Source organism: Mytilus californianus, unplaced genomic scaffold (genome assembly GCF_021869535.1).
Source record: "Mytilus californianus isolate M0D057914Y unplaced genomic scaffold, xbMytCali1.0.p SCAF_8, whole genome shotgun sequence".
NCBI classification, from domain to species: Eukaryota; Metazoa; Mollusca; class Bivalvia; order Mytilida; family Mytilidae; genus Mytilus; species Mytilus californianus.
In genome coordinates, this window is record NW_026262734.1 from 76989825 (window position 1) to 77131918 (window position 142094).

Genomic DNA, 142094 nt, shown 5'->3' on the forward strand with positions numbered 1-142094 from the left:
TACCAAGATAAGGTGATATATGAAACAGCCTGTTCTTGCTTTATTTATAATAAGAAATAAAACTTTACAATTTAGGTATTAGATGGATTTAAAAAAACTTAAAATAAATATACAATGAAATAAACGTTATGGGAGGATTGGGTGCCCGCAAACATGTTTAATCCCGCCACATTCTATATGTTCATGTCCCAAGCCGATGAGCTGTACTAATGACAAATACACCGGCAGAGAAAAGAAAGTCTCAATATATAGAAAATTTGTGAAAAATACCATTTCTCTCGTCCAATCAAAATACAGCATTATTACATAAGGTGGAATTATAAAGTAAATGTAAGATATCTGTTACAGTAGTTGAATTCACGGTCATTTTATTCCAAAATATGATATGATAAAGCATCTCACATTCTAGTGTTTACACACGTGCCAGTCACAGTAAAAATTTAAAGAGAACATTTATTACCAAACACTTATCAGAAATCATATTACATTTATAATAAGAAGTTATACGGGTGTAACTGTAAATTCAGAAATTATTACGAGGTTTTTATCAATGCGAATAATGCGTTTGGGTGAGCATCGCAATACTAAGAACTCTCATTCAAATATCTGATACATATATCTATATGCAACTTTTCTTGATAATCACAATAATTCATCTCGCATTTTTGTCCATTCTCAAAAAAAAGTTGCAATAATAAATACACGCAATAATTTCTAAACTTACAGTATATTTAAGTTTTGTCTTTGGCAATAGTAGAATTATAAATTGCAAAAAAATACTATTTTAATGTAACACATGTATTGAAACATCGTAAAATAATTTAGTATTATTTCCTCAATCTGGTTTTACCTGCCTTTGACCGAAAATTTAAACTGGGCTATAAATATAACTGGAAACAAAAATCCTTTTGATATATTGACTGATAAAATGGTCATGTATATAATTGAACAGTAATATTTTCTTGGCCATGGATAAAATTGTATCTTTTTTTAAATTTTCAACTGATCAAAAATACTTTCATTTTTTATAATTTTTTACATGCGGAAATACAAGTGAATATGACGCATATTCGTACACCAAAGGCTATTAAACATTTGCGGAAATCATACACTAACGATTAGTTTCAGGTAGCCTGCAATTCTCGGGTCGTCTCAAAGCTTAAATATAAACCGTCGTCTTCAAATAGTCACTATAGAACCATTGTTGTTTGTCAAATGATTTAAAAGCGATAATTGGAAGTGGCAATATTTGTAGTAATGTGTTTACATAAACTATTTGAGGAGGATTTTTTCTAACGGAAAATTAATTTTCACCTTTCTCGAATATTGCTCACATTTTCACTTTTGTGTACAAATTTTCCGGCAAAATATTCATTTCCATTCTGTTTTCGCAAGGTTTATTTTTGTCAGGTCTCTTTGAATATCAAATGCGGTCTTCCCCCTTATAAAGCACATGTGACATGCAGATCAGCTTACGCTTGTTGAGGATAATAATAAATCTTTAAAATTCATGATTTGAATTCCGATAGACTTGTCCGAAAACATACCAATAATATAAATAGTGTTTGAAAGGAAAGCTACCAAAAAGCACGTGTTAAATGTAACAGAAAACCTGCAAGTTCGAACAGAATGAGAAGAATTATAACTGCACAACAAAATTAATGCTGAACTGATAAAGAGCTTGGGGAGATTTCACCTGAAATTATTTCACACGAGGGCCATGTCTTAAAAGTTAAATCTTTACCGGGATAATCCGCCATGGTTATCCAGCTTCATATGTGTACTTTGAGCTTTTAACATCAATCCGACACTAATGACCCCCCATCCCCCCCTAAGAGTTCGTAAAGAAATATGGTCATCCCTGGACTTCTCCTGTTCCGACAGTAAATCCTTTAAACTGACTGTGCGGGATGTTTGAATTTGCAGCCAAATTGCGTTGGATGAGGACTTCAATTCTGATGCTTCGTGTAGTAAGATTTTTTTATAATATGTGGTTAGCACGCATGTATGCATTTATTACAAAATTAAAACAAAAAACAAAAACAAAAAGCAAAAAAATTCTAAAAATTTCATTATTAACTGCATGAAAATCATATTTACGCAAATTTTTATACTTTCATAACCTGATTGGCTACACTGCAATCTCGCGTTATTCCTTAATCAACTTCATTACACAATAAAATTTATCATTCATGATGACACGAGGTCCCACAATAAAGTGCACAGGTAAATTAAATAAAATCTTGATAAAAATCGTGTTTTCATGATCCTAGCTAAAAAATGTAATTATAAGTATTGAATGCTTCTTTTTGTAACTGCATAGGGTTGTAAAAGCGTTGACCGTGCGCACATTTTTAGAATGAAAATACAAAATTGTACTTCGGTCAATTCTTTAACACCCCAATGAAGTTACAAAAAGAAGCATTCAATTCTTAAATACTATCCATCAAACAACCGAACGCGGATGTAAATACCCACGTTTTACCGGAAAATTAAATTGACATTATTTGATGCAGTTATGTCCGTAAATTGTTAGCACGCATGTGAATACTGTTTATTTGGACAAAACAATAATATATAAAATTTATAATGAAATTTTGAGAATTTTGTTTTGTTTTTTGTTTTTGTTTTTTGTTTTAATTTTGTAAAATAACTGGATACGTGCGTGCTTATAATCGTTTTATTCCTCGACATTTACCATGTTTACACGAAGGTAAGTAAATCAAGGATTTTAAAATTACTTCCCGTACACTTATTGTTTTGCTCAGTTCTTATTATTATTGACAAAATTTAATATTTTCTATTTTTAACCCTTCTAGCTGTTAACTTGTTCGACCGATTTCTTTGAAGCAGCACCAGTAAAGACAATTCGGTTTATATACGATGGTGCGTTGTAGTTAAACGACCGATCACAAATTCTTTGTATACTTTGAGGGGTTCAATGAGGGTTGGGGATTTTTTTTATACATATTTATTAGAAATCTTCATTATCTAGGAAAATGTAAAATAGTCTTTTATTTTATTATATACGATATATGCTTCACCAGTTCTTTTGAACTCCCTTTCAAAAGAATACAGAGGGTACTCAAATTGTAATCAATTTAAGTCCATGATCTCGTGCAGGAGTGGTAAAACAGGTTTCCGTATCGCCTGCAGATATTGCCCACACATTCAACTGTACATAAGTCTAGGTTAGTCTATTGAAAGGTATATACTATGAAATTTAGAGCGAGGGGCTTGCCCCAAGCTCTTAATTTCATAGTATATACCTTTCCATAGACTATCCAATTTAGCACATATTTACAACTCGAGTAATCTTTTAATTGGTCTATTGATAGTTTATTTTGGCTGACTACTTGTATCACAGGTGTTTGTAAAACGGAGCTCATTAACGAATTTTGTAAATCTACTCACCAGTATCATTGTAAAATATGTGATTTCAAAAGGCCCTTCACTCCAGAATGAAAAGATGGTAGCTGCTGGTGTAAGTATGTATACTGATATAAAGCGGTGTTTTACTATACATGTTCTTCTTAGGTAAGATGACAAAATGAATTGACCAAAAGCAGGTAATAATGAAATTGCAGTGGAAGCTTTACATGTTTTGAAATCATTTTTTAATTTCACAGTAAAACTAAAGCTATAATAAATTTGAAACATATAGATAGTTTGTCCCCAAAGATATAGTCTAGCAGATAGGCATTAAAAAGTAACGTCAAATAGATCAGAGATTATAGGTTTTGTGTGTTTTTTTTTATTAGTTCAAAGTAAAAACTAAAAGATTTATCAGAATATGTTTATATATATATATATATATATAGGTGGCACATTATCTTCAGACATAATCACAGTTTTTCAATTCATGACATCGTCCTGAACATGCAGGAAATATTTGCCACTGGACATTAAGCAACCAATAATCAATAAATCAATCAATTCATGACGAAATAGATCACTTTCCTTAAGAAAGTTTAAAAAATTATTACCAAGTTGCTTTAATTTTCCTTCACAAGTTTTCATAGTACACACTTTTCTGTGTACAAAGTAATTGCATGGATGATACATTATCATAATTTTAAGATATCGTTGTACTCTAATCAAGGTATAAAGAACCATATGTATTACCCTTTATTTTAATGATAAAATTTGCAATTGTCAAAAACATTTTTTAGATCCAAAGATTTTAATAACAGGATATTTAAAAATCAATGTGAAAACTAATTACAAACTATTTAATTTAATGTCTTTAATTTGGAACACAGCATTTTATTTCAAAATAGCCAGTGGCAATTTTTGTTTTAAATATCTTGATTACGATACAATGAAATCTTACCCTTGTGATCATTCATGCGTAGTTACTTAGTACACAGGAAAAGTATGTACTATGAAAATTAGAAGGCAAATATAAGCAATTTGATTGGACGAGAAGTTGTAAGTATGTGCTAATCCCTTACTAAGAACATGATTTACATTCATTCTTCACAATTAAGAGGCATCAAATCCCACAATTTCATTGGTCGAGAGCACTTTGCTATATTAAACCTTTTTATAGACTATCCAATTTAGCACATATTTACAAATCGAGTAATCTTTTAATTGGTCTATTGATAGTTTATTTTGGCTGACTACTTGTATCACAGGTGTTTGTAAACCGGAGCTCACTAACGAAGTTTTATGTTTTGTAAATCTACTAACTAGTATCATAATTATAATCATTGTAAAATATGTGATTTCAAAAGGCCCTTGACTCCAGAATGAAAAGATGGTAGCTACTGGTGTAAGTATGTATATTGATATAAACCGGCGTTTTACTATACATGTACTTCTTTACATAGTTAGATGATAAAATAAATTGACCAAAGATGATAAAATAAATTGACCAAAAGCAGGCAATAATTAAATTGCAGTGGAAGCTTTGCATGTTTTAAAAACATTTTTTTCAATTTCACAGTAAAACTAAAGCTATAAAAAATCTGAATCATATAGATAGTTTGTCCCCATAGATAGTCTAGCGGATAGGCATCAAAAAGCAATTTCCAACTAAGTTAAAAGATTATGGGTTTCGTGTTTTTTGGGTTTTTTTTCAAAGTAAAACATAAAAGATTTATCAGAATATGTATATATATATAGGTGGCACATTCTATTCAGACATGGTTTTTATATGGCAAAATGTTTGCCACTGGACATTAAGCAACCAATAATCAATCTGACGAAATAGATCAACTTCCTTAAGAAAGTTTAAAAAATCATCACCAAGTTGCCTTAATTTCCCTTCACTAGGTTTCCTAGTACACACTTTTTTGTGTACAAAGTAATTGCATGGATGATAAATTATCACAATTTTAAGATAGCGTTGTACTTTAATCAAGGTATAAAGAACCATATGTGTTACTCTTTATTTAAAAGAAAGAAACTTGCAATTGTCAAAAATATTTTAAGATCCAAAGATTTTAATAGCAGGATATTTACAAATCAATGTGGAAACTAATAACAAACTATTTAATTTAATTTGGAACACAGCAATTTATTTCAAAATAGCTAGTGGCAATTTTTGTTTTAAATATCTTGATTAGGATACAATGAAATCTTACCCTTGTGGTCATTCATGCGTAGTTACTTAGTACACGGAAAAAGTATGTACTATGAAAATTAGAAGGCAAATTCAAGAAATTTGATTGGACGAGAAGTTGTAAGTATGTGCTAAGTACATAACATGTATGTTTCTTTAGAATCCGTATTTTTGATTGGCTGACATCAATTGTCAGGCACACCAATACCATATTTTATTTCCGTATAAAATACAACAGCAATGACTGCACGAACTATCCGTGACAATGTTAAAATATTCCATTGAAAGCAAACGAACAGCTTGATATAACTCTTAATTTCATGGTTGTAGCATCAAAACTTGATTATAAGAATTGAATGCTTCTTTTTATAATTCTATATGGTTGTAAAAGCGTTGATCGTGCGCACATTTTAATATGAAAGCGGAATAAAAAAAAGTGCTTCGGTCAACGCTTTTACAACCCAAAAAATTATAAAAAGAAGCATTCAATTCTTACATTATGCTGCAGCAGCGTATACAAGAAAACTTTATTTTCTTTGTTTGTTATTTTGTAGTGTTATTGTTTGAACTATTATGTGCTTGCTTAACTTAATAATATATGCTTTATTTATGCTTGACTAGTCCTCTTTATGTGATAACTGTGTATATGTACACTATTGTACACTGTCTTGTGTTGTCTTTTTGTGTTTGCACGCACTGTCTATAATTTATTCATGTATGTCAGTTCAAAAGCTCACTATAGGCTTATGTTGCATTGTTATTTTACTTGTCGACTTAAAATAAATTAAACGGATTTGATTTGATTAAAGTCATGTTTTGTATGATAAAAGAGATCAACGCGCGCCTAGTTGTGCATGTAATTTTTATTTATTTTATTAAGAGACCCACCTTAATGGCAAGAAATTGCTAACATAGGTAAACGTTTCCTCCTATACATCTGGAACCATCAGTTACATAAACTTGATTTTGTTCGTGCGACATTAGACCATAACTTGTTTTGTCCAAATAAACATAAGCCCACTTTCACATTTTAAGAGCCACTAAGTGATATATGTTTCTTTTAGTTTATAGAATAAAACTTAATGGTTGACATGATACATTAGCTGTTTTGTTCTGTAACTTTCGTTTTGTCCAAAGCCCAGGTTAGCACTATGTGTGCGCAGTAAGGAGTGATAGCTTTATGGATATAGGCTGCATGTTTGATCAACAGCCTAACTATTTTTAGGTGCTTGTGAACTAAATTGAACAACATTATTTAACTATCGGTGCTTTAATTTTTCGGATAGGTTTTGTTGGACTTTTGTTTTCTTCTAGTTCGTCAAGATCTTGATTTTAGTCTTCTTTGTTTTGTCCGTGCGATTTCTTTGAAAATACAAATAAGACGTACTTAAGCTTTTGCAATATACAATGCTTGCCTGTCTTAGCGTGGAAGAAACCTGTTTGTGTATGGGGTTTATCAACTATTGCTTTTTTGTGTTTTTTCGAAGAAATATGGAGTCAACTACGAAATGAATGCATGGTTTGTACATGTAGCATTTATGGACAAATTAATGTTTGATCAATCAACAGTCTTTTATTTGAGGTTTATGTTAGCCTAATTGCTCAAAATGTTTTGTGAACATTGTATCTATTAAAGAATGCATCGTGTATCTCGGAGATTAATGATTTGACTACGGGTAAATTTTTTGTTATATTTGAATGCTAACACCAGTATGAATAAATGAATCGAACTATAAAAAAGAAGAAAAAACATAAAAAAACATTAGCTTCCTTAAAAAGCTTGTCATGTATATACTACAATTTTCTTTGGCATACAAAACAAAAAAAGTAATCCAATTGTTTTGGCTAAATATTTCTCTTTTTGGGTACATGTATTATAGAAACATTATAAAAACAGGTTATTTCTAAAAAAAAATCTAAATGCTTGAAACCGGTTTCTATTTTTTGCAAATCATTTTGTTTCTTTTCAAACTCCCATGGTTTAGAATAGGGTAATAGACTGATAGAAACAAATACTTGAAACAACTTTCCTGTAATACAAAAAAAAAAAAACCCAAAAAACTGTAATACATGTAACGTACATGTTTACTTCACACAAACTTCGGAATAATCTTCTGCAATTAAGAGTTAATTACTTTACTATAATGCTACTAGTTGAGTTAGGCCCTGTATAATGTTTTTTCTTCAAATGTACTTTTAATTTCTTTACTTTTTTTAAAGGAGGGCAATAATTGCAAAAGATAATAATTTATACTTCTTGCCAAGTTAAACTGAATGTTCCTATCAGTTCAGGACGGATGATAATATCTTAAGTCAAGGTACTGATTATTATGATTTCCTTGCAATCAGGTGTGTAATTTATATTTCATATCATAAAAAAAGTATAAAAAGAATGTTCATTCATCTCCATTATAAATATTAATGAATTATTAAAGATATTAGATATGAACAAAAACTATCTTGGCTTGATTTAGTTTTGGTCTAACAAAAAGAACAATCTTCAAGGTACATTCTGTGCATGATATTGATATATTGGCCAAGTAAATCCTTTCTATTCATTTGACTTCGATTTGAGATAGTGAAACAGGAATTTGATTAGAGAAGATAAGAATTGACCTCCGATTTTGAGTATTACTTAATTATGACGTCGGACCTGACCTAAATTTTAGAAACAGACGTCAATTTGAGACCAGGCGATAGTCTTAATCCTACCGATAGGGTAAAGTGGAATGACCTTAAAATGTTGTGATACTAGTATTTTAATTATGTATAAAACCTTACTAACTACCTATCCATCCACTCATCTAAAACATGTGAAAGTCATATTTGTGCATAATTAGGAAAAGATACTATGTTGATCTCCATAAATCTGTTTATTTGTTTCTCAATGTTTTAGACCACTACATCTTCTCTTATTCCAAACACCTATAGTATGCATAGAGTATTTGCAACTAGGAAACGTCAAATAAATTAAATTTAAGGCTTGCATGAATTATTTCTTAAATAACCACTAGAAAAAATGTGTCCAATCCTTATGATTCTTAACTCAAACAATTTTTTGTTTGTTGGCTACTATTTACTGTGTCAAATCCACAGTTGGCATGTCGTAGCTAAGGAGTGAGCCGCAAAGTTGACTTGCTGAAATCCATGAATGTGTGAATGATGCAATAGAATAGAAAATAAAACAATACCTACCTCAAAATTCCATTTTAATGCGATATTATCCGAATTTTATACAATAGAAAAACAAAGGATATGGGTTATCCATCCATGACACAAAATCAATACATGCACAGCAAAACAACACACAAAAAGCAAAGGAATTGTTGCGCTTTTATTGCTGTTCTTCATCTCAAAGACACAGTGAGGCCTTCAACATGTAGCAAAAAAATGTCTCACCTCACTGCAAGTTTAAGACGGCCCCTAGCACCGGCTTGAGCGGAATTCTTTGCAAAAGTAATTTAGATAGACTTTGTAAGATGCAACACCACCTAATCGAGCCCGTTAAAAAAAGAACATACTGGAAATACTGGAAAGGAGTACATATTTAAAACAAAATAGTTCCTACGCATAGGTGTAAATCTAAAACTATGTAGCATATATTTTAGTAATTAAGGTATTAGATGAAAGGTGAAGGACTGGTGATCCTTGTAGAACACATGATTTACTGATAATTTTGAACAATACAAAAATGTATGAATGAATTCTAAAATTGAGGTCATATATTGCTTGTTTTTCAGATATGAAGTGCCTGGTTTGGTGTATCCAAAATTTCGGTAACCAGTGCAGTACGGTCTGATGTATAAATACAAGTTTATTGATCCCACTTCCATAAACTGTTTTGAAGTGAATAATTTAACGTGGATAGGAATGAGGACCAAGAATAGGTGGTGTGCGTCTTATTAACATTTTAGTATACAAACTGGCCTAAAATTGAGAGAATGATGTGGCACACACAGGAGAAGTTATCTCAAGAATTTATACTCACAGATTATTTTTTAACACTTAAGAAATAATTGAAAATTTATTTTCATTTCATTAGTTTCTTATAAAGATGGCTTCGCGGATCAGCGAAGAAGAATCAAACTACCTGAAAGTAGTTGTCATACTCCTGCGAATCGCAACACCTTTAGTAAGAATTCAATTTGATAAAGAGTTTCATCCTATTCAGTTAAAGAAAGAACTACAAAAAGCTCGACCTAAACTTCACCGTTTATTAAGCCTAGAACAGATGGATTTGTTGTATCCTAAGACAGGTTTGTCACGAGTGTTTTGTTTATTTAGAGAAATAGTTTCCCCACATACCTTGAGCCTAATTCCAAAAATTAGAAACGAAATAAAACATTTAAAAAAATCTTATGGATCCTGTGGCGAATTATGTCGTACAAAACCTAAACAAAAAGATGTTCATGCTCTTCCGAAAAAGGTTAAACATGTTATAGCTCAACGGCACTTTCATCACTCATACTACATCTATATCTGTTCAAAACTTCAAATATTGTTAGAACTCTGATACGGAAATCAAATGCTGCTCCTTCGTTATGTTTTTGGTTAGATCCCGAGAGGAACGATAACGGAAAGGATTTCTGCGCAAATGCGGAAGTCTGAAAACTTAACGATTTTAGATTCATTTCGTATATTGATTATTATATTGATTTTTGCTTTTTCTACTGTTATTGAGCACTAAGTCTTTGTCTTTATCATACGAGGCAAGAGTTACTTGTAATAGAATATGAAGTCAGTCTCGATAATTATTGAATACTAATTTTTGCAAATTTAAAACAACAGTTTAGTACTAATAAAAATAAAATTGAGAATGGAAATGGGGAATGTGTCAAAGAGACAACAACCCGACCATAGAACAGACAACAGCAGACTATCAAATATCTTTGGGTTTTACAGATTATGACATATTAATATTTAAACGCAATCTATTTGAAAAAGAGAATTTCTATTTTATTCTCTTTTTTCAATGTTTTCTATTTGTGTGAACAAAATATTCCAACAAACATTTAACTGGCATGATTGTAACAAATATATTTGATGATGGTATCCAATAACACTACACAACAAAACTTGGAGAACAATCTCAAGAAATAAACACGTATTACTTTACATATACAAGAAACGCAGAAATTATTTGTTAACAAGTATTGGGGAAATTTCCCCATAAAGTTGATAACCAATCAGATATCAATAATTTGGGAAATTTCCCCAAAAAGATGATGACCAACAACAAATCAATAGAATGGGGAAGTTTCCCTAAAACGATGTTTACGAAAAAGAAATCAATAGAATGATAAAATCTCCCCAAAATGATGAAAACTAAAAAGAAATCAATAGAATGGTAAAATTTCCCCAAAAAAGACGATAACCAACAAGAAGTCAATAGAATGGGGAAATCTCCCCAAAAAGATGATAACCAACAAGAAATCAATAGAATGGGGAAATTTCCCCAAAAAGACGATAACCAACAAGAAGTCAATAGAATGGGGAAATCTCCCCAAAAAGATGATAACCAACAAGAAATCAATAGAATGGGGAAATTTCCCTAAAAAGATGATAACGAAAACGAAATCACTAAAATGGGGAAATTTCCCTACAAAGTTGATAACCAAAAAGAAATCAAAAGTTTGGGGAAATTTCCCAAAAAAGATGATAACGAAAACGAAATCACTAAAATTTCATAATCAAAAATAAATCAATAGACTGGGGAAATTTCCCAAAAAAGATGGGAACGATACCGAAATCAATAGAATGGGGAAATTTCCTTACACAGTTGATAACCAAAAAAAAAATTTAGACTGGGGAAATTTCTTCACAAAGATTTTAACCAAATAGTTTTCTATAGACTGGGGAATTATTCCCACAGAGATGATAACCAAAATAAGTTCACAGGCTTGAAGAAAATACTCATGCATTGCACAATGATTGCACATTCTGTTGTATACAACAGCGAGAAATATGTCGTCTAACAGATACTGTAAGAATAGAAAAGAGTCACTGTTGTGAATGTGAAACATTTTCAGCAGCAGATAACACAATTGAAAGAAATCATTGGCTGGGGAAACATTCACACTGATAAATTAAACAACAAACATCAGAGATAGAGATGATACAGTATAGGAAATGGGCTAATTTCCTCACAAACTCTTGTGTAACTGTAATCATGTATATCGGGGCCTTTAATAGGCGACTAAACAGTATGGTTTTTCTCATGTTGAAGGCCGTAAGGTTGCCATTAATTGTTAATAAAATGCTCCGCAGGGCGCAGCTTGATACGACCGCAGAGGTTGAACCCTGAACAGTTGGGGCAAGTATGGACACAACATTCAAGCTTGATACAGCTTTGCATTTGGATTGTGATTAAATATTTGACACAGCATAGGTTTCTGACACAGAATGAATGTGGTCTAAGAACTTAAAAATTTTAAATTGGACATTCACCTATAGCTATTATGGTCCAATATCCAAAATCTAAATACATGGTTAGATTCAGCATATCAAAGAACCCCAAGAATTCAATTTTTGATGAAATCAAACAAAGTTTAATTTTGGACCCTTTTGACCTCAATGTGGACAAAGTTGATAACGGGGCCCAAAAGTCAAAAATCTAAATACATGGTTAGATTCAGCATATCAAAGAACCCCATATATTCAATTTTTGTTGAAATCAAACAAAGTTTAATTTTGGACCCCGATTTGGACCAACTTGAAAATTGGGCCCATAATCAAAAATCTAAATACATGGTTAGATGGTCCAAGGACACAGTTATCGTAACGAATATAGTCCCTAGTGTGAACAGTGTATAACTTGCATTTTTTTTTGATACACTTTCCCAATTTATTTCTTGATATTTTATGCATGAAATATTAAGTAAGGGGATGAAATTACATGTTGAAAAAATTTGGGTGCTGAATCTTTATGTTAAGTAGTGATTTGGTCCAGTTAAAAAAGGTCAAAAATTAGAATGTCGGAAGCTGTCAAACTGAATTTTAGCCCCCCTTAACACAGAATTGTCAATATTTTGAGTTAGAGCTGGTAGAAGTTTCTATAATTTTGATATTATTTGTATCAATAGTAGTACACTACACTGTAATAATCTTTTTGAGATAGAGCAGGTGCGATTTTTTTAATTTGAATTTATTGTCTAAAAGAAATGCACTACGAAATAACTGTGTTCTCGGGCCTAAGAGATGAATTCCGTAAATGTAGATTCTGTACTTTGGCAACTTTCCTGAATGGTTTTCTGGTTTCAATTTGTCAAACTCAATAAAAGTAAAGGATTTACATCTTTGTTTGACAGAAATTCTGTTAAAATGTCCCATTTTGGCATTATACGGCTAAAATAAGCATTTTAAAGCAGTTTCCATTTTATGCCTACATGTAAGAGCCATGCTGACTTTCTATCTGACAGCTTTTTATGTTCCTGATATTTGTGTTTCTATGCTTAAATCAAATTTAATTAACCATTTGTGAACTCGGAATCTAGAGAAAAGTAGATTATCACAGAAAAAATGTGCAGAATATTTGTATTTATGTCCCTGGTTAAACGGCCTGTTTGATGTATGTGAAATGTGAAGAGCTTTGTACATAAAATCTGTAGTCCGTCACAAATATTTCACTAAATCTGTAAAAAAAAACATTTTACAATGATCAGTACACCCTATTCATTTCATATGCTACCATAATTTTCTTCTTTAGGATAGTAAGTGGTTCAAATATATGCCAAATGAGACTAAAACTGCATGCAAGTTTTCCATTGAAAAGTGAAAAACTGGTCATCAGACCATACTGTCTGCAAAAAAAAGTTGAATTCAAGAGTCCTTTTGCAATTAGACTTCTTGTATCATGACATCTTAGCATAGAAATGAGCAAAAAGTAACAAATTTCACTTCCTTATAGCCTCTGTGTGCATTTTTATATGTAAATATGGGCTACGGCCTAAATCGACTCTAAATAATTCTCAGTCTTACATGGCCTAAGACCATTTTATACTCATGTGGTATGCTTTTTGTAACTTTTCTTTACATTTAAAGTACATTTAATATATATGGAAGAATAATGTATGGTTAAAAACCTTCAAAAACTTCAAATTGGTTGAAAAAAATGCATGTTTATGTAAGGCTTCCCTTAATTCGAAAATCTCTATTTTCAGGCACAGGCTCATATAAATTTGACTTTTGAATAACTGTAATAAATCTGATAAATCAAATGAGTGTTCCGTTGCTTTTAATACTTATTATATTAAATTCAAGAGTATTTAAAAAGCAAATTTTTGCAATATTTAAATTTTTTAGGCCAAAATCTTGACAGTTGAAAATATTTGATTTAAACGTCAAAAATAAACATCCAAATTTCAATATTAAAATGGCCCTAGTTTCTATAATATATATCCTATGGCCATTAAACTTGGCCAACTATCTTAAAATTGCCTAAGCTTAGGTCATGCAAAGTTTTATTAAAATTGGTCAAGTCTTTCTATCCTATTAGGTCCAAGGACACAGTTATCGTCCTTTGGTTTACGAATATAGTCCCTAGTGTGAACAGTGTATAACTTGCATTTTTTTTTGATACACTTTCCCAATTTATTTCTTGATATTTTATGCATGAAATATTAAGTAAGGGGATGAAATTACATGTTGAAAAAATTTGGGTGCTGAATCTTTATGTTAAGTAGTGATTTGGTCCAGTTAAAAAAGGTCAAAAATTAGAATGTCGGAAGCTGTCAAACTGAATTTTAGCCCCCCTTAACACAGAATTGTCAATATTTTGAGTTAGAGCTGGTAGAAGTTTCTATAATTTTGATATTATTTGTATCAATAGTAGTACACTACACTGTAATAATCTTTTTGAGATAGAGCAGGTGCGATTTTTTTAATTTGAATTTATTGTCTAAAAGAAATGCACTACGAAATAACTGTGTTCTCGGGCCAGATTCAGCATATCAAAGAACCCTAAGAATTCAATTTTTGTTAAAATCAAACTAAGTTTAATTTTGGACCCTTTGGACCTTAATGTAGACCAATTTGAAAACGGAACCAAAAATTAAGAATCTAAATACACGGTTAGATTCGGCATATCAAAGAATCCCAATAATTCAATTCTTGATGAAATCAAACAAAGTTTAATTTTGGACCCTTTGGACCTCAATGTGGACCAATTTAAAAACGGGGCCCAAAATCCAAAAACTAAATACAATGTTAGATTCAGCATATTAAAGAACCCCAAGAACTCAAGAATAAAACCCCACTGAAATTGGTCAAGAAATAAGCAATTTATATGAAGTATCTTCTTTTGCACAATACTGTGCAATTAAATATTTCTTGCTATTGCGCAATACTGTACAATTGACAATATCTTGCTATTGCGCAATATTGTGCTATTGGACATTCCTTGCTATTGCGCAATACTGTGCAATTGAAGATTTCTTGCTATTGCGCAATACTGTGCAATTGAAGATTTCTTGCTATTGTGCAATACTGTGCAATTGAAAATTTCTTGCTATTGCACAATACTTATAATATAATAATTTACACATCCTGTTTGGTGTGTATCTCCTACCATATCATTATTATTTGCTTTTAAATATAAATCAGAAATACCCAACTTAAAATGAAAAATTCTAAAAGAAAAAAAAAAGGAAAAAAAAAAAAAATCCCCCCCCCCCCAAAGTTTTTGAACCCTCTTATGATTCATCACCCCCAAACTCAATCCCAGCCTTCCCTTTGTGGTATGGTACCTTGCAGTACAATTTCAGAGAGATCCATACACTTGAACACAAGTTATTGTCTGGAAACTAGAAAAATGTGTTTTTTGGCCCCTTTTTGGCCCCAAATTCCTAAACATTTAGGGCAATTACCCCAAAACTCAAACCTATCTTTCCCTTTGTGATATGGAACCTTGTAGTACAATTTCAGAAAGATCCATACACTTACACACAAGTTATTGTCTTGAAACTAGAAAAATGCTTGTTTTTTGCCCCTTTTTGGCCCCTAATTCCTAAAATATTGAGGCAATTACCCCCATCATCAATCCCAGCCTTCCCTTTGTGGTATGGAACCTAGCAGTACAATTTCAGAGAGATCCATACACTTGAACATAAGTTATTGTCTGGAAACTAAAAAAATGCTTATTTTTGGCCCCTTTTTGGCCCCCAATTCCTAAACGTTTCGGCAATTACCCCCAAACTCAATTCCAGCTTTCCTTTTGTGATATGGAACCTTGTAGTACAATTTCAGAAAGATCCATACACTTACACACAAGTTATTGTCATGAAACTAGAAAAATGCTTGTTTTTTGCCCCTTTTTTGGCCCCTAATTCCTAAAATTTTGAGGCAATTACCTCCAAAGTCAATCCCAGCATTCCTTTTGTGATATGGAACCTTGTGGTACAATGTCAGAGAGATCCATACACTAACACACAAGTTATGTCTGGAGGTTACAAAAATGCTTATTTTTTGCCCCTTTTTGGCCCCTAATTCCTTTACTGTTGGTACCATAACCCCCAAAATCAATCCCAACCTTCCTTTTGTGGTATTGAACCTTGTGGTAAAATTTCATAGAGATCCATTCACTTAAACTAAAGTTAGAGTGCGAAAACCAATGTGTCTTCGGACGACGCAGGACGACGCCGGACGACGACGACAACGACAACGACGACGACGACGCCAACGTCATACCAATATACGACCACAAAAATTTTTTTGCGGTCGTATAAAAACCACTTAAAATGATCTTTGATGAATAGATGTCTCATTGACAATCATACCCGATCCCCTTATTTATGAATAGCTATAAATTAACTCGTATGTTTTAATCTGTCGGGGCCTCGATGGCCAAGTGCTACAAGTAGTCCAACTACTGTATCACTAGCCAGTCAACGCTGAGATTATGAATTCGAATTCCGCTCGTGCAAGGTGCGCTCGACTCCAATCTTAATTGACTAGGCCCATGATTGTCAGTTTTCCTATCGAAGGTTCGTGGTTTTCTTCGGGCAATCCGGCTTCCCCCATCAATAAAAAATGACCGCAACGAAATAGCACAATAAATAGTGTTGAAAGTGGCGTTAAACACCAACAAATCAATCAATCAATCAATATAATCTGGTCAATTTCCCAGCCTGTTTGGAAAAAATTACACCCTATGGGAGACCATGAAAAAAATTTACACATTTGAAGTGAGTTTATAATCTTGCAGAATGTGGTTTTAATTTCAACTGTTTAACATTTACAGCAAATATTATAATTCAAACCATACAGATTAAATAGAAAATAAGCTCTGTCCTTTATTTGGTGTCTTTATACAGCAGTAATATATCATGCCTTGAGTAGAAGTCTTCTTTTCCTTTCCTGTAAATATATCATGCCTTGAGTAGAAGTCTTCTTTTCCTTTCCTGTAAATGTATCATGTCTTGGGTAGAAGTTCTTTTCCTTTCCTGTAAATAGATAAATCGTTGATACATATAGATTCTACCACTGCATCGAGTGTGATACAATATTTATCCACTCGAGACAGTTAAATTTTCAAATTTAAAACGCGAGGCTCGCCGAGCGTTTTAGATATTTAAAATTTAACTGTCGAGAGTGGATAAATATCGTATTACACGAGATTTGGTGGTGGAATCTGTTTCTCTAATGATTTTCAAACAAATACGCAGGCAAATTTATTCCTTCTTTTCGAATGATCTGCAAAAAGATGTGTTCTTTCTATGTGACGTCATCAGGCATGGTCGCCTTTTTTCATGCCGTCACAATAGGAAATTCAGAGGAAAGCAAGAAAACTCGACGTCATAATCGGATTTTAACCAATGAAGAACTGAGATCAAACGAACCACACGTTGATTAATTTTTTTTTTATACAATGGGTACAGAAAGGGATAAATTGACGAAGAATTAGAGAAAAAAGATTGCTACATGTACCAGACAGTGTGACGTTACGTTAATATTATAAGGAAGCTTCCATTTCATTTTTAGGGGAGGGGGGAGGCGGCTGGGATGAAATTTGAAGAAAAAAAACGTCAGGACCGAATACAGGGGAAAACAAAAAGAAAAAGGCAGGACAGAGATTACAATAAAAAAAAAAAAAATGCAGGACAACATTTTTCATCCTCCCCCCTTTTTCCCCCAATTAAAGTCAAATGGTAGCTCTCTTACGTATAAATAAGCCTGCTATATGTATATCGTTACAGGGTTAACTGCATTGAATGTCTCAATACTTTCTGTTATCGTCATTCTGACGTTGATATCTATAAAATGAGAAGATTGTACCTGCATAGGGCAATTTTGATATCATTTAGAAAGAGTACGAGCACCTTTACAGACATTCTGATATCTGAGTATACAACAAATTTTGAGGAGGTTTGCGCGAACTATAAGTTCAGTTTTAGAATATGTATCATGAGAAACATTCTGTCAACACTGTGTTAATCGGGACAATTTCAAACTCGATATTTGATTCATAATATTAGGACAATACAAACATTTAAAAATAGATGTGAAACCCTGTTTAATTTAGAAAAGATGGAGTTACTGTCTATACAGTAACTTTCTTTCACTTGCAGTATATTTACATATTTGCCAATGTGCGTGTTTGTATTGGCAGCAGAAATGTCCTTAAAAACTAGTAAGTCTATTTCCTCATCAATTGACTACGCTTGAGAATTGGCAATAGTTAGGAATAGTTCACGCTCACGATTTTTTTTACGACACTGTATGGTATAATAGCGTTATAGAGTGTAGAAGTTGTGGTGACGTTACAGTAGAAATTAAATAAGGTCACCGAATTTGTTTTTTTTCCGCTAAAAATCAAACCTTAAAGAAATGCATTCTAAAATAATAAACTAAATAAATGGGAATGGACACAGATGCTGCCCCCGTTTGCATATAATGTTATAAAGGGACACAACTCAAGAACTGTAAAAGTGACGCTACCCAAATTTGTACTTGCTCTAAGTTTTGTGGTAATAAACATTGTGTATACGTTTCATAACATTTAGTTGAGGCAAACTTAAGTTAGACAACCGAAACAAAAAATCCAGCAATTTTTCCATTTGTAAAGGGCATAACTCTAGAACGGTAAAAAATGACGCCACCAAAGTTCAAACTTGATCTGTGTTTTGTAGTAATAAGCATTGTGTATAAGTTTCATAACATTTGGTTGAGGAAAACTAAAGTCAGAGAACGGAAACAAAAAAATAAACATTTTTTCCATTTGAAAGGGGCATTACTCTAGAACGGCAAAAGTGACGCCACCAATATTCAAACTTGGTCTGTGTTTTGTGGTAATAAACATTGTTTATAAGTTCCATAAAGTTTGGTTGAGGCAAACTAAAGTTAGAGAACGGAAACAAAACAATTAGCAATTTTTCCATTTGTAAAGAGGCATAACTCTAGAACGGTTAAAATGACGCCACCAAAATTCAACCTTGGTCTATGTTTTGCGGTAATAAGCATTGTGTATAAGTTTCATAACATTTAAGTGAGGCATTCTTAAGTTAGAGAACGGAAACAAAAAATTCAGCAATTTTTCCATTTGTAAAGGGGAATAACTCAAGAATGGCAAAAGTGACGCCACCAAAATTCAAACTTGATCTGTGTTTTGTGGTAATAAGCATTGTGTATAAGTTTCATAACATTTGGTTGAGGGAAACTAATGTTAGAGAACGGAAACCAATTTTGGGACGTTCTTAAGGAAGTACAGACAGACAAGGATAAAAAAACTTATTGCCCCTATTATATAGTAATACCGACCGACCAAGATCGTTCAAATTCGAATTAAATGTACGTATGAACGACCAGCCACTCCGCTAGCAGCCATTTTTCAGATATGTCTATAAACCAAAAAAAATTGCATAAGATTCATTCTAACTTAATTTGTTTTTATTAATATACTAGTAACCCCTAAATCGTGTGTTTTATATATATAATGAAGCAGTCAAAGACACTATTAAATGAATTGTCGTTAAATTAATGAACACGAACTGAAATTTTGAAATTCATTTAATCAGAGTGTCTTTGACTGCTTAATTGTATCCTTAAAACAGATAATTTAGTAGTCATAAATTAATAAAAACGGTTTCAAGTTAACTAAGTTTGAATCTGATGCAACTTTTTGTTTTAAGCCATATCTGAAAACTGGCTGCAAGCGTAGTGGCTGCTAGCTTGATCCTGGTCTGCGAGGCATTAATACCTTAAAAATGATATTACTAGCTTGTGTATATTGAAATTGATCTTATTTTGTCATGTTTTCTAAAATCCTACCCATAAAATTCCACCCTATTCATGTTATACTTTTTTCATAATATTTATAGCATGCAAAATCAGATATAATATAAAGTAATGTCTACTAAATCTGCTTATAAACCATTCGTGCAACAGTTACTTGAAAGCATAATCGAGTACACACACTATCGTTTGCTATAAATACGTATTATATCCAAGTGAAAATAATGCCATGATGCAGCTAAAAATACTTCCAATACTGTTGATTATGATTCATAAAACGTACGTTGATATTAAGCGTATATATCAATTATTTTCGTTCAATCTCGGCTCCCATGTCGTGCTACGGTTGGTACGGCATCAAATCGGGTATCTGCTATTAAAATTTCTCTTGTGCAAATGTAGAAGAAGAGATGAAGGAGTCTGCAGCTGTGAATTTTTGTGTTCAAGATAATTTCAGAATTGATGGTTGTTTGTTATTTCATTTTCACTAAGCGTTGGTCATTTGACTTTCCCACAAGTATTGATTACAGCACGGTGTTGTCTGTTCACTTTTAATTGTATGCATCATAAATATCTAGCAAATAACACATCTTGTTGTGATTAACAAAAGATATCAATTAAAAAGATTGTCTGAATTATTCGGGTTATTTATATATATTGTGCATAAAACAGTGAAAAATAGTAATTACATGCTTTATTTAAAAATTGACACACTTGCATTTTCACTGATCCATGAAATGAGCTCGAGGTCAATTGAAAACTGTCAGACGGGCATAAGGACCTTGCAAGGTACGCACTTATACCAATTAACTAGCTATTTGTTAGCGAAAAATACGTCATAATTGTGTCATTTGGACAGAGGATTCGTTCTGCATATGTCTGAAATATTTGTCACTGGAAGTTAAACAAGCATGCAGTTTTATATTTGTATGATAATATAAATTTTAATTTCTGGTAAATGATGCAATCAAACTATTTTTTCAAACTGATATGCTACAATTAAAATAATAGTAAATATTTGATATTTTTCTGATCAAAACCCTTTAACCTCCCCCGGCTCCCGCCGCTACTGGAATAAACTTTTGAATTTTTTTTTGGGGGGGGGGGGGGGGGGAAATTATTTCAATAAACACTTAAATTAAAAAAAACATTGTCAAAGCGCGATGATAATTACTGATTAATACTTTTTATAAGAATTTTATGATTTTCAAGCCTGTATATATAACCGTTATGCGTGTTAAGCCAACGGCCCTTTCATGAATAAAACAAAACTTTTAAACTGATTGTAACTTAAACTGAAATGTTTATGGCTTGTGGGTAATTTTTTTTTTTTTTTTTTTTTTTTTATGAAAATAGTTGCGGGGATTTCTTTTCTTCCTTTTTATTTATTTTAAGGCAAACATTGCGTAAAAACTGACATATATGTCATTAATGACATGGTCGGTAAATGTCATTTCCTTGACAATGAAGTACACATCCGGTTATTTCGGTATGTTCCGTTATTACAATGTCACGAGGTTCCAAAAAATCGATCGAAACCAATGCATCCATATGACATGTCGAGTTAATTAACAGATAGTTAATGCGGCATCGCACTATAAACGATTGAAGTCCACTTGTTGGAGTTCCTGTCAATATAAATGATAATACTTCCATGAGGATACTAATATTGGGTGCATGCCCCCAGACCTGGTGGGTAATTAGCCGGGGTTTAGGAAACCGCTTTTACATTTTATTGAAGGGTGTTCCAATAAACACTAAAACAACTGGCATATATAATTTCTTTCCTGAAAGAAGATTTCACCTGTTAAATGATCTTAATGAGGAATTCTTGTCAAATGTTCTGACTCCTTCGTTTTTTTTTATACGATACAGGGTAAAATATTTTGCCCCATAACACCCATTTTTCTTTTCATTTAAGACTTCAATAGCTCATAAAACCGTGCGTCATTAAACAAACATTAAGCAGACTCCAGATTTCTTTTCTTTCGATTTGAGACCCAAATGATGCCAATACTAAATATAAGGTAAGAGTCAGCCTTTTCCCGCCATTTTTTAAAGATTAGATATCTCGAAAAGGAGCTCTCTAACCTATCAATATTTTTAGCTTATTTTGTTCCTTTACTAATTCCTTTCTGACTAATAGTATCAACTTTTTAAACTCTAGATTTTTTCAATTTCACCCAAGTACATCCTTTATCTGTAATATTGTTTTAAAAACCAATAGAAATATTCGTGCTGTTCAAATTACATGTACATGTAGTTTACATAAAAGCTTTTGCAAGGAGACATTTCAGACAGGTGTCAATATTTACACACCCAACGATAAGCTGTCATAAATAACGCATGTTGAAGCTGCCATAGGCGGATCCACGGGGCTCTGGGTGGTCCGGCCCCCTCTTTCATGGGAAAAATTTGGTTGATTATATAGGGATTCAATGAAGGTCAGTCAGCGCTCCCCCCCCCCCCCCTTTTCCCCTTTAGAAAAAGTTCTGGATCCGCGACTGGAGCCTGGGTTTGATTAACGACAAGTGTATAAGTCAAATCAAGCTGTAAATAATATCTTAGATGTGGATAAGTAGATTCAATAGCAATACAAAGTTTGCTGGTGACCTTGACCTTGCGATGGGGAGGGGCACGTGGCCCCCTCTGACTCCAAGTAAATCCGGCACTGCAGTGATCAGTACGTAAACAAGAATATTTCACCCCCTTTCCTCGGAGAAAATATGCATTAAAATTGATTCTTACTGAATGCCTGATTACTAGCATGACTAGTATCATAAAAAGAAGAATAATGGTGTATTATTAGGTTGCTGTTACAGTATATTAACACTATTATATGTATAAGCTTTGTTAAAATTGAGGGTGGGAATGGGGAATGTATCAACAACAACCCGACCCTTAGACCCGACCAAAGAGCAGTGAAAATAGATCACGTGTTCACTTAAAAACATGTATTTAGTACACTTAACCCATTATCATGATTATTGACTATACATTTTAACTTGTTCTAAATCACAAAAGATAAAATTTCATGTCTTATACTCGTACAGCGTTTAAGGATTTGAATTTTTCTAATTTTTCGATGTCTTTTACGATCGATGCATGTTTGAACACGATTAAAGATCATTGAATTAATTCTTAGGTTTTTCATCGTTTATTTCAACAAGCGTAAATTCATTGTACAGCCACAGTTATAAATATTTGTTAATCATGTATAAAACATACCTGTCGCCAATTTTGTTCTTTTTTTCACTTTCACTTCTTTTGTCGTAGATGGCATCAACATTCATTAAAATACACAACAACATATGGCAGCATTGTAAATGTGAAATTTTACGCGTACATTAAGTTAGATGTGCAGACGAGATGATGACGACTATTTCCGAGATCTGTAGTAAAATCATGCTGTGATTGACAAGCATTTAGTGTTGTGGGGAATTATCAAGATTATACAGGCACACAGTAAACCGTACTGTTGTTCGTTATGAATAATTTAGACACTTAATTTTACATTTGTGAACGATAATCATAAATTGTGTTTGAATATTGTGTAGTAAACTCAAGTAGTGAGAAAAGTAAAGACAACAAACCTACCAGGAGCATAAGGAGTGATACGTTCAGGTACATATATAAGATTTAAAATATTTCTTTAACTTAAACTTTTGTAATTTATGTATCATCAGAATACGTATGTTTGTTTCGGTTTTTGTTTTATTTTCAGAGAGATTTGTAGGACTTTATGGTTTTCTTTGTTATACGAATAAAATTGGTATTCTCGCATTTTCTATTATTATGATTATACCGGTTTTTTTGGAACTATATAAATATAAGTAGATGTACGTGGTATGATTGCCAATGAGACAACAATCGACCAAAGCTTAAATGAAGAGGATGTAAACAATTGTGACGGGATTGCTTCCCTTCATTAGTAGATGCTTAGTCAGCCGTAAGCGGTTGATCTAGGGAAGTACTTCTTTAGCTCAGTCGGTATACGCGCTGCCTTGTAACACAGAGGTCCCGGGTTCGAGTCCCGTTGGAGACATAGTCGGCAATATAAAATGTTCCGACCTCAAAATCATGTAACAATTCAATTAGAAAACAAACGACCTACTTCATAACAAAATAGTCGACAAAAAACAAAGACATGTGTCTATATATCATGCACTGGTATACAGGCCATGCAGAGTCTAGACGCATTGCATAAATCTAATACAACCTTTCCAAGATCTGACATCAAGACCTACATGTACACTCTCCAATGACAAAATAGTATTACAGGCAAGATATATCAAAATATAAAGAAATGTTTTGCACAGAACATCATTTCAAATCCTACTTTATATCAATTAGAACGAAGAAGAGGCATTCGTTTTTTTTCCTAGTTTGTGTAGTCTTCGAGAAATAAAATACGAAACATCGCTGGTACCATTCGGAATATGCATTACGAATAATTGCGCTATTGTAACCTTCAAACTAGTGTAACCCCGCCACATTCTGTCTTTGCCTGTCCCAAGACAGGAGCCTGTAATTCAGGGGCTGGCATTTCATGCTGTGTATCATATTAGTTGTTGGTTCATTTTTTAGTTCATAATTTAGTTTTCTCGTTTGATTTGATTTACATTTGTAATTTCGGGGCCTTTTATAGATGACTATAAGGTATGGGTTTTACTTATTATTGAAGGCTGTATGGTGACCTGTAGTTGTTAGTTTCTGTTCCATTTGGTCTCTTGTGGAGAGTTTTCTCAGTGACAATAATACCATATATCTTCTTATTTATATAATTATCAACTAGAGTAATGATGCTTATCATGCATCAAAATATATCGGCAATTTATTAGTTATGAATCTATTAGCAGTAGCACTTATTATCGCCTCCTTTGGTTTCCTTTTTGATGCCATCAGCTAAGAGGAGACGATTTGTAGATTTGTAGACTTGTAGATTAACAAAAACATAGGCAATATATGTTAGACTCAGATCGACGTCCAGCCTCTAATCGACGTCCGTTCCTCAAATCGACGTCAAAATCTAACGTCATAATCTCAAATCGACGTCCAATATTTTTATCCTCAAATCGACGTCCAAATCTGATGTCACATTCTCAAATCGACGTCCAATTCTGACGTCATATTCTCAAATCGACGTCAAATATTTTGATCCTTTAGTCGACGTCCAGGCATTACCAAAACAACGACCTATTTATTGTGGTCTTCTGTAATCAATGTCCAATATCAATAAATAATAAATTACTGCACTAACACTAAATAAGGCCTTTACTTTTCTAGTTCAAATATTTTTACATTTTTCATATGGCTTTTAATCATGTAGCGGCTTTGAATCATTAACATTACCGTATGTTTTTTTTTTTTATCATTGTTGAAGGCCGTACGGTTGCCTTTTGTTTCAACTCTGGTGGATATTTGTCTAATTGAAAATCATACCACATCATCTTATTTTTTTATATAATTTCTTAAATTCCGAAATTAGTATCACAATCTAATTACATAGTTGGTCATTAATTTTAAAAAACATATTTTTTAAATATATTTTATTTGTCACAGAGAATATGTTTTAAAAAATTGTAAGGTCTGAGCTGATATCTGTTGAGTTCAAATTTGTATTTTGTGTTGTCATCTTCTATTACAAATAAATTCCCTCTTGACATAGTATTGATAATATTTATGCATCTTCCTCTTCTCCAGTATCCACTAACAAATACAGCTGTTCCCTTGTTCATGGCGGGGTTTGTCCTAAATTGTAACACTTCCCCCACCGTAGGTGTGAATACGTTTTCACAGTCTCCCCCAAATAACTCCAAGGGATATAATTCTAACTGCTTTGCCTTAAAGTATTCCATAAGTCCCTCGTTGACTAGTTGATTTTGTGACGTACACGGGGTAAATATGGTATATGTAACCATCCGGTTATCAGGTTTATCAAAACATTTGTACATAATTCCGGTCAAACTTATATCACGATGAATTACTCAATATGTGGAGTCGTGTGTAATGCTGATTCAAATTATTATGTCTATAAATCTTACATTACTTTGATTTACTTGAAAATTAATTGAAGTTGTATGACTTGAAATTAATAATTAAATGGCTTTGAATTGTGCATCTATAGTGTTTATTAGAGAATAGAAATATCTTGGTCACCTAGACTTCTACAAGCCGAAAATAAAATCCTTACTGACGTATAGAGTGCATGCATGCGGGATTTATAATTAAGCAACCACTAAATTTTTAAATGTAGGCCTTTCATCCAGATCGACCCCCGGCTGAACCAAAGTACAAAAATACACGACAAAAGGGACGATTTTTCGTTCCTTATTGTTTATTTTCCTTTTATTTTTTTGGACGGTGGTGTTCCTTCTGCCCCATCTTACGGTATTTTTGCATCACAACTCGTTCGCTATGCACGTGTCTGTTGTGACGTTTCGGATTTAAATGAACGTAATCTATTTATAACTGGTAAATTATTAAGTCAGGGATTTCGTTACCAAATTATTTAAAACCTTTACTAAACTCTTCCATAGATATTTAGATTTGGTTTGGAAGTTTGGTTGTATTTTAATCGGAAAGCACACCCTAGTTTTTACGGAGATGTACATGTAGTTTGCCGAGCCTGGAAATTAAGATACATGTACGTCCCGGGTAAACTTATCGTTCCTTTTATTAAACTTATTCTAAAAAGGTTACCAATTCAACGCTATAATTAGATCTTTTTGTACTGTTTTCATTGGTATAGTGGTTATCAGTAAATTAAAATCAAACTAAATATTAATTTAAATAGGCACATTCATTTATTATAAATCTTTACACTAAATCCATTATATAGATGTTGGATGTGAACTTATTTGATATTATAGTCTTAGATGCATGATTTTATTAGTTATTATTGGCTTTGTCAATAACTGCGAGTACACTCAGATCTGTACTTAGTGTCTTTTTGTAGTGGGGATGTATAGGTACCCTGCCACGACAACTCTGCGTTTTTGTAAGATGTATTTTTGCTTTGTATCGATCTATCGAGTTTAGCCATTTTCAACTGATTTTTATAGTTCGTTCTTATGTTGTACTGTTACACCACTATCCCAGGTTAGGGGAGGGTTGGCGCGCCTTCAAACTTGTTTAACCCTGCCACATTCTGTATGTACTTGTTCAGGAGCCCGTAATTCAGTGGTTGTCGTTTATTGCTGTATATCATATTTGTTTTTCGTTCATTATTTTGCACATACATCAGGCTGTCAGTTTTCTTTTTTGAATTGTTTTACATTTGTACATGTCATTTCAGTGATTTTAACAGCTAACTATGCGGTATGGGTTTTACTCATTGTCGAAGGCCGTACGATGACCTATAGTTGTGTTATTTTGTGTCTTTAGAAGATTTGTCTAATTAGCAATCGTACCACATCTTCTTATTTTTATAATGACATATATAGATTAGACCGTTAGTTTTCCTGTTTGAATGGTTTAACACTAGTCATTTTTGGGGCCCTTTATAGCTTGCTGTTCGGTGTGAACCAAGGCTCCGTGTTGAAGGCCGTACTTTGACCTATAATAGTTTACTTTTACAAATGGTGACTTGGATGGAGAGTTGTCTCATAGGCACTCATACCACATCTTCTTATATCTAATATTATGATGATATGGACAAACGAATAAACTATTTAATAACAAAGCCTCGTCTCAATTTTTATGATATTCTATGAAAATTCTATTTTGATCTCCTTACATACCATGCATACGTAGACGTACAGTGTGCCACCGATTGGTTCCAAATTATAAATTATGTTTATGCTTTGAGTATACAATTCCTTGGCGTTACATAGTATCTACAATCCATAGTTCACAGCTGGTCATAATCATCTATAATATTCTGGTCATCAGATAAGTTCATGCTGTGAAGACAAATACACAAACGTTTGACTAAATTATTTACTGATTAACTGTATGTGCTGGCTACGTAGGGTTGAAAGGAGTGTCGATATGGGGATAAAAATATATAATCTTATTTTCCAACTACGTCACGTTAATGTTTAAAAGCAACGCAATTCAGTGGCGGATCCTGGAGGGGGGGGGGGGGGGTCCTTGAGTTGGAACTCCCCGCCCCTTTTATCCTGGGTTGGGAACCCCTCCCCCTTTTTGAAGTCGCCCCTAAAATCGTCATAATCACACCTTGCTTTTCTGATAAATTCGTCACATCTTTTATACTTTCCACTATTTGCCCTTTCATATCTTTCAGTATGACGAAATTTCACTTTCAAAATACAATAAACAAGTTTGGTCAGATAAATGTAGTGACACCCCATGGCCAGAGATAGATTTATATTATTGAAAAACTGATAAAAAGTTACATTGCCGTTCCCTCTTAAAAGACGCTGACACTGTGGAATTTCTTTAAATAATTGTTATCATGTTTCATGTATACAAACCGTTGAATGTTAATTAGGTGCAAATGTCAAAATGGTCGGATTTAACTGCATCAAAAATAGATACTGACACCTGATTCAGATACTTACAGTGACTTATGATATAATCAAGCAAGTGATAAATTCAACCTATTGATATATGTTATCTGAATTTCTCATATGGAGCATGAAATAGTGAACTATTTCAGTGGCCCATCCTTACCACTCATTACATTATTACATTAAGTGCCATCCCCCCCCTTTTCCGGGCAAAGGATATATATATATATATTCGTTTGCATAATGGTTAGGAAGGTCATTTCATACGAAAACAATATTTGTTTTTATTGAATTTTGCGCTAAATCGGTAAGTTAAAAAACTTACGAAGCCGTGTTACAAAGTAGGTATGCATATTTACATTACGGCATTTATCAGATTATCAATTATCGAAGATTAATATCATTTGTATATATATTTAAAAATGTTGCTTAAATGAACCTAATTATATAAATAAAGGCTAGACCTTTAATTGGGATAAAAAAGCAAATACAAAATTATTTGTCAAAGTTTCAGTTTCACAAATAAAATCATAACTATTGTATAATGAGAACTGGATTGCGATTGGCATGAACAAATATCTGCATATTTGTTTGAATTGTTTTACATTTGTCATTTTATAGCTGACTATGTGGTATGGGTTTTGCTCAATGTTGAAGGCCGTACGGTGACCTATACTTGCTAGCTTCTACGTCATTAAGTCTCTTGTGGAGAGTTGTCTCGTTGGCAATCATATATGTACCACATCTTCTTATTTTTATATTTATCAAATATTTGGAAAAAAAGAGAGAAAAAAAAAAGAAACTTTTATACAAATTTTCTAAACATAAATCTTACAAGCGGTGATCAAAGACATCATTTGTTGAAGTAGAAAAAGGAGAAATAAAATAATTGTATTCAAAATTTTAGAATAAGGTATAAAAATGAGAGAGTTTTTTCATAGATACATATTTCAAAGTCGTGTTATCAGACAGCCCAACGCCACAAATAACCAAAAGACAGTTGGACAGACAGACGTCCATATTTAACATTCTGATTTCGTGATGAAAGAAAATTTATAAATCATTTGTTTTTGTCCAGAATAAAACTTGATAAAGCAAAGTATAATATATTGTCATTTCTGAAATACGGATTATAAAAATAAAGCATAGCACCATATCGATCCATTTTGCGTCTTGTGAAACATCTTCATAGCAATTATCATTCGTAATGTTAGAAAATTTTGGATAGATAATGTGTTTTTGTTCAGAGTAATTTTTGATAAAACAAAGTGTATATTGACATATATTCATAGCTTTCGTCAATATAATGATATATATTCAAAGACGAGGAATTACTGCCATGCCGATTCTTTTTTCCTCTTATGAAACAATGTTGTCATTTTTGAAATATGGATCATCAAAATTCCTATTTCTAGCATGAATACCACTACATGTTCTCAAAAAAGCATACCGGTAGTTACTGCGAGAATACCTTACTGCGATACCAGTTCCTTTTTGCGTCTAGTGAAACATTTTAATTGTAGCATATCAATTTGAAAAAAATAGTTTGATTGTATCATTTACCAGAAATTAAAATTTATATTATCATACAAATATAAAACTGCTTGTTTAACTTCCAGTGACAAATATTTCAGACATATGCAGAACGAATCCTCTGTCCAAATGACACAATTATGACGTATTTTTCGCTAACAAATAGCTAGTTAATTGGTATAGGTGCGTACCTTGCAAGGTCCTTATGCCCATCTGACAGTTTTCAATTGGCCTCGAGCTCATTTCATCGATCAGTGAAAATGCAAGTGTGTCAATTTTTAAATAAAGCATATAATTACTATTTTTCACTGTTTTATGCACAATATATATAAATAACCCGAATAATTCAGACCATCTTTTTAATCGATATCTTTTGTTAATCACAACAAGATGTGTTATTTGCTAGATATTTATGATGCATACAATTTAAAGTGAACAGACAACACCGTGCTGTAATCAATACTTGTGGGAAAGTCAAATGACCAACGCTTAGTGAAAATGAAATAACAAACAACCATCAATTCTGAAATTATCTTAAACACAAAAAATCACAGCTGCAGACTCCTTCATCTCTTCTTCTACATTTGCACAAGAGAAATTTTAATAGCAGATACCCGATTTGATGCCGTACCAACCGTAGCACGACATGGAAGCCGAGATTGAACGAAAATAATTGATATATACGCTTAATATCAACGTACGTTTTATGAATCATAATCAACAGTATTGGAAGTATTTTTAGCTGCATCATGGCATTATTTTCACTTGGATATAATACGTATTTATAGCAAACGATAGTGTGTGTACTCGATTATGCTTTCAAGTAACTGTTGCACGAATGGTTTATAAGCAGATTTAGTAGACATTACTTTATATTATATCTGATTTTGCATGCTATAAATATTATGAAAAAAGTATAACATGAATAGGTTGGAATTGTATGGGTAGGATTTTAGAAAACATGACAAAATAAGATCAATTTCAACATACACAAGCTAGTAATCTCATTTTTAAGGTATTAATGCCTCGCACACCAGGATCAAGCTAGCAGCCACTACGCTTGCAGCCAGTTTTCAGATATGACTATAAACCCAAAAGTTGCATCAGATTCAAACTTAGTTAACTTGAAACCGTTTTTATTAATATATAGGGACTCTGCAGGATTTTTTGACGCAATTGCATCATACTTAAACTATACATCATTTTAGAAGATTAATTGAGGCAAAACGGAAAAAAAATATTTTGGCGGGAAGAAATGTTATTTGAATGGTTAAGGATGAGTTATCGCCTTGTTGGAATACAATGTTTATCTGCAATTGTTTGAACATGACTTACTTGCAGCATTGTCATGAAAACAAGTAGATTTAACATGGCAAATATCCTTTAAACACTGATTTTAAGTCTTATAAGTCTCTAACAAACAAAAAAGTTTACTACATTGTACATCTGTTAGAAATGGAAAATCATGTCCTCTGATAATTACTAACAGCTTTAATAAGATGGAAGATGTTTGGCGAAAAATTCCTAATTCGACTTGCTTGTTTAAAAAGATAAAAGTTGGGTCCAATTTGTTTTTACATTGAACAAGCTCTAGTTAAGCAATGTCAGTCAAAATATTCTGTATATTATTCCTTTACGGACATTTCAAGATTGCATAACTTTTTTTAGGTCCAGAATTGAATTTTTATACGTATACAACTTACGTGCAAGAAATTTATCCATATTGTAGTAATAATATGAACAGCGTGTAATTCAGGAGGACCGACTGAGAACAAATTTTTACTTTTCATGCTATTATAAAGAAAATGATTAATGAGGGTATAAAAACAACTGTGAGGTCTAAAGCTCCAGATTCTGTAATACAGAAATGATAGCACCGTTAAAGAACTACATTCTACTGACATTGCTATCAAATCACTGTATTGCAATCTATGAAATCAACAAAGCTACTCCTAGTGAGGCTACTTGGTTTTAACTATGACATGATATTATACTCTATGTGGATGTTTTCTTAAATGAAAACTATGAAAGTGTTTTATTTATTTTTTATATTTTTATATGAATAAAAGAAGAATAGTGGTATGCGTAAATGAGACATCAGTCCAACGACACAAAAGACATTCAGAGTTCGACAAAATGTCTTCAACAGTAGACAGAATTCTATCCAATATGTGAAATTCTAAATCGACCAGATTCTTAAAAAAAGTGGTTACTAACTACATGGAATTTCAAAAAAGTCAAAAAATGAAAACTAAAAAAAGATTATCTTAATGTTTATATTGTATGAAGAAAACACGTGCACTTTGAATTGTTTTTTTTTCTTTTTTTTTCATGAATTAAGCAATATCTTTCTTTTTTACATTACTATATGTTTATCTTTGTCGTTTACAATTATCATCGTTTGATATACTTCAAGAAATTGACGAAACAAAACGTGGACCTAGTATATCGATAGTTTTCTTTATAAAAACCCAGAATCCATGTATAGGAACCATAAAGATAACTTTCATGGCTTGTATTCGCCAACAGTCAATTCAGAATTAAAGATTGTTATTTTCTGCGAGAATAGAGAGGGGTAGTGAGTTCGAACCCCGGCCCGATGGAAACCGAAAAACTTTACAATTATTCCATTTGGACCCGCTTCATTTAGTTTGATATTTATATGTCACGGTAGTCTTTTGTATCGTATTATATGAATATTTTTATGTGTATATTATACTAATTTATGTATGCATGTATGTTAACTCAAGCTGCCAAAATTAAATTATTACTGGTTTATATTTCCTTTATTTGAAAGCCCCGCAATTTGTAAACCGTGTAATCGTTGTCAAAACCGTAATCTGCTATATAATATGAAAAGTTCACATTATAACGAACAATTGTCCTTAATATAATTTAATGTTGATGAGACCAGCCCTTCATGATAAACTATCTAAACCAAAACCTTAACCAAATATGGGACGGTCTAACAGAACAGAAAATATAAGCCCCCTACCCTGTTCTATCGTAGGTGGGCATACAAAAGAATGTTACAACCATAATACGCTCTTCATTATTTCAGATAGGAAATTAAAGCTTCAGTTTCTTTATTGTTAAAAGTTTAAGTTAATACATCTGTACTCAATACTTGACCTTTATGTATTATTATTGGTATCTATTTTTGTCATGCATTTAATATTTCCGTCTATAGGTACTATATCGTGATTTCTATTGTTTTTCTGTCATGTGGTTTTCTTTGTTTGAATCAAACAAACGTCAAAGTTCAAGTATTTCCTGCAATTGTTGTAAAATTGTATGAAAAAAAGTGTAAACAATTATTTCCGCATTAGTTGAAAATTCCTGTTATTGGTTTCACGTTGTTTGATTCGGTGTGATGTAGAGCTTCATATATTGCAATGTTGCACTCTAGATGTCTTCTAGTTATTTGTGTCGTTTGGTTGCCGTCTCGTCGGTATATCGTTTAAACGTACTCATTTGTTCTAGTTTATCATTCAAGTAATCAATCTCAGACTAACAAGTCTGTTACATGTATATTGTATAGAGCTCCCTTTTGACTATCGTGTGTCGCTCGGTACATTTAAGGCAATTCTAAGATATATGAGCTTGTCAAAAAATTAAACGATCTTCATAATAAAGAAATATATTTTAAATCTGTACAAGATTATGCCCCACGTTAAGAATTTTTGTCCGTTTTCTACATCTTACATAAAAACGAGATTAAGTCATGCATCTTTATTTATTAATTCTCTGATCTTTCAAAGCAAACAGTTTATTATTTACTGTCATAATCCCCATAATCAGTCATAAAGTGTTTACTATACTGAAAAACAGAATTTTCAAAGAAATCTAAATTCCCCGGCCTCGAGCAATAGTTGATATCTCAGGGACAACAAACTTGCTATTGCCCTCATAACCAGTCAATACATGTATAATATTACACCATAACCAGTCAATACGTGTATACTATTACACCGTTTTATTTGTCTTATAGTTTTTATAGTGTCTTGCTTTTAAATGAAAGTTTATGAGAAGTAAATGTCAATATAACTATTTCTCAAACATTTTTTATTCACTTCATAGTGGGGTGATCACAAACGTATGTATATGAGTAACATGTTTTGGTAAAAAAAAGACTAAATACAAATGCATTCAAAGCATGTTAATACATTAAGCCAAGGCTGGTCATTTCACATCAAATAGTACTTATTATCCATGTTAGCACCATGCTTTCCAGAAATGCTCGAAATTGACATGATTAATTCTAGATTCTTTTTTGTTTTTTAAAGGTAAAAATAGATGACGTAATCGTGATAAAAATAGACGTAAAATACTACTTGAATTTTTAGTGATACCAATCTCAAATGGAACGCGCTTTTTGTATAAGAATAATCTCTGTACACGACAGTCCGAACTTTAATTATTTTTATCTGTAGAATTGAATGGGACTGGTATAAACTGCGAAATGTTCCACAAAACCCTAGATTTTTCAATAAATCTGAAATGAATGCATTTGTTTGCTGCTTAGCACCATTATTTTGATTTTATACCTATCTTAAACGAATTAGGGTATACAATACTTAATATCTTATGTTTTCTCATATTTGGATTTCTGCATAGAAAAAAGCGAAATGGTCTTAAGTGCAATGTGCTTGTTAGAATACGACCGCAAATTCAGAACGTTAACAATGCACACGTAACAATGGATCATCAAAATCGGACTTTGTGTGCTCTTTTATCGTAAAAACTATAGTAGAAGAGTACTCTGTGGAATATTGGTTTTCGCTATATATAATTTTTAATGTGTTGGTTTGGAGGAAAAGTTATTTGTTTTTAATATCAGGAAAAAAGGGTTTGCCAAAATTGCACTGTGGCAGATATAACGTCGGTAACGTCAGAATCCCTCAGAGTCCCTATAATATATGACTACTAAATTATCTGTTTTAAGGATACAATTAAGCAGTCAAAGACACTCTGATTAAATGAATTTCAAAATATCAGTTCGTGTTCATTAATTTAACGACAATTCATTTAATAGTGTCTTTGACTGCTTCATTTTATATATAAAACACACGATTTAGGGGTTACTAGTATATTAATAAAAAAAATTAAGTTAGAATGAAACTTATGCAATTTTTTTTTGGTTTATAGACATATCTGAAAAATGGCTGCTAGCGGAGTGGCTGGTCGTTCATACATACATTTAATTCGAATTTGAACGATCTTGGTCGAGCGGGTATTACTATATAAATAACACATAGCTGAGAGGGTGATAGAGCAGATTGTTACCCCGAGAAAACATTGTCAACTGAGGCGAAGCCAAGGTTGACAATGTCTTTTCCCGGGGTAACAATCTGCTCTATCACCCTCTCAGATATGTGTTATTTAATTTATTATACTGAATGTTCTGTTATTACTGTCGATTAAATTTCAAATTCAAAGTAATAAACTATGACGTCTTGTATATAACAACCATCCGTATTTAATAAAGCGCACACTTGATCAAGCGTCTCCGTGAAGGGTAATAGAGTATTTGCCATAGGATAGAGTCATATTTAATAAAGCGGACACTTGATCAAGCGTCTCCGTGAAGGGTAATAGAGTATTTACCATAGAATAGAGTAAATTGTCTCCCTCGTACCAGTCTTTTCTCTTACTCCTTAATGCTGCGTGCTCAGCGTAGTCGCAGCAAATGTCACTTTTAAAGTTTTTGTTTTTACCAAGCCGGGTTTCGATCCCATGACCTCCTGCACTCGATGCAAACATGCTACCACGACACCACTGAAAGTTGTTCTTGTTATTGTTATGCCCCAACTACGATAGTAGAGGGACATTATGTTTCCTGGTCTGTTCGTCCGTTCGTTCGTCCGTTCGTCCGTCCCGCTTCAGGTTAAAGTTGTTGGTCAAGGTAGTTTTTGATGAAGTTGAAGTCCAATCAACTTGAAACTTCGTACACATGTTTCCTATGATTTGATCTTTTTAATTTAAATGCCAAATTAGATTTTTGACCACAATTTCACGGTCCACTGTATATAGAAAATGATAGTGCAATGGGGCATCCGTGTACTATGGATACATTCTTGTTAAATATAATTCATTGCTTCTAGATATTGCTTTTTTCATCGGCAACCGACTTCTAAAGATTTATTTTTAAATTGTATGCCCCCGCCGTAGCGGAGGGGACAATAAGTTTTTTTTATCCTTGTCTGTCTGTACTTCCTTAAGAACGTCCCAAAATTGGTTTCCGTTCTCTAACATTAGTTTCCCTCAACCAAATGTTATGAAACTTATACACAATGCTTATTACTACAAAACACAGATCAATTTTGAATTTTGGTGGCGTCACTTTTGCCATTCTTGAGTTATGGCCCTTTACAAATGGAAAAATTGCTGATTTTTTTGTTTCCGTTCTCTAACTTTAGTTTTCCTCAACCAAATGTTATGAAATTATACACAATGCTTATTACTACAAAACACAGATCAAGTTTTAAATTTGGTGGCGTCATTTTTTACCGTTCTAGAGTTATGCCCCTTTACAAATTACCACAAAACTTAGAGCAAGTACAAATTTGGGTAGCGTCACTTTTACAGTTCTTGAGTTGTGTCCCTTTATAACATTATATGCAAGCGAGGTCAGCATTTGTGTCCATTCCCATTTATTTAGTTTATGTTTTTTAGAATGCATTTCTTTAAGGTTTGATTTTTAGCGGAAAAAAACAAATTCGGTGACCTTATTTAATTTCTACTGTAACGTCACCACAACTTCTATACTCTATAACGCTATCATACGATACAGTGTCGTAAAAAAATCGTGAGCGTGAACTATTCCTAACTATTGCCAATTCTCAAGCGTAGTCAATTGATGAGGAAATAGACTTACTAGTTTTTAAGGACATTTCTGCTGACAATACAAAAACGCACATTGGCAAATATGTAAATATACTGCAAGTGAAAGAAAGTTACTGTATAGACTGTAACTCCATCTTTTCTAAATTAAACAGGGTTTCACATCTATTTTTAAATATTTGTATTGTCCTAATTTTTATGAATCAAATATCGAGTTTGAAATTGTCCCGATTAGCACAGTGTTGACAGAATGATTCTCATGATACATATTCTAAAACTGAACTTATAGTTCGCGAAAACCTCCTCAAAATTTGTTGTATACTCAGATATCAGAATGTCTGTAAAGGTGCTCGTACTCTTTCTAAATGATATCAAAATTGCCCTATGCAGGTACAATCTTCTCATTTTATAGATATCAACGTCAGAATGACGATAACAGAAAGTATTGAGACATTCAATGCAGTTAACCCTGTAACGATATACATATAGCAGGCTTATTTATACGTAAGGGAGCTACCGTTTGACTTTGATTGGGGGAAAAAGGGGGGAGGATGAAAAATGTTGTCCTGCATTTTTTTTTAATTGTAATCTCTGTCCTGCCTTTTTCTTTTTGTTTTTCCCTCTATTCGGTCCTGACGTTTTTTTTTTCAAATTTCATCCCAGCCCCCTCCCCTAAAAATAAAATGGAACCTTCCTTATAATATTAACGTAACGTCACACTGTCTGGTACATGTAGCAATCTTTTGTATCAACGATTTATCTATTTACAGGAAAGGAAAAGAACTTCTACCCAAGGCATAATATATTTACAGGAAAGAAAAAGATGACTTCTACTCAAGGCATGATGCATTTACAGGAAAGGAAAAGAAGACTTCTACTCAAGGCATGATATATTTACAGGAAAGGAAAAGAAGACTTCTACTTAAGGCATGATATATTTACAGGAAAGGAAAAGAAGACTTCAACTTAAGGCATGATCTATTACTGCTGTATAAAGACATCAAATAAAGGACAGAGCTTATTTTCTATTTAATCTGTATTGTTTGAATTATAATATTTGCTGTAAATGTTGAACAGTTGAAATTAAAACCACATTCTGCAAGATTATAAACTCACTTCAAATGTGTCAATTTTTTTCATGGTCTCCCATAGGGTGTAATTTTTTCAAACGGGCTGGCAAATTCACAAGATTAAATTGATTGATTGATTGATTTGTTGGTGTTTAACGCCACTTTCAACACCATTGTGCTATTTCGTGGCGGTCATTTTTTATTGATGGGGGAAGCCGGATTGCCCGAAGAAAAGCACGAACCTTCGATAGGAAAACTGACAATCATGGGCCTAGTCAATTAAGATTGGAGTCGAGCGCACCTTGCACGAGCGGAATTCGAATTCATAATCTCAGCGTTGACTGGCTAGTGATACAGTAGTTGGACTACTTGTAGCACTTGGCCACCGAGGCCCCGACAGAATAAAACATACGAGTTAATGTATAGATATTCATAGATAAGGGGATAGGGTATGATTGTCAATGAGACAACTATTCCTCAAAGATCATTTTAAGTGGTTTTTAACAATTAATGGCAACCTTACGGCCTTCAACATGAGAAAAAACATACTGTATAGTCGCCTATTAAAGGCCCCGATATACATGATTACAGTTAAACAAGATTTTGTGAGGAAATTAGCCCATTTCCTATACTGTATCTTCTCTATCTCTGATGTTTGTTGTTTAATTTATCAGTGTGAATGTTTCCCCAGCCAATGATTCCTTTCAATTGTGTTATCTGCTGCTGAAAATGTTTCACCGCAGTGACTCTTTTCTATTCTTACAGTATCTGTTAGACGACACACTTCTCGCTGTTGTATACAACGGAATGTGCAATCATTGTGCAATGCATGAGTATTTTTCTTCAAGCCTGTGAACTTATTTTGGTTATCATCTCTGTGGGAATAATTCCCCAGTCTATAGATAACTATTTGGTTAAAATCTTTGTGAAGAAATTTCCCCAGTCTAAATATTTTTTTTGGTTATCAACTGTGTAAGGAAATTTCCCCATTCTATTGATTTCGGTATCGTTCCCATCTTTTTTGGGAAATTTCCCCAGTCTATTGATTTATTTTTGGTTATGAAATTTTAGTGATTTCGTTTTCGTTATCATCTTTTTTGGGAAATTTCCCTAGACTTTTGATTTTTTTTGGTTATCAACTTTGTAGGGAAATTTCCCCATTTTAGTGATTTCGTTTTCGTTATCATCTTTTTGGGGAAATTTCCCCATTCTATTGACTTCTTGTTGGTTTTCATCTTTTTGGGGAGATTTCCCCATTCTATTGACTTCTTGTTGGTTATCATCTTTTTTGGGAAATTTCCCCATTCTATTGATTTCTTGTTGGTTATCATCTTTTTGGGGAGATTTCCCCATTCTATTGACTTCTTGTTGGTTATCGTCTTTTTGGGGAAATTTCCCCATTCTATTGATTTCTTGTTGGTTATCATCTTTTTGGGGAGATTTCCCCATTCTATTGACTTCTTGTTGGTTATCGTCTTTTTTGGGGAAATTTTATCATTCTATTGATTTGTTTTTAGTTTCATCATTTTTGGGGAGATTTTGTCATTCTATTGATTTCTTTTTCGTTAACATCATTTCAGGGAAATTTCCCCATTCTATTGTTTTGTTGTTGGTCATCATCTTTTTGAGGAAATTTCCCAAATTATTGATATCTGATTGGTTATCAACTTTATTGGGAAATTTCCCCAATACTTGTTAACAAATAATTTCTACGTTTCTTGTATATGTAAAGTAAAACGTGTTTATTTCTTGAGATTGTTCTCCTAGTTTTGTTGTGTAGTGTTATTTGTTACCATTATCAAATATATGTGTTACAATCATGCCAGTTAAATGTTTGTTGGAATATTTTGTTCACACAAATAGAAAACATTGAAAAAAGAGAATAAAATAGAAATTCTCTTTTTCAAATAGATTGCGAGATGGAGAAATTCAAACTGTGCCAATATCTAGACCATCAAAACCATCAGTTATTCTTATGGGCACCTCAAATACTGAAAGCATAGACCCTAGAATCTCACCAGATTATAATGTGCACAAAGTTACAGCATATAACCTTGACGAAACCGAAAAAGAACTCCAAAAGCTGGAGAGTGAACCAAACGTTATTGTACTACACTCCTTAACAAACGAGCTAACGAACACAACTCCAAATGACTGTGTTGACAGAATGACTAGGATATGCAATGATATACGTACACAATTCCATAATATCAAGATCGTGATCTCCCTGCCAACACCGCGATGCGATTTTGAAAACCACAACTCAAATGGACAACTCATAACAATTCTAATGAAAACCAAGTTCAGGGGAGATGACTTTGCGACAATAGAAACTTGGCTTACAAAGGACAAGTGATGAGTAGATATTTAGCTCACGACCGATTTCATCTTACTCCTGATGGAACTGCTGTACTAACTTCAAATATTCATGACTGTATCGATAAAGCCCTTAATTTGCCTCCACGCAGTACACAGGGTAGAACTGGATATGGAAGAGGGCGACCCTACAGAGGTAGAGGAGGCAGAGGCGGCAGACGTGGCTATGGACGTGGACCTAGAAATTAGACTGTACACTACAACATTACCTATAATACAAACCTCATTAATATCTTCTTTTTAAACAAAGTGTACTGAGCTGTGTTGTTATTTTGAATATTATATCAGGTTAATAATCCTCAGGTAGAGAGATTATTTCAATAAACACTTTTTTTATTATTATTATTTTTTTATATAACATATCGAGTGAAATATTCAAATTTATTGTACGACTAAATATAGATATATCAGATATTCAAAGATATTGTACAACCAAATATAGATATAAGAGATTTACAAAAAGGCTAGTGTGTACAAATAAATATACAAATACATATATACATTTTTATATGATACAATATGAAAACTAGCCTAAATATATGCAGGTGGAATGTTGGGGGTTTGCTGTCAGAACATTATGATAAGTCAAATGATAAGAATTTTTTATCAGAATTAACAGAAAATGATCTAGTACTATTAACTGAGACCCATGTTGGATATGAACATCACTTGAAATTTGATAACTATTTGTACTACCCATTCTGCAGACCAAAATCTAAAAATAACAGATATTTTGGTGGTCTAGGTATTCTCATACGCAAAGAAATTCGTAATGGTGTGACTTTTTTGAATGATGGGACCTCAGAATACCAATGGCTAAAATTGAAGAGAGAATTTTTCAATTTAAACAAAGATATATATCTGTGCTTGATATACTATCCCCCCAAAATCCAAACAGACCTATTTGAGATTATAGAAAAGGATATAACTGATAGTTTTGGATCTATGGGGGAAATCCTGCTGGAAGGGGATCTTAATGCCAGAACTGGCTCAGAAAAAGACTATATTGATGGTGACAGCACCTCCCATGTTCCTATATTTGATGAAAATTATGATATAGACTGTTTTACAGAGGAAAGGGTCAGTAAAGATTTAATAACAGATTCCAGAGGGAAAAACTTGCTAGAATTTTGTATAGGTAATCAATTACGTATCTTGAATGGGCGTATGTGTGGTGATAGCAACGGTAAATTTACATGTTTCAAACCTAACGGATGCAGTGTTGTTGATTATGCTATAGGTTCTCAAAGCCTACTCCAGCAAATTTTATATTTTAATGTATCAGATTTTAAGGCAAATTTTTCAAATTGCCACTGCAAAATAACTTTTAAGATCTTAGCATCTTTCCATTTGGAGAAAAATAAAAGTCATATGAAAGTCTTCCCTTTAAGATATAAATGGGACACAGAAAGTATTCAGAATTTCCAGGAATCATTTACACACCCTGTCATTCAAAATGAGCTGAATTTTTTTTTTAATAACGAGATTGTCTTAGACAAAAAGAATGTAAACGATGCCACATATAGTATTCATTCAATTTATGAGAAAGTATGCAAGGTATCACTGAAAAAGGGTAAAAACATGTAATCATAAAAAATGGTTCGACTAAGATTTAAAACTTATGAAAAAACATGTTAATGATAAAGCTGTATTAATGTCAAAATTTCCGAAAGATCCGATATTGCGTGGCTCTTTTTTTTTAACTAAATAAACAATTTGCCAAATTGAGGAGAAAAAAAAGAGAATTTAGAGAAAATATTTTGGACCGTTTAAGCAATCTAGAATCAGAAAATCCAAAAGATTATTGGAACCTTGTTAATGAACTCCGTCATGAAAGTAATCAAGAAACTAAAAACAACATAGATGGTGACATCTGGTACAAATATTTCTCTGAGTTGTCATCAATTCCTGAAAATGAACATATAAAGTCAAAGATAAAAGAGACAAAGAGTAAACTTGAACTATTAGAAAGTAAAAACTTTGGATTCAGTGAGATTGACTTTAAAATTACCACTGGTGAACTCCAAAAAGCCCTGAGGCAATTAAAATCTGGGAAAAGTCCAGGTCTAGACACTATTACAAATGAAATGTTAAACGTTTCACAGAGCTATATGCAAGATTGCTTACTAAAACTTTTTAATGCCATACTTCTATCTGGCATTTATCCCAGTAAATGGTCTGAGAGTTACATTACTCCTATATTCAAATCTGATAACCCACAGAACCCTGAAAATTACAGAGGTATTGCCATCAATAATAGTCTTGGCAAACTTTTCAATACCATTCTGTATTACAGACTTGATAAATTTCTATCTGATAATAATATCATAAATAAAACTCAAATTGGTTTTTCTAAGAAAGCTCACACTTTGGATCACATTTTTGTACTAAAATGTCTCATAGAAAAATATGTTAAAAGAGGCAAAGGTAAATTATATATATGCTTTGTAGATTTTCGCAAGGCCTTTGATAAGGTTATTCATATTGGTATATTATACAAATTATTACAACATACAAATAATGGTATTTTTTATAACATATTGAAATCTATGTATAGTAATGACAAAGTGTGTGTCAAAGTAGAAGACAAAATAACTGATTTTTTTTTAGATATAATGTTGGTGTACGACAAGGTGACAGCTTGAGTCCCACATTGTTTAAGCTATTTATTAATGATTTGCCAGATATATTGTCAAACAATTATGATAATGTCAATTTAGATAATGAAAAGATACCATGTCTACTATACGCTGATGATCTTGTATTAATATCTGACTCAAAAGAAGGGCTTCTGAAGAGACTTGATACTTTGTGTACATTCTGCAAAGATTGGTGTATGGAAATAAATGTGAAGAAAACAAAGATTATTATATTCAATAGGAGTGGTAGACTCCTTAATGAAGATTTCAAGATAGGAAATAATTCTATCGAATGTGTTAAACAATACAAATATCTTGGCATAGTCATCCAAAATACTGGAAACTTTAATGAAGCCAGGAAACAATTATTCCAAAAAGGTCAAAAGGCCAGTTTTAAACTGTATAAAGATTTGAAATCATCAAATCCTCCTATTAAAACTCTTTTGCATTTATTTGATCATTGTATACAAATATAAATTTAAAATTTTGCAAGTATATTATTGGTGTTACAAAGATGTGCACAAACGTAGCAGTCCTGTCTGAACTGGGTAGATATCCTCTTTATATAAATTTGCTAACACATATGTTTATGTATTGGCATAGACTAGAGAATTCCCCATCTGATTTATTGAAAAGTGCTTATGCTGAGTTAAAAATGATTGAGAGTAAAGCTCAAACTTTCTCCAATAATTCATGGCTCTCTAATATCATTTTCTACAGCGAAAAATTGGGTATTGACCTAAATATATGTAAAAATGTAGGCTAAAATAAATTAAAAAATTTACTGAAAAAAACAGCTCAAATTAAATTTTCAAAATGATTGGGAGAAAATAAATTTTATTTACAGAATCAAGGCAAATTGGACACTTAGTTTTCATTCAAGAGGTCATTTGACTATGAAAATTATTTAGATTTAAAGCACCCCCAAAAACATTTGTTAACAAAATACAGAATAAGCAATCACTGTTTAAGAATAGAAACTGGCAGACATGAACGTTTTATCAATGTATATGGTAAATATGAAATATTACCTCGACATGAGAGGATATGTTTATATTGTAATTCAAATTCTATTGAAAATGAAATGCACTTTCTTCTGGAATGCCCTCTTTACAATATCCTCAGAAGAGATATGACTGATTATATAAAAAAAATACCCCAGTTTAGTTAATTTAAACAGAAATGATCTTTTTACATGGATCATGAGTAATGAAGATAGCAGTTTTTTATTTATTTTATGTGCATACCTTGATAAAGGCCTGCAACTTAGAAAATCAGAAAATTAGTTAAATACTCTTAATAGATAGCAAAATTATCTCCCCTTGACCACTGACCCTTTCCTCATGCATTTGAATTATTATTTTATGTTTCTTCAATTACTCTGTAATGTTGTTATTAATGTTATGCTCTTAATGGGCCCCTTTAATTTGGAAAAATAAAAAAAATATTGTATTGTATTGTATTGTATTTGTAGATCTTGTCTTGCTGATCATTTTTGCTATATAAAGTTTCTATCTATCTATTACAGTTTTCAAAATAATAGGCAAAAATGGGAGATATCATCAATAAAGGGCAAAAACTTCAATAAAGAGTCAACTAACAATTTCGGTCATTTTGACTTATTTGTAGATCTTGTCTTGCTGATCATTTTTCCTATTTAAAGTTTCTATTTATCTAATATAATTTTTAAGATAATAGGCAAACATTCTAAAAAATGGTAAAATGCATCATTTAAAGGCAATAACTTTTATAAAAAGTCGTCTGAAAGTTTTGATATAAATGATCAATAGGTAGAGCTCAACATTTTGAACATTTTTCCTAAATCAGATTTTCTCTAATTATAGCGGTTTTCAAAATAATAGGCCAAACTGACGACGGACGACGGACAACGGACGCCAATTGATGAGAAACGCCAACTTGGCCTTTTAGGCCAGATGATGACGGACAAGTGAGCTAAAAAAGAGATTAACAATATGTCGACAGCCGGTTAGAAAGTAATATGGATTCAAGGATCTTAGGTGAGCAATTTCTCATACCTCCATATAAAGGCAATAGCTTTTTATGACCTGATGTCATAGCTTATATCTATGAATATACATTTATTCAAATGGTGAAAAAATATGTTGTTTTCAAACAGCGATAATTTGATGGAAGCATCCAATCATATTATTTAATACATACACTTAAGTTATATAGATAGGGAGAGACAAAACACTCTACCCTGCAGCTATAGATTTAAATTTAGAGACAGTTCAAAAATAAGATGTCAAATTTTACAACTTAACTCAAGACATATCAGAAACGAAGATTTTGTGCTGATATTTCGTAAAACTTTCTAATCGAACACATAATGAAATAACCATAATTATGCTGGAAAGGTAACGGAAAACACAATTATGAAATAATTTATAGGTGTTCCAGTGTTTTTTTTCAAAAAATAATTCTAGAATTTTCTATTTTGAAAAACCAATTTTTCCTCTCTAATGATTAAAAGTACTAAATAATCCATCCGCCATACATTAAGCATTTGCATTATTATCAACTTTTGGTTTTTCAATGTTTTTCCTTAATAGTTATTTCATCATACAATGCGACAAAACAGCTTATGTCGTATGGTATTATAAAAAAAGCCCAGCTAACACACCTAACTGCGGTCAAGAACCTCTGACAAGGCAAACATCTGCCCAAATCAAAAGGCCTGATTCCATAATAATTCGCTTTATGCACTACACAGACAAACAGTACGCCATATATAAAGGTCAACATTTGGCTAGTAAAAGAATGTGCATTGTTGACGATCTACCTCAAATCATGAAAGAATAGAGACAAGGTCTAGCAAATGCTTACAAAATTAGGCAGGAGGAACATCTTCAAACAAGAATCAAAGTCATCGAGACCCGTCTTCTCTAAGAAATGCATACAAATTCAAACGATAATAGGTTTCTTAGAAAGGAGGCTCTCTGTTACTGACATGACTAAGATTTTTGCTTCCAGGCTTACACCATTAATTTAATTCTTTGAGATGTATTAATTAATAAGTATATATTTTTTTCTTTTCGCTACGTTTTTTACTTTGTAATTAAAAATATGTTGAACTGCTTTGTTTTGCTTGTTATTTGCCTTTTTGGGGTGTTTTTTGTTGCTTTTCTGTGTGTTATTTTTCGTTTGGCGATGTGCTTACTGTGGATTCATTTTTATTCGTGGGATACCAATTTTCGTACATTTCGTGGGTGGAGGTTAACCACGAATTCAAATGTTCAACGAGTACACATTTTCTAACTGGTTGTATGCAAACTTTGGCAAAACCGCGATAATTGGTATCCACGAAAATAAATAAATCCACAGTATTTTGATTTGTTTATTTCGTTCTTTAGCTTTGCTTAAATTTGACTTATTTTGATTCATTGTATGTTTGCCTTTTGTATGTTTGGTATCGTTTTGACACTCGTTTTAATTTTGACAATTGGAGAAAATTTTGATTTCATTATGTTTTCTAGGATAGGTACCATAGATAATATATTTTCTTATGTACATATGTAATGATGTACACAAACATTCGCTTTCAAACCTGACTTATTTATCCAATCTGGAGAATATCGAACAGTTCAAACTGAAAAATACATAAACATTTTCATTAATTTTTCATATCAGATGTATTATCAGCAACTATTGGTCAATATTGGCCCTCGAGCCGTTGGTTCTAGGTCTAATTTCATGACCTACGGTTAATATATAGAGCCTCGCATTTTCCCCTGTTTCTCAGTCTCATACAAATATTTCTATATTTTTTCTACACTATACTTGTATTGTTTTTATCCTGTAACTTTGTTTATTTAGGGATTTTTAAACAACTCAACTATTTTAAAATTTTTAGAAAGTTATTCCCCCAGTTGTGGCCCCTTTTGCGTAGAAATCCTTCTTTCTGATGTTTACCTGTGCTATATTGACGTTCCATGTTGCAAATACGTTTTATACAGTGGCGAAATGAATGAAATTAATGGAGAACAAGTATTTTTATTCCATATGAGTCGATAAATGTAGGGTTTAACGTAAGATAAACGTTCTTGTAACCAGGTTGACAACGGTAGCGGAGAAAGTTGACGTTGCCACGTGTCCATTAACTGTTGATGTCCTTCTAGGTAAGTTTGAATGATCAGACTGAGTGTGTGGTGTGTTAGGTACAACCACCATGTTTTCATCTGTTGCTGTATTGCTAAAGATGCTTTTCAGAAATAGTGCTTTATAATTGTTAACAGAGGCAACATTCTTGTGTCCTGAAATTTGCATGATATCTGTTCCCTGGATATTATTGTGTCTTAGATTTTGCACAAGATATTTTCTAGCAATTTATTTTTCTGTAGATCCCCCTTTCTTTCGTTGTTTTCACCATTAATCCTAGTTTTCTTTCCCTAAGCTTTTGTCTTAAAATCCAGATGGCAGGCCTATTTTCTTCCAGTGGAATGGTGCGTGTGGCCAAATAAAAGGGCGATTCTGGTGTATTAAACGCAATTGGTCTCTTTGAGGCAAACAAAGTATAGAAATTCGGTGGGTTACTGTCTCCTGCGGTTGCTAAATTTTAGGCGAAATTTCCCGTACATCTGATATATTTTCTCTAGTCCTTGTTTTTGTCTGTCTTTCATTTAACTCTAAATATTGTAAACCATCTGAAAAAAAATATAACACTGATTATATTTATTTGTTAAAATGTTTAGGGGTGGACTGTGCATCTCGGTACAACAAGATAGCCTTAATCGGATTTTGTGTGCAAAGTTGCTTTGCTTGACATTTAATCCTGCAATCAGCCGACAACTAGTTATACAACTGATGATTTTGCCTTACACGTATTTGTGCTAGTACTCAACAAAAAGCGTCAAGGTTATATTATTGCATGGTAAAATATGATATATATATATATATATATATATGTTGTTTTTTGTTGTTGAAAATATTTGATTTATGTGAAATCGCTATTAAACAGTATAAAGTATCCGCAAGTCATACATTTTTTCCTCAGTGTTTCTATGCTTACTTGCTTAATCCTGTTGTACCTTGGTGGAGCATAGGCCACTTAGTGTTTCTATAGCTCATACAAAATAAATAATATATTTTTGGACAACTTACAGTACTAATATTACATATAAGTATCTTCCGTTTTAATCAATTTTAAAGACAGTTTTATTGAAGTGTCTTTTGTTTGCTTTGTGTTACAATACGTATGGGGAATATTCAATGTATAATGTTTTTCATGCTCAAATTTATTAACAAACATTCGTTGTTTTTAGATTTGGTGTGACGATGGCAATGTAAATAATATCACTTGGATTATACATTTTATAGTGTACTAAATAAATAGGACATGTAGGAAGATAGCCGACTTATGCTCAACAAGCAGGATTAGGAATTCTAGGGTAGAAGAGAAGAATATAGGAAAATCCCTTGATTTAATGTTCCACTATTATCAATATGTGTTTGTGTGGTTTATCTATTTCCTGAAAGATTGATGGATTGTATGTTTTCATTCATATATTGCAAAGAAAGCGATTCAGAAAATGATCAATGGACAATACTGAACAAATTCATTGGGCAAATGTATATGCCTTTTGGAAGCTAACATTTATACCCATAATAAACGTGTAAATGTGAAATATAGGTAGGATAATAATGATCAGATGATTAATAGTGAAATAATACATACTAGTGTACAAGGGATTTTTAAAAGTTCGCAAATAAGTTACTGAAAAATAATCGTATGGAAGTTTTCATTGCATAGTTTTGTTGCTGCTAATACATTTTTATTTATCAAGTGTTAAATCAAATATTCAATATATTGATTGTTTCTTATGTACATTATACATTATAGAAAATAGCTAGGAAAAAATATATCACTATCCTTAGTATATATGTTCTTATACACCACGAAGTCCAAAATGGACACAGTTGTTGAGCCAGATCGTCATTAGAAGGGATTCAGGACAGCTGTCACCCCAAACATTCCTTTCATACGGGATGTGGATTTCATCGTCAGTTAATGACTGTGCTCTGTGGGGCTTGTTATCTTTGCCTTTCTGTTTAAGTACCTTCTGCTTTGCTTTTAGAGCTTCCCTGGTAAGTCTAAAAACCTCATCTTGTTGTGTAGCTAATCCAGCAATTGAATTGCCATTTTTGTGTCTTTTCAGTTTCCTGTCAATACTAGTGACTATTGATCTCAAGGAAGATGGCTCATATTCACCACCATCTTTCTTACGAACAGTCAAAAGGTAGTTGGCCAGCAAAGGGTCCAATTCAACTGGTGGAATAGTCTGTAATTCTCTGTTTTCATTTTTGACTTTCAGGAATCTCTCGTACAGTTTTTGTTAAAGTGTTTTTATTTTGTTGGCCTTCAATAAATTGTTCAATCTCATGTTCTGTCATGTCCATGTATTGGGCGTCAAAATGTGGATTAACAGATGCACTTTCTGGATTCTCAGACTGAATTTGCACCTGAACTTGATTTGCAGTGGGGTAAGGATTTTCTGTCAAATCTTTTTGATTTGGCCTATCTAACTGGATCAGGGTGTCCTGAAGGTCTGCATCCATCAGGTTATCTTCAATCAATTCAGCAAATGGTGAACAAATTAATTTAAATTGAGGCACTTCCAAAATACTTTAATCAGAATCATAGGACATGTTTGGTTTTAGTAGGCAAATATGATTGCAGACGAAATATTTTTGCTGCAAGCAATGAGACCTCCTTTTTGTTACAAACTGCATCTGTTTAACCACATTTTTTTTCTTAATGGGATAAATACAATAATTATAAAAACATGTTTGTTTTGTTTTAATATTTATTGTTTACGACATTATTAGGCTGGTTCCTGATTCTGTACGTTTTGCATTATAAAATATGTGCCGTGCCAGTCAACGATAACGGCGTTTGTTTACATAGTTGTCAAGGATCACGTAAGGTCAAGGTGGGGAAAAAAATAGTTCCTAATGTATAATTTGCATACTATACAAATAAAGCAAAAATTTATTTGTACACCTGTTATTTGTACAATGGAAGGCTAATTACATGATAAAACATCTGATATAGAAAATGGCATGTAATAATGTGATATTATACATAACAAGAAACATGTATATAGCATTATAAAAATATCATTTTATTTATTTTTATTTTACCTTTTTTCATTTAAGTGGTCCTGCAGCGCTTGTCCTTCTTTTTCGCTCTTTTGAAGAGTACTTTTCAGCCAAACGATTTTTTCAAACCATGTTTTAAATGATTTATTTATACTTACCGCTTGATTCCCCTGAGATTAGCAACAATATGTGTAGGATATTGCACTCAAATTTTCAAATAGAAGATCTAGAATGTACGAACAACCAAGTATTCCACGATTATTTAAGATATATTAGGAGTGGACGTTCCTCAACTGCCGTCCATGATTTTGTTCTTCCCCATTTGATTAGTTGGTGGACGATTTCGTGATTATGAAAGAATATTATGTCTTCTTAATTGAATAAAAGTTTAAAAAGATGAAGTAAATGCATTGGCATGTAAATGTTTTAATAAACTCATCATACATAACAGGCTTAAAATTTTGCAAATTGTTTCAAATTTGGTATACAAGATGGAATATTAGTGAGACGAATTATGTTTATCATTGTTTATAGATAAACTACCGACTTTAAATTGAAAACATAAGAAAGTAAAAAATGTCTACAAAACACATGCATATCTATTCAATCAATGAATGGTTTAGAAACAAGACTGTTTCGAACACTAATAATGTTAAATGAAATTAATTGAATATCAAAATTTCAGAAAAATTACTGCAGGAAGAATAGTCCAAGTAAACACAGCAATTCATTTAGAGCACAAAAATCATGGAGTTTCGGATGTGTTGGAAATCCATGACTGAAAAATCACTACTATACAGGGCTGAATACCCTAGAAAAGAATCAATACATTGTATTGACCGGGGTTGATTTAAATAATCAAGGAATCAAGGCTTATATTTTATTAAACCAGTCGCACATGTCGTCATCTGAAGACTTGTCAGTTGTGCTAAATCAGTTACAATGGTTAACATGTCTGAGTATCACAAGTTAACAAAAATGTGCCAATGTAGCTAAGATAATGAAAGATATTATGTTTTAGATGATTTTTATATTTAATGAACCTAAATTAACAGAACATAATATTTGTGTCAGCACTGGAATTCTGACAACTTGGCATGTTTCCTCTTTGATTAAACGTTAGACGACAACTAGAGGTTACAAAGAGCCGGTATCAGTCACATGGCAACAACTATGCTGCATTAAAATCAATAGCACAGTGGCGTCCATATTTTCCATATCTCAGATTATGACCAGGTTTGATCAAGTTTCAATCGGAGATTCGTCCTTAATATGCATGAAATAATTTCCACTGGACGTTACGTAAATACCAATCTATCGATCAATTCATTTATCAAAACCTTTTTGTATGTTGAGTTATCTAAGGACAATAACAATTAAAGAAATCGATTGACGACTTCTATCACTAACCTGTCTTTGTATATCAGATGCTGATTTCTTTTTATAAAACGTCCTTCTTTATATCATTGTTTTGGTAACAAATGCAAAATAAAAAGCTAATTGCTAAAAAAAATATCATATAGTTGCAGAACGTCCTGTAAGAAGTCGATTTACAATTTCATTTTTACCTTTTTGTTTATCTTAATTTGCTGATTAGATTTGCTTTCCACAGTTTTGCTCCATCTGTAAAAGTTTTCGAGATAATAGCCAAATGGAAAAACACGATTCCCGTAAACATAGTCAATGAGTGCAATAACTCCTTCAATCAAGTCATGTTTACTGATTTGTATATCTTGTTTTTTGTTTTAATTTGGACTGTTTACCCTTTCTCATCGTTTTGAGAAATCAAAGTGTTGCGTTTTTTGTTGTTGTTTTTTTATGTTATAAAACGAAAACGAAAAAACGACAAATGGATTCAATTTCTCTTTCAGTTCTGAGTATTTGTTATTTGAAATCAAAACCATGTTATATTTTTGTTTTGTTTCATTGTCATCGAAAAAATCAAATTGTTAATGTGCTTTGCTTTATTGATGCCAAATACAATTTTATTTTGGAAAGTTGAAGAAGACAAAAATATACCACCTGACTTATATACCAAGATAAGGTGATATATGTAACAGCCTGTTCTTGCTTTATTTATAATAAGAAATAAAACTTTACAATTTAGGTATTAGATGGATTAAAAACTTAAAATAAATATACAATGAAATGAACGTTATGGGAGGTTTGGGTGCCCGCAAACATGTTTAATCCCGCCACATTCTATATGTTCATGTCCCAAGCCGATGAGCTGTATTAATGACAAATACACCGGCAGAGAAAAGAAAGTCTCAATATATAGAAAATTTGTGAAATTACCATTTCTCTCGTCCAATCAAAATACACCATTATTACATAAGGTGGAATTATAAAGTAAATCTAAGATATCTGTAGTTGAATTCACGGTCATTTTATTCCAAAATATGATATGATAAAGCATCTCACAATCTAGTGTTTACACACGTGCCAGTCACAGTAAAAATTTAAAGAGAACATTTATTACCAAACACTTATCAGAAATCATATTACATTTATAATAAGAAGTTATACGGGTGTAACTGTAAATTCAGAAATTATTGCGAGGTTTTTATCAATGCGAATAATGCGTTTGGGTGAGCATCGCAATACTAAGAACTCGCATTCAAATATCTGATACATATATCTATATGCAACTTTTCTTGATAATCACAATAATTCATCTCGCATTTTTGTCCATTCTCAAAAAAAGTTGCAATAATAAATACACGCAATAATTTCTAAACTTACAGTATATCTAAGTTTTGTCTTTGGCAATAGTAGAATTATAAATTGCAAAAAAACACTATTTTAATGTAACACATGTATTGAAACATCGTAAAATAATTTAGTATTATTTCCTCAATCTGGTTTTACCTGCCTTTGACCGAAAATTTAAACTGGGCTATAAATATAACTGGAAACAAAAATCCTTTTGATATATTGACTGATAAAATGGTCATGTATATAATTGAACAGTAATATTTTCTTGGCCATGGATAAAATTGTATCTTTTTTTAAATTTTCAACTGATCAAAAATACTTTCATTTTTTATAATTTTTTACATGCGGAAATACAAGTGAATATGACGCATATTCGTACACCAAAGGCTATTAAACATTTGCGGAAATCATACACTAACGATTAGTTTCAGGTAGCCTGCAATTCTCGGGTCGTCTCAAAGCTTAAATATAAACCGTCGTCTTCAAATAGTCACTATAGAACCATTGTTGTTTGTCAAATAATTTAAAAGCGATAATTGGAAGTGGCAATAATTGTAGTAATGTGTTTACATAAACTATTTGAGGAGGATTTTTTCTAACGGAAAATTAATTTTCACCTTTCTCGAATATTACTCACATTTTCACTTTTGTGTACAAATTTTCCGTCAAAATATTCATTTCCATTCTGTTTTCGCAAGGTTTTTTTTTGTCAGGTCTCTTTGAATATCAAATGCGGTCTTCCCCCTTATAAAGCACATGTGACATGCAGATCAGCTTACGCTTGTTGAGGATAATAATAAATCTTTAAAATTCATGATTTAAATTCCGATAGACTTGTCCGAAAACATACCAATAATATAAATAGTGTTTGAAAGGAAAGCTACCAAAAAGCACGTGTTAAATGTAACAGAAAACCTGCAAGTTCGAACAGAATGAGAAGAATTATAACTGCACAACAAAATTAATGCTGAACTGATAAAGAGCTTAGGGAGATTTCACCTGAAATTATTTCACACGAGGGCCATGTCTTAAAAGTTAAATCTTTACCGGGATAATCCGCCATGGTTATCCAGCTTCATATGTGTACTTTGAGCTTTTAACAACAATCCGACACTAATGACCCCCCCCCCCTCCCCCCTAAGAGTTTGTAAAGAAATATGGTCATCCCTGGACTTCTCCTGTTCCGACAGTAAATCCTTTAAACTGACTGTGCGGGATGTATGAATTTGCAGCCAAATTGCGTTGGATGAGGACTTCAATTCTGATGCTTCGTGTAGTAAGATTTTTTTATAATATGTGGTTAGCACGCATGTATGCATTTATTACAAAATTAAAACAAAAAACAAAAACAAAAAGCAAAAAAATTCTAAAAATTTCATTATAAACTGCATGAAAATCATATTAACGCAAATTTTTATACTTTCATAACCTGATTGGCTACACTGCAATCTCGCATTATTCCTTAATCAACTTCATTACACAATAAAATTTATCATTCATGATGACACGAGGTCCCACAATAAAGTGCACAGGTAAATTAAATAAAATCTTGATAAAAATCGTGTTTTCATGATCCTAGCTAAAAAATGTAATTATAAGTATTGAATGCTTCTTTTTGTAACTGCATAGGGTTGTAAAAGCGTTGACCGTGCGCACATTTTTAGAATGAAAATACAAATGTACTTCGGTCAACGCTTTAACACCCCAATGAAGTTACAAAAAGAAGCATTCAATTCTTAAATACTATCCATCAAACAACCGAACGCGGATGTAATTACCCACGTTTTACCGGAAAATTAAATTGACATTATTTGATGCAGTTATGTCCGTAAATTGTTAGCACGCATGTGAATACTGTGTATTTGGACAAAACAATAATATATAAGATTTATAATGAAATTTTGAGAATTTTTTTTTGTTTTTTGTTTTTGTTTTTTGTTTTAATTTTGTAAAATAACTGGATACGTGCGTGCTTATAATCGTTTTATTCCTCGACATTTACCATGTTTACACGAAGGTAAGTAAATCAAGGATTTTAAAATTACTTCCCGTACACTTATTGTTTTGCTCAGTTATTATTATTGACAAAATTTAATATTTTCTATTTTTAACCCTTCTAGCTGTTAACTTGTTCGACCGATTTCTTTGAAGCAGCACCAGTAAAGACAATTCGGTTTATATACGATGGTGCGTTGTAGTTAAACGACCGATCACGAATTCTTTGTATACTTTGAGGGGTTCAATGAGGGTTGGGGATTTTTTTTATACATATTTATTAGAAATCTTCATTATCTAGGAAAATGTAAAATAGTCTTTTATTTTATTATATACGATATATGCTTCACCAGTTCTTTTGAACTCCCTTTCAAAAGAATACAGAGGGTACTCAAATTGTTATCAATTTAAGTCCATGATCTCGTGCAGGAGTGGTAAAACAGGTTTCCGTATCGCCTGCAGATATTGCCCACACATTCAACTGTACATAAGTACATAACATGTATGTTTCTTTAGAATCCGTATTTTTGATTGGCTGACATCAATTGTCAGACACACCAATACCATATTTTATTTCCGTATAAAATACAACAGCAATGACTGCACGAACTATCCGTGACAATGTTAAAATATTCCATTGAAAGCAAACGAACAGCTTGATATAACTCTTAATTTCATGGTTGTAGCATCAAAACTTGATTATAAGAATTGAATGCTTCTTTTTATAATTCTATATGGTTGTAAAAGCGTTGATCGTGCGCACATTTTAATATGAAAGCGGAATAAAAAAAAGTGCTTCGGTCAACGCTTTTACAACCCAAAAAATTATAAAAAGAAGCATTCAATTCTTACATTATGCTGCAGCAGCGTATACAAGAAAACTTTATTTTCTTTGTTTGTTATTTTGTAGTGTTATTGTTTGAACTATTATGTGCTTGCTTAACTTAATAATATATGCTTTATTTATGCTTGACTAGTCCTCTTTATGTGATAACTGTGTATATGTACACTATTGTACACTGTCTTGTGTTGTCTTTTTGTGTTTGCACGCACTGTCTATAATTTATTCATGTATGTCAGTTCAAAAGCTCTCTATAGGCTTATGTTGTATTGTTATTTTACTTGTCGACTTAAAATAAATTAAACGGATTTGATTTGATTAAAGTCATGTTTTGTATGATAAAAGAGATCAACGCGCGCCTAGTTGTGCATGTAATTTTTATTTATTTCATTAAGAGACCCACCTTAATTGCAAGAAATTGCTAACATAGGTAAACGTTTCCTCCTATACATCTGGAACCATCAGTTACATAAACTTGATTTTGTTCGTGCGACATTAGACCATAACTTGTTTTGTCCAAATAAACATAAGCCCACTTTCACATTTTAAGAGCCACTAAGTGATATATGTTTCTTTTAGTTTATAGAATAAAACTTAATGGTTGACATGATACATTAGCTGTTTTGTTCTGTAACTTTCGTTTTGTCCAAAGCCCAGGTTAGCACTATGTGTGCGCAGTAAGGAGTGATAGCTTTATGGATATAGGCTGCATGTTTGATCAACAGCCTAACTATTTTTAGGTGCTTGTGAACTAAATTGAACAACATTATTTAACTATCGGTGCTTTAATTTTTCGGATAGGTTTTGTTGGACTTTTGTTTTCTTCTAGTTCGTCAAGATCTTGATTTTAGTCTTCTTTGTTTTGTCCGTGCGATTTCTTTGAAAATACAAATAAGACGTACTTAAGCTTTTGCAATATACAATGCTTGCCTGTCTTAGCGTGGAAGAAACCTGTTTGTGTATGGGGTTTATCAACTATTGCTTTTTGTGTTTTTTCGAAGAAATATGGAGTCAACTACGAAATGAATGCATGGTTTGTACATGTAGCATTTATGGACAAATTAATGTTTGATCAATCAACAGTCTTTTATTTGAGGTTTATGTTAGCCTAATTGCTCAAAATGTTTTGTGAACATTGTATCTATTAAAGAATGCATCGTGTATCTCGGAGATTAATGATTTGACTACGGGTAAATTTTTTGTTATATTTGAATGCTAACACCAGTATGAATAAATGAATCGAACTATAAAAAAGAAGAAAAAACATAAAAAAACATTAGCTTCCCTAAAAAGCTTGTCATGTATATACTACAATTTTCTTTGGCATACAAAACAAAAAAAGTAATCCAATTTTTTTGGCTAAATATTTCTCTTTTTGGGTACATGTATTATAGAAACATTATAAAAACAGGTTATTTCTAAAAAAAATCTAAATGCTTGAAACCGGTTTCTATTTTTTGCAAATCATTTTGTTTCTTTTCAAACTCCCATGGTTTAGAATAGGGTAATAGACTGATAGAAACAAATACTTGAAACAACTTTCCTGTAATACAAAAAAAAACCCCAAAAAACTGTAATACATGTAACGTACATGTTTACTTCACACAAACTTCGGAATAATCTTCTGCAATTAAGAGTTAATTACTTTACTATAATGCTACTAGTTGAGTTAGGCCCTGTATAATGTTTTTTCTTCAAATGTACTTTTAATTTCTTTACTTTTTTTAAAGGAGGGCAATAATTGCAAAAGATAATATACTTCTTGCCAAGTTAAACTGAATGTTCCTATCAGTTCAGGACGGATGATAATATCTTAAGTCAAGGTACTGATTATTATGATTTCCTTGCAATCAGGTGTGTAATTTATATTTCATATCATAAAAAAAGTATAAAAAGAATGTTCATTCATCTCCATTATAAATATTAATGAATTATTAAAGATATTAGATATGAACAAAAACTATCTTGGCTTGATTTAGTTTTGGTCTAACAAAAAGAACAATCTTCAAGGTACATTCTGTGCATGATATTGATATATTGGCCAAGTAAATCCTTTCTATTCATTTGACTTCGATTTGAGATAGCGAAACAGGAATTTGATTACCAACTACCTATCCATCCATTCATCTAAAACATGTGAAAGTCATATTTGTGCATAATTAAGAAAAAAGATACTATGTTGATCTCCATAAATCTGTTTATTTGTTTCTCAATGTTTTAGACCACTACATCTTCTCTTATTCCAAACACCTACAGTATGCATAGAGTATTTGCAACTAGGAAACGTCAAATAAATTGAATTTAAGGCTTGCATGAATTATTTCTTAAATAACCACTAGAAGAAATGTGTTCAATCCTTATGATTCTTAACCCAAACAATTTTTTGTTTGTTGGCTACTATTTACTGTGTCAAATCCACAGTTGGCATGTCGTAGCTAAGGAGTGAGCCGCCATGTTGACTTGCTGAAATCCATGAATGTGTGAATGATGCAATAGAATAGAAAATAAAACAATACCTACCTCAAAATTCCATTTTAATGCGATATTATCAGAATTTTATACAATAGAAAAACAAAGGATATGGGTTATCCATCCATGACACAAAATCAATACATGCACAGCAAAACAACACACAAAAAGCAAAGGAATTGTTGCGCTTTTATTGCTGTTCTTCATCTCAAAGACACAGTGAGGCCTTCAACATGTAGCAAAAAAATGTCTCACCTCACTGCAAGTTTAAGACGGCCCCTAGCACCGGCTTGAGCGGAATTCTTTGCAAAAGTAATTTAGATAGACTTTGTAAGATGCAACACCACCTAATCGAGCCCGTTAAAAAAAGAACATACGGGAAAGTAGTACATATTTAAAACAAAATAGTTCCTACGCATAGGTGTAAATCTAAAACTATGTAGCATATATTTTAGTAATTAAGGTATTAGATGAAAGGTGAAGGACTGGTGATCCTTGTAGAACACATGATTTACTGATAATTTTGAACAATACAAAAATGTATGAATGAATTCTAAAATTGAGGTCATATATTGCTTGTTTTTCAGATATGAAGTGCCTGGTTTGGTGTATCCAAAATTTCGGTAACCAGTGCAGTACGGTCTGATGTATAAATACAAGTTTATTGATCCCACTTCCATAAACTGTTTTGAAGTGAATAATTTAACGTGGATAGGAATGAGGACCAAGAATAGGTGGTGTGCGTCTTATTAACATTTTAGTACACAAACTGGCCTAAAATTGAGAGAATGATGTGGCACACACAGGAGAAGTTATCTCAAGAATTTATACTCACAGATTATTTTTTAACACTTAAGAAATAATTGAAAATTTATTTTCATTTCATTAGTTTCTTATAAAGATGGCTTCGCGGATCAGCGAAGAAGAATCAAACTACCTGAAAGTAGTTGTCATACTCCTGCGAATCGCAACACCTTTAGTAAGAATTCAATTTGATAAAGAGTTTCATCCTATTCAGTTAAAGAAAGAACTACAAAAAGCTCGACCTAAACTTCACCGTTTATTAAGCCAAGAACAGATGGATTTGTTGTATCCTAAGACAGGTTTGTCACGAGTGTTTTGTTTATTTAGAGAAATAGTTTCCCCACATACCTTGAGCCTAATTCCAAAAATTAGAAACGAAATAAAACATTTAAAAAAATCTTATGGATCCTGTGGCGAATTATGTCGTACAAAACCTAAACAAAAAGATGTTCATGCTCTTCCGAAAAAGGTTAAACATGTTATAGCTCAACGGCACTTTCATCACTCATACTACATCTATCTCTGTTCAAAACTTCAAATATTGTTAGAACTCTGATACGGAAATCAAATGCTGCTCCTTCGTTATGTTTTTGGTTAGATCCCGAGAGGAACGATAACGGAAAGGATTTCTGCGCAAATGCGGAAGTCTGAAAACTTAACGATTTTAGATTCATTTCGTATATTGATTATTATATTGATTTTTGCTTTTTCTACTGTTATTGAGCACTAAGTCTTTGTCTTTATCATACGAGGCAAGAGTTACTTGTAATAGAATATGAAGTCAGTCTCGATAATTATTGAATACTATTTTTTGCAAATTTAAAACAACAGTTTAGTACTAATAAAAATAAAATTGAGAATGGAAATGGGGAATGTGTCAAAGAGACAACAACCCGACCATAGAACAGACAACAGCAGACTATCAAATATCTTTGGGTTTTACAGATTATGACATAAACAGATACAAAAAGAATCACGTTCATTTGAAAATAATCCGTAACTTTTGAGATATCCTACATCACAAGCTGTATTACTGTGGTCTAAACAATAAATAATTCTTAAACAGATTGCAAACAAAATATAAAAATTCCAAGCATTTACTCTGTTGAAAAAGTTACTGAAATACGGAAACGTTTTCGATGTTGGTCCTGTTTTTTAGGAATTTGATTAACGACGTAATTTTCAATGTAAACAAAGAAACGCTATCTTTACCCAACTCTTTTTTTTTTTCATTTTAGTATTATTTAATTAAAAGTGTAATCATTTGTACATTTGTACATACAACATGTTAAAATGACGAAGATATCAAGTCTACTAATTATTATTAATCTTAGTGTATACGATACTGATAGATTCATTTTGATACGGAATTTATTTTTCGTTGTTTAACTTTCAATATTCCATTTAGTTATCATATAGATAGAATATAGATTCTTTATTTCTAATAAAACCAAGTTGATGATTGAAAGAAAGATATATTTACATATAATAACATACAAATAGTTATCAGATAAAATAAATTTGCATGAACTTCCTTATGTTTTACGCAAAGTCCGGAAGAGAGAAGCGATACCGATAATTAATTCTGCACAAATGAGGAAGTATAAAAAAAAATAATAAAAAAATAACGATTTTTAATTCATCCGTATAATAATGATTTCTATATTGATTATTCTAATGGTATTACTCATATTACCTTTATACACATATATATCATCTAAAATGACAATTTGAAATTATTGAAAATGAAGATCTTGTTTTAATTTCAAAATTTTACATTCGGTCCAGTTTTAGGGTTAGAAAATTAACATGACCGATCGTTAACAAATTTGATGATGGGTTATATACGAGTCAATTATCAATCCGCTAATGCCAGATAACTCATCACTTAACATTATAACTTATCAATGTTGTTTATAGGAGTAACACGAAAGTTGTCGTAATCATCCTTTTAAGACATCTACTTTTTAGCTCACCGGGGCCCGATGGACCCCATGTGAGCTTATGCCATCACTTAGCGTCCGTCGTCGTCCGTCGTCGTCGTCTGTCGTCGTCTGTCGTCGTCGTCGTCTGTTGTCGTCTGTCGTCGTCTGTCGTCGTAAACTATTTCAAAAATCTTCTCCTCTGAAACTACTGGGCCAAATACCTTCAAACTTTAACTAAATGTTCCTTAGTGTATCTAGTTTATAAATTGTATCCGAAGTTTTGATCCATCGACAAACATGGCCGCCATGGCTAAAAATAGAACATAGTGGTCAAATGCAGTTTTTGGCTTATATCTCAAAAACTAAAGCTTTCAGAGCAAATCTGACATGGGATTAAATTGTTCAATTGGTCAAGATCTATCAGCTCTGCTATTTTCAGACTAATCGAATAACCCATTGATGGGTTGCTGCCACCGAATTGGTAGTTTTAACAAAATTTTGCAGTTTTTTGTTATTATTTTGAATATTATTATAGATATATATAAACTGTAAGCAACAATAATGTTCAGCAAAGTAAGATCTACAAAAAAGTTAAATGACCATAATTGTCAATTGACCCCTTAAGGAGTTATTGCCCTTTAAAGACAATTTTACACACTTTGTTCATCAAGTTTGCTAACATTTAAAAATCTTCTCCTCTGAAACTACTGGGCCAATTACCTTCAAACTTTAAGTAAATGTTCCTTAAGGTATCTTGTTTATAAATTGTATGCGAAGTTTGTATCCATTGACAAACATGGCCGCCATGGCTAAAAATAGAACATAAGGGTCAAATGCAGTTTTTGGCTTATATCTCAAAAACTAAATCTTTTAGAGCAAATGTGACATGGGGTAAAATTGTTTAATTCGTCAAGATCTATCGGCCCTGAAATTATCAGACGAATCGAACAACCCATTGTTGGGTTGCTGCCACCGAATTGGTAGTTTTAACAAAATTTTGCAGTTTTTTGTTATTATTTTGAATATTACTATAGATATATGTAAACTGTAAGCAGCAATAATGTTCAGCAAAGTAAGATCTACAAAAAAGTTAAATGACCAAAATTGTCAATTGACCCCTTAAGGAGTTATTGCCCTTTAAAGACAATTTTACACAATTTGTTCATCAAGTTTGCTAACATTTAAAAATCTTCTCCTCTGAAATACAGGTGAGCGATTCAGGCTCTTGAGAGCCTCTTGTTTGTGATAAATGTACTATTTCCACTGACAAATATGTCCTGAGATGCCTGAAATAACTCTTGCTTGATTAAAGAATGTTTTGTTATTACTGAAAAAGACGTCTAAAATATTGATATTTTGTTTATATCAAGAAGGTTCGATGATATTGGAAAGCTTTGACGTTACGTACGATATTGCGTCTCAATTAGTAATGTCAAAATTTGACGTTTTACGCCGATAATGGTGGATTTGTTTTTGTTGGAAAATTTTTCTGATCAATATTGATACTTCTGAATGAATATGCATGACATATTTCCCACTGGAAAATGTATTTGGGTAAGATTATATGGTTTAGAACGTAATTATATTTAATGTTTTCTCCCATTTAAATCCGAGAAAAAGGACGAAGTTCTCCATTTTGCTTTAATAAAAGAAGGTGTGTGGGGGATCACATGCAAGTTAAACGAATCATACTTAAAAAGTTTAATATAGAAAAAATATTCAGCACTTTACCATTTTCAAAGACGGAACAATTAAATTAAAAAAAGAAAACGATTGTCAGAACAAATAGGTACATGTATATTCATCCAATATGTTTACAAGCTTTGCATTACATTGAGGTGTATACGTAATTCTTCAAGCACAAACATTTTATTTTCACTTTCAATATAAAAAAGAAGATGTGGTATGATTGCCAATGAGACAACTCTTCATAAGAGATCAAATGACACAGAAATTAACAACTATAGGTCACCGTACGGCCTCCAACAATGAACAAAGCCCATACCGCATAGTCAGCTATAAAAGGCCCCGAAATGACAAATGTAAAACAATTCAAACGAGAAAACTAACGGCCTAATTTATGTACAAAAAAATGAACGAAAAACAAATATGTAACACAGCAACAAACGAAAACCACTGAATTACAGGCTCCTGACTTGGGACAGGCACATACAAACAGAATGTGGCGGGGTTAAACATGTTCAAGTTCTATACATATGAATCGTATTTCAGAGGAATAACAAATCTCAGTGTTTACGCTTCACAAGTTTGAAAATAAATGTCTGATTTTGTATCTTTTCGTAAAACATCCCTTTCACAACTTTAGAACCTCGGCTAAACGAACAATCCAATTCATCTGAATATTTCTTTTTCATAGTTTGTGGTCTTAATCTTTATCGTCTGCAAAAACCCGCAATTACCATGTTCTTTTCAACAATGTCTTCGATTATACACGTATTATCATTTGTATCGCAATAGTTATCATTAAGTTTTTGGAATTCGAATCATTTTTACCTTTTTGAAATTTGAAATAAATTGCGTTTTCACACAATCGTTTATTGTTCCATTAAACAGTTATCACAATTGTAACACGATAAGTCTCGGACAAGAAGATTGGTATCAAAATTTGAAGATAATACTTGGTGTATTTAGCGATTCTGTTCCACGGGTTTTAAGTTTATCATGATAATGCGGGGGCGTAGTGGTCTAATTGGTTCATTTAAAGTTACCACGAACCTGTCGAGTCTGATATACGCTCGTGGCGAGGTTTGTTCGACTTCGATATTAATTGACAATTATTGTTAGTTATCTTACTGAAGGTCATCGGTTCTTCGACTTCCTCCATCAATGAAAACTGTCAAATATGATACAACCAAGGTCGCTAAAAGTGACGTTACAGAGTACCAAAACAAAAAAGAAACAAATATTTCAATTTGATTTTAAAAGAATTCAATAGCTTCCCGAACCGACAACGTGCAAAACGTTAGAAAATCGCTGAGTGGACAAATTTGCAAGACATTGTATTTTTTTTAAAAAAACAAAGTCATGTTGACTACGCAAATTATCAAAAATTATGTAACTGTTTTGTAGGGTTAACGTACAATTACGGAACAGCACTATTTTGTATGCAAAAAATCGAAAGTTTTAATAAATGACGTCGCAACTGACAGTTTACTTGTAAAAAGCGACGAAATTTGACATTTGACATTCTTGCAAGACATTTGCTAGAAGCCGTTGCGTTTTTATTTCCGGTTTTGAAATGGTATATCTATTTACTTTTATGAGCATAATTTATGACAACGAAATTCATATCGTCTAATACTAAAAAAAAAACAAAAACATAAATTTTGATGCTTTACCATATTCCGAAATCTGACCATGGTGAAGACTATTTTATTTTGAAAAAAATCAGCTTTGGTCGTTGCATCAACGAAAATTCAGTAATATAGCGTTCATTTTTGGACGGTGATGTTCCTTTGGCACCATCTTACGGTGTTTATATATCACAACTCATTCGTAAATATAAATAAACATGCAGACATCTTATACGTTCAGGTATTTCACATCCAATATTTTATGGCAATATTCTTTACAAAGCACAACAATGTCGGCATTCACCTCAAAATCTAACTAAACCTTTAAACAGACTTCTTCTGAAGGGATATAGTTACGATACTGTTGTCAGGTCATTAAGGATTGCATATTTTGGTATTAATATTGATTCACTCATAGGGTCTTTGCATCGGAAATAAACATTTATTCTAAAACCAGTTGTTGGCATGATACGGGTTATGTTTTTCTCATAGATTTTATGATGGTATGATACTAAACCCCTAACGGGAGGGATTGTACCTGATTTTCATATGATGAAGACATAATCTTTCAATCAGTTTAATTGAGGTCTGGAGCTGACATGTCAGTAAATGCTAGTAGTCCTTTATTAATTTATGTATCATTGTCATTTTGCTTAGTTTCTTTTGTTACCTATTCTGACATCGGACTCGGACTTCTTTTAAACTGAGTTTTACTGTGCGTATTGCTATGTGTTTCTTTATTCGACATTGGCTAGAGTTATAGGAGGAGGGTTGAGATCTCACAAAACATATTTAACCCCGCCGCATTTTTGCGCCTGTCCCAAGTCAGGAGCCTCTGGCCTTTGTTAGTCTTGTATGTTTTTTTTAATTTCAGTTCTTTTATATGTTTTGGAGTTTAGTGTGACGTCCATTTTCACTGAACCAGTACACAATTTTATTTAGGGGCCAGCTGAAGACCACCTCAGGGTGCGGGATTTTCTCGCTGCGTTGAAGACCCATTGGTGGCCTTCGGCTGTTATCTGCTCTTTGGTCGGGTTGTTGTCTCTTTGACATATTCCCCATTTCCATTCTCAATTTTATTTACACGAGGATGTGTTCGTTAATAAGTAACTAACCGACCGTTACACACTCAAAAATAGCCATCTGACATTTATTATTATTCAGATATCATTATCTATATACCGCCTTGAAATCATATTCCGATTTACATTTGGACTTTTTAGTATTTTATTTGTATACAACGTTGATGGTGGAAAGGGGTTATTTTAGTGTACGTGTACACGTTTATCTTTTGCTGGAAATGTTGATTTTAATACAAATAACTCTCATCTACATTTTATGACTGTCTCCTCGGAGATGGTATTATAAGTTGAACGATGCACAGTTTTCGAACTGAATGCTTTCCTTCTAACTGATTGGAAGATATTACTGGCTCTCTAAAAAAGTAAAAATCCGTTGATTTGTTGGAACAATTCGAAACCTAGTAAATGTCCCTCAATAACACAAAGTGTCGGGTTTAAGCTCTTTATGTCAGTAATTAAAGTTTGCATCGTTATCAATCATGCATATCGGTACATAGGAACATATACCGCATAGTGTTGGGTTTAAGCTCTTTATTTCAGTAATTAAAGTTTGCATCGTTATCAATCATGCATATCGGTACATGGGTGAATTCTCAATTTATTTATAATTTCATTACAATATTTTAACTCTTACCATGCTGAATTGTTTTAAGAAAATTTCAAAATTTCCAAAAGCATGCAAATTATATGCAAATGAGCCATTACCGGCTGCTGATAAATATTGATTCCATCAAAGCTAAGATAGGGATCACGGGGCGGGAATGTGCCCCAAAGATGATTTTTGGGTGCAAAAAGCGTTAATTTTGACGATTTTTCGTCCTATTTCATGACCTGGAAGACCATGGGATGCTGATAGATGTATCCAACTGTAGTCTGCATGTAGCACATTAACCACACCAACGCTTAGGTCGGAGTGAAACTGATCTGGGTACAGCAGTCCGAATAAGGTCATTTGCACAAAAAAATCCAGAATTTCTCGATCTTTTCCGATTTCTGGCTTCGACTGGACCTGCAACCGGAAGTAGTCGTTCACTAAGTGAATTTAAATACTAAATGCGATGCGTAGATATATTTCCGCAGGTTTACACTATTTTTGGAAGTTGTAGGCCTCTGAACTGCGTGTGTCAGACACTGAAAGGAAGCCCACCCTCCAGAAAAACCCGTTTTATCCGACGATATAAGTAAAAACTATGAACAGAGTTAGAAACAAACTTCCTATATTTGTTTTTGAGGTTACTCAACATGTTATTCGTAAAAAGAAAAAGTAAAGAACTATTCTTATAAAAGACAAAAATACCGTTAGCATTTGAAATGAAAATCATAATCAGAACGTGGGTGTTTTCTAGAAGAATTTTCAACAAGTTTAATTAAACATACAAATTAATACTTGGATAATACATTTTTGTAAAAGGGAAAGACATCTACATGTCAATCTATAAACGGTCTCCCACAAAAGATTATAGTACATGCCTTGCTTTTTCAGGTGTTCCCGAATCACAGATGTTTGATATCACACTTATGATTTTGTTGATCAAGAACTTGACTAAAATTGAGATATCCGATGTTCTTCCCTATCAGACCCGTAACAATCTTGGGGCTCATTTATCTAGGATAAAAATTTACAGAAATATGATAGCCCATTCTAAACATGGAACAATAAGCAACACAGATTTTGCCGAATGTTGGGAAAATATAACAATTGTAAGAATAATTAGCCTTACTTAAAATTATCATTACGAAAAAAGGTTTTACAATGCGCATGTTATTTCATAATGAACGTGGGTTAATCTTCTATTCCGATGATGCTTTTCGTACTTGATTTGGCTTTTTAACATTTTTGCTTCGAGCGTCACTGATGAGTATTTTGTAGACGAAACGCGCATCTGGAATACACAGTTATAAGCCTGTTCAGTTTTTTTCCATATTTAAGTTTCCTAATTATATATTAGTATTTCTGTCAGTTCAAATATTGTTTTCTTCTCTTTGTAATCATAATTTCAATGTACAATATACATAAATGAGTATTGTATCTTGAAATTTGACACCTTATATTATTGATAATTTGTAAATTTCTACTGTAAAATTAGTCTCGTTAATAAATGAAAATTTATAAAGCAATTTTTATCGGTAATAAAACGTAATATACAAAAGATTTACGGTGCTTTGAATTTCAGGCAGTTGTTGGTCTTGGTGGCCATAAGAAAGAGTGTGAGGAATTAGAGACAAAGCTATTCAGTGCTTATGAATTAAGCTTAGTGCCAGATGAGATCAGGTTTAAAATGCTTAAAAATGAGCTAAGCGAAGTTCTTGATAAAGTTATTGGAATAGTCGAAAAGGTAACTTCGAATGAATTACAAGGTTAGTTCTAATTTTGTATATACTTTAAAATATTAAATTGATTTAAAAATAGAATATGTGGTATTATTGCTATGGAGATCAGTCCAACTGAGGTAGATGATAGCAATTACATATTAATAAACTCATCATAGATTCCAGGATTAACATTTTGTACGCCAGAAACAGTATGGTCGACAACATTGATAAAAACCAATACCGTTTTGTTAGATATATTATGTTCCAACATAACAAAATGTGAACGAGAAAAACCATCGGTACACAATGTTCTCCTCAAAATAGGTTGCATTCACATTGGAACTTAAAACCATTTCAAAATTTTGATATGGTTTAAAAGTTTGTATCTATGACTTTAGTCTGTATCTAAATCTGTCCGCAGTGAAAGAGGGTCTTCAGAAATACTAGGAAACTGTGCCACTGTTTACTCGCGTAGTGGTATTAACCATATGTAGGTTCTAAAGAACTCTAAAAGAACTTCTATATGTTTAAACCCGCCACATTCTGTATGTATGTGCATGTCCAAAGTCAGGAATCTGTAATTCAGTGGTTGTCGTTTTTTGAAGTGTTACATATTTGTTTTTTGTTCATTTTTTTGTACATAAATTAGGCCGTTTGTTTTCTCGTTTTAATTGTTTTACATTTGTCATTTCGGGGCCTTTTATAGCTGACTATGCGGTATGGGCTTTGCTCATTGTTGAAGGCCGTACGGTTACCCATAGTTGTTAATTTCTTAATTTCTGTGTCATTTGGTCTCTTGTGGAGAGTTGTCTCATTGGCAATCATACCATATATTCTTTTGTATATTCTAGATAGTTTAAAACATCGATCTCTTTCTTTAATTGATCCTATCAAAACTTTTGATTTTTGCCTCGACTGTGAGAAAAGTCGCTGTATGCGAGACATAGGTATTACTATTCGGAGGCGTCGGCGTCATAAACTTTTTGTTTAAAGCTTTATATGTCAGAAGGTAGAATACCAGGATACTTCATATCTTACATGTAGATACCTTATATTACAAAGTTTCCATCAATCACATGTCAATTGTCCCTGATCTCATTTTCATGGTTCAGCGACTGCTTGAAAAAAAATGAATTTCTCTCTTATTATGAGTAATAGGATTACTATATTGGGATATATGGGTTCCTTGCAGCGTATATATGTCAGTCAGTGATCAATATTAAAGTTACTTGATTAGGTTTGTTTCTCAAAAAGTATAAACAGTAAATCAGCTGTAGTTCCTGTATATAATGATTGTAATGGGTGCATTTATATGGAAACAAAGATGTTTGTATTAGTTCTTAATCTTACAAATGATTTGAATCAATTCACGATAAATTCAAAGTCGATAAAAGCGGTAGAAAAATCAATGAAAAGAAAAATCACTATAGGTGTCAGACCACCAATTCATAATTCCTATATATTCAATCAAATTTTTCAATTTTCACAGCTTTTCTAATGTTTTACCTTAAGTTTAATTTCATTAAAACCAGGTATATCCTGAATTGTACATGTACAAAAGAGGGGCGAAAGATACAAGAGAGACAGTCAAACTCATAGATCGAAAATAAACTGACAACGTCATGGCTAAAAATGAAAAAGACAAACAGACAAATAATAGTACACATGACACAACATATAAAACTAAAGACTAAGCAACACGAACCCCACCAAAAACTGGGGTGATCTCAGGTACTCCGGAAGGGTAAACAGATTCTGCTCCACGTGTGGCACCCGTCGTGTTTCTCATGTTATTACAAACCCGGTAAATAGTCTAATTCGCTAGGTCACATTCATGAAAAGGGAAGGGAATTGTAGCTACGACGTAAGGAACATATCCGATATCACCGGTGAAACGGTTATTCCATAACGGTCAACCAACTCGTGATGGCGTCCGTAAAATTTACGAAGGGATGAATTGATCATCTTTTAACATGCCAATTTTTAAATCCCATGTTTACAGTCTTGTACAAAGGAACTGCCTTTGGGAAGCCAAGTACTTAAAAGAACCCCAGGTTTTTTATGAAATCTTAAATAAGTTTGTGTAACTACGTTTTTTGATTCAGTTAAGTCATTCCAATTGATATTTTATAGTGTGTCTTTCTATGTTTTGATGTTATACTATTGTTTCAGAAAAAGGAGAAGGTTTGGTACCATTTAAACGTTTAATCCCGCTGCAATTGTTTGCACCTGTCCTAAGTCAGAAATCTGATGTTCAGTGGTTGTCGTCTGTTTATGTGGTTCCTAAGGGTTTCTCGTTTCTCGTTTTTTATATAGATTAGACCGTTGGTTTTCCCGTTTGAATGGTTTTACACTAGTAATTGTTGGGGCCCTTTATAGCTTGCTGTTCGGTGTGAGCCTAGGCTCCGTGTTGAAGACCGTACCTTGACCTATAATGGTTTACTTTTATAATTGTGACTTGGATGGAGAGTTGTCTCATTGGCACTCATACAACATCTTCCTATATCTATATACTATGTTGATCCTCAATTTTTATCACAATATCATAGACAAGTAAATGTTGGCTCAAAATGGTCTAACAACATTTCTCTTTCAACTACAGTTTCATTTCTGCAAATGTGTTGGTCAGTTTAAGAATACAATGACATCAAAAGCTTTATGTTGTGTCAGAGTAGGGCTACTTTTATATGCGTCCACTTTTTATTGTAACAAAAACGATTTTGTTACTATTATCATTATTATACGTTTTAGTAATAATATAAATATTCTTTTTGGTATTTTTTAGTATGAAATTTGATAAATATTTCTTTAAACCGTGAACAAGTTTTAAAGATATCATTTGAATTATCATATACTCATTGTATCTGTGTTATATAACAAAAATTATAAACCTTGGGGATTTGATTTTTTATTACATTTTTCAGACGACGACGACGATTTTGGTGCATCTGATGACCATACGAGGTTATGGACACTTTTCACTGATACCGGGAGGCAGGTTTTGTACCATTTTGTGGAACTTAGACTTCCTCCAACTCAAGATGGAACATATTCACTTCGCAAGTTTTTTGACAAACATAGAAATATCTTCCATCAACCATGTTGTCTGTGTTTACAGCAAATTTCGGAAGATGGACCATCAGGTGGAACTAAAAGGACAAATTGTTTTCCGGAATATTTTGATAAAACAAACGTTTCTGTTGAAGATTGTCCGCTTAATGATTTAATTGGCTATCTCATGAAAGCTGGGAAATGCAACGAAACAGAGAAAAATTGGTTTGAAACGATTATGCAAACCATACAAGCTCAAACTTCTTGGGATGATCTCGAAAAAATTAAATATCTTGCAGAACCTGTCAGATATAAGAACATAGTCCAATTGCAAATTAATACATTGAAAATGGTTGTTGACGAGTATAAATTACTTTATCGAAAAAAGAAAAAAGGTAAGTTACAATGTAATTGTACCAACCTAAAGTACAATCGAATGATAATAATGTTGAAGTTCATACTTATTCCATTAATTAATTGGTATAAATTCTGTCTTCCGTGTCTACCTCACTTTTTATTTTTTTCCGCAAATAATGATCTGATTTAAGGAAACTATTAAATGATAAGTGTATAATGACTAAACGAAAGCTTATGCGTTTTGTTTCGGTAGACAGACGTAAATTTCAAGAGTTATACGTGGATGTATTGTAATGCATGCAGATCTTGAGATGATCTTCTGGTACATCAGTGTATAAAAGTGACTTGCAAATCAGAATTGTGTTTTGTGTATTTTCACGACAAGCAGTAGTGATGGGAATCCGTGCCTTACGACATAAATATATATTAACATTCCATGTACATATGACGTAAGCAGGTAATTACGTTTTTTAATTTCCATTTATCGATATAACACTTGGGAGTTTAGATCTCAAAAGCCTAGTTTGAATGACCATATGTTCAGGGAGCCTGACCGAGGAACTGTGTCTTGTCATCTGTTTGAGAAAGTGGGCGACAGATACCAGAGGGACACTCAAACTAAAAGATAGAAAAAAAAACGACAACGCCATGGCTAAAAAAAGAAAACGACAAACAGACAAATAAAAGTATACAAGACAAAACATAGAAAACTAAAGACTAAGCAACACAAACCCCACCAAAAACTGGGGGTGATAAGCAGATCCTGCTCCACATGTAGCATCCGTCGTGTTGCTCATGTTAATACAAACCCGGTAAATAGTCTAATTCGGTAGGTCACATTCGTGAAAAAGGCTTACAAGGCCTTGTGAAATTTAATATTCTCTAACATTTAAAGAGAAGAATTCGAATTTGTATTTGTGAATTCTGAATTTTAAATTGTAAAACTTGAATAAATGTCTCGACTTGTAAAAATACCGTGCATAGTCCAACCTATTATTGTTTGGCTTGTTTCTTTGCCTTGGTAATTTTATTCTTGTGTTGCTGTTTTAAACGTTTTGTTTCGTGATGTTTGTTAAACCTGTGTTCAAATGACATTCGATTTTTAGAAACAAAGATGATTAGATCTACAAACAATAGATAAACAATGCAATATTTTCATATGGCAGTCAGTTGGTACTCGTAGAACATCATAAATGGCTCCTTGGAGTTGTATTGATTAAATATCTTTGATAGTCTTTATAAATTTTATACGTGTCTATTTGAAATTGTATGTCAAAAAGCAATATACAAGTATTTTTAAGTTTTAAACACTTTACTATTTGCTGTTTATGTCTTCATTTGTATAGCAGAATTATATAGGAAATCGCTTATTGTAAAACATTTTAATTAATTAATTTAAATTTGATATAAAGTTTCAATTTTTCCATTTAATAAAAAAATAGTAATAGAATGAAAACTTTCTGGACAATTATCAGTAAGTATATCAGCTCTTCTCTTAAAGTACAAAGACATTTGGTTCAAATCTACCGGCCCTTTACCTTAAAATTTCAAATGTATCATTCTTTCGTAATCTGGTTAGGGCATCGATGACATGATGTTGTAATTGCATTTATAATTGAAAGCTTCACTTTAGTTTTTTTAAATAAAAATGACGTCAGTTGCTTTTGCATTGCTTAAAACTTTCAAAATCTACATGTTATCGAACCTCTACCCAAGACAGGGTACATAGTTTTCATGTTGTATCGATATGTCTATGCTGTCATAATTAAGGAAACATTGCAATAGCACATGACCGATTGTCCATATCAGGTAACAATTTTTATCTTTCTTGGGAGAAGGAATTATCGCCCTTTAACTACGGTCTAGTGGTGAATAGCTCTGACGAAAAAAATCATAAAAAGTGTAGAGTATATGACAAGTAAGTCATTAAAACAATGTCTAACAACCAAAACATGTTACCAGAACAGCAAATGAAAGTAACAAGCAAGATTCAGATGGTACACAACCAGAAATTGACAAATCTTCGTCCGGTGGTAGTGACAATATGTTAGCGCCATCTTTCTTCAATGTTGTAAACATCATAGTGTAAATTATCAGGCCTACAGTGATCTTGAATCAAAGCTTAAAGGAGTCAAACCTATCTTCATGAAAGAATCAGACTTCCTTGGCAACAAAACTCCGCCAAAAGCACTTTGGAAAACACACGTAGAAATATACAAAGCACTTGAACATTAGATAAAACCGCAGTTTGTAAGAAGCATACAAAGAATAAAACAAATGTGGAGAATCTACCTTGACAATGAGGTAGACAGAATGCTGTTGCTAACAGAAGGCATCACATTAAGATTAAGTCGGTACCTCTGCACTCCCAAAACCCATATTACCAAAAAGATGAGTGGTTAACAACAACAGTAAGAGTTAAAAACATCCCACTATCAGCAGATGATGGTCAATTTGACAGAGAACTAAGACAAAGAAACATAGAAGTTAACACTATAAATAGAGAAAGACTTAGGGTCGATAACTTGGTTACATACTGCTGGACAGGAGACAGAGTAGTCTCATGCAATAAGTTTGACAAACAACTCCCAAGGTTTCTTACAATAGGTCAATACACAGCAAGAATATATCACTTTGGTCAATTGAAAGATACAGACATGTTCTTGTGCAACAAATTCCAACTGAAAGGACATAATATAAATAACTGTCCAAATGAATGGAAATGAAGACTATGCAATGAATATGGCCATAAGATGCTTGAATGCCCTACCTTTGTGAATACGAACATGGAAAAACATTCTGAAACAGAAGGAAAAGGGCAACAAGAAACAACAACAGCTAATGATGATGAAAATACAAAATATGAAGAAAGACAACAAACTGAAGATCTTAGAGAAAATGACAAAAAAGAGGATACTGATGAACAACCTGAATTAACAGATGGAGATGATGAGGACAATCTGACACACTCTATGTCATTAAATGAAGAAATAACATCAGGGAATACCAAAAAAGATAAAAAAAAAGAAGGCAAACAAGTCTTCAAAAAAGGAGGGAAATAAAACTTCAAGTGATTCTTCTAAACAACAGGCATCAAAACCAGCAGAAGCAAAAAGAGATTCTTCATCAGCACAATCTGACATTTCAAAATTTTTAACCCCCAAGAATAAAACAAATGCAGCCAAGGAAAGAACCCCACCTACTACCAATGAACCAGATAGGAAAAGACAATCAGTGCATCTATAAATTATAAAATTTTTATATATAACAAACAAACAAAAAACAAAAAAAAATATATATGTTTATATGTCTTGTCTTTTGTATTTATGTTTGTGTGTATTGAGTAATTATAAAAAGATAATTGAATGGAACAAAGATTCCAAAACAAATGTTACAAGAGTAAATATGAAAAAAAGAAAAGTAAAATTTTGCACATATTCATTATAACATTTATCTTCATGTTAATGTTAATATTAACAGAAGTATTTTTGATAATACCAAACACAAAAAATGACAGAGATAAAAATAATCATATTAGAAAAGCTAAACAGTCATTTTTCTATTTAAAACCTTTTAGGTTCATAACTTCTATCTATAGTAGAAGTGGTGTCATCCTGGTTTGCCCACTTTTAATTACATGCATATGTAAACATAGGGGGAATTGTTATTTTAACAATTATAGTTTATTTCTGAATTATAGTCATATTTTTACATTTTATTTTACCTGTAAAAAATCATTATATTCTGTTATCATCTCAAGGAAAATGTGCAAACATATTCTATATTTCATATATTTTTTTAGCAGGAAAATGTATTTAATTTGACAAACAGAAAAAAAAAAAAGAAATAGGAAAAAATGTGTACAAAAATGTTTATTATTTTTACAATTTTTCAACAAATAGTTTCAATTATTGGTACATTCTGAAAAAAAGTAAAAGCACAATAATGAAACTAACGATTAGAATAAATGTCATTTAAAATTTTATTTTATTTATTGAACTTATTTTTAAATTTTAATAAAGACACTGTTCTGAAATTTAATATAAAAAATATTCAATTAATTCTAACAAAAGGGATATACTGGTAAATGCAAATGTTCAGTAGCCAAGCTTTCAATATGACACAATTTGAACAGTAATCTGCATCCAAGGTAGCATTTTTCTTCTAAAAAAAAACCAACAATACACCCCACCTTGTTGAGGATGTTTGGCTAACAATTTTAGAAGACATTGGAAAGCTGACAACATTACAGTTGCAACATCATTTACAGATTACGTGACAGAGTTCTGGGTTGAAGGATTCCGCTTTCTATGGAATCACCCCTAACATCTAAGAGATCATCGAGTTACTGAAGAAGACAAAGGCACTAACAGAATGTTATATTATCCAGTATGCAGCAGGAGGAGCCCGCCCACCAAAAAGACGACGATACATAATAATAGACACATGCAGACTCCAACTACTGAAAGACAGTTACCAACAAGGACTTATCAACGTGATAGATTACTCAGACGCAGCTTCCCATCTTCCCCATTTGAACTGTACAATTAAGTGAAATATTGTAATTTGTGACTTTGTAAATATAATGTTTTGTGACTTTTGATGAAGATATAAAAGATTGTATTTCTCAACTTTTTACATATAGTGCCCCATATTACTTATTTTACCACAGTGCTTTATTTATTTCTTTATGCAATGCATTTAGTTACGAAACTTGGACGTCTTGTCAAAGACATGAAGATCAAGTCTCTAGAAGAAATTTACCTGTTTTCTTTGCCTATTAAGGTTTGTTTCTAAATATCATGTACAAAAGGGGGCTGCACTGTTTATAAAATTGATTCATATATTAAATTGAGTATGTTTGCAATAAAAGAGAACTCGTATTGGTGTATTTATATCATGAAAATCATTCAGAAAATAATTATAAAGACACTTTTATAACTGAATGTCATTGTTTTGTCATTGTACATGTATGTTAAATGAATTGATTGAATTGATATTAAATTATTGAGGAAAATGTTTGTTTTTTTAATGATTTTTCTATTCAAATGAAAATGGAATTAGAAAAAAATTACCTTAATATATAGAAAACACTAACAAACTATTATATACCTAAGTTGGAACAGACTATACAATTGTATGCTCATTAAATTTTTTTGTCTTTTTTGTTTTAATTACTAATAGATAATTGGTAGAATTAAAAGTGGGCAAACCAGGAGTAAACCGTAGAAGTACTCAAAAATATCAAATCAGAAGAAAAGATTTACCTACCTTAATATCTCTTCTTAGTACATCTTCACAGCATAAATCATATAATGCAACTGAAACTAAAGAAAAGGAAAATATTGTGCAAAAATTAAATAAACACTGTAAAATGTTATGAAAAACAAAACATAAAAACAAACAGTACTTCATCAGAGCTTCATAGATTTGAAATTATTTTCACATTACTAACTGAGAAAATTAGAGACAGTATATTATTTTATCTCTGTCAAAACCATACATTTGTTGTAGTTTGTACAAGGCAAAAAAAATGTGTCATTTTGTAATTTCTTCAATAGTTCTATGTATACGTTGTGTGATATATATTTCAAGTATGTAGTAATTGTGTATGAGTATGCATTATATGTTTCAAAATTATCATCTCAATATTGGACAAATCACAATTGTGGGACAGACTATAAAAATACTGTTACAATCCAATTACAAAAAAGAAAATTGATGAACGTAATCATTTTTACAGGTGACTCTAACGCTAAAATACTACGATTAAATGTAGGAGAAATAAAGTTTACTTTTAAAAATGCGACCCAAAGTTAAAGTACGCTCACTAATTAAACGTAATATAAAATCAAATCACTTTTAATTAAAACATGCTAAATAACCTGCATACTTGTACAGCAAATGTTAAGGGACTTCGAGATAAACAAAAGAGATTGAGATTTTTTATCAATGGATAAATAATCAGAAATGTAAAATATCTTTTATTCAAGAAACTCACTTCAATACATCCCTAGAAAACGTTTTGACTATAGAATCAGATTATTCTTGTTATTATAGCCACGGAACGACCTCCAGCAGAGGAGTAGCAATATTAATTAATAACAAACTATACTATAAATTAATAGATGAGCATAAAGATTCAGAAGGTCGAATAATCATGATAAATATCGAATTTGAAAATATAATATATTCTCTTATATATACATATAAACATATATGCCCCAAATATAGAATCTGAACGAAATAGCTTTTACAAAAAATTAAATGACTTTATAAACAAAAACGCAATAGGTACAACAATTTAAGGAGGAGATATGAACGACGCCCTTAAAAATGTAGATAAAAAAATTCAAATATTCGTAAAAAAGTAAGTAAACCAGTCAATAGTCTACAAAATTTAATAAAATCAAATGACTTAATAGATATATGGAGACAAAAGATCCAATACACATTGAGACGTAAAAATCCAGTCCAGTCTAGTCGAATTGACTTGTTCCTAGTTAAAAAAAAATTTCGTGTTAACGTAAAGTCGTGTGATATAAGCCCTATTCTTATTAAAAGTACTGACCACCAAGTAGTATCCATACAAATACAATCTGTAGCAATTGAAACAAGAGGCCCGGGATACTGGAAAATTAATAACGGTATTCTCGACGAGCAAGAATATGAATGCAATATAAATAAAATTATACAAAAACATAAGAATAAGACAGAAAAAAAAAAGAAATAGATCCAAAACTTTTGTGGGACTCCTTCAAATTGGAAATATAGGAATACAGTGCGGGAGTTTCTCGCTGCATTGAAGACCCATTGGTGGCCTTCGGCTGTTGTCTGCTCTATGGTCGGGTAGTTGTCTCTTTGACACATTCCCCATTTCCATTCTCAATTTTAGTATTAAGTATAGTAAAAGTAAAGCAAAAAATAGGAAAAATGTAACACGTTAAAAATGTAACACGTAATTTAGAAGTACAACTAAAAATATTATATGAAAAATCAAATAATGAGAAAAATGATTTTATAAAAGAAAAATTATCCACTTTAGAGAAAGAGCTAGAAAACCAATATGAATACAAAGCTAAAAAAAAAACTCCAATAAGATCAAAACAAGCGTGGGTAGAAAAAAGGAGAAAAAAATAACGCGTATTTCCTAGGCCTTGAAAAATCTAAACAAACGAAAAAGACAATACTTAAACTGAGAAACAATAATGTGGTAATAGTAACAGATCAAGATGAAATATTAAAGCTTGAGAGAGATTTTTATGCTAATTTATACGACACTAAACAAAAACCGGATACAGATGTTCAAACATACATTACTGAAGCAAAACTTAATTATAAATTGTCAGAAGAAGAAAGTAAGTCTTGTTACGAAAACGTAACGCTAGAAGAATTAACTATTGCAGTCAATAATCTAAAAATAAACAAAAGCCCAGGAATGGACGGGATAAGTCTTAACTTTTATAAAAAAATTTGGGAACTTCTTGGACCGCTACTTGTAAATGTTTTTAATTTTAGCTTTGAAAATAAACATCTGCCGTTTACGCAGAGACAAAGTTTACTGAATGTAATTTATAAGAAAAATGATCCTTTGGAACTTGCAAATTACAGACCAATATCAGTATTAAATAGTGATTACAAAATACTCTCATAAACTTTAGCTTTAAGAATAAAAGAAATCTTAAATATAATCATTAATGCTGATCAAACAGGATACATAAAGAACAGATTTATAGGTTTTAATTTACGCCAAATAAAAGATGTAATAGATTACGCAGATAATTTTAATATTGAAGGCGCACATTCATAGATTTTTCGAAAGCTTTCGACACATTAGAATGGAATTTTATGTATCATACATTAGAATATTTTGGTTTTAATAAACCCTTCATAAATTGGATAAGAACATTGTATACAAATATAAATAGTTCTATATTTAATAACGAGTGGACATCTGCCCCTTTTAGACCCCTAAGAGGTATCCGGCAGGGATGCCCGTGCTCTTCTCTACTTTTCGTTATGTCAGTCGAAATAATGGCTAACCAAATAAGGCAAAACAAAAATATTAGAGGCATAGAATAAAACATTGATAGTAAAACACATAGCTTGAAAATCACGCAAGTTGCTGATGATACAACTCTATTCCTAAAATCAAAAGAAGAAATCCGAACAGCATTAAATATAATCGAAATTTTGGAACTTTTTCCGGATTACAACTAAATAAAAATAACACAGAAGGAATTTGGATTGGTAAACTCAAACATTGTAGAGATAAAGTAGATGAAATTAATTTCACGGATAAACCCGTAAAAGTGCTAGGTATATATCTCGGCATTAATAAAAAAAAGATTGTGAAAAATTGAATTTGGATACTAGATTTGAAAAGAGTCGAAATCTGATTACATCGTGGAAAAAAAGAAACTTAACAATCTTTGGTAAAATTCTAATAGTTAAAACCCTCATTATACCACAATTTACTTTTTTGCAAACGTTACAGCTTTAAGTAACTCAAATATACTTGATCTAGAAAGAGAAATCTTTAGTTTTATATGGAATGGTAAGAAAGACAAAGTTAAAAGAATTCTTTGTTAGCAGATTACAACCAGGTAGGACTAAATATGACCGACATAAAAAGCTACTTCTCCTCTCTTAAGATAAGATGGGTCTCTAGATTGCTACAGGCAAAACAAGAAAATTGAACATTGATACCAAAGCTATTTTTAAATAAATTAGGGGAAAATTTCCTCATTTTTAGAATGAATTTAAACAACCAAACCTTAAAAAAACTAGATCACATAACTAAGGATATTCCAGAAGTTTACTTAGAAATAATAAAAAGTTGGATTTTAATTCATGAAACGAAAAACACAGAATTGAAAAACTTTGTCGAGATAACAAAGCAAGTTATCTGGGGTAATAAATTTATAAAATTTAAAAACAAGCCGCTTATTATGCATAATTGGATACAAAGTGATTTCATTTATGTTAATGATATTATTGACGACAATGGAAAAATTGCCCACGATAAAATATTTAAAAAACTGCGAAACACTAAAAATTGGATTGCAGAAATTTCAATAGTCAAAAACTCAAATCTCCACAAATGGAAAATCGAAACTAGTCTATATTGTCAACTTTGTCAACTAAAAGACACGTATCATCACTTTTTTATCGAATGTAAATTTCTAAAAGAATTTTTGGGAAATTGTAAATAAAATTTTATCTCAAATGAATTTTAATAAAAAAAATCAACTTAAAAGATATCGTAATAGGCTACAAAATAACATATAGCGAGTATATCGGATTCAATATAATTCTGACAATTATATGATTTGCTATCTACAAATTATACTATGTATCCAATCGAAGAAATAAATCTACTTATGTATTCATTCTCTTTAAATCTGAATTTGACGAATATGTAAGATCCTACAATTTAGACAAAGAATATACTTCAGTCCAAGTGTTTCAAAATTTAATTTAACAGAAATGTGTTTTTCTCCAAAACGCAAAACACTTTTATGATATCTTTAAGACACCTTAACTATATAAATAAATAAATAACTCACCTAATAAGTTTAAAATCCAAGCAGAATTAGATATAAAATCGCCAAATTCAACAATAAGTTTCCATTCAAAAGCATGCTCTCACCTTTAAACGAGGTAAACCATCCGATCAAGAAAATCGATATTCCACACACTTAAATCATGCAATTGATAAACGAGATGAACCGACACTAGATTTCGGATAAGTGTATTATATTATTATTGAACATTGTATTAAATTGTAAAAAAAGTATATAATTAATTTCAGATCAGTGTATTACATTATTATTGAACATTGTATTTAATTATACTATTCTAATATGAAATATAAGAAAATAATACTTATCTATATGAAACCCTGTTCTTATAGATACTAACAATTTCAGGGTACCTTACAGTTAAAGCTGTAGTGGTAAGGTCATTGTTAACAGGTTTAGTGCATTGAATTTATATTCAAGTGTTAAAAAAAAAACAACAACAACAATTTTTATCATGATTCCAATATAAACGCAACATGCGTAATTTATCAACGTTTTTGAACTTAACATGATTCATACAGTATGTTTTTAACTTATTACTGATACTAGATGGTTTGAGACTTTATACCAAATGACGTCAAAGGTATAACAAAAATAACGAACACCACGGCAATCCCAAAAAGGGGATAATTCCATCAAATTAAAGGTAACACAATCAAACGTGAGGATTTAATCAACCAACGGAATAAATAGCAAACAACCGTCATAGTTCATAGACATAACATGTACAATTTTTTTCTGCTCGGCTGTTTTTTTTATTTGTGTAGGTGCTTCTCCATTTGTGCGGAACATTCACTTATACGACCATGCAGTGAAACACCGACAGCAGTTGTCATGACACTTAAAAAAGACATCTATTTTTATTCGAATAAATCTGAACAGGCCAACACTAAGTTATGTCATTTTCGTTGATTTCAAAAATGAATCTCAAAACGCAAAATACTGCAATGTTTAGTGACCAGGCGATTTTAAATAAAAAATAGGTTTAGACTATTTATCCTAGTAAATTACAAGATGTAACAAGAGCGTTCCGTTATCAAATTTTGTAAACCATTTTTATAATGAAAGTCAAAAGAACCGACGGAACACATAAAATTTAAAGAGAGAGATTAGATTCTGTCTGCAGGATAAGCCTTATCTGCTTTTCAGGGTTTTCCAGCCATCGAAACTAAGACTCCGTAACGAAAGAAAATAAGTCACAACGTATGTTTATAAATTGTGGACAACAATACCTGAAAATCATAGTCGGAAAACATGTCTGTTCTTGATTGCGACAACAACAAATCGCATGTCAGTTAATCATAATGTTAGGCATAACACTTGTGGCGTTGCGCTATTATTTATTTCAGATTTTATGTTTAAGCACAACGTTTAACCCTATTACAGAATTCCGTATAATGCGACGTAATGTATCAGTAGAGATGGACGTTGACTGCTGTACATAAAATGTGACATTTTTACCTTTTAAGTCTTGTTTGTTTTGCTTACACATCGCTGTCAGTATAACTGAATTCAATGCAATTGTAATACAAGTGAGATGTTGAGCTAGCTAAAATAACCAGGTTAAATCTACCGTTTTCTACATAAGGAGATGCCTGTACCTAGTCAGATATGTGAAAGTTATTTTCTATTCGTTTAAAGTGTATTAGCTTGTGATTTTGCTATACTTTCCGTTTTGAATTTCCCTTGAAGTTCGGTATTTATCTTTTTACTTTAACTGACATGCATCTGCAGATGAGATTTTACTACTGAGAAATTAGAAGGGAACAATTAATGTATTTAACTTGATTGACAGGACACCCTGTACATGATATATGCTTCTTTTATGTCTTACTAGTCGATGTTTCAAAATATCTTGTATCCGTTTAGACTTGCTTGTTATATTTTATATTTTGTAATGTACTGTATCATAATTATATGATCCATCGCCCCGCAAGAGTTATCGTTTGCTTTTATTCAGACATTTAGTATTAAAACTATCTTGTATATATAGGACTTATATCTCACAAAGAAGGTGGACATGAGAAATGTGCAAAGGGACAAGATTTGTCCAGCTTAGAAAATGACGGTATGTTAATATCAAAATGTACAATTGAAAGTGTAACACTTATTGACTTTATATTAATACATTATATAATGTAAAAGAGAAAAATTAAAATATTAAATTCCAATATATCCTCGTCTCATGGGTTTTCGTGCTATTAAAAATGCATTGTCACGTCACATTTTCCATTGAAAAAACATGCATAGTACGTATTCATATGACGTACGAAAACATATGATCTGACAATTATGGAAGAAAAAAAGAGATAAGGATATTCAATCCTGAGACAAAATTGGTACAAGCACTGCAAAAAAGCAAAGGAACATCGCAATCATTGCTGTTCTTTATCTCAAAGTCAAAATGAGGCCTTAGACAGAGAGCCAAAATACAAAAACAAAAAAAATCAACCCTCAATGCAATTTTAAAACGTCCCTATCACCGGGTTGAGCAGAAATCTTTGAAAAGATAATTCGGAAAGACTTTTAAGCTGTTACACCAATAAAACGGGTAAATTCAAGTCTCAGTTTATGAAAACTCATTTCCTTTTTGTGACAAACACCAAGGCCGAATTTGAATGGTTAACATGTATTTTATTACTTTCTGTACATAAACAAAATGTGAACGACAAACACATTTAATGTTGTCTCTTTGAACTTTGATTATCATGGAATTTCGTAGTAACCCTTGAAAAAAATAAAGCAGCTGTTTGTTCTTTTATCTACTATCTTGGTCTCGATTGGGGTTATAAGTAAACATATTCTATTTTTATACATGATCACATTTTAGTGACGTAACAAATTATACCTAAATACAAAACAAACTAGACTAATAAGGTTAACAAACTTATCGAAGATACTAGACTTATCTTTTAATTTGAACGCCTGACAAATGACGCTTAAATCAAATCAGATTGAAAACTAATTCAAATACACATTTGAAAAGAAACAAAACCGAAAAATTCCGAAAAGATGTGCCAAAGATGGCTAACGAAATGGTAACCTTGGAATGAAATAACCTTAGTGTTTCAAATTAAACATTTCATAAATTTTACAGAAAATTATCATATCAGTGATATGTTACCTCAACACAAAACATGCACATGGCTTAATTTCTACAATTGGTAAAACTTTTCCACCAAAAACGACGACCACAACGATAATCTTTTTAGAAAAACTACAACTGGCAGGATGTTTGGTCAATTTCATTCCAACATTGTGCAAAAATATTTTATTTTCTAATTTTCGGTTTACATTTCAAAAAAATTCGCCGGACTTTCAATAACCGTTTTGTACATTTCAACGCCATATGACTACCACAATTTTGGGATTTAGCAAATTCCTTTGAAGAATGAATTGAACAACTAATCGTTTTGGACACATAACTTTTCCCTTATTAATAGGATTTTCGTTGGTTGTAATAAGATTGTGGCTTTCACATTTTTTATATTGGCACATTGTGACTGCACTTTTTAATTACTAGCAAACAGTTAAGAAATCACTGCTCGGTAGCAGATCAAACCCCAAAAAACTTCTCTGGTCACAATTAAATGTAAAAATAAGAAGATGTGGTATGAGTGCCAATTAGACCACTCTCAACCAAAGTAATAAGGGGTAAATTTAGACCATTATATATCATTGTAAAGCCTTAACACAGACCCTTGACTCACGACGAACATCAAGCTATAAATTAAGGGCCCGTGTAACAGAATCCAAACAGGAAAAACAACGGTTTACTCGTAATCTATATAAAAACGAGAAACAGGAATCACTTACGAATCATTTGTTTACTTTTACAAATTGTGACTTTGATTGAGAGTTGTCTCATTGACACTCATACCACATCTTCTTATATACATAAAAACAACAATCACTGAACAACAGGTTCCTGTCTTATGACTGGTTAAACAGGCGCAAACCTTCAACCTAACCTGAAGTAGTAGTGTAACATTACAATAGTGAAAGGCACACTATACAATATCAATAGAAATGACTTAACTCAATCAAATAAAGTTGTTAATCAAAACAAAGCATACACTGAATGGATATATTTGATCTCTCACACAATATAAATACAATATTAATAAAAATATAAAAAAATATGCATGATTCAATATTTCTGATAAAAATTGAAACATTAATTAAGTCATTTGCTGCCATACAAGATTTTATACACACAACTAATTGATAATTTTATAATGCAAGATGTTTTTACCCTTAAAGAATATATGGAAAGATTTGAGAAAAGGACAGCTAAAATCAAGATTAGTAAAAGAAAGCTAGAAAATACAGAGGAATGGGATGTTACTATATCAACAGGTAGGTCATGTTATAATCAGCAATATAATATTATGAATGTCCATTCTTTTAAGTATACTTTTGGTTGAATTTTTTATCCAGTGGTTTCAGTCGACAAGATTAAAAAGTTTACATCGACGGTGGACAACATGGACACGAAATTGGGATAAAAAAATCACGTGGTAAAAAATAGATCTAAAGCCAGACTTTGTGTACATATATTAAAACAACAAGTGCAAATATGAAAACAAAGCCGTATACATATCCCGATTTAAATGGTACTTATTTTATAATAGCTCTTAGATAGTCCGTATATATCTCATTTTAATAAGGCATATGTTTGACCTTTCATTCATAAACTTTAAATTTTAAATATATGTAGAAAAGATAATAACTTATTGTATTTCAGAAGAGAAAAGGGCAAAAATGAGAATTGATGGTCTGGCCGAGAAAGAAGAAATAAAAGTTTTAGACGAGAGAGATCTCTTCCAATGTGAAATAGGGACGACATCGTCGTTAAAAATAGTAAATGTGAAAAAAGGGTCTATACAGCTTTACCTTCGTGCTGCGCCTAACGCATTTAAAAGTCATAAATCTTTCAGATCATCAATTCGTGCTGTAATCCAGAGAGTACTAGAAGTAGGACAAGTTGACACAAGCATTGAAGGCACTTTTTATGTACAAGTTACCTTTGATACTGGTGAAACAAGGGGTACGTATCCAAACACCTAACCATCGAAAGATAACATCAGTAAATGAAAATGTATGACTAGATCGAGATAACTTAGGAACTTTGGTTGTTAAAGTGAACACGGTATCAATATTTCTTGTCATCTGTCGTGTGCATTCTATAATATTTAATGTACCTACATGAAATTTTGGATCGATGAATAGATGGTCCAATAGACCACTTTTGACATCGTTGCATCTTCGTAATTTTGTTTTTAATTTAGTGACGATCATTCGAGCTGTTGAAAAAATATGATGCTATATTGCGCGAATTACTCTGCAAATTAAATTCTTCAATTTAAATAACTTATTCTACTCAAGGATGATTACGAAGAGGCGTAACGAAATTTGATAGTGCAGGGATATAGACAGGCACCTCAATCTAGTAAATGGCATCATTAAGGCGTGCATTATTGACACATTTTGCCGGTGAAGGACATTACTAAAAAAAACCTGGTCTATTTTAACTGCACCAGTGCTCCTTGAGTAAAACGAAAATGTTTTGATTGGAAAGATGTATAAATTTCTAAGACTTGTTTTGAAACATTTGGCACATTGAAAAAAAGTTATTGCTTGATATATATGATTAAGTCAGTTGACATATTATTAAAATGCTACAATTTTCAGATTTAACAGATAAAATAACATAGTTAGTTTGATCATTGTCAAAACAGTATGACAACAAATTAGTATTAAGGTTGACAACAACACATACGCGGAAATACCAATGAAATAAACATGTTGTAGCGACATGCATCGAAAACTGAGTATACAAACTTGCATTCAAGATATTTCTATAACACAATCGTTGATAAATAGATTTTTAAAACTATTTGCTATTTTAAATGATAAACAGTGTTATTAATTTACAAAACAATACAACAGAAAACTTGCTAAAAATAAGCAAGAGTTTTCTATTCAATAAGTGTGTACACTAGTTTTGAAAGTTGGTTGCTTATCATAGTAATAGTTACAACCATATCCTAAAAATTTATAAAGAAGACAATTTCAAAGCTACGCATATATCATGTATATGTGTTTAAGTAATAAACAATAGTAATTTTGAAAATACAGAAACGATTTAATATTGATTAACTTTAGATTGTTTTTCGAAGTGACTTCATGAATATCAACTTCAGAGTTTTCCAAAAATATTTATGTATAGAAAATGTATAGAAAATGATTGATAATATAATTTTAAGTTTTCAAAGTAAACAAGGTACTGTTATAATACATACGAACAAAGGAGCTAAAGTCTTAATAAATAAAAAAAGACGTGTATAGGAAGCCGTACGACATAAAACAATGACAACTGGTATACACTATACAATAGGTCTTATTTATTGAAAATTCACCAAAGCATATGACACCGAATTTCTTAATTGAAAAATAAACATAAAAAGCAAGCAAAAATTGACGAGAATACGGACCTTCGAAGGACCCTTATAGATTTGGTGGCGTTACACTTGTCTGTGAAAACTCAAACAGAGTATGCGACAGTCAAAACCAATAAACTTAACTTAAATTTAATTTATTAGATTTATAAAAGCAATGCATATATATATACATGGTATAATCACTTGGACTCCGTTACAAATACAATGTTGAACAATCGTATAAATCAGAAATATGCCAGTGAGAAAAGTCCTGGTAAAAGTAAAATTACATAAATACTGAACTCCAAGGAAAATTCAAAAAGGAAGATCCCTAATCAAATGGCAAAATCAAAAGCTCAAACACATCGAACGAATGGATAACGAAAATTATTTTTTTCAAGTGCAGTTGAGTCTACTGAACTTTATATCCGGATAGTGTGAAGGACAAAATACACGGGTGAAATGAAAGGTCCATTCGATTAAAAATTACTGTATTAGTAATTCAGTGATATGGTTATTATTGTTGAGGTTACTAAGCATTGTATGTTTTGTTGATAACATTTGAAATTTCTATACAAGCCAATTAAATGATGCAGGATCTATACTCCCATCGTTTTCATATGTATGGTATGTGAAATTATAAAAGCTATCACACAGCAACGTTACAAACTGTCAGAATAGTTATCAAAGGTACCAGGCTTATAATTTAATACGCCAGACGCGCGTTTCGGTACATAAGACTCATCCGTGACGCTCAGATCAAAAAAGTTATTAAGCCAAACAAGTACAAAGTTAAAGAGCATTGAGTACCCAAAATTCAGAAGACATATGAAACCCAATCGTAGATTTAACAATTTTAACATATAACAACTTTCTGATTTAAAGTTACTCATCATACGATTAAGTAAAAACATTTATTTGTATGTTATTTACCACAATTTTATATTTGCAACATAGATAAAAACAAAATGTAGGGGTGATCTCAGCTAAATCAATCAGATAGTCGCAATTGTTGACTGACTATATAATCAATAAAACACAAAGTGTATATCATTATACCTTAACAGGTATATAACATATTAAGTCTTGTGTTGTTCTTGAGTCCAAAAATGTTCTGATCCATATTTGTAAAAAAAAAAAAAAAAAAAAAAACCTCGGTAAACGTTTAAATGCTTTCTTTTAAACAGACAGGATTGGAGTGATACAGCAACTGATATATCAAAACACTATGGATAAAGAATTGGACAAAGATACAAGTTTGGTTTCAACCAGTCTAGTGCAAAGATTTTTTCCCACAAATAAACTCGAATTTATATATAAATGTGTATCACAATTACGTAGTATAAAACGGCGCGCAAAACCCACTGTTCAAGAAAAATTGAAATGTTTATGATATTTCAGTTACGCATGATTATTTCATTTTAACTTTTATGTTTCTTTCGTAATTCATTGCGACGAAAAGATGTATAGGCTGTCAAAATATCAATTAGTTACTCAATCACAAGACGCATTATTATAGAAAAAAGTCATCATAGAAATGTATCAGGATAATGATTCTCTACAATCGATGTTTACACTGTCTTTAATCTTAATGGATGCTAACATGTAAACATGTAGACCAAATACAAAACCATAACAACGTCATGTCGAATATAACATTGATAACAACGTTGTCTATGGTCTAATAAAACACTTCCTATGTTAAAAGATAGTATTTAAAATGTCTTTGATTGCATTCAACTGTAATTATAGGCAATTCATGTAACTGAGTGTAAACTTCGGAATCGTCAAATCGATTATATCGCATATACAGGTAACTCGGCTTCTATTCAGCTTGCGACCTCGAGTTAGCACATATATATAAATTCCTTCGAAATCTAATCTTTATACATATACATATATTTTAAATACATAAGTCATGCAATTTGAGCCACATTGATAGCAGAATAGATGGAGTCACATAATCTCAAAAAGTCGAGAGACAGTAGTTTTGAAATTTGATATTTTAGAAGACATAATTTAAAGAGGTTATCAACTGAAGATTTATCAAATCAATCAAGTATGGTTGTAAACCACTTGCTTAAGTCCCGTGTGTTTACCACTACATTGTCCTTGTTAGCCCTAACATTTGTTTGCCATATTTTCTCATATTTTGTGTTAGAATGTATAACCTGACTTCGCACTGCTTTGCAGTCCTATGCATTCATTTTTATATCAACGGCATTATGTTCTATATAAACTTCTTTCTGTGCTGACTTTTAAATTGAACATTTGATCCAACAACTTGTTGTGGACTAATATAAAAAAATCATAGCACTTAAATAAGTCTTAAATATTAAGACGCAACTTTGTGACATTCTGCCCTAAATATTTGACCTTCCCGTAAGGGACATATACCCCGTTAACAGCTTCTGTAAAACAGTAATAATTAGATTGAACTCGTAAACAAAAGGTCCTAGACATTGGGTACCAATGACCTTGACTTAGGTCATAAGGTTAAAGTGATTGTAGTGTTCAAGATAGCGAACTTTGTGTTTTTTACCCTATCTTAAGAGATTTTCGTATGTTTTAAAGCTTTACAGTGTATCCTATGTCTATTGAAACATTTATTTATGTCACTTGAGACAATGTACTGCAATTATTTCTTCACTGAGGAAGTTGTATATGGTACTTGTTGTTGGGACGGAACAAAAATGTATTTCAATATCAAAATTTCGAAAAGAAAAAAAATGCATTTTCATTTTGTTCATTTAGTTCCTGCCATACCGCGAAGCCTCCCCGTGTGCACGGTTGTGTCTGTATTCCGATGAAATTAATGTTCTGGTGGAACGTAAAAAAAAACAAAAGATATATTTTCCCTCTTGATATTCAATTTTTGTACATATCAAAGGCTGAGTATCGATGAAATAATATACAAATATGTTCATCTTTTCGATAATGTTTACCATTAATTTTACTTGCATTTTCTTCAGATGAAGACTGAAAGGGCTGCTACGTTTAGCGTTAATGAATTTTCTCAATTAGGTGTTAAATGAAGCAGAAAAAGCAAAGCATATTAGTTGTTTATTTTAGAAAAGACTGAAGACATACAGATAAGATGGAGTTTACGTTTTTGTTTGAACCGTTTTAAATTTGGAGCTTCCTGTTCTCGTTGTTAGGTTTTAAGGAGTTAAAGAAAATATATTTTTTGGAATTCGTTAACTTAAAATGTTGATTAAGATCTTGATAAAGCCTTTGATATTTAGGTGCTTTTGATTACAAGATTGCGTTTTTTTTTATTATTATAGATATCCACTTAACAATATATTATAATAAAGGAAGGAACATTGATATTGGTGCGAAAAATCGTTACTTTTGTCTTAGCTTTTTTGTAGAATTTCTCGTGCAAAACTGAAATATCTAAATCTAGGAAAAGACAGCTATTACCGCTTATTTTTTTTTTATGTTGGTTCCTGTCGGTAAATTTGGAAGTATATTTAGAAAATGCTTGATTATTAAACGACAAAATATAATATTTAATACTATAATGATTAATATTTATTAAATATGGCATGATGCATGTAGCCATAATCAATTAAAATAAATAAGTAGAAAACTAAATGTTATGTTGTTCATTTCAGAACAAAATGAAGACATAGAGGCAAGAAATAGGGAATTAGTAGAAATTGTACATCGACTGAAAAGTATGTTTGGAAAATATGTTGTTGTTTTTCGTATTTTTGCAGTTTAATTTCGCTGTATTTATTGTCATCAGTTGATACTAGAATAATTTCTGTTTTTGTATTTGAGTTCAAATGTTTATAAATGGTAACGAATTCCTCTTTGATTTTCATTCTTATCTTTATATGTTTATAGTTTTTCAAACTATATTTCTTTAATAAAAGATTTAAATAATTCAAGAAATACTGTGTGGAATAAATTCGGTCGCAAGTGGTATGGGTTTCGCTCATTATTGAAGGTTGTACGGTCACCTTTGGTTGTCTACACCCACGTTGTTTAAACAGTTGAGTTGTCTCATAGGCAATCAATCCACATCTACATTCTGATTCAAGATTTGAATAATTCAAGAAATACTATGTGAAATTAGGCAATCAATCCACATCTACATTCTGATCCAAGATTTGAATAATTCAAGAAATACTATGTGAAATAATAATAGGCCGCAGGAAAAACAGTAAACGAGGTCTGGCAAGACGATACAAACCGCCGGCATTTGTAATATTCGCAAGTAGGTGCTATTCTGGTAACAGAAGTAACAAAAGTTCCTCTAGTGGAATTAGAGTGAACGAGGAGCACGACCCCACACTGACGCTAGGCCATAACCTTGATAACGCTTTCCCGGTACTCGGAGAATAAAATAATTCAAAACAGGTAGCAGTAATGAACCGCCCCCTCTGGTACAAAAGAGGAGACCAATTATAAAAAAAACACAACTTCGCTGTGGTACCACAGGAAATATGTTGGCATATGGTCTAACGTAGAATTATAGGGTCATGTCCCCCGGTCATCTTGTCAGATCCCGCCCCTGCATGAACACTGCGACAATTGTTTTATTGAAAATAATACGAACAAAAAACAATCATGAATATCAAAATGCATTAGAAGTGTCTTTGTTTTTAAAACGTGTATAAAATATGAAATTCTATTTTTAAAGTTTTCATTTTTCTAAATCTTCTAAACGTCTACTGACTATAGGATGTGATAAAAACGAGCATGTCTTTTTGCACTGTCTGTTTTCTATAAGTATGTATTAAGTATTCAAATAAAACGATCCGTCTAAAAGTTCCATCCTCCAAAGTAATCCTTTAGTAACTCGTGAAATCGGAATAACTGTTAAGCTTATAAACTGGACATAACCACATACTGCAATACTAATACAATTTTTGAAGTCGAAAGTTCATGATATAACTCCTTTTATACCGAACAATTCATTTCCTTTTGCTGAATCTGTTTACCACGTCTGCTGGATCACCACTTTCCATAAACCTGAAAAACATTAAAATACAACAGCAGAAAGATAATCCACAAAAAAGGCGAATGTAGGGGTAGGTTGGTGGGTTTTAGCAAGCTTCCTTATCGAACGTTAGAAAATTCTAAAGGTGACGTACATGTACGTATAATAGTGACGTCACACAGGAAAAAGGTCACAAACACGAACAAGGGTAAGAATACGAAAGGAGAGGGGCTCGAGAACAAATACGGAATTTTAACATTCTTGCCAAATAAGAGCAATACCGCGTGTTCTTGTTGGTTATACTTCATATTTATTTTATTATATCAATGTGTTGTTGTTATGTAGTGTTATGTTAGGTTAAAAAAAATCTATTTACTGGATTTCACTCAGCTTGACACTTTACATCGCATCGCCAACGAGTCGATTTGAGAAAGCTTTAACATAAGGTTCACATAAATAGGTTCACAGTACCAACATTTACGTGTCATGCATTAGAAATGCAAATACATGCATAAACAATGCTAACCGAAGGTAATGTTTACAAAAAGACTACATATTTTGAAGATATTCTTTTTATAGAACGTGTATATTAGTTTTTATAATGTTTATTTCAGATGAAAACGAAGAAATCAAAACAAGAAATAGGGAACTGGAAGAATCTGTCAATCGACTAAATGGTATGTTTTACAGTCTTGATTTTTGTCTCGCCTTGACGGAGTCAAAACGTGAGACATAATTTGCGGTTTCCTGAGTCGGCGGCTGGGGCGGGGTCAACAATGTATTTGTTTGTGATTAGGTCTTGTTAAAAGTGAACAAAGTGGTAGGGCAATCATATTTGGTATGCAGTTGCAGTAACATTGGCACATTTCATTTACATGGAGATTATTTGGTCCTACCTCCTCAGTCATAGTCTATTGACTTTGAAACTTTTGCTTATTTTACATGTATAAGTGTGTGATGAGGCAAGTTTGTGGGGAACCAATAGTGGTAGGTCAATGATATTTGGTATGCAGTTGCATAAGCATTGGTATATCTCATTTCCATGGAGAATAATTGATCCCGCCCCCTCAGTCATGGTCTATAGACTTTGAAAATTTTGCTTAGTTTACAAGTATTAGTTTGTGATTAGATCAGTTTAAGGTGAACTGCAAATGTTAAGTCAATGATATTGGGTATGCAAATTTATTGGCATTTGAAAGTATCGTATCCATGAAAACTGTATACCCCCACCATCTTTTCATGGTTCTGTGACTTTAAAACTTTTACATAGTTTACAAGTTAATAATTCTTATATGATTTGCATATCTATAAATTCTTGAAACGGATTGGTCATAACATTTTTTCCCTTGGTTTACACTTCGATGAGCCATGTTTCCGAAACTACTTTCATAACCTTAACTGTGATCTATTTATGCGCAATACTCATGCATGCAGGGATCCCGTGATTTTCAGCAAATTGAAATTGAAAATCAAAAAACATAACAGTTGTTTCTATTTTAATGCATATATAACAGAAAAGAAATAATGCATTGAAGCTTTGAAAAAGTATAAAATTTAAATTCGTATAAAATTCCGGGAAATTTCACGAATGATTTACGTCATGGCAAATCACGACGTCATACGAATGAAAACTTTCAAGCGATAAATTATTTCGTTACTTGTACAAGTCAAGTTCGGATAATTACTAATTATAATGAAGGTTTTGAGGTAGGTGCTCTTTCATTTTAGATTCTGTTCCATTTATCGGACATTTATAATTTTCATAAAGTCAAGATGGCGGCTTTCTCCTTAGTTACGACATGCCCTTGTGTTTTTGATGATAAATATAGTAGCCATCAAACAAAAAATGTTAATCAAAAATTGCGAATGTTTGGCCGAAGAATAATAAGGACTAAACACATAGTGTGTAGATGTTACATGTATTGATGTGTAAACCGGGGCTCTTACTCATAAACTTATGTGACGGGATTGCTTCCCTTAGAACATGTGGTAGATACTTAGTCAGCCGTAAGCGTTGAGCTAAGGAAGTACTTCTTTAGCTCAGTCGATTAACGCGCTGCCTTGTAACACAGAGGTCCGGGTTCGAGTCCCGGTGAAGACAAAGATGTTTTTGTAAGATGAATCATGCTCTCCGGTTACACTTAACATAAAAGTCCTTTGGAATGTTATTCAATTTGTGAGTTAATCGCCCCGGTTTACACATCAATAACCTCTAGAAAAAAATGTGCTTAATACTATAATGTTTGTGTTTAGGTTTGTTTAAAGGGAACGACTTATAATAAGTCAATGGTATTTGGTATGAAGTTTTTTTTAGCATTTGCACATCTCATTTACATGGAGATTGATTAGCCATCTACCTCAGTCATGATTCATTGACTTTGAATATTTACATGTCTTATGTAACATGTTTAAGTATTGCTATTTTAATTTCAACATTTGCAAAATCAAAATTACAAAAAGGCGAGAGATATCTCTGTGATAACAGTTTATTATGTATCGTTTAAAAATGCAGTTTTCATTTCTGTTCTCAGTTAATACAAACATGTTACCTACACGCGGAAGTCATGGTGCTGTAAATACATTTTCAAAATGACTTGCGCGTGTAGGTAAAGGTGAAATAAATAGGTTAGCTTGCTTGCTTTCTAGCTCAACCGCGAAATCATTATTATTCTTAAGATACCTTTCTTTGAACGCAGTCAATTACTATAGTTAAGTATACTGAACCAAAATAAAGTAATGACAATGTAAACAGTTTAGAAATATGTTTAATAAACCGACTAAGTCTACTTTTACAGTTTTTGTAGCACTCCCTGTCCACCCACTTCCCCTCTCAAAAACAAATTATCAAAGATAATGAGATCCTTTCATATAGAACAATAATAGAAAGTTTTGCTGATTGATTAAATCAGATTGATATATTGAATTACGCCTGTAACCAATCTGGATGTTATTGATGGAAAAAAAAAGACAAATCAAACACACCTGCAACTTTAAATCATATGTTTTTACTAACCTGAATAACTGGTTTCGCAATATTTATATATTGTTCCTACTTTTGATTGGTTCACTGGTTAACCATAGAATCCACCAAAACGAAGTTAGTACCTTAACTACTAATAATATCATGGTACAGCTAGCATGCAAGCATACTATAAATGCTACCTTTACCTACACACTGAAATCGATGTGCTGTAATTCATTTCGTAAAATATTGTACAGATTTTGAATAAGAATTTTTAATTCACGCTTAAACGTATGGTGGTAAAATTATTTTTTGCGGCTAAGTCTATATAACATGTCCATAATATCTTAAAACGTTATTAAAGTCTTACTGATTTTTGAAGATAATGTCTGAGATTTCTTTTTATTAATATTTTTAACTAATGTTAGAATATGTTTCTTTATCGAAAAAATAACAAAACATTTTTGAAACATAAAACAAACAATCTCGACAGCATGTAAAGGGTAACCCATTAATGTTTAAAAACATTAAATTTATATGTTTTATTATGTTTCAAATCTCAATACATCATTCAAGTGTTGAATTTGTATTAGCATAATCAGCATATACATAATTATATTTTTTAAACACTCAGAAAACTAACTACATCTATTGTCATATTGACCCTACATCTCCTTTAACACTAAGGGTAATTTCCTGTAAGCATCGAAACAATGCGGAAATGACATGTGCAAAAACTATTGGGATATACTGAAATACACAAATTTCACATAAATTTTGTGGTTGCTATGACAAATGGTTGAACAATTTTGTTCAATTTTTGTAAATAAAAAAGGCTAAAAATGTGAAAACTACATTAGATGTCCTTTTAGAGAATACAACAGACAGTTGTGTTTCTTGTTATGAGTAAGTATGGTGATAAAGATGCACTAAAAATTATAAAAAAATATATATCATTTACCAGTTATCCAGCAAAAGTGTAAAGTTCTGTGTGTATTGGGAACCCATTTTACCCTGTTTTGAAAGCTTTGGAAATTTCAACCCATATTCGTCAGATATGGCTGAAATACTTTAAAGGGACACTAGCTACGAGATATATAATGAAAGTGAAATAGTGAAATAATGATTCGCTTTTAACAGCCAGTATTGTTCAAATTTGTCAAAATAAGCTTAGAAATATTGATGATGAATTATTCACTTGCAAGATAATAATTCGACCTCATTGAATCCGTATTCATGTGAACTTCAATGTAACCCCTTAGCTAGAGATTGATAACGCATGAATTGTGCGTGTTTGGTTATTTAAAGGAAATTAATGTCAACCATGAAATGCAATGAAAGGTAAATAATTTGATTGACTGATTCAATCCACAAAAACTCATTCATATACAGGTAAAAACAATGATTCACATATATTTTTAATCCATATTATGAAATTAAACGGACCTAGAAAAATCTAGTTCACAATATATATATATATATATATATATATCTTCATTTATGTTTTACCGCTTATATGAACATCGGAGGTTCGGAGGTCAACTCGATAATTAATTAGATGGATCTAGACTAAAATACACACGAAACAATGATATATATTATTAACCCTATACCCTGTAAATTGTTTATTTTAGACTTTTTATAAATTGGATAAATGTTTTACATTGTTATAAATTATTTATGAGAATTTGAGTCAAATCGATGAACATGAATTTGACTGCTAGTGTCCCTTAAACCATTGCTTAATTCAAGAAAAATGTAACACAGTACACTTAACATGATGAATAGTAATTATGTTAAAGGAATTGTTTAGAGGTTTAAACGAATACAATATATGTTACATTTTAGCAGTAAGTAACCGTTCATAAGATACTATACATTTTGAGGAAATATTCTTATTATGAAAATATATATTATTGTTTTGAATTGGTTCATGTAAATGGAGATTCATTTCTTTAATCCTTACCGTTCATGTAAATGTATTTGATGAGATGATGAAAAGACATAAAACACATAGTGTTACTTTCATTTATAGACAGCAAAGTCATTACTACTACAAATTAATGTAATTGGTAAAAATTAGAAAAAAATAGAGAATTATTTGTTTTCTTTTTCAAGAAGAAAATGAGGAAATACAAAGACGAGATAGGGAACTGGAAGAAACTGTAGATCGACTGAAAGGTATGTTTTGAAAATACGGTCAGTTGTTTGGGGGTTTTGTTTGTATCGATTAAGGTCGTGTTCACACCAAACGCCATGTACAGTAAACATGTTAACAATTAGTTTCATGTAATGTGCACAGGTTTCACATTAAATTTGTTCACATCTATACACCTGGTTTCATTACCTGTATATGAGATTTGTTCACATTTGTTAACTATATGTCATTTAAATGCTCATTACATAAAATCAAATTCAAATTTTTCGGATAATTTTTCTGGAATTTATGAAAGCTATTCTGATGATTTGCAGTACTTTAATAAAAATAACACAGATGTCTTGATAACGCAATACAAAACGTAGGCTGCAACAGCGTGTTTACAGACGACGAAGAAGGATCGAGATATTTAGGATATAGCAGCAATGAAGGATTACTGCGTTTCTATCGTTTCTGTTTGTGTCAAATGGCATTTCTCCTCCAAGGAGTTTTTAGCAAAGACAAAGGAGTGACAACTGATGGAAACATGTTGTGAATGGGGCCTGGAATGAGACAAATTTTCAACATACTTGAAACTTTCCAAGGAAACATTCAGTTTTATGTGTTCTAGAACTAGAAATGCACATAGAGAAAAGAAACACGAACTTGAGGCAAAGCATAACTGTTAAAAAAGGGTTGCAATTAATTCATGGCTACTAGCCACAAATGCTGTATATAGGATATAGCAGCAATGAAGGATTACTGCGTTTCTATCGTTTCTGTTTGTGTCAAATGGCATTTCTCCTCCAAGGAGTTTTTAGCAAAGACAAAGGAGTGACAACTGATGGAAACATGTTGTGAATGGGGCCTGGAATGAGACAGAATTTCATTATATTTGAGACTTTCCAAGGAAACATTCAATTGTATGTGTTCTAGAACTAGAAATGCACATAGAGAAAAGAAACACGAACTTGAGGCAAAGCATAACTGTTAAGGTGTAATACCACCAAATCATAGTATGTCACATCCGGTTGCATACGAAAATAGGTCGAAAAAAAATATTCCCTTGAATTTGACAGTTGCAGGTAATTGATCCTACATTTCATTGCAGTAAAACATTTCTGGGTCATAAACATATATCTTGGGTATTTCAAAGCACCATTATTTTCTATAGAATATTTTGGAAACTTGAGGTTACATGGTACTAAAGCTTGTACACAGGTTAAAAAAAGGGGAAAATTTGATTGGTTAACTTCCAGTGATGGTTACTTTCTTATATGCAATGAAATGTTATGTGAAATTTTTTCTATAGTACTGGACAGGATAAAACTTTACTCATGCCAAGTATTTCTTTATTTGAAACAAAGATAAATTCTGCAAATTTTTTTGAAAAGTGCCAATATAACAAAGACTAATAGGGGAAAATCAATGGTGGTATTACACCTTAAAAAAGGGTTGCAATTACTTTATGGCTACTAGCCACAAATGCTGTATATAGGATATAGCAGCAATGAAGGATTACTGCGTTTCTATCGTTTCTGTTTGTGTCAAATGGCATTTCTCCTCCAAGGAGTATTTATCAAAGACAAAGGAGTGACAACTGATGGAAACATGTTGTGAATGGGGCCTGGAATGAGACATATTTTCATTATACTTGAGACTTTCCAAGGAAACATTCAATTGTATGTGTTCTAGAACTAGAAATGCACATAGAGAAAAGAAACACGAACTTGAGGCAAAGCATAACTGTTAAAAAAGGATTGCAATTACTTTATGGCGACTAGCCACAAATGCTGTATATAGAACAATTTCTAACCTATTTGCTGGTGGGCGCTCAACGTGTTGCACAATTACAAATGTAATTTGTATAATTATAACTGGCCATTTAATGCCGAAGCATAGATTGACAACCAATCCTTAAACAGATGTATGGTGAAAATTTATTTAATCGGAAAGTTTCTATTTTTTGTTTTAAACCAACGTAAAAGGTTTCAATTGAAACAGGGTTCTTTTATGCAGATAAGAGTGTGAAGAATTGAATTATAATGTCATGAGTTTATAGTAGTTTTACCTTCGAGAATTGTATACAGTATTGCCTTTATCTTCCTATCTACGCATTAACAGTTTGTTTTGATCCGACGTTATCGATATCTTGACAACGCCTATTGTTGAATGACGACAGAGGAGTGAAATAACCATTTTTTTTTTTTCACATGTGAAATTATCGGTTTTTATTTCACTGGGAAATCAATTTAATTCATTGCAACCTATGTAATAATTTTCATCATCTTGGTCAACTCTTGCTGTATCACAACCAGTATTCATCTCTCAAGGTATTTCGTTATTGCTGTCGTCAATATTTTCTGAATGTTAGAAAAGAAACATAGGATTATACAATATGCTTAGCATACATATACATGTATACAAGTAAATCTCGAATGATTATATACGCATACATTCGCATGGACGCAATATTTAAAAGAAAATATATTATAGCGAGTTGATGATTTTGTGAAACGTACATGTATTAATTGCGTTTTTCTCAATTTGTTAGTTTTGCTTTAATAAAACGGTCAGGAGTTTGAACCAAGAGCAATGACCCAATACTACCATGCAGGTACTTCTTAACAACTATGACTTTGGCTTTAAATAACAGTTCGTAGATTGCAAATTATTTTTTTTTCTATTTCTATCATAAAGTGCATTTTACCGGATCTGAGATACAAGCCAAACAATACAATTTACTGCACACTCTTTTTAGCAATGCATTTATGAGTGAATCATTGATTGACTAAAGACCAGTGGCAAATGTTTCATGCATAATTCAATTGATGTACTAATACTATTAGTAAAAGGTAATATTTTGAAGTTCTAACCCGAAGGTACCTTTCCTTATTCAATCAAGCAGAGAAGAACTGTATTTGCTTTTGTCCCCAACACTTCATACCATTGCTAAAAAAAGTGACAGAATTTAGGTAAAGCTCCACTCTCCTTGTTTGCCTTGTTAATTTTCTGTACTTATTTGTCATTGTATGAATTCTAACTACACACTGTTTCCGGGGTTCTTTCAATGACCTCGATTTTTAGTTGTGTTGAAATAAACGATGAGTTTTTCCTGATTGTGAAGTAAATGGTAACAACTGTTACACATTTATCGTTGAGATATTTATTTACTACCTATGAAATAACTTGATTTTGTCCAGCTATCGTTATCTGCGCAAAAGAGTTCTATTAATAAACATAATGACAATCAAATTAAAGTTTTGTTTGTTTAAACATTGTTTTTATTTATTTAATATCTCTTGTTTTATTTTTTTTATTTATAAGTAAGGAAAAAACCTTCTTTGCAAAGCTTAGGATGAAAATAACTGAAAAAGAAATTTTATTGTTTCCAGTAAGAGGTATCAAATATCAAGTGCCGTTTATACTTTCGACAAAATATATGTTTGAATAAATTCGCCGTTGAAAATTGATTTTATAATATCGTGTCTATAGGTTGCATTTCTGTAAATATTGACAATGCAATTTTCCATATGAACTTCTTTTTCAGCTAAACCTGTACCACTTTTACTATGTAGTTTTGACAAAAAATACATCCTAGAATTGCAAAATGAATTGAAAATTCATATGCACTTCTATTTTTTTTCAAAGGTAAAAATAAAGGGATGTGCGGCATATTTTCAACGTTTATATGCCCGAACTTTTAAGAGTTTAAACGTACATTAAAATTCTGTACTTCCCGCTACCTTGACTTTAGGTTTTCCACAGATTTCAATTTGAGCGCTATGAATATGTTTATTTACTGGTAACATTCCCAAGTTTTGTCTCTGCGAGATGAAACATAGAGATCATATATGGGAACCAGTACGTAAACAACATTAATTATCTATGAATATTATATATCTCCCCAAAAGAGGCGTGGTTTGAGAAACAGCTGTACAGAGTGCAACATTTAATAACATATATTCAAATAGAAATTTCTTGAAAAATACTTTTTCGCACAACCACAGTTGCTGCACTGGTTCTAACTTTTCTTTCACAGTACATTTTATAACCCCATTCCTGTTCCATGTTTTTTTTTTGAAGAATTTGAAAATAAGACTTAAATTAATGTAAGCTTACCCTATGTGCATATATCCTGACATAAAATGCATAGGGCCTGTATGAAACTATTCTGATAACAAATTGAAATCATTTCACAATACAATTAATGTAAGTTAGTAGTTATTTTTTACAACATTCAAGATTATAGAATGCATCCAACCCGGCCTCTGTCTCCAGTCCACATCTGCTGTATGTCTATTTATCTTTAAAAAATCACAATTTGTGCCTCAAATGGTCAGTGAAGAATTATTGTCACAATAATATTATCTCTTACTATATGTCTAACATAATTTGGTTAATATATGACTAAGACGTTTTTAAAGAAAGCCATATTTGCAAAACCTGTGTGTTTGAAGTTAACAGTTTGTTATATGAATTCACTGAAAGTTGTATAGAACTGACTTTCGGAATCTGATTTTTGCAAAAATTAAAAGCAAAGTTATTGTTTTCTATACAGAATATCTTTATAATAATAAAGTCAGAGCCTTCACAGGCTGAATTATCTGTTTTTTGATCGAAAGTTTAGGGATTTTTCAGTTTTTTTCACTCAATATAGGTTGCATTTCTGTCAATATCGACAATGCATTTTCCCCATAATAAATTATAAAAAAAAATTTACAACTTTGAATGGAATAAAAAAAAATTGAGAATGGAAAAGGGGAATGTGTCAAAGAGACAACAACCCGACCATATAGAGCAGACAACATGTTCATATGCACTACTATTTTGTTCAACGGTATGTTCAACGTTTATTATAACAGTTTAAACTTACACTAAAATTCTGTACTACCCCTACCTTGATTTTAGGTTTCCCACAGATTTCAATTTGACCGCTATGCATATGTATATTTACTGGTAACACTCTAGAGTTATGTCTTTACGAGATGAAACATAGAGATTATATCTGGGAACCAGTACGAAAACAAAAATTATTATCTATGAATTTTTCATATCTCCCCAAATGAGGCGTGGTGTGGGAAACAGCTGTATTTACAAAATGCAACCTATATATTTTCTTTTATTATCTGTTGCTAGGGTTTTTGGTTTAATTGATATTAAAACTAATGGAAAAAAAACTTTAGAGAGAAGCAGCAATTAATTTATGAAAATCAACAATGAATTTATTGAATATAATATTAGGATTATCTACAAACGATATCGGAATCAGTTTTTTTTACATTTATTTTGAGTGTAAAAAAAATGTTATGGAGACTTTACATTTTGTACGTTTCCTATTTGTTTTGTGTGATTCATACATGTATCTTGAGTAATACGACTTCGGTTTTTGAGTTAACTTTGTGGTTCACAGTTTTTTTCTATGTTATATGTGTTTTAGTGTGACTGCTCATTTTATTGTTCCTTTTACGTATGACTATTGTATCGTCTGTTTTTTTTTTTAACGTGTTGTTTTCGTACATATCTTCCTCTCTTTATTTTACGTATTGATAATAGGAGTAAAATGCAGGTTAAATAAATAAATGTTTTTTTAACAGAAAAGACTGCTTATAATTTAATTTTGACACAATTTAACACATTCGAAGAAGAGATAAAAACTGCAAAAATTATAAACTATTTCTTTTATTAGAGAATGAAGACTTACACAAGAACCGTATGGGAGAACTTGAAAGCAAAATGACCCGACTGAAAGTGGCAAACGGTATGTTTATATAATTTGTTTTTACATTTTTACTTCCCCTTTCTGGCACTAAGGGTGAAATGAGATTCATAAGAATCAAATGAATAATGCCGAACTATTCGACTTATGTAATTGCATTAACTGTTAAAACAATAAGCTTGCTGTCAATTCAGTACTGGTTCATTATGTGTTGTCACTGAACAGTCTAAGCATAGTCTGATCATATCCAAAATGACTGTGAATAAGTCTTAAAGATGACAGAAAGACTAAAAATGACAGAATAATTTGTTGTTCAGTTTTTCAAGAATTTCTCAGAACAACATGGAAGTTGTAGGTCGACATTGCTATAATGTAAGTGCTTGTTTGAGTACAAAAGAGACATTTGAACTCATAAGTCGAAAATAAACTGAAAATGTCATGATATAAAGGAAAAAAGACCAAAAAGAAAAACAAGAGTATACAAATCAAAACAAAGAAAACTACAGACTGAGCAAAATGAACCACACCAAAAAAAACCGAGTATAATCTCGAGTGCTCCGGAAGAGTTAGCAGATACTGCTCCACATTTGGCACATTTGTTTTAATCGTGTTTGTTCAAACCCGCTATAGTCTAATTCGATTATGTTGCATTTGGGAAAAAGGAGATCCGGATTATGGTACCAACGTTGTCATCTGTGAAACATATATTCCATTACAATCAACAAACTTGTGATGTGATCCGTAAAATGTTCGTAGGGATTATTTTTAACTTCATCACTTAGAACTCTTGGTTAAATAGCTTCCTTGTGAGCATCACTCCTCTATCCAGGAAATCATTTTGGGAAAAACAAATGCTGGAATTTGTATAAATTGGGAGATGAATAAGTGACATGTAGGATTTAATATTTCACTTTTTTTTCTGCTGTAGATATGTGTTCCTAGAATATTTGTAATCGAGAAAACCATATTAAAAGCCAAATGTTTATAATACATGTACAAATAATATATTCGTACATGAAATACATTGTACATGCAATGCGCAATTGTTAACAACACACAGTTTAACCAATATGCAAAACAGGTAATACAGTTACTACTTATGTAGCTTTAATCAATTTTTCTGTTTTGCTTTAAATTACATAAATTATGGGAAAGAGATGAAGAGTATTAAATGTGTGTTTCAGAAGCGAATAAAGAATTACAAACAAAAAATAGGGAACTAGCTGAGGCAGTGAACCGACTAAAAGGTGCGTTTTCTTATTTTTATATGCTTGCAGGTGAAAATTTTGTAAATGGACAAATACATGTACTCGTTTATTGATTCAGAAATTTGGAAATGATGATCTATTTATTTTCACTGAACTTTCTTTTGCTTACTACTTTGAGTGATGTAGAAAATTGCGTCATGTATTTTTTAATAACGTAAGTTGAATTTATTCAACATTTGTTACAGGAAAGAATGAAGTCCTTCGAAAGAATATTAAAGAACAACCGGTAGACAGATTTAACCAGCTGGCGAAAAGTATGTTTGTTTTCATTAAAAACAATGCATTCTGAAAATTTGCAGTTTTGACTTGAATAAAAAAATGTTCAATTACGATATTTGTTATTGCAGTTTGAAAGTTATCATTGAACTGTAAATCTACAAACGTAAACGGCGCGATAATCATTCTAATTAAGAAAACTATTACAAAAAAGTTGTGCATTGCTTTTTGCGCCAAAATAATATATATATATTACAGAATGAAAAAATAAACCAGGAACATACAATGATCAAATAAAGAATTGCCATCTTCATTTACATGCAGTAAATGTAATGTTTTATCTAGCTACACTGTACACTGGTTTGTCAGGTTTTGTTGAAGAAGTTTAGTCATGGTTAGTAATTACCGGTATCGTGTGTACAAATTAAAGATGTATTTGTGTTCAATTTTATCATGATTGTTATTATATAAATACAAAAATGAATCAATGCACATCTAATGTCTAATTAATTTATTTTTGACTTATTATTCTTAGTATCAGACAAAGAAGAAGACACGAAACTTGAGGATAAAAAAATATTTTTAATGGTGATATCAATTGTTCCATTGCCAAAAGATCTTAAAGATGGTACTTTTTATCTTATTGTTGTTTATTTGCTACATATCTCACATAATACATTTTTTTAAAACAATAAATTGTGGCTTATCTGTCCTTAAATATATATAGAAAGATTTATCTTCCATGATGTTAATTTATTGTATTTCCTTAGTTATAACTACAAAATCAACTAAGAACGCGATGCTTAATTTTTGTTACGGGTTTGTCAAATATTAGTTCATTTGAATGAAGGACATAAGTGTTGAAGATTTATGAGACAGCAAAACAACGTAGTAATTGAAATTTCTAGAGGGTTTCGACAATGGACAAGTGTATACAAAGTATAAAGCTCAATATCGCAATTGAACGGTACAACCATAACAAGTACAAAATGTAAGTCTCTACCGTAAGACAGACCTTTATCACTACATACAAATGGAAATGAAATAAGAACAACATATACAGTTACACCGAGATTTGTCGAAAAGCAATCTTATTAAACATAAAAAAATCTTTATTTTCCGTTCATAATCCTGTTCATATATTGCATCGAAATATCTAAAACAGATGAATTTATATTATTTTCATTTAATTTGCTTTATATCTTTAGCAAATAAAGGCAAAGTAACAGAACTTTCAAGATTTTTGGAAAAGAACTATGGTATTAGAGATTTAAGTTTCATGAGTTTTGAGACAGAAATAACACAATTTGCTTTTAAAATACAAATTTTGACTTCTATTGTCGTTTTTATGTAAGATGTTTTTGTCTTGGTTTAAGCATGATATCGATCGATTAACACAAACACATCAGTGCACTCTGTTACCAGTCCTAATTATTGGCCTGTTGCAGACGGTTGTACGCGGTCGTTGTCATAAAGAAATGATACAATAGCCTATCAATTTGCTAAAGATTAATCCATGATTGTTTGCGATGATTCTTACATCTATTTTAAGTTACAAACAAATTCAGTCAGCGAAAACCGGTATATTTTAGTTATGCGTTTGAAGAGGATATTTATAAAAAATGGAATTTAATAGGGTTTTTCATGGATGAGACAGAAACTCAACGAGAGCCACAACATTTAAGATATTTCGGGGTAAACAATCAGGGGCCGTGTCAATAAAAGTATCCTACGATATTTAAGGATGGCCTTAGGACATGTCTGAGACATGCCTTATGAAGTTAAACAAAGCTATCTTAGGACAGTCCTAACTACAGTTGTCATAGGACCATCCTAACAAATTTATTTAATTGATAAACATATGTATAGATTTCAAGGAAATATATCTTGGTGTATTTCAGTAAATATGTAAAGGTTGTATCATTATGAAAAAAAAATTAACGATTTTTTTGTAGCATAATACTAATAGATACGTTATTATAGACTTTTGAAAATTATAAATGCATTTCATACAACACAAAACTATATAGTCCCAGCACTTTGTTAGAAGCGATAATCGTGCTTTAATTTTATCTATACAAACTAGAGTTTTTTCATGAGGTCCACTAGATTTCATTACATTTATTGACTCAGCCTTAGCTAAAAAAAAGGCCTGGTTTTCGAAAGTATCTTATGACTAAGTCGACATGTCTAATGATGGTCTTATGACATGTCATAATCGTAAGATATGTTTTCGAAAGTGTCCCAAGTTACGATATGTCATAACTTTTGTCGTAAACTTAAGACGCCTGGCGACATGACTTATGATGGTCTTAATATTATTACTAAAATTTTTTACTTTAATTTTAAGATTAATTTTCATGTATAAATTCATGTTTATTACAATACGAATGATAGTTGTGTTGCTCAGTGTTCAAAAAAGGGCAGCACGAATTATTCTAATTGAGCGAAATAATATGATGTCGTCAAACATACTTTTTGGAGAGCTACGATTGATACCCATTTCATATGATTTTGTATAAAGAAAAGCAATTTGTGTTCCTAAAACACTTCACCAAATGAATCCGGAATCTCAATGTCTTTATATATGTGTAAGTTCTAGAACACTCAGACAAAGTTCTTGCAATTAACTCAAATTGAAGACTAGAAACGCTCTTTGTTGATATCTAGAAGTATTTTATGGATCAAATATGTCTACGAATTCAAAATAATGTAACATAATCGAATCTTTAACATATGTTAAAGAATATTCTGTTTAATTAGTTTAATTCTAATAACAATATAATAGTTTAATATTGTACAAATGTTGTATTAGTATTTTTATTATTGACACTATGCCATATTTGTTTTTTATTTGATATAGGACATCGTTACTTTTAAGACTATCCTAAGACCATCATAAGACACCTATTTATATATCATAACTTTAGGACAATATTTAGGACAAATCGTATTTTAGGAGACTTTCGATAACTTGACTTAAAACTAAGACCATCCTAAGACACGTCCTAGTCCTAGCACAGCTTCGTTGACACGGCCTCAGCTTCATAAATAGACCAATGTTCGTTTAGGGATAAACAATCAGCTTCATAAATTGACCAATGTTCGTATACCAGTTTTTCTTGGATTTTGATATTTTAGACTAAGCTTTGGATAACTGATTGGTTTTTATATATTCTTTTTAAATAAGGCATAATACCTTAAATCTAAAGTATATTTTGTGTGAAATAGATGTTTTCAAACACAATTCGTCTTTCTAATTTAAAATGTTAAAATGGCAAGTTTACTTTTAAACTAATAAAAAATTTAATTCGATAACATCAAATAATTTGATTCACTTTTACCACATATTTTTACGTTTCTACGACACTGTATCTACTTTATGTACAAAATATAACAATAAAAAAAGCGACAAGAAAAACAGTGAAATTATTCAAATTTTGTTTATGTTTTGTTGGTCTTTTATAAAAAAAATGGCTTTAATTATCCAAAGAATAATGATAAATTACTGTGTTACTCTTCCATTTTTATGACTATCTAAAGAGTAAGACTAAACAGATGCATAAAAATTAGCAGAGAAATTGATGACTGCGAAAATGAGTTAGTAATGATCCTTAAAAAATGCCAAAATCGATATGATTTTTAAAGTTCCATTATGAACCCTTTAATACTAAACGGTATATTTTCAAACTGTAGCAAAACAAAAAAATATAAAGGTTACCTTCCTACACGTTATAATAATAAACTGAAAACGAGAAAAGTATAATATATCCGATAACGTTCTTCTTTTTAGAACGTTATTAAAAGTCAAACAATATTCCAGTTTGTAATTGTAACATCTAAAAACAATATGCAACAATTATGCCAATGTGTAAGTGGTGCAGATCTATTCACTTTACCTTTCAAAAAAAAAAAAGGAAATAATAAGTGCATTGAATGCTTGTAAATGAATTGCAGTTCAAACCCAACTGCTACAATTTATGTTAATGATAGGTGTAAACATATGTTGTAAAGTTCAATCCGACAGACACAAATTATCTAGGTCCTTATATATTGATTTGATTGTTGGTAGCTTAAAGTTCAGTGACAACGAACTTGGTTTGTAAATAAATGAAAATGATTTTATGTCATCAATCGCTTCAAACAGGTATTCTTGTTTATTATTTTACCTATAGAAATTGTTCATGATATGCAAGCAACAATAGGTAATGAAGTGTAAAAAGTGTACAGAAAAAGTATATTTATATTTTTAGAATAATGTGTATCTAATATAACCGATTCTGATTACCGATTACACAATCTTATTTAAATACTTATACTTATAGTGTTATGTAGATTTGTCTATCAAAATTGTGAAGATTGGTAGCAAGATATATGAAAAACATCTACCAGCTAACGCAATTACGGAACTTTTTATGATGCGTCATAATATAATATTGAACATTTCTATGTTTGTCGTTCTTTCGATCAACCGATTATTCTCCTTGGATAGTATGTCATTGGCATCAATGTTATTTCTCTTACCGAGAATAAAAGAAAATATGAAAAGATTGCGCCAAGGATGTGCTTTTAAAATGAGCAAAACAGTTTTCTTGCTTCCAAACCTTTTGTGGCTAGGGTGAAATTAATTAGAATCATACACAAGATGAAACGTCGTACGGATGAATTGCATTCCTCTCTCAAAATAAGCATATTTCATTCATAATTTTGACCAACTGTTTTTATTTCAAATCAATGAGGTGAAAGACACATGACCTACCTTTACCTTAGAATAATAGCATTATGTCAAACAAAAGATCAGAAATATACAAATTTAAGAGTCATAAAGAATATTTGAAGTTAACAAAAGCAACTAAAGGGAACTTTGATTGCTGAAAGGTAATCATGCCGCCCTATTTATGACGATTAAATATGTATGTTGAAATAACTTGGTATTTTAAAAATGATATTAATGTATTTGACAGGATCGAACTACACAAATAATTTTATGATAACAGTCAATGACAAATATAACAGAGGATTTTTTGAAACGACATTTGAAGGTAATATACTTTAATCAATTCAGATTTAAGACCAAGTATAAAGAGGATTTACATTAACTTCAAATAGATGGGTACAGGACAACACAGAACTCTGATTTTTGAACTTGAACAAACATATTTTTTTTTTAGTCTATTTTTAAAGATAAAAAATATACCAATTAACCATTATTATTCTGTTGCTACTGTATAGACAAATTTCTTCCAGTCAACTAAAATCGGTTAACTCTCAGACTGTTTGAAGTGTGTTTAGCAGCTGTAATTTATCTTTGCAAGACAGTCAAAACGGAATTGACTATCAAGTCATAAAACAGTTTTAATGTATGGATATGTCCAAGGACGTTAAGATGAATTGCTGTTTCAGATATTCTATGTACATGTATAAGTTTCTCCTCTAATACATACATCAAGCAAAATGCAATTTTGAAGTGTTAGCAAGTGGACATTGACATTGTTCTGGATTAAATTAACGGTTATTGTGTATGTTGAACAAGTGCATAAATGGAAAATTATATCAAACAGTTATTGCGCTTTTAAAACTCATCTTGCTAAGTCGAAGACTTTTTTTATTGTAAGAGTTATCTCCCCAAAAACTGTTTTCCTGTTTGTCTCTAGCTTGTTTTTGTATTTTCTGTCTGATACTTTTAAAGATATATATATATATATATATATAACTAGTGCCAAATGTTTGCTTAGTTGTGATAAAGATATAATACATTTTGTCTAAAACGATCCAATAACATCTTATTGGAGTTTTTGCCCCTAAAATGCTTTATTTTAAAGTAAATTCTCATAGATCTATGATCGTAGTTATCAAAGGTACCAGGCGTTTGACACGCAAGACGCGCGTTTCGACTACACAAGACTCGTCAGTGACGCTCAGATCAAAATAGTTTGAAAGCCAAAACAAGTACAAAGTTGAAGAGCATTGAGGACCCAAAATTCCAAAAAGTTGTGCCAAATACGGCTACGGTAATCTATGCCTGAGATAAGAAAATCCTTAGTATTTTGAATAATTCATACATTTGCAAACAGTAAATTTATAAAAATGACCATATGATTCATATTCATGTCAACACCGAAGTGCTGACTACTGGTCTGGCGATACCCTCGGGAACGAAACGTCCACCAGCAATGGCATCGACCCAGTGGTGTAAACAGTTATCAAAGTTATGAGGCCTTTTTCAAAATGTTGGGTGACATATGACCTTAAAAATATCAGCTTGAAGTGACCATGAAGAAGTCAAATTTGCACATACCTTTTGGAAATTATCTAGAAACCATATATTTTTTAAAACGGCATACATGAACCTATCATTTCAGACAGGAAGTGACATTTTATAAACCTGAAGTAGAAAATTATCTTGTATAACAGGCATAAGTATACACAAACTTTATATATTTGTAATCTTTGTAAATTTGGCTGTTATTTGAGACCAAAAGGAACGTTTAATTTCCAAACAGGGAGTAGCCAATTATCTCTCTTGTAACAGGCATAAGTATACACCAACAATTTATTTTTGTAATCAGTGTAAACACAGCTATTCTTTCAGACCGGACGTGACATTTTATTAACCGGAAGTTGACAATTATTTCCCTTGCTATTGGGATATAGAGACAACTCCGCCTTCACGGTGTCCAGTGCTCTAAACCATTCTGCCACTTACACTGCACTAATATACATATATATATATATATGAATATCAATTTACAATAAAGTATCTGTACTAAGGTAATAAAACGAGTAAATTAGTACTAATTACAATTTACAAAATGACTTTTTTTAATGAACAGACTGTGTACAATATTATTAATGTTCATATTTCTCAGAACCATACTTGTCATTTAAACTTTCAGCTCAACCAAAGTCTACGATCTATCTCTATAAACTGGAAAAGGGGCGTGGTTAAATCCATAGATAAAAGGGATATAGTTTATAAAGAGTTAAATAATTAAATAACTGATGCATCGTACAATCGAGTCACTGATTTTTAAAACGCATGTTTGCTATCAAAAATACTTATCTATAATTGTCATTATACATTTCAAAGTTTAAATGGTGTTGTTGCCCACAGTGTATTTATAGCTAATATACATAAATACATGGTATATTCAATGTCGGTTTTTTTTTAGACCAGAAAGATTCATTAGATAAGGGGACTGTCGAATGCTTAAATAACAAAGTAGGAGAACCAGAATGGAAATTGGGTATGTTTGCATTAAAAAAACTTCTTACAGTTTTGATTTTTTTTAATTTTTCAACTCTTAGAGTAATTAATTAGTAACAATAATCCAAGAATATTAAAGATACAACAAATGCAATGTTTAATATTGCTATTTAACATTTTGAACCTGTAAGGCCTATAGAAATAGCCTCCAAACTATAAAAGTACAAAACTTCAAGTCCTATGTATTGTAGCTGGTTTTATTATTTTCTAATTATACAAGGGAACTGTTTTCTTTAATTGTTTTCTTAGGTTTCAGTTTTGATAACTGTACTTTTAAGACTGTTTATTTTTAACACCACTAAAATTGTCAAATATGATAATAATATTTTTTTTTTGTATAATTTGCAGAAAATTTTCATGTTCATATTTGGTGAAATTTACAGCTTAATTTGATTTTGTGCTTAAACATTTTATTACAACAGAATGTATTTCTTCAAAAGACTTTCAACCGGAAAATATAATTGTAAAGAATATTTGACGTTTGTTTGTTTTCAAGGCAACTACATGCTTGTATGAAAAAAATTACGAATATGAATATATATTAATGTGTGTTAAGACGACGAGTAAATGCATTTATGTCTTATCAGATGTGACTAGTCTTGAAAAAATCATAAAATGAATTACAACCTTATAAAAAACGGAAGAAAAAAGGCATTACTCGACCAACGAAAGTTATATATTTATACAGCAAAATTTTGTAAGATCGTCTACGGCGTGAGACACAGTTTAGACAGTGTTTCCACGATGTCAAATATGCACAGGTTCAAATTTGTATGATGGGAGAACAATTATGTGAGATCTAACATTGTTTGGTTCAATTACAGATAAGTGCAGGATTATAAGGAATAGTCAACAACTGCTCTTTTGGTTTTCTTATTCCGTGCACCAGTACTTGTCATGTTACTAATAACTGAAAAATTAGCTATGATTGTGTATTAAGTCGTTTTCTTCGTAAATTGCATTTTAACTTTTGGACTATTTCCATAAATAATGGAATATCATAACAGATCAAACCCATGGGCTCAAAAGGGAAGACACCGGACTCGCGTTTCGACTATATTAAACATTTAAATGATACACCCTCGATTGTTGCCGGATTTTTTTTTTTTGCTCTATTAGTCCTTTTTGCACTATGTTCTTTTATCGGGAAATACACAATTTTTTGGATTTTTTCATTATTTTGTAATCATATTCATGTAACGTCACATGTACCTGTTTGGCAGTTTCAAATATCGATCTATTGAAATGATCTTATATAGATGCCATGAGTAGAATGATGTTTTCAGTCCTCTTTTCTGGATTTTCAAAATGCTTGAATACGTAAAAAGCTGAAACAGTTTGAGAATGGTGTTCTTGCTATTATTTTTAATTTGAGAATGCTTTTATATACATGCTAAGGTAACGATCATATTTAAGTGTCATTAACTGTACCGAACATTAAATAAAAGCTTTTTAAGATATTCTGGGTTGATCTCTTTCAGGACGCACACACATAAAAGTATGAAAGACAAAGCTGTAGTCTGCTATTGAGCTTCTTTGAAAAATCTCTTACATTATTCTATTGATTCAATTTGTTTTTTTTTCAGTAACTTTAACGATCTATTTGCCTTTTTAAATTGCGACTTGAAATGTTTGCAAATATTTTGTTAGTGATCAACTATTCAATTCAGTTTATTCATAGGGTAATTTGTATCTCGTGAATTCCTTTGTATGGTTAGAAAACACAAATGTAAGAATTCAACCCAAATACAGAATTCTTTAACAAGAACTTGTTGAAACCCTAATATCTGCTTTTGCGCGAAAATCCATTTTTTTTATTTTATTTCTTTTTTTAATATGAATGATTTAATTTGCTATCTTTAAACATAAATAACCAAAAACTAGCAAAATCTTGCTATCCTCGCGACATTTGATTAAACTTTTCAAACATACGTACGCTTTTACCAGAGTATTAATGTGTGTTAAGATTGAAAATGATCACATATACAAATACTAGTATGTTGATAAGGGGCACCAATAAACCATGCATCAGTCTACATAAGACTCATCGGTGACGCTCAGAACAAAACAGTTATCTTTTGTAAGTTTTAAGGGTCAGCTGGAGCCGGTCTCTGGTGCGATATTTTATTGCTACGTTGAAGACTTATTGGTGTACTGCGTCTGGTATCTGCTTAATGGTCATTAAAATGTACTTATAATTGTATCTTTTGTAAGTTCTCAGAAATATGGGAGTCATTCTCGCTCTTCAGATTGTTTCACCACTTTCTGAATAGTTCAAAAATATTCTTTTATATATGGTTAACTAATTTTTGTTGCGTAATGAGCAACATTCACAATCCCACATTCAATTGAACACACTACACTCAACATGCTCAAGATAGTGCATTTAAAACACTATCCAATCAAGAATGAACCAGTGTGCCCTGGTAAATTTAAAAAGAACATTAGTTCAACTTAATTGTTCAATAGCAGATATTTGATGTTCATCTTTCTATTATATTTATACAACCGATCGATGCAGAAAATATTAAATTATAAAATATCTTTTTATCAAATTAGTTAACAGAATATAATATATTACTTATAAATCTACATACCGTGCTCATCACGCAACAAAAAAATAGCTTTAAACTTAGATATTTACACATCAAGACGTGTATATACAACATAAAAACGCCGGAAATAACAAATTTCCTTTGGAGCATCATGCATCTGCTACCAAAAGCATATATAATACTCTTGTAAATTTCATTTTGTAACAAACATGTATAACGCATGCATCACGACCATATCAGTTTCGACTTATCTGTACATGTACGACAGAATATCAACACATTCCGATATTTAAATTTGAACGTATATTAAGGTGTAATACCACCAAATCATATTACGTCACATCCGGTTGCATACGGAAATAGGTCGAAAAAAATATTCCCTTAATTTTGACAGTTCTAGGTAATTAATCCTATATTTCATTGCAGTACAACATTTCTGGGTCATAACGTATATCTTTTGTATTTCAAAGCACAATTATTTTCTTATTTGGGGTTTCTGTAGAATATTTTGGAAACAGGTAAAAAAAGAGGTGAACATTTGATTGGTTAACTTCCAGTGATGGTTCTTTTCTTATATGCAATGAAATGAAATGTGATTTTTTTTTCTATAGTAGGTTCTACTGGACAGGATAAAACTTTACTCATGCGCAGTATTTCTTTATTTGAAACAAAAATAAATTCTGCACAATTTTTTGAAAAGTGCAAATTTAACAAAGACAAAATTTAGTCTTAGATAACATAATTTTTTCTTATTAGTAGTTAGTTGCTTTGAACTAGCTGTCAGTAGCTTCGAGTACCCTCAGATTAGTACTTAGTGTCTTTTTGTTGTTGGGATATACAAGTACCCAGCTACGTCCACTCTGTGTTTTTGTTAGATGTATGTTATTTGTATCCATCTGATGAGTTAAGCCTTTTTCAATTGATTTTTATAGTTTGTTCTTATGTTTTACTGTTACACCATTGTCCCAGGATAAGGGGAGGGTTGGGATCCCGCTTACATGTTTAACCCCGTCACATTCTGTATGTATGTGCCTGTCCCAAGTAAGGAGCCTGTAATTCAGTGGTTGTCGTTTGTTGATGTGTTACATATTTGTTTTTCGTTCATTTCTTGTACATAAATTAGGCCGTTAGTTTTCTCGTTTGAATTGTTTTACATTTGTCATTTCGGGGCCTTTTTAGCTGACTTTTTTGTTGAAGGCCGTACGGTGACCTATAGTTGTTAATTTCTGTGTCATTTGGTCTCTTGTGGCGAGTTGTCTCATTTGCAATCATACCTCACCTTCTTATTTATCTAATAGGGGAAAATCAATGGTGGTATTACACCTTAAGAGCAATTAATTGATGGACTTTGATCTTTCTGTAGATTTGTTCAGAGAAATTAACGGATATGAATATGAGGAAATGGAAAACAGCTGGTATTTTGGAGAAGAGGAACAAAACAAGGTTTTATCTCGAAAGAATATGTGAAAAAACGATAAATAAAACAAATTAGGTAGTGCTAGTAGGTGTACAAGTTTATTTTTCGCGTCATATCTGAATATGTTGAACCCATGGAGTATATGACAGTGATACCTTTTATTTGATATATTGTTTTAGATCGTTTAGCAACATTTATATACATATTATAAAAAAGGCCATTAAGACACGAAAATGTTGGAACACTGCCACATTTACATTGTTACAAAAGTATCATTATTAGTACTAGTATTAGTGTATTCGCATTTACAAGAAATGTTATTTATTGCAATGACATATTATACAGGCAACTATCCACCAACATTGTGTTCCTAAACTATTTCTTTTATTGTTAATTGCAATGACATTGTCTGTCATATTTAATTTCATAATAAGGGAGAAGGTTTGCGAAGACAGCTTCAGGTCTTTGAAAACGTAAATATTAAGTTACTTAACAGCATTTGTCAGATCTTCACATGTTGTTGATTGCATATATGAATTAATTACAGTGTAGTTGATATTATTAAATTGTATGATCTCATCATATATTGTTGTTTAAATGTATATAACTTAAAAAGAATAAAGTTTTTACTAGTTTGCAATTTCATGTTTTACATTATGGCTCTCTTCATATGTACCCCGTAACTTATAGATTTATCAGAGAGACATATGAAAATATCCAGCCAAGTATACATTGTAACTTCTAGCGAAAAATTCAAAACAATATTTATTTCCCCATCCCATTACATATATACAGTGTTGTTCTTTGTTATTCGTGGACTAATAAAGGCAACAGTAGTGTACCGCTGTTCGAAATTCATAAATCGATTGTGAAAAAACAAATCCGGGTTACAAACTAAAACTGAAGGTAACACATCAAATATAAGAGGAGAACAACGATACAACAGAAACACTAAAATGAATACACACAGAAACGAACTATAAGATAACAATAGCCATTTTCCTGACTTGGTACAGGACATTTTAAGAAAAAATGGTGGGTTGAACCTGGTTGTGTGGCTAGCCAACCTCCCGCTTTAGTGGCAATGTTAAATATAACACTAAAATGACAACATAACATGACAGGACTACAATACTAAAAAATTTGAAGAGCATACAGGACAGAGAAACACACAAATAAACAATATAATAGAATATTACGACAAGCTTATAGTTATTAAAGGTACCAAGCTTATAATTTAATACGCCAGACGCGTGTTTCGTCTACACAAGACTCATCAGTGACGCTCAGATCAAAATAGCAAAGAAACCCAAACAAAGATGAAGAGCATTGATGACCCAAAATTCAAAAAAATGTGCCAAATACGGCTAAGGTAATCTATAACTGGGATAAGAAAATCATTAGTATTTCGAAAAAATGACCATTTAATTGATATTCATGTCAACACCGTGCTGACTAATGGGCTGGTGATACCCTCGGGGACGAAACGTCCACCAGTAGTGTTATCGACCCAGTGGTGCAAATAGTTATCAAAGGTAATCAGCTGTTAATTGTCTCTACGATTCTCTAGATCTCCACCGTAGCGTATCATATTCTCATATATCGGATTTCTATGAGATTGCAAGTTGTTTAGAAGATGAATGCACATGTCCACACTCGGACCCTGTATCCTATCCTGTTGAACCGCTTAGTCTTTAGTTTTCTATGTTGTGTCATCTGTACTATAAGTTGTCTGTTTGTCTTTTTATTTTTGGCCATGGCGTTGTCAGTTTGTTTTCGATTTATGAGTTTGACTGTCCCTCTGGTATCTTTCGTCCCTCTTTTAAGTTAAACGTAATACAAAACAAGAAACAAGATAAACCTGTTTCATCTGTACGTAACTCTTATTTTATGAATTCATCAACATTGTACAGAAATAGTAATAGTATCATTAATTATATAATCATCCCTTTTAACATTCAGTTAATTAGGTTATTGACATGATTATTCAATTTTGATTCATGAATAACCCGTGTATTCCGTATAGATTTTCTCTATATGTGTTTTCCAAATCTTCCCATCTCTTCATAGAGATAGTTTACCTAGTATCTTTTGATATTTTATTGAAATTTTCATTTTTAGGTAGTGCATTGAAAGTTTTGTGAGATGCAATTTTAATACATGTCTCCAAGTATTCTGATAATCCAAAAAACTCTGCCTCTATAATACTATCTATTGCTTGTTCAGATGTCAAAGAATCAGCCATTTCTGTGGAATATTCTGCCAATGATGCATCTATTCTTGTTAAAGTTTTTTCGGTTTGATATTCGTGTGCTATTGGCAAAATAAGATGAGCGTCCGTTTCTGAAACAAATTTAAGAAGAAATTATCATATAGTTTCGGAAAAAAAAACATATTGATATAAAGTAATTGAACACAATAACACAAATAAGGTCACAGTAGTTTATAAAAGATTGATTCCACGAGAAGCAACAAATCAAGGTATAAAACAACAAACTGAAGGAACCAAGATAAAAAAATAGCTACATCGGTTACTCGAAGGGATAAACATATATTGCTTTGTATGCCTCACCAACCACGCAAATCCACACTCAGTCAAACGATCACATTTGTAATTAAATAAATGTGAATGTGTTCATGAAGACTTTTTAACGAAACGTGAATCAATTTACACAATTTGACGAATATACATATCTGAAAGGCAACTAATTAAGGTGTCTAATCACGATTACTAAAATTTGAACATGATTTAAAATAATCTCTAACAAACTTTGTTTAATATTCCTAGCACTTCTATTATTAAACGCAATCAATTTAAAATCGATTTAAAACTATAGTTATATGTGTGCGCCGTGGTAATATAAATACATTATTGAACGAGCGATGACCTCTCTCAATGAAAGAAGCTACAAACAATAGGATATAACAAAATATCTATCATATATACAACTATATATAACCGTCCTAAATCATAAACATGAAATTAAACAAACCAATTAAAATTTGGCGCTACAGGCAGCATAGAACTACTAAAACAAAAAATATACTTTGATAATCAATAATAAGTAAAATACATATCGAAATAAGAGATTACATTCACATGATTCAAGCATTTATGGAAGCATTTGCACTGACAACAGAGTACAGAAATATTAATGTGACTTCAAATAACTTTGACCCTGTTTTTTGAATAACAGTTGAGAAGACAGTTGACTGCCTGGGAACCGGTTATATTCAGGACTGCTTGACGTTCTGTGAATGTTGTACCTATTCTGAAAGAATATCCACTGGACTTATCCGCATTGAGTCCTGAGTATGACACTTATCTATAAATAGTACTCTTTCTAATGCTTAGTTGCTATTGCCAACCATTAATTAATGTTACCCGTTTTTGGAAGGTCACGTATTTAAATATTGACTGTTTATATTGAAAAAATGGCACAATTGGTTTTTCAAATCTTAAATGATTACCACTTGACGAAAATTGTCAGTTTGTTTATACATTTAAACGTAAAATAACTTGACATTAAGACACTCATTCTACATCATCGTCGGTTAGGTTAAAAGATGGGTCTAAACACTGTATCACAATGGAATTGGATATTTTCTTATGCATTCCGATTAAATTATGACCCCATAACATCGCAGTAATTACTATGAAATCAGCGATTTTCTACATAAACTCTGAATACTACGGTTGTCGCAAAATCAGCAAATAAATCAAAATTAGAAGTAGTTACTATAATGTCATATATAACGATTGAACGATATGAAAGATCGCCCTGGAACAATTACTCTCAAAGCAAAATTTATATGGCCTAAAAAACTTAACATTTTTATCAATGCGGCATAATTCATTTGCGGGTAAACTTGCTTCCACGATAACAGTATCTAAACAAATACCCAATCATTTATACCCGATAGCTTGTCCCAAAGTTTATATGCTACAATATACAACTATGGTCCGCTGAGGAGATGGATATCTAAAATGGTAAACACGAGTAAGGGTTATTCCAACAAGTCTTTAACCGACTCAATGGGCCATAATTGTTTTATTACACCAAACGAACATATTACTTTTAAAAATAAAATATTGTAACAGATTGTCAAAATACTTACGTTAGAAAACTATTTTGTGTTTATTGACATTTCGCGTATTTAAAACGAAGGGTTATTCTTTCAGTAAAATATAGATGGCCCTGAATAGGGCCGTTTACAAGAGATATTATTATATTTTACATATATTTCAAACAATTCTATTGGATAAAACGTTATCACGTGACATGGAATAATTCAGTTAATGTTCATTCAATTGCAAGGAAGAACGAATAACCCTAAAAATTTACACCAGCGTTGAATAACCCTATTATTCACCGGCGAATAACCTTTTTAGTTTGTTGATTTGTACCCATGAAAATGACGTCACAGACGTAAATAAACAAAATGGCAACGTTCAAGTTACAGGAAGCCCATTGATCGAGAGAAGAGGAAATAAGGCTTTTGACGTGCATCTTGTGCCGATGATATCTCTAATAACGGTCCTTTTCAGGGCCATCAATATTTTACAAAAAGAATCTACCTTTGTTGTACATACGAGAATTCTACGACACAAATTACATGTATTGTTGAACGTCAACTTGTGTTTGTTACTGACTCAAGTAAGGGTAAGTGCTATTGCAATTATTCAAAATGCCCTTCCACTATTAGTTCGGTATAATAAAACAATTGTAGCCCCTTAGAAGCGATGAATATCCACCTTTTCAACGGGCCATAATTGTATATTCTCGACACTAGATGAATTTCCAAGTCTTGTTTGGTCTTCTTTCCTGGCCCTTGCCATATTTGTGTTTTTTTCAGCTGACGTTAAGTGACGTCATACATTAAAGGGAGTCAACTCGTGATCATTGAGTACGACAAGGGTTTTACACCGGAGAATAATAGGGTTGTTCTATGGAAGCTTCAATTTTTCGGGATTATTCGCCGGGGAATAATAGTATTGTTCGATGGAGGCTACAATTTGTTAGGATTATTCATCGCTCCTGGCAATTTTTAGAACAAAACATCAAAAATAAACTCAGACACGTGATTCCTTATTAGTCAATCAAGTTATTACTGTATAATGTAAGGTATGATAATATGAATACTAGTATTCAGTGAAGTAAAGCTTTAAACTTAGATTCCAACCATAACATCTGTATTAGCCGAATGTCAGCCAATTGGTACAAATCGTCGAGCATCTTCAGTGCACAAGATAAATCGTTAAATATTTAATGACTTGAACGATATAGATCTGAATGGTAGTCTCATGCAAACATAATGTATTTTTTTCTCTGTTAAATCGATTCAAATATCATACAATGGGATGAATTTTGACTAACTTAAAGGCATTTATTATACATGTCATGTTCGTTTAACAGTATTTTGTGTCCTCGATGGCGTCATCAACTTGTATATAAAGTAAATAATATTTTTTTGTTAATAACATCACTAACACTGCAATGTTCATCGTTACTGTGAGGCGCAAATAAATATATTTTTTAAACATTTATGTTTATAGATGTGTTTATTAAATAAGAGCAATCAAAATTTTTTCAACACAAAATAACACATTTTGGTTCCCAAATACCTTTTAATTCGTCCTCTCCACAGCCAGGTAAAGTGAATCTTAAAAAAAAACAACCAAATGCACCCGGGTCCTTTCCCTTAAGAGTTATTTCTTTCGCAATTTTCTCTTTGAAATCAACGCTCAACATTTGTTTGAAAACTGGTGATGCATCCATGAGTTGCTTTTTGTTGACATGAAACTGTAGTTTGCCCACTTTGAGTGTTAAGTCGTGGCATGCAAAAGGAGCAACGATATTTATGAATTCTTCCGTTGATATGTAATCAGGATCTGTCTTGATCTTCTTTGGCTTGGACATAATTGATTTTGATTTCTAGGCAATGGTGACGTCAACTTTAAACAAAAACAGGCTGAGATTCATGAATTATGATTTTAACGTGATATACACATTTATAAAACCAATTTGTTGTCTCAAACGTATCTTATATTACCTCTTATGCTAAAAATTACGAAATACATTTGTATTGAAAATACACAATGTACATTATTTACGAGCTTTAGTTAAAGTGAAAATAATGAGATCCCCGTGAATTTTATCCTGGGTCGATAGAAGATGGTGCAGCTAATCTTTTAGTATAGTATGTCAAATTAAATAAGTCAATGTATGTATATTGTTTTTGTCGTGATTTCTGTTGACGCTTAAGTCTTTTTTCAGAGTCTTTAGAGTAGTTGCTTTTTTGTTTGAAGATCCAGCACGACTTGAGTAATTGTAACAATAACTAATGGTTTTAATAGATCTAATAAAATGTTTGAGCAACACCACTGGTGCAACATATTGGAGGGTTTGTTGCTCAGTCTTTAGTTTTCTATGTTGTGTTTTGGTATTGTTGTTTTTCTTTTCTTCTTTTAGTTTATTCCTTAGCATTGTAAGTTTGTGTTTGACTTATGATTTTGAATATCCCTTTATGTCTTTCGCCTCTCCTTTGTCATAAAGAGTGAACGCCAATTCTTCAAACCTTTTTATTTCTTAATTGAATACTTTTCAAAATAAAAAAAGTAAAAACCTTTTAAAAAGGCGCTGACAAAATGAACTTTGAATGGATGAACCCTTTGAATGGAATTTTGTAGTTAAAACACTTTCAATTTGATATGTATTTGCATACAGAAATTATGTCCAACAAACATAAAAAAACAACAATCTTCAACATGTTGAAATCAGTATTTTGTTCATTTAATTATGTATAATTGTGTATTTACCTCACAAAAATATTGATATTAAAAGACCTCCGAACAAAAAGGGATTTTCAGATCCACGAGCCCGAAGGGCGAGGGAATTTGAACAGCTCTTTGTGTGAGGAGGTCTTTTAATGTCAATATTAACTTAATTATTGATCTTTTACTGACTTACAAACCGTCAAAAACATAAGAAAAGTACGTAATAAAACACTTGCAGAAACCTTAATCCCCTGAATTGGACCAGTCTAATATATATCTAACTTAAATAGTACTCACACTGGTATATACAAATAACCGTTACCGAATTGCATTTGAAACGGACCGATTTAATGGCAGAACATCATTTAATTGTCTATTTATTATCATATTTTATCATTTAAATAACAACATAGGATAGTTTTATAAAAAATAAGTGGTTAATTTATATTTTTGAATTCCAACTTTCCTAAATAACGATTTTCATTTTATAAATGAATAAATCAAAACCCTATACAGGCCTTCTTTACAACTGACCAATGAATGTTCTCTACAAAAATGTCTTATTATATATATTTCATGTTTTCAATCTGTCAGTAATCATGAAACAGATTCGTAAAGGCCAGACCAAATAAAAACAGTAAGTAAACTCTTCCAACAGTAAGTTATTAAACAGCTTGTTTCTCAACTTCTAATCGAACAGACCTAGATGCATAAGGTCCTTTACAATATTCAGGTAAATGTTTAATTTGGTCTAGATTCTGTTATTTTTCTACACTAGTTACATGCAAATGCGAAATAATTAGTGTTGTCTGTTCAGTCCAATTTATCTATAAATATTATTTTATTTTTTAATAAAAAAAAAAAACTACGCCTTTAAACTTCAATGAATACAATCGTATTGAATAGCCTAAATGTAAAAACTTTAGCAGCAAGATTTGAGGTTGAAGTGGCTCGATCAAAACGTGTATAGATGAGAAATTTTCATCATTCTTCAATTGAATTACAAAGTATTATATGAGAACAAACACTTTTATTTTAGTCGTCCGTCAGTCCCTTTTCACGGCTATAGATGAAGCATAAACACGTCGAAAAACACTTTTACCTTTATTAGTTTTATAATCGCCTGACATAATCATATATTATAAATAATCACAAAACGGTAGACATTAAAGAACCATGATAGTAAAGAAGTATTTTCAAAAATATAATTGTTCAGTTTTGTGGTTAATTGCACAAAATAACATAAACATTTTTGAACTCTTATTCAGTGATAAAAATTGATATTACAGCATTTTACAAGATGATGTCTTCGTGTACTATTCAAATGGGATAATTTTTGAAGTTGATTCATTGTTGTTTGCCTCACCTTCAGTGGCAAATATTTCATTCATGTTCATGACGGGAACACATTAATTTTAAATATAATAGGAAGGACTTGCAATAGTCGGTCGACAGTAAGGTTGGGCGTAAACTTGAAATACCACTTGATAATGAGAGTAGATTTAATAAGGATAGAAATTTAGCCTTGCAACAGTTCGCCACAGTGGGACCCCTAAAATAATTGAACCAAGAGTTTTTAATTTGCAGAGAGCGATGGTCCTCTAAATCTACTCTGATGTCGGCCATCGTTATTTACGTGTAGTTTCAAATATCACATAACGCATCTAATTTAGGTTAGATACTTTCAACTCGCATAAGTAACGGTGAGAATTCTGTGAAACTGTATTGTTTATTATGCTGGAGTTTTTGGTATGATGTTCTTTGCGACCGCTCTCCTTGATGGTCACGTAAGAGTATGTTCGCCTCGAGAGTTGGAGGACTTTGATTCGAATCCCGAACGGGTCAAACAAAGAGTGATTGTTTCCTTCGAACTGTTAGCTTGTGAACTTACACGTTAAACATCCGTCTCAGTGTGTCGGTCTAGTACAAAGCAGTGTTAATTTTCATATTATATTTCCATTCCATGTATTTGTCCTGAATATTCATTTTATTTGCCTCTGGACGTCATCCATAATCATTATTTAATTTACCGTTACTTTACAGTGAAGTGTTTTTCTTCTACTGTTTTATATTACACCTTCTATAATTTTCACCGATCGAAATTAAAATGGGCACGTGAAATTTTTCAACCAAACACTTGTTTAAAAACTCCCTGACTCCGTATTATTAAGCCTCATGTTGCGGTTTTGGGCTTTTTATTATGAATCATAATAGGCTTCTCGCTAATACAAAAATCTGTGTGTTGACTCTTAATGTTTTGATTTATATGTGTCGTTGGGTTGCTGTCGTATTAATGTATACCTTTAAAATAGTTTTCAAAACCAAAGGATTGATTGGATATAGAAATATTCACATCTTAGGACTTCTCCCGTCCGACAGTATATCTTTGCTAAAATTGGGTGCGGCCGTTTGGCCGTTTGGCTGTTCGGATGTATAGATATGCAGCCTCGTTTGGTCGAAATAAAAATATCCGATGCATGTTGTAGTGAGAGTTTCGCGCTATCTATACGTTAAAGAACCATTTGAATAAATGGTTGAAGGGATATCCGAACTTCGATTGAAATCTCTAAACAACAACAAAGGTCACCTGAATCTTCAAATAGGTCGCATGGCTGATTTTAACACATCTTTTGCGCCTTTTGCAAGGACAATTGTAGATAAAAAAAACTTTTAATAACAAAACCGATCAGTAAGACAATAACTTTAGAATAAACGAAACGGCCAAAATAAGTTGAATCTGATTATAAATTGTTGCCAACCTTTTGTCGTCCGTTTTTGCTTTTATGACAACTTTACCAGATATATTATATTATATATAAAAAAATGAAAGAGTAATTTTTTCACCTAAACGAGCCTGACTGCCGTTGTTTTACGCTTCAATATATGAGTTATTGCATGTACACAATGTAGATTGTTTTCTGTTCTACTGCCCTCCTCCTAGTTCAGCTGGGTACAATGTAACACCTGATATGGACTACTTTACTAAATGTTAACAAACAAATAAATTCAAAGAGAAAGATGCGGAAAGAAATTCTGAAATTTACGCTTAAAAAAAAAACAAATAAAAATAAAATACACAAAAAATGGAAAACTGTTTTAGACAATTATCAGTTGAGAACTAATGATTATTCATCACTAAATGAAACTGATAAATTGATTGCTCCCGTAATGTCCAGTGGCAAATATATCACGCATATTCACGACGAGGTGCAAAGTGGATCGACCTGAAGCAAATGATTGATACATTATAAAGATAGAGAGTTTTCTAGAGGTAAAACGTATGCCGTACTAGAATAAAGTTGAATAAAAATCTTGAGTTAAGCTATTAGCCCCCCTTTTTCTCCACAGAAGACGCACGCCAAAAACAAAACGACATGAATCTACGATCACTAAAGCCCACTACCATTTAATCAGATATGGACACATTTTTGTAAATAAATTCCTATTGCAGCCCGCATTTCCCTGTTTCGGAAAGGTTTGTGTTTCCACTCAAATACCGTCTGATTATTGACCGAAGATATTAAATCAACCAAAAGCACTTTGATTCTCTAAAATTTTGAATTAGGGTATTCCGCTGGCTGTTATTTTCCTTTCCTATTATGCCCCCCCCCCACCCTGATTTTAAGAGGGCGTGTCTAATTAGTCATGCACGATTAACTTTTAGTAAATTGAACCTGCAACTTAAAAAGTTATCAAAGGTACCAGGATTATAAATTAATACGCCAGACGCGCGTTTCGTCTACATAAGACTCATCAGTGACGCTCAGATCAAAATAGTAATAAAGCCAAACAAGTACAAAGTTGAAGAGCATTGAGGACCCAAATTTCCAAAAAGTTGTTGCCAAATACGGCTAAGGTAATCTATTCCTGGGATAAGAAAATCCTTAGTTTTCGAAAAATTCAAAGTTTTGTAAACGGAAAATTTATAAAAATGACCATATAATTGATATTCATGTCAACACCGAAATGATGACTACTGGGCTAGTGATACCCTCGGGGACGAAACGTCCACCAGCAGTGGCATCGACCCAGTGGTGTAAAAAGTTATCAAAGGTACCAGGATTATAATTTAATACGCCAGACGCGCGTTTCGTCTACATAAGACTCATCAGTGACGCTCAGATCAAAATAGTTATAAAGCCAAACAAGTACAAAGTTGAAGAGCATTGAGGACCCAAAAGCTTAAAGACCTACACCGGGTTAATAAGTTCGAGGTACAATAAGTAAACAATAGAAATCCTTTGTGTAATGGGATCGTCCCAGGTATCTTAAATAGTTATTTTGCGTTGAATAACAATGAAAAATGCACGAACAGGTTTATAAAATGTTGAAATGTACATAGTTTGATATTTTGAATACAGACACTGGAAAAGTTATTTTTAACTATAACTTAGGTTTGAAAAAAATGTATTTAGACAAAACAAAGCAAATGATAGGTTAAAGGGGCACTAGCTGTCAAGTTCATGTTCACCGATTTGACTCAAATTCTCATATTTGATTTATAACAATGTAAAACATTTATCCTAATTATTAAAAGTCTAAAATAAACAATTTACAGAGCATGGGATCGATAATATGTAGCTTCGTTTCGAGTGTAATTTAGTCTAGACGCCATCCAATTGGATTTTTCTAGGTCCATTCAATTACATATTATAGATTAAGAATATTTTGACTGAAGATTAACTTGCTTATGTTGACCAGTCAAGCTTAAATGGTCATGAGAAATGAAAAACGAAAAACAGTTAACTAAACTTTAAACTACATTATCTTTCGTTCGTTTTTCGTTTTTGATATCTTAAGAAAAGATGAAAGTGTTTTCGTTTCTCGTTATTTATATTATTAGAAACCAAATCCGAATTACGACATTCAAATTACAGTTAACTTTTTAATTATTATACTAGAAAATCATACGTAAATACAAACCATGAAAAAGGCAATGTTATACTTAACCATCGAGTATATAAACTAGTACAAATTGTGCTAAGCTAATTTGACTTTACGGTTTTGGCTACTTTATTTAGGATACTATGCAAAATAGTTTAAAAAGTAAAATACCCAAAAGTATCGAACTTCAAGAAAAATTCAAATCGGAATAGTCCTTCATCAAATGAAACACATCAAACGAATGGAAAACAGATGTTAACTTCAAGTCTTTCCAAACTTAAGGTCACGTGTTTATGTAATGAAGGTTTTGACATGTATGTACTTTATATACATTACTTTGTACATAAATCATAAATGTTGTACTGTCGCTTGGTTGAATGTGCCGTTGGTCGACTAATTCATTACGAAATTTTCCTTCGAGAACTACAAAATGTACTCTCCCGGTAGATATTGCCTCAGTATAGATGTAATTGAAGTTTTATAATTGTTTGTAAAATATGCAGTTCATATAACTTTTTGATGCTGCTAAACTTACAGATTGAAGATTTAAAGTCAGAAATTAAAACTTTACTTTCAAAAGGTTGTATATCCGCAGTAAATGAAATACCTTGTGTAGTTAATCCTTTGACTCTTGCTTTTAACAAATCGAGCAAACCAGGTTGGTATTGGATTGTAGAAATATCAATCCTCATTTATTTAAATTTAGATTTAAATATGAAGACACAAGGTTAGCAAGGGAAATTTTTCCCCAACATGATTTTCTATATGGTTATGATTTAACGAGTGCTTATCACCATATTGAGATTGTTGAATTGCACAGAGAATATTTTGGTTTTGCATGGGAGATAGATGGTTCAATCAGATATTTCGCTTTTAATGTCTTACCATTTGGATTGGCTACAGCTGGTTACATATTTACTAAAGGTCTCAGAGAAGTTGTAAAGTATCTCAGATCTAAAGGCACACAAGCTATTATGATTTTAGATGATGGTTTGGGAGGTGGCAAAGATTTTGAATCTTGTCAAAAAAAGTAGTCAGTTTGTTAAAATTCAACTTGAAAAGTTAGGTTTCCAAATTGCACATGAAAAATGTGTTTGTTATCCATGTCAAAAATTGAAATGGTTAGGTTATATTTCGAACACTGAAACTAGTAAAATATTCGTCAGTTCTGAGAGAATTGATAAAGCAGAGCAAACTGTAAACTATATACTTTCTGAGTTTGGAAAAGGTAAAGTTTTGTTAAAGGCTCGAATTTTAGCGGGCATAGTTGGTAAACTCATAGCAATGCAAATAGTATTTGGTGATCTGGTGAGACTGAGAACAAGATTTGTATATGCTTGTGTTAACGGTAGAGCAAGCTGGGATGCTACTGTAAAAATCACATCTGAAGTTATTGATGAGTTAGAATTTTGGAGATTTCTTGCAGAGCAAGGAATAGTAAAGGTGTGAATATAAGCACAGTTGATTTGCACAACAGTTTTGATGTCGATTTGTTTTGTGACGCCTCAGATGTAGGCTTTGTCGGTTTTTGTTCCACATATGATAGTACCGAAGTATTCGGTAACTGGGTAAGAAATGAACCTTTTGAGAGTTCACTTTGGTGTGAACTTGAAAGCGTCAAGAGAGTTTTGTATACTCAAGATTCGTGTTGGAGAACAAATTAGTTCGAGTTAACAGTGACAATCAAAATGTTGCACGTATTTTGACGGTCAGGAGCAGAAATTTGTCACTGCAAAAAACTGCGATTAATATCATAGAATCTTGTGAACAGAAAAACATTTATATTCAGACTCGCTGGGTCCCTCGGGTTCAGAATGTGTATGCAGATTAACTTAGTCGTTATACAGATCACGATGACTGGTCTTTATACATGAAACATTCAGTTTCTTGAACAACATTTGGGGTCCGTGTAGCATAAACAGATTTGCCACTCATTACAATACACATTGTTCGCGTTTCAATTAATTCAGTTGTATGGTGCCCAAGAACTGAAGCAGTTGACAGTTTTAGTCAGTTTTGGGGAAATGACAACATTTGGTTGGTAAACCCACTTTCTTTGGTTGCAAAAACAGTAAACAAAATAATGTTCAATGAACGTGCTAATGGTATTTTGGTTATACTAGAATAGAAATCGGCGGCACTTTGGCCTTTACTTTGTGCACAAGACAGTTTCAAGAGTTTTGTTTCAGATGCAATTTATCTCACAAATGGCGAAGTTATTTTTGGCCATGACGTTGTCAGTTTGTTTTCGATCTATGAGTTTGACTGTCCCTCTGGTATCTTTCGTCCCTCTTTTATAGTAAAGGGTGCCGGGAAAAACGTCATTTTCTGATCGCTTTAAATATTATGTTCTAATGATCCATATTTGCGATTTTCAGGTTTAGGACTGAGGCAACATGTTGTGAGTATTGTAGAGAAGAGTGGTGTAGGATGTTCGGGTGAACTTGGAAAATTAGCAGAAAAGATGTTAGTTTATCTAATTCAGTCTAGAAATGACAATACTGCAAAAAAGTACTTTGCTAGTTACAATCGTTGGAGATATTTTGCTCAAGGATACGGTTTTAACGAATTACCAGCTGATCCGATTCATGTTTCATTGTTTTTAACATTTTTGATTGACAAGAATTCATCACCTTGTACTTTAGATTCGATAATTTATGCATTAAAGTGGGTACATGAACTTGATCCTACAAATAACTATTACATACATTCGTTAGCTCAATCATGTAAAAGATTAAATGGAAAACCAGTCGTAAAGAAAGACCCTGTTAGCTCGGTTATAATACTTGAAATCTGTAAGATTAATGTACGTAGATTAAAAACTGTAGTTCCTGACTTGAACTGGTTTGCATTCGTTACGTTCTGGTGGTGCTTCTGCAACAGCCAGATCAGAAGTACATGAAAGAGGTATTAAACGTCATGGAAGATGGAAATCGGATATAAGAAAGGTGGTTACATTGCTGATTCTTTATTTATGAGATTATCAGTATCTAGAAAACTTGGTGTATAATTTGGGCTCTTTTCATCCCTTGCTTTGTGATCTCTAGATTACTTTGGGCAGTCGGTAAATTTTTTATTGTTTATTGTATTAATATTATGTATTATAGTGAGATTTATGGTATAAATTGCAATGAGATTACATCAGTAATGTGTGTACTTATTATTTTCCGCGTTTCACAGTATATGGGAAAATTATTGTACTATCGTTCCGTCTGTAATGCTATAAGTGAACCAACACCTGAAGTAGTAATTGTGCGGTAGGGTAGAAACAAAAGGGTCCTGATAACGCCTATCTATAGGTGAAACATATCGACCATTAAAACTATTACTTTGCGGTAAAAATATCTGAGTGTTGTTGTCTTTTGTGGCGACATAACGTTCCGTCTGATTAATCATGTGATTAATCACAGGGTTACATGAACATGTAATAAATGAGCGGGAAATATTCCCGTGGAGTAATCACTCTCTACCCAACACTGATACATTACCATAAAAGCGGGAGGTTTGGTAAGCCACAAAACCAGGTTCAACCCACCATTTTTTCTGAAAATGTCCTGTACGAAGTCAGGAAAATGGCCATTGTTATATTATAGTTCATTTCTGTGTGTTGCATTTTAGTGTTTCTGTTGTGTCGTTGTTCTGCTTTTATATATGTGTTTCCCTTAGTTTTAGTTTGTAACCCGGATTTGTTTTCTCTCAATCGATTTAGGAATTTCGAACAGCGGTACACTACTGTTTCCTTTATTTATACAGTCAAGTTTCTTAACGATATTTATATATATCGCCCCCAAGGGTGACTGGGGAATAGAAGTATGGTCACCATTGGTCTTCCTCCAACCGGTAGTAAAACCCGTAAAGTGGGGCGTCCGTTTGGCTGTGCGAGATGTACAAATTTTCAGCCACGTCCGGTCAGAATGGGGACGTTAAATCCGATGCCTCGTGTAAAGAGAGTGCCACGCTCTTTGCACGTTAAGAACCCTTGCAACAACTCTTTGAGGGGTCCGTAGGTGACCTGTTGCAAGGCTAAATTTCTGTCCCTATCCAATGTACCCTTCAATTCCCGTGGCAGTCTAAATTTCTCCGACCTTAATCCCTTAATCTATTACAGAACCTACCTATTGTATTTATTGTGAACTTGTTCTCGTCCTGAATATGCATGAAATATTTGCCACTGGAGTTAAGCAACTAACAATCAATCAATCATTTATATATATCGTTTCTCTACAATATTCCAGAGCTCGATTTTTATTATGTTTGTGCAATGTATTTGCTCATGTATGAACTTTACGATTTTTGCTGAATGTACTGATGCAAATAATACAGGGTTATTTTAATTTCATGTTGTCCCCTTCATAATATTTTGTTGTTGTTATCATTTGTCATATCTTAAAGTATACTGTCCAAGTATGACTCCGGAAACGGTCTTTCGAGCAAAGGATTTGGACACAGGTTTCCGACATTTGATAATTTATTATTAATTACAGCACAGTAATTTATGTTTTATGGTTATAGCACACATGCTGTTATATTTCACATGCTATCATTTTTATTTATTCGTAATAAATCCAATGTCCTCTAGATTACATTGGGCAGTCGGCAAATATATATTTGTTTACTGTATTAATATTATGTATTATAGTGAGATTTATGGTATAAATTGCAATGAGAGTACATCAGTAAAGTGTGTACACATTATTAATGCAGTTGATCAATTTCTATGTTATGAAATATCAGTGTCAAAGATGCCAATATACCATGATTACATTTGTATACGTCATACACCTTAAACCGACTCAGTTCAATTGTTGTTGCAACAATCCCGTCAAGTTTATATCGAAAGTTGCTTCATAGTATGATACTTATTACCTAATCTGTACTGGCCATGATTTACACGATTGGATTTGTTTTCATTGATTTAAATCGTTTGTTGCAATGGTATTGTCAATTAGTTTGACTTATGAGACTTAAATTTTTCTTGGTATCTTCTGGCTGTTTGTTTTCTCTACTATTGATTTCCTATTGTCTCAACGGTATATCCCGTTTTTTAAATTCTATCGATAAGGAAAGAACTATTAGGGAAAGGTGGACTTTGACAATTTTGAATGTACACTTGTTTATACAAAAGAGGAGATTTCAAATAAGTCAAATATAAAATAGTTCAAGAGACGTTGATATAACCAATACGGCATTCAACTATTACAAAACTCCATAGTATGATACTGTTTAGTCAGATATAAAAGGCAGCGACATAAAGAATGTGAAACAATTCAATTGAAAAATCTAACAGTGTAGTACATGAGAATACAATTTACGATACTCAGATATGACAGACATGAACTAGTGACAAACACTGAATTACAGGCTTCTGACTTAGGAAAGGCATATAAGGAATGTTACGGGGTTAGCATGTTTGTGTGCGCTCAACCCTCCCAAAACCTTGGTCAGTATCGTAACACCCCAACATAAGTAAAATCCACAAAAATGTTTTGAATGGCTTCAATAAATATATCATTAGGAAGCAAATGACAACACAGGAGAACTCGCATTTCACATCCAACAGATTTAGTATAAAGACATCATAAACAATCTCAGGAACGTTAGATCCCTTTTGTTTTTTTGTAGCTTATTTAAAATATTTATCATCCCTGATTTTCATTTTGTCGGGATGTTTTTTGCTAAATGAGAAAAAGGGCTTTGGTTGCACCAATAGCAGAAAGTATGATTTTCCTTTTGCAATCTTTTGACGTGTTTATTGATAAATAAAGGGAACAGTAGTATACTGGTGTTCAAAAGTCATAAATCGATTTAGAGAATATAAATCAAAGGGGTTAACAAAGGAACAACAGGAATACTGAAGTGGAACAAAAAAAAAACCGCCAACATACATACAAACAAACTATTTGATAACAACTGTCATATTCCTGACAGGACATTTAATTCAAAATTGACTGAGTAAATGTAAAGCATTTATAAAATAAATATCGATTGATTCACTAAGGAATACAGGTTATAGTCCAGAAAAATTGTATATGACACAATAATACAATACATTATAATTCAAGCATCAACCATTTATGTCTGTATTTCATAGAATGATTAAAACAAATGAACATTTACATTGTGTCATAGATCAAATTTATTCGTTCAGTGTATATTCACTTGTGTTAATATGTATTTTGATTGAGTTAAGCCATTTCAATTGGTATTTCATAGTGTGTTTTTCTACGTTGTGATGTTACACTATTGTTTCAGGTAAGGATGAAGGTTGGTACCTATTAAAACATTTAATCCGCTGCATTTCTTTGCACCTGTCCTAAGTCAGGAACCTGATGTTCAGTGGTTGTCGTTTGTTGATGTGGTTCATAAGTGTTTCTCGTTTCTCGTTTTTTATACAGAGATTAGACCGTTGGTTTTGCCCGTTTGAATAGTTTTACACTAGTCATTTGTGGGGCCCATAATAGCTGAGGTTCGGTTTGAGCCAAGGCTCCGTGTTGAAGACAGGATTTTGATCTTACGGGGTTTACTTTTACAAATTGTGACATGGATGGAGAGTTGTCTCATTGGCACTCATTCCACATCTTCGTATCTCTATTGAACATTTTTCCTTAGAATCAACATAAATAAAACTAAATATAATACTCTATGTATGTGATCATATTTCAAAAGTCAGTGAATAGGCAAAGATGATTTTCTCTGGCCGATCTCAATATATTGTTGTCTTCTACTATAGTAGCACATTCATTTTGTGTTGTATGTAGTATATGAGTCATCGTCTTCATTTATGGGGATATGTCCTATGTCCTCATAGTGTGGTTCAAGTCAAGGATTCCCATTCCGGTATTGTTCTTTAGATCTATAAAATATTGTGAATACATTATATTTTTTCATTTTATTTGCTGAACAGTTTGAGTACATCGTGTTTGTTAATTGCATATACACATAAAATAAAAAAAAGATAAATAAATAAAAGGATACCCAAACTCATGTTTTGATGAGATATCCTTAATTCATCATTTTTATGTATTATATATATTACTTCGAATAAAAGATAGGCAACACTACTCATTCGATATTCAGAATTCGCAAACATGATTTTTGATCAAAATATGCATCAGGACAAAGGACACCAAAGAATCACATTATCCCAAAGTGAGGCGAGACCAGTTTGTTTCAATAGGGTAAGTATCAAACGTCCTGCGAATCAATTTTTATAAAGTCAAAATAGTGAATAAAACAGAATCACCTTCCATTTGAGTTGATAAACAGACACATCGTATGGCAAACCAACTCGTAATAAGAGCAATAAAACGTGTATAGTTTTGACGTTCATTATCTTCTTAATTACCATACTGGAACAGTGTGTGTGTCCAGTGCATACACTTGTTAAAGGAAGTCCGTCGAATTTTAGCTTAATTACGCATAACTGGTTCAGTGAGGTATGTATATACCTAACGTTTGGGAAGAGACTATGTTACAGCTGATGAATGTAAGTTGACTATTTTGTATATTTGTTTTTTTTTCTCTAAATTTTACTTATCTTTCAGAATGTGCCGTTGCTGGAAAAACCATAAAGCGGCTGTCACAAACATGATCAAAACTATTACCAAAATACTACCAATTAGCGCAAATTTTAGTGGAATATCTATTCAAAATAAAAGGTACAAAATAAATCATTAACTATATATATATGTTACAGGCATTTTCTAAATTTAGGCATTTTGTAAAATGCCTGAAAATTTTATGCATTTTCTAAAATGCCTACAAGATTCAGTCATTATACATAATGACTAATTTTTCTAGGCATTTTACAAAATGCCTGGAAAAATCTAAAGGCATTTAAAAAATGCCTGAAATTATTTTAAAGAATGAAATGTAAAAATTAGTTATTTTAAAGCTTTGATCACCAGAGCAGTTTTATTTATGATAATTATTGAATTAAAAAAGAAGAGTTTAAATAATCAAGAATAAAGTCTATACCAGGAGACACTTATCCTGTCAAAGCTCTGTAATTTGTCTGTTAAATGCAGTTTTTGGCTTATATTTTACAAAAATCTTCTCCACTCCATCTACTGGGCCGAACAGAATTAAACCTAGCCACAATTTGCAAAAGGCTATTTTGAAAGATGTTTCCGATGACACTGCCAACCATATCCTTGCATCACAACAAAACACAGCCGTGTATGGTGAAACCCATGCTGTGGAGGGGAATTTGTTTCAATGTGGATGTATATAATTAAAATTCTCATTAATTCTGAATGGTAACATTAAATATATTGCCATATGTTAGTAAAATGCTACACTTTCTGCAATCAGTCAATTGCTTTACTTTTTTAATCTAAATTTTCTAAAAATTCAATTGTAAATTTTGTTCTATTGACAGAACAATTGTCCTTCTACTATTTAACAAAATAATCATTAATTTAGAACTGAAATACAGAGTGAGAACGTACTTAACGTAGTTTCACTAAAAAGAACATATTATATGACATACAAACCTTCCCAGCTGGTTTTTTGAAAATAAATTAATTCTACCGAACCTTAAGTTATTTTCTTCGCAAGATATTGTGTTTTTGTCAACTTTTGTCAATGATATCCTTCTTCTACAAATGGCCTGAAACTGAACAGGCAATTTGTTGAATTTCGTTTCAAAATTTCAGTCATTTTACAAAAACTAGGTAATTTTTGTTATTTTGTAAAATGCCTGTCAAGGTTAGGTATTTTATAAATTGCCTGAAAATTCAGTCATTTTACAAAATGTCTAAATTTAGAAAATGCCTGTAACATATACATATACGACCATAATCATTAATTGGTGTCTAGTAATTGAATACTGTTTAAGTTCAACTGATTCCCTCGCAATTGCTATGGAAACATAAATAAACTCCAAGGTAATTTCATAAAACCTGACAAAATCAAACATACAACTATATCAACCTATGGAACTACTTAACAATAACTGTCACATTCGTCATATATCTGACTTGGTACAAGCAGTTTCTGCAGGGAAACTTTGTTAAACATGATTTGATAGCTTAAAGACCAAACAGCCTATTCAGTTCTGCCAGTGATTTTTCCTTAAAATTTTGTGTGAAGGTATTTCATGATTTGAGGAACAAAATATGATAAAAAAAATTGGGGGTCACCGACTTAGTTTTGTCACTATAGCAACCTCAGTTTCGTGTTTTCCCGAATATTAACATGATATTTGCTTGTTATTTAAACTTTCAAAAAATCCCATTATATAAAACCTACAAGCATAATTCTTGTTTCATGTTAAACAGTAGATTTGTGTCTATCAAATACAGGTTCTAGAGTTTAAGACTCTTATTGTTTTGATCTTAAAAAATATGATTTATTTCATTCCCGCCAAAAATAAAACGCAAGACTGAAAAACGTTTCAAGTATTAAAAAATATCTACCAGTGATTTTTTCATAAAAATTTCAAGAAGGAAAGTGCCATGTGTACTCTTCAAAATAAAGCAAAAAAATGTATATGTCACCGACCTTTCAAAAAAGTTATGATTAATTTTCATGTTTTTTTCTCGTTTGTTTTGAAGAAAAGAGTTGTCTTTCTTCAGAACATTGAATCTGACGTCATAGTACAAGTTTTCCTTGCTGGCGCACTGTTTGAAAAAAATTGCAAATTGGACGTTTGAAACCCACATTTAAATTTTCAAGAATCAAGAATAACAACTATATTCACCTACTTTATTATCCGGTAATACAAGAGATCACATGTATGTATCAGTATCAGATGTCATGATGTTGTTGCATCACAAAATTAACCTTCAGAAACACCATCCGTCGGAATGAAAAATTGTTCGAAATAAACTTTTACGACGCTTTAGAATGAAAGTCTGTTTTTGTCCTCTCCCTCTCATTAGCAAAATCATTGAAAATAAAAAGAGAAATGAAGGATGACACTGGCTAACTTACAGACTATTTGACTATATTAGACTAGATGTGTGGGTTTTTTTGTCGCGTCAATTTCAGAACTTCGCCCTAGCGCACTCTTTCGCTACTGTTGACAGACGGACAGACATTAGCACGGACAGACTTCTTTATACCATTATGTGTCCCGACTTAGACGAGCGTATACAAATTATTCCATCTAGTTTGTGGATTCATTATTTCTGAATATCTAAAATATACGAAAATTAAAATTATAGGTATAATATATGAATTAAAGTTTTTGATTCTAAAACGTTTTACATCCATTTAACCTATCATAAAATACGATCCCCGTTATTACTACCTCACGTGTTTTGAATAAATATAAAATACAAATAAGTTTTTAATTCAAAAATTGATTTAGAATCTAAGAAATAATTTTCCGTTAAAAAATATAAAGTATTTCTCAAAACAAGATGAAATATTATGAATCTAAATAGCTCATTTTGGAAATTAAAACAAAGACAAGGTTGTATGTATAGATTGCCGGCATTGAAAATCTAAATTTGTTTTCAATCTTTCCGGTCATTGTAACTATTTGAAAGTGAGAAATTTTATGTTGGATCTTATTCTTGAAGCAATTGTTTTTGTCATAAGTTAAATTTACAACAAGATTAGTTTTAAAAACCGTAAATTTTTATTTTAATTCACATTCACTGAGTATATTAATTTCTTATATTTTTTGCTTTAATTAAGCTTCTATGAGATCAGGCGAAATCTTTATCATTTCTCCTTGAGACAATTTGAAATGAAACAAATGACAAAAGACAATGAACCTTTATCATTTTTATTTTTACTATAAGATTTTGTCAATCAAGCAGTATAGATAAAATTTAACTTCATTGCAAGATCACCATTATTGTACGAGAATCTTAAAGAAATAAGTTAATCTCAACATGCATACGTTGCCAGTATATCGAAACTTCTAGAAAGTATTGTTTATCGGCCTAACCTTCTGAAAACTCAGTTTTGAAAATCACATATTAAGTTAAAATTCTAAGCGTAAGTCATATAAATTTACCAGTGTAAAGTTACACGGGCGTACGAGATTTGAGCCGATTTAAAAACAATTTCGATCTTTAATTTGCACCGATATGATTCTTTCATTAGCGCCTATTTTATTTTTTTTTATCACTAGCCCCGATACTTTATTTGCTATACGAGTAAATACATGTTCATGTAGTAAACCTAGAATGCATATTGCATGGTAATATATGGATATGAATAGTGTTCCCTTATGTTTAAGATAATTTTGGTCATATTGTTCGAGAACTTCGTTTTGACACGAGAAAGAAAAGATGGACTTCGTTATTGGCAAGTACAACAAGTATAGAAAAGATAAAATGACAAGAAAGGAATATATCAGATATGTGGCATATAAATTCTCGGCAAGATAATAATTCATTGTACTAGTATTACATTTTTATGGATTTTATGGTGCTTTGAAATGCTGTAAATAGAATTTTACTCCGTGATTTTAGTGGATGTTAACAGAGTGCACAAATATCTTTTAAATTGACTTATCCTGTTCGAAATTCTACTCCCACCTCCCCTTTGTGAGCAGGGGACAACAGTTATATACATGTTTTAATTGACAATTCATTATATATGTACAACTGGCTAACGGAAGAGGTTTATATGATAAATAAAAAAATAACTGTCACCTATAATTTACCTGTACACAATTGGCGCAAATGAAACACAAAATCGGCGCAAGTGAAAGAAAAAAAGTGAAATGCAGATCGGCGCAAATGCAAAAAGCCGAGTTCAAAATTTATATTTTTATTATTATTTTTATTAGAACGGAGGTTGCAGATAGTGTAGTATCTTTATGTCCATTTGTGTTTGATTTCCACTAGGTATCAGTGCGACGCTTAATTCCACTTTTCTTGGAAGACGTAGTTTTTTAAGCGTACACCATGTTGGAATCCGTGAAAAACGCGAAATAGGACGTTATAATTTGACGTTTTTTTTTCATGGCTAGAAACAACGTCATAGAGCTTTTATGTCACTACCAAGTTGCGTTAGTTGATGCGCATCGACAATAGGCTGTTTGGTCTTTAACAAATGTCCACTTGTATGACAGTTGTTTACAGTTCAATTGTATTGACAAAATTTGGTGAGTAACCCAAACATAATCCTTAGCATGACAATAATGGGGATCCTTAGCAAAAACTTTAAAACAAAACAAACGTCACAGAAATCCAGCTAACTTAAAAAATCTGAACACGCTTAGGACAGATGTATTTGTTAAAATTGTCGTTTCTTTCATACATTATATCATTAATTTTACAAATCAAAACATATGAATTTAATTATACACGTTAAATACATAATACAGTCGACACGTATTTTTAGTAAATGTGGAACTAATAAGATAAATTATACATTGGTATTATAATTTGATTTTTACAACACTTTTTTCGTTTTTGAATTTTCTTCGAAGTTCGGTATTTTTCTTAGTTTACTTTTTATCAAAAAATAAAACACCTTGATGTGTTTTAAGGAAGCACAACCATGACTAAGTTCAACACCCTGCTAAAGAAAAAATATCCTTACACAAATACAGCTTCATTATATGTACTAGAGAGGCGAAACTTACCAGAGGGACATTTAAACTCATGAGTCACAAATAAACTGACAAAGCCATACCTCAGAAAAAACACAACGAACAATAGTACAGAAAACACAACATAGAGAACTAAACACAGAGCAACAAAAACCCCACCAAAACTGTTGGTGATATCAAGTGCTCCTGCAGGGTAAGCACATCCTGCTCAACAGGTATGCCTGTGGCACCCGTGTTGCTCATGTTCGTACACTGATATCTTACTGAATACAAAGGCAGTTGAAGTAAGTTCAAATGAACAGGTAACAAACAAGTATTATTTCAGCCAAAATGAAAAAAACGTTCAAGATACGGTGTGTTTAAATGCTTTGCCAATATGTCCTATATGTACTTACCTACTACAGACTATACAAATTTGTTGGGTTAGCTGGTTAAGAAGTATGGGACGGACATATTAACGAATGGATAAATTGTTGCGAATTCATGAAACCAAAGAACACAAACCGGGAACATTTCAAGAACATGAAAATAAAGAACTAGTAAAAACTAATGTTTTTGGTAAGAACTGGTCTATGATTTCAAGAAAAAAAGATGAATAGCAACGGAAATAATCAAAAGTTAAGTTCTACTCGTATGCATTTTGAAACCAAACTTCATTCGAAAAGAAAGTGTACACCAAAGTTTTGCCGGATACAATACCATGTATTTAAATGCAATATGAGAATGTTGGGTAATACATTTTTAAATTCAAATTAATTAACAAAATGAGGTTCGATACTTGTGATTGTCATTATTTAGTTATAAAACGATATGTTCATGAACACAAAATATTATGTACAGGCAATTGTAAGCATTGATCAAAATCTTTTGAATACGTTTGCAACATCAATTGTTATGCAATGGATATTGGAGCACACGACAAAATTTGCTGTGCGCGAATGCATAACAAAGTGTAAGAATAAAAAATTGTAGACATACTTGCTATCGTATCTGAAGTGGCGATAGACGGTTATAGTATGTGGTAAAAGTGATGGTGTTTCATAATGTTAATATCAATCTAATTTCATACTTCGGGTATTGTAAAAACATCACCTTTTGATTGTATGTCCATTGCCACTGTTGAACTTGTAAGAAGGTTAACGTATGTTGATCCTATCCTGTTAATCGTGGAAGGCCGAATGCCTTCAAATGCTGCCTCCACACTACCATATTGATTCTTTATATTGCAGGTTATTTTCAATTGTCGTACATTAAAATCTGACAACAGGAAATCACTACGATATCCTGCAGTTGAAATATTCTTCTCATAGCATACCAAGGTTACATTAGCCATATCAATATGTGAATTATTTTGCTGAATATGTTGATCATTTATAAACCAATTAACTTCAAAAGGCAGAGAACTAGTAAAAAAGTAAACGGATGACATCCTTGTTTCTTCGTTTAAGTCTGTGTCTTTATTTGATATAATCGGTCTGCCTAAAATGAAACCATCAGTTAAATGAAAATAACTCTTTTTTAAATGACAATAACGAGTTGTTTTTGTAAGTGTTATGCACAATATATCTTAAATGCAACATAAATGCAAACAATCGAGAAGTAAAATGAATTAGAAAAATTGAAAGCTAACTCGGTTAATATTTAAAAGAGTCAGCGGATCACAGGGACCATCATGTGTTAATAACAAAATATACCCACATATCTCTTATATTGAAAGACAACAAGACTGATAGAAATATAAACGATACCATAATGTTCTGTTTGGCTGCTTAGTTATTCGTTAATGTAAAGGTTCAGTAGTTATTGGTTTAAAATACAACCTTTGTACAACAAGGACCTCATCACTTGGCAGAAATAATATTGTATACATTATTGTCAAGAGATCATCTGACCATTTATATTTAAATATTCAGTATTTAAATTAGATTGTGAAAAAAATAACCAATTACTCTTTCATAAAGGTTGTGGTATGATAAAGACACACTTCATGCCATTGAACTGGGAAATCAACGCATATACTTGATAATTAATAGTGTCCATCAGATATCAGCAAAAAAACAAAACATTTATGTTTAGATGTGAGCAAATGTTTTGCCAAAGTAATGCTACTAAATGTGTATAATGATAATTATGTCTCCTTGAGTAAGATAAAAATTCAAATATATTTAGAACGTTTAAGATCGTTTGAATTGGCCTTTAAGGTCAACGATTTCAATATCGACATTTTATTGACTTCAGAATGCTATCAAAATGACATCACAAATGAACTATAAGCACAAACATGTTTATAATATGTCAACCAGTTAAAATAATCAATAAAATAAACAAGATTTTTAAAGGCTGGTATAGTTTAACCATTTGCAATTTCAAGGTTTAACTATTGTCCTTTATTCGACTTCCACCTTTGAATTTATAAGGTTTTAATTTTTTTTTCCTTTAACAGTTCTGTTTGTTCTGTTAAGATATGTAACTGATCAGCCTTGAACTACTATTGGTATTGTTTATAATAGAATTATTTTGCCAATATTGCCTATATTTTTCAATATATTTATGTGCGATTTCATTTTCTCACACCACGCTTGTGAGTTTGTATTTGTGTACTGACATTTACAAACTAAGTCCATATACAACATCATAAATGATATGCTCAGTTAAGGAAAATTGAGTGTGCT

The 142094-nt window shown here is 31.9% G+C and overlaps 1 protein-coding gene across 3 annotated transcripts; it reads left to right on the forward strand.

Moving 5' to 3' along the window:
- The first annotated feature begins 2525 nt into the window (after positions 1-2525).
- LOC127712618 (uncharacterized) lies at positions 2526-115875 on the forward strand. 3 transcript variants are annotated; one of them, XM_052219163.1, is made up of 21 exons: positions 2526-2713; positions 57134-57226; positions 58460-58975; positions 66481-66698; positions 67172-67355; positions 70235-70756; positions 82296-82370; positions 84566-84661; positions 85050-85352; positions 87933-88001; positions 90366-90428; positions 92314-92376; positions 96780-96842; positions 102488-102559; positions 103702-103764; positions 103971-104039; positions 104537-104629; positions 105210-105260; positions 108966-109043; positions 111174-111248; positions 115187-115875. In XM_052219163.1, the coding sequence occupies exons 3-21, from the start codon at positions 58774-58776 to the stop codon at positions 115288-115290; spliced, it is 2463 nt and encodes an 820-aa protein (XP_052075123.1). In that variant the 5' UTR covers positions 2526-2713; positions 57134-57226; positions 58460-58773; the 3' UTR covers positions 115291-115875. The 3 variants fall into 3 exon arrangements, with proteins under 3 accessions (XP_052075123.1, XP_052075124.1, XP_052075122.1); XM_052219162.1 differs by lacking the exon at positions 2526-2713 and adding an exon at positions 54441-54584; XM_052219164.1 differs by lacking the exons at positions 57134-57226; positions 58460-58975 and adding an exon at positions 9310-9825 and having other exon boundaries at positions 2694-2713.
- The last annotated feature ends 26219 nt before the right edge of the window (positions 115876-142094 follow it).

What these genes read in the sequence shown, in the direction of transcription:
- LOC127712618 (XM_052219163.1), top strand. Translation starts at nt 58,774, where the DNA reads ATGGCTTCGCGGATCAGCGAAGAAGAATCAAACTACCTGAAAGTAGTT. An exon ending in GTCCAGCTTAGAAAATGACG is followed by an intron (nt 82,371 to 84,565) that starts GTATGTTAATAT and finishes TTACCCTTAAAG; the next exon opens with AATATATGGAAAGATTTGAG. An exon ending in AGAATTGGACAAAGATACAA is followed by an intron (nt 88,002 to 90,365) that starts GTTTGGTTTCAA and finishes TGTTCATTTCAG; the next exon opens with AACAAAATGAAGACATAGAG.